The sequence below is a fragment of the Trematomus bernacchii genome, unplaced genomic scaffold (assembly GCF_902827165.1).
Source record: "Trematomus bernacchii unplaced genomic scaffold, fTreBer1.1, whole genome shotgun sequence".
Classification (NCBI taxonomy): Eukaryota; Metazoa; Chordata; class Actinopteri; order Perciformes; family Nototheniidae; genus Trematomus; species Trematomus bernacchii.
Genome location: NW_022988050.1, coordinates 17,413,696 through 17,535,658, shown reverse-complemented (window position 1 = coordinate 17,535,658; position 121,963 = coordinate 17,413,696). Strand labels below are relative to the sequence as shown.

General features: G+C 42.2%; 2 protein-coding genes across 2 annotated transcripts; both read left to right on the top strand.

The window, feature by feature from the left end:
* The first annotated feature begins 32,500 nt into the window (after positions 1-32,500).
* bms1 (BMS1 ribosome biogenesis factor) lies at positions 32,501-54,652 on the top strand. Its single transcript, XM_034119694.1, has 23 exons — positions 32,501-32,644; positions 33,941-34,121; positions 34,569-34,759; positions 35,305-35,384; positions 35,567-35,755; positions 35,886-36,028; positions 36,885-37,006; positions 37,842-38,035; positions 38,196-38,338; positions 39,318-39,862; positions 40,717-40,818; positions 41,634-41,788; positions 41,895-41,976; positions 42,141-42,214; positions 44,705-44,896; positions 45,013-45,201; positions 47,397-47,577; positions 47,938-47,996; positions 48,721-48,843; positions 49,639-49,786; positions 50,473-50,648; positions 53,397-53,558; positions 54,207-54,652. The coding sequence occupies exons 2-23, from the start codon at positions 33,949-33,951 to the stop codon at positions 54,432-54,434; spliced, it is 3,651 nt and encodes a 1,216-aa protein (XP_033975585.1). The 5' UTR covers positions 32,501-32,644; positions 33,941-33,948; the 3' UTR covers positions 54,435-54,652.
* A 992-nt stretch (positions 54,653-55,644) lies between these two features.
* Positions 55,645-110,028, top strand: mtr (5-methyltetrahydrofolate-homocysteine methyltransferase). Its single transcript, XM_034120168.1, has 34 exons — positions 55,645-55,800; positions 61,573-61,784; positions 63,158-63,247; positions 63,841-63,910; positions 64,029-64,121; positions 73,950-74,056; positions 76,664-76,723; positions 76,957-77,051; positions 77,171-77,271; positions 86,848-86,909; positions 88,650-88,717; positions 88,811-88,890; positions 89,347-89,459; positions 90,159-90,299; positions 91,417-91,602; positions 91,844-92,023; positions 92,404-92,580; positions 92,828-92,944; positions 94,051-94,191; positions 94,287-94,376; positions 95,448-95,600; positions 95,994-96,101; positions 96,559-96,659; positions 97,038-97,105; positions 101,251-101,371; positions 101,941-102,022; positions 103,488-103,586; positions 104,204-104,279; positions 104,555-104,710; positions 106,679-106,878; positions 107,597-107,797; positions 107,881-108,073; positions 108,580-108,692; positions 109,823-110,028. Exons 1-34 carry the CDS (start codon positions 55,761-55,763, stop codon positions 109,910-109,912), a joined length of 3,984 nt encoding a protein of 1,327 aa, XP_033976059.1. The 5' UTR covers positions 55,645-55,760; the 3' UTR covers positions 109,913-110,028.
* Positions 110,029-121,963: the final 11,935 nt, after the last annotated feature.

Sequence of the window (121,963 nt, the reverse complement as noted above, 5' to 3'; positions counted from 1 at the left end):
ACCGGGAGAGGTGAATTGGGGACCTAGGGATAGCCCAGTGTGTTATTTCTGCAAGAAAAGAGGTCATGTTGTTGCGAATTGTTATGCTTTACGGCAGGGGTGGGGAACCTCCGGCCCCCGGGTCGTATACGGCCTGCGAGACCATTTGGTACGGCCCTCGAGGTAATTTATAAACACACGCAAAAAATTCAAAAAATTAGAAATCTAGACCGCAAAAAAATTAAACAAGTGAGTGCCTGTTTTTCCTGGCCAAGGTCAGGGTCCTTGAACACAACACAAGCCTAACGTGTCATCACGTGGTATATGTCTTGTCTGACAGGTGTGCAGTTCTGACGGAGAGCACCAGAACGTCTCCGGCACTTCCAAAAATTGCAGTACCCATAAGGAGCCGTACACATGCCGCAGTTTCTGCGTGGCTGTGTCTTTAGTTGAAAGCCCAGTGGCGATCTGTTCATCTGTCATACTGATCATACAGTCAATAACTTTGTTGTTATTAGCATCTGGTTAGCTAGCTATGCTAACGAATATAAGAAGCTTTTTCTACAACCAGTGAGGTAAAGGCACATCTTTATATGATCATTATAGTTATAAAAACACAAGAGAATAAAGTAAACGGGTATAAAATACTATATGACAGTAAAAAAAAGTTGTTATTAATAAACAGGAATACAGTTTGAAAGGGGAGTGATTTGTAAAATATCCATAAAGAAAAATAAAATCTGCTTACAGTTCTGTTTCATATGGGTTTTGAGAGATGTATCCATAGATCTCTTAATTTTGGTTTTAGGTTGCTTTTTCTTTGCACAGCATGAAAGAAAGACAAAATGAATGGGCTGTGATTTTAGTATTTTTAAGCAGAGGTCAATAATTTGTACGGCCCTCGGATGATGTTGACATTTTTTAAATGGCCCTTGAGAGGAAAAAGGTTCCCCACCCCTGCTTTACGGGATGAGGAGAAGCCTGTAAAGACGGTCGCCTTGGTGAGTACTTCAAAGCCAGGGTCTCTCAAATCAGAACTGGAAGTCTTTGCTCCGTTTCTCATGAAAGGAATGGTGTCTTTACCGGGTAAGAACAACAGGGTTCCAGTGACCATTTTGAGGGATACAGCAGCGTGACAATCCTTTATGGTGAGGGGTGTGTTGCCCCTCTCTGAGGAGTCTGCTGTGGGTTATATTATAGTCTACTCATTTTATTTGCCTTTTTACCTGCACTTTCCACTTGATGTAAAGGTTCTTACACACCAAACTGACACCAAAGAACACAAAAGAACACGTCCCGACGGAACGTCGCCTCACGTCGCCTCACGTCACCTCACGTCACCTCACGTCTCCTGCGTCTTGGCCATGTGTCGCACTGGAACACACCGCAAAGACTTCAGCCGACGGCCAAGTAGCATGTACGCACTGCGCATGCGTGAGTGACAATAACTCTCCTTACCAGCAGACGTCGGTAGTGTGTATTCGTCATTCAAAAGAGGCAACAACCGGAAGACAGACTGCGTGATACACAGAGAGAAGAAGAACAGACTGCGTGATATAAACAAACAACAAATAGCGTGGAGCTGGAGTTAAATGAAATCTCAGATTTGCCTTCTTAATAGTTTGTTTGGGTCCCTCACTTCCGTTCGCTTCTCATGCACTGATTCGCTAAGCTGAAGCTGTGGGATTAATAGAGGATTTCTGAATCAGTCTTTCCATAGATATGCAGTAACTTTTCTGCTCCTGAATCTTCTGAAAGGGCATCAACCCATCCTGAGTTTAAGTTGCATCCAATAATATTGTTTGAATTATGCATTCTCTGAGGAAAATGTTGTAAAGACCCCTGATTGTCTGCGATCATATTTGAATTTTCTGTTGCTCCTCGAACATAAAGCCAACATTATACCCGGGCTGTTTAAAATGTGCATGACTGACATTGCAGAGAAGTCAAGCAAGCTTCACGATGCTGCAGCCAAGGAACTCTGAATGGAACAAGGCATTCTCTGCTTGTCCGCAATTTGCATAGCAATATAAAAAAATACACACACAAACAAGTTTAATGGACAATTGGACGGCACACTACTAATGTTTATAAGATTACAGACATGCACACAGGTGCAAATGTGCATACTCATTTAAGTATGAACAAATACACAAGTGTGAACGTACAAGCATTTGCATAAACACACATACACAAACACATATATATATTCACACACACATTCCTCTGTCCTCTGGAATCAGCATATTGAGACAATGAGACAATGATAACAGCTGCTTATGGATCACTAAGTGCGTCCAGTCAACATGGCCTTTGTGTCCAGTCAATGCGCCGCCTGTTCTCTGTCATCAGAGTTGTCATTATTTTGCAATGTGTTCCACGGTGGAGAACATGAGGAGTCTTTTATTTGTTGACCCCATGGCCTCATTGAATCAGGCCATCATTGAGAATGAAGCCAACTCTGTTGTCCGTCAAAGAATGCTAACAAACCGGGCCAAAGATGAAAATTCATTAGCTTGCCGGAAAAAATGTCTGCATAACTTGAGTGGACGATGCAATGCTAATGTTTGTTCTTTCCATCAAAAAGCTGCTTTCTTCAGAGGTTTTCTGGGGATTCTGAAGGTCTGTCAGGGAACTGTGAGCCTACACCATCTCATTAGAATCAAGAAATGCAAAATGTTTGTTCTGTGTGCATATTATAAATAGAAAATGTATTTCTTGTTCTCTTGATGAACACCAGAGTTGGGTGTAACGCGTTACAAAGTAACCGACAAAAGTAATATATAATTATAATATTTAAAGTAACCGACAAAAGTAATATTATTACAGTAACGCGTTACTGTAATAATATTACTTTTGTCGGTAACGGAGTAGTGTAACGCGTTACTTTTATAATTCAGTAATCACACTACAGTTACTAACATTGCCCCGACGCGCGTTACTTCGTTACTTTTATAAAATCAGTCATAATCACACTGACAGACAAGAGGGGTTTCCGCCGCAGGTTTATATGTACGTAATCTGCGCGACTTGCGCGTCCACATCTCCACGTGCAGTGCTGCATAAACATGGCTGAGTCAGCGATAACTTTCGAGGGGTGGAGTTATGCCCATTATTTTGAGTTCGTCCGAAGAATAGACAGGAATGTGACGGTGAGGTGCAAACTGTGTCCAGGCCAGAAGCTGTTATCCACTGCTGTAAACACCACGTCAAACCTCAACAAACACCTGCAAAGAACACATGCTAAGCTGTCTTGCAAGCTTGTTGTGGTAGGCTGGTAGCCTATTTTATTAAAGAGCATATAAAAAGAAAGACTTGTGTTATACATCCTTATTGCAATAGTAATTGGGGGTGCAAGTGGAGTCTCGCAGAGGCAAAACTGTGGCGCGCTTACACTGTAGGCGACGCAGTCTGCGTGATCTGCCTGTAGGGAGGGGCGGGCCTGCCCTGCGAGTAAAGTAACGAGTGAAGTAACGAGTTACTTTATGTAGAGAGTAACGAAGTAGTGTAATATATTACTTTTTTTTAAAGTAATATGTAATATGTAATATATTACTTTTATTTAGTAACGACCCCATCTCTGATGAACACATATTTTGTATTGTGGTGACTCAGGCTACCATACAAGGTGCTTCACATGCACACTGACATACTGATGGAGTCAGGACCCAAGCACACTTCAACTCCTGAGGTCACTGAGAGCACAGCACTGAACCCAACAGATCAGCTGTTTCTGTGCTGCAGCATAGTTCTCATTATAGTCACCTGCGATTCATTTGCTATAGCATCTGCTTTCCACTCCATATACAGTACTATATATACTACTGGCATATGACACTAAACTTGGAAAACATTTCAAAAGGCTGGAAAATATACTCTGTTATGTGCTGGACTTTTTTAAGAGTTGAAAGTGATGTTCACCTTTTTAATTGGTCAACACACACACACACACACACACACACACACACACACACACACACATTTGTAACCATTAACACAACTACAGTACATGTTTTTAAATTTGTTTTTATATTAGATTTAAATATTGTCAATTTTTTGTTATTTTAAATGTTTTTTGTATTAATAATTACGTTAAAACGTATTGTATTTCTTATTGTATGTTGAAATGTTTTTATTTGGCCCAATGCCTTTTTATCAGTTATTTTAGATGTTGTTGTTTTAATGTAGGTTGTTGTTTGAATGCATACATTGACCTCAAATATTATGAAATGCAGAAATAGAATAAATATAAAATCTGATAGGATACATAAGCTGCTCCTGACAAAACGTGATAAACATGCAGTCTGACCTGTGGGGTCAGATTGGAGCATGGAGACTTCCTCAAACAGAAAACGTTCAGCTACTCAATGGTGCTGCATCACATCAAAGCAGTCTGCTGATAGCTTAATTGATAACTGACTGACTGTCTCTTATTTGTTCCGTATAAGGATTCTGAATGGTTGGGGTTGTGATACACACTCCTGAGGGACACACTGTCTTGTGAAAAACAATCTCCACTTCCAAAGCTGGTAAAATCAACTACATCTCTATCAATCAGGGCTCAGAGGAGCATGGGTAAAGTGTAAAACAATGGGGCGGAACCAGCCCATTTGTCACTGATGTTGCTGCCTTGATAGAAGCTATTACCTCTGTGTAAACGCTCTGACTCCACTGGGTCTCGTGGTGTTAGCCTGCAGTGTTGTGTTGTACTGAAGCAGCTTTTTGGATTCTCCAGGGCCTTATCTAAAGCCCTTTGGAGACAAGTCCTTCAAATGTGCTGGAAACTTCAGTCAGTCTCATTCTCTAACACATTCAACATTGTTATTTTACTATAACGGACACACACATGCACATACCTTTTATTATAGGAATTTTCCAGTGATTTAGAATTGGTGGGATGTAATTGTAGAATGGAGCTCTCTGCCCTCAGTGACTACAAGCTTGATGTTTTTCCTCTAAATGATTCTGTTAAACGTTTTGGCGGTGTCTTTTGTCGGCCATCCCTGCAATTAGCACCGCTCAGGACTAAGCACATATTTAACTTATTGGAAGGACTTTACAGCGTTTACAGAATTATCACTCATGACGCTGCGAACAGAACAGAACGAGCACCCAACACGACCCCAAGCTCCGCACAGAGTCATTAGTTTGGCTGATAATACACTTGGCAGATCTCTACTCTGCCTAAAGATATTTACATGAACAAGTTGAGGGAGGATCCACACCAGGAAAACCTTTTCTCCCTGCTCTGTTTAGGGAAAAGGTACCAGAGACACCAGGCCGGCTCTGAAACCTCAGGAAGAGCTTCTACCCTCAGGCAGTTTAGTTTTTGCCTTAGCCTGCTCCCTGTTTTTTCGATCCAGCTTAATGTTGATGAAAGCTTGTTTTGTTAACTTAACCGGCCTGCTGTTTGTTTTGCATTTGTGTCTTCCTTTAAACAAAAATCAAACGACTGAATCTATTATCTTCATTCTCTTTCAATTGGCTAACAAAGCTGGTCAACGCTGTGTTCAGTCTCCTGCTCTCTTGAACCATCATATGCTGTATTTAAATAATGTAATTGTTTATAAGGTTAACATATATTTAAGTTGAATGTTTTATCCATCTGCCCTGTTCTTCTGATCAGTGTGGGGAGACTCAGTGAAGTCACTGATCTGTAGATTGAGGTAGATTGACAGGCTGACATGAGATCAGTTTGCATCTTCTAAGCAAAAAAGTAAATAAGCATAATAACCAATATTTCAAACTCTTCCTGTAGTGACAACAACGGTATTGTCTTGTGTATAATACTGTATAAGGTATACATTGTGTATATTGGTATTCAAATGAATGATCATAAACTCCAGAACAATGTTCTTCTTTGATTTCCTCGTGCACACCAAAGCATTTTGACAGGGTTGCCAGATGTATCCACTCTTCAGACTGTTTTGTAAAAGCTGAATTTCTAAGAGAGGAATCATGGATGGGAAGCTGAATTTAGCCGGCTGGTTTGGACGTACTCTGATTTTGACTGTCAGTGATTAATGGGGGAGGGCTGATCAGAGCTACTGTAGTGACAGCAGAGTTCCCATTGCTATGCTAATGTTCTGCATGTCACATTTAGCAGCCAGAGACTTCCCAATCACAGACCTGCCAATTCTGTGTTTCCTGATAATGCTGTACACATTAATAAGATTACATTATCTCAAATAACACATCCTGAGTGCTTAATGCACGGTGCATACAGATAGTGGTCAACCTTAACCTCCAGCAGGTAACACAATCTGTTCCATGTTGTGTTTTTGGCCAACCTCTATCACTATTTGTGTGCCATGCTCTATAGATGACTCACAGTTCTACAGCACAGGTTAAAACACAGTTTGTTCAGTAAGGGCGTTTGAAGCAAACATTTTATTTACAGTACATAAGTTGGATGCTCCCTGGACAGCCTGTACAGAGGCACAGATGTCCCATGAAGAGATACCTGCAACTCATTTGGCCAGCTGAGAGTATTCATTTAACCCCATACTAGTCTAGTTGCCAGCAGTCTGAACCCGTATTTGAGTACCCCAAAGTTTTATGATAGAAATGTAAAGTACGGGTCCTAAGCACATAGAAACTGCCAAATATGTTGGGCAGCTTGAACATTGAGCTTAAGTTGCATTAATAAGCATATGCAGACAAGAGCAGAAAAATGGCTTGGGACGATTTTGGTGTGGTTTTTGAGTTATATTGAGTATGTTGAATCAATTTATTACATTTTTAGGATAAAGAATGGTAGTTTCAAGTCCCCTAAAACTTTAAAATCGCCATCAAAATCAGCCCACCGAGAGTACACATATGGCCACTTTTGACATTTTTGATCCTGAATATGTCAGAAATGGATTCAACATCCTCACTAACCTCCAAAACCACTCCATGACTTTTATCTGCATATGCTAATGAATGCTAATGAATGCAACTCGTGGTAATTGTGCAAATTGCCCAAGATATGCAAGTTAGCATTTGGCAGGTCCTATATGCTGGGGACCTGTACTATACATTTCTTACATTGGGGTACTCAACATTTACGGGTTCACAATAGGACTATGAGCTGGCTAATACACGATGCTGATATGTTTTCACATGCATTCTTGCACAGTTGGCTATTATCTTCCTGTGTGAGAGAATTTTTGAGGATAATCTTAAAACAAACCTCAAGTTGAGCAGGACTCCCCCCCAGTTGAGGGTTGATGGTTCTGGAACTTGAGGAGGGGGTTGGAGTGTGTGTGTCTGTGTCTGTCTTAGGGGCAGGAAGAACACACCTCCTCCCACCTCCTCTCCCCAGCCCCCCCTTGGCCGGTCCCTTTGTTCCCTGATGATGTATGAGACAGCCTCTCCCTTGGAGTACCACAGGAACACGACAGCGGAGCAACAACGCTGTCCCATAATGGAGACTGATGGGACGGCTCCTGCTCTCTTCACTTTGTCCACTACTAAGATTGAGCTGGCGCAGCACTCCAGGCTCCTACGGGGCCCTTGGACAGCTCTGAGAGGGGCCCACGTAAGAGAAGACTCAGCCTGACGGCGGCTCACGTCTGTTGGCCGCGCTGGGTCCCGCCACAGCCTGACAGGTGGATGGATGGATGGATGACGTATGAGAGGATGGAAGGCTGGATGGATGGACGGGGACCGGCACAGGTCTTTGTGGGCCGGGGGCCAGTGGAGGAGAGGTGAGGGGGATCCTGGCCCGCTGGTTCCTGTTGGACATTCCTGAGATGGCTGAGCTCGCAAAAGGCGAGAAAGCATCTTTCCTCCGAAGATTCTCCGACTGAAGAAACCTGCTGAGGGTGCTTTGCTTTCAGTAAATGTCACTGCAACAAATCAAGATAACATTTATAAAAATGCATTAATCCTATAACTTATGAAAGTATGTCAAAAAAGAAAACTCTGGCAAACAGAGATGAAAACATTCAGCAATTAAGCTATTTAAAGAGTCCCTTGGATGAATAAGAACCACTTTTGTAATCTAGCACCATCAGCAGGTCAAATTTTGACATTCTCCAGAAATGTGTTTTATGACCAAATATCCCTCAAACTAATAACATCAGCCTCAGATGATCCCTATGATTATTGCTAAATATCAAATCATCAAGTCCCTATTTATCCACCGTCCGATTAAAAACAGTTAGGCACAGAAACCCTGCTCACTGAGTCTGATGCATTTTCTATATGTTAGGACAATTCGCTGTACGAGGGAAAAGAGAGTGGGCAGTGTTGCATTCTTAAAAGAATCTGGCAAAATCACTACTGTCTAGTCTTTCCAACATCCTTTGTTTTGAGATCAGTATACCATCTCAGATTCCAAGCTGTCCTGAAATCACCTTCCTCAATCTAAATTCTGAAACTCTTTATTCTCCTCCTTGTTTGACTTCAACTGCTTTGTGCTGGAAGATGTAGTGGGTCAGCAGTGACCGTTTGAATGTACGGTGTCCAAACAACTCTCTTGAATAAGTAGTAATCAAACAAAAGACAAAAGTCTTGGAGTTGTTGTGTAAACGTGACAAATACTTTTTTTTCGTGACCTCCTTACCTTTCCTCCAGCACCCACACAAGGCCAACATTTATACACTTTTGCAGAAGAAATGTCTAATGAGCCCATTGGACTCTGACATGTGGATTTCAATGAACCCATGAACCCATGATCTTCCTCCAACACCACCCTCAGATACTTCCAGCCCACTGGTGGTACGGCTGTGATGCTTGATTCAATCTTCTATGTTAAAGGTTTGAGAGCATAGCTACAGAGCATGCACATAGTCCTTGTATTGACTGTGTGGGCATGCAGTAGCTAAGCTTGGCTTGGTAAGCAGAGAGTCCAAGGTCCTGCATGGAAAAAAACAATTACATTTCCATTGTGTGGACTGGATGCTGAAGAGATGTCAGTTTACCTCCTGGGCTACTGAGGTGTCCTTCAGCAATGCACAAACCCAACTGCTCATGGGAGCCAAACCATGGCAGTCGAAAACATAACTTGGACTGACTGTATACCAGGTTGGGAGGGTTACATCATCTTGGTGGCACCACAGTGTGACTATATGAGGGTTATGGCTTTGGAAATACCACATGCCAACTTAAAGAACTGTGATTGGTCGAACTGCCTATGTTTTCTTTCATGTTTCCATGATAGTGGAGATTGTTGAACACAAATATTCAGTAACACACCATTGCAATGCATACTCAATCAGAAAGTGAATGAAAGAATGTAAACACTTATACTGTGGATCTGTATTTTACCAAAGCACAAAATGGCCTGATCATAAGAGTCATCCGTCTAGTGCTGGTAATATCAGAAACTCAACCATATAACAAAACCTAGGCTGTACATGTAGGTGTCTAGATTCTGTAAATACCTACTGCATACATTGCATATACCGTACATTTAGCATAGAGAGAGTGTTATCATGAGAGTATTGGTTGTTCTTCATAAATCTTTCACATTATCGGTTATGATTTACCTTTCTGCTTTACGCTCAACTACTGAGCTTTTAGACTTTGCTGTTGCTATGTGTTTGAACTGGAGAAAAATTAAGCAACACAAAAAAAGAAACATAGTGCAAGACATACTTTGGTCGGTTAATATATAAAATCATTCTTAGTAATGCTTTGAATTAGCTGAATGGTCAGTTTATTAGGATATAGGTGACGATTACAACACATGTTTGGCTTGGAAGATCATAAAAAACACAACATTTTGTTTTTACTACTATAATGATCATCAGAACATGATGAGCAAAGGATGGACTTTTACAATAAAGGACAGAGGAACACAGGAAGAAAACAAGGATGAAATTACCATAAAACATGAGCCTGTTACAGGTGGAGGGGCAGGGAGGAAAGCACAGTGTGTTTGTTTGTATGCTGTTCTGAGCTCATCTCTGTGTGTTGATGTGTGAGGACAGATCATGACTCAGACAGGAAGTAGATATAATGATCTTTCAGAGATGCATTATACAGTGTACTATCAGAATAATGCCCTTGGAACACAAAGACTTGACAAACATCCACATGTCTTCAGTGAATCATTTCCTGTGATCATTGTGATGATGTGACTTATCAGCTATCAAAGCATGAATCCATACATACAGGTCCAAGAAACCTGCAAGGGAAGTTATACAAACCCCAATTCCAATGAAGTTGGGAAATTGTGTAAATAGTAACTAAAACTGAATACAATGATTTGAAAATCCTTTTTGACCAATTTTTAATTCAAAACACTGCAAAGACAAGATATGTAATGCTCAAACTGATCACTCATTTTGAATTTGATGCCTGCAACACGTTCTATAAAAGCTGGGACCGGGGCAACAAAAGACTGGGAAAGTTGAGGAACATTCCACAGGTGAACATGTTAATTGGAATTAGGTGAGTGTCATGTTTGGATATAAAAGGAGCATCCCTGAAAGGCTCAGTCGTTCACTAGCAAGGATTGGGTGAGGTTCCCCACTTTGTGAACAACTGTGTGAGCAAATAGTCCAACAGTTTAAGAACAACGTTTCTCAATGTACAATTGCAAGGAATTTAGGGATTTCATAATCTACAGTCCATGATGTCATCAAAAGAGAATCCGGAGAAGTCTTTGCACGCAAGCAGCAAGGCCGAAAATCAACATTAAATGCCGGTGACCTTCGATCCTTCAGGCTGCACTGCATTAAAAACCAACATCATTCTGTAAAGGATATTACCACGTCGGCTCAGGAACACTTGGGAAAACAGCGCAAAGTTCAAAAGCCAGAATCTGTGATGGTATGGGGGTTCCTAACAAACCTGCATATCATAACTGACAAAAACCATTACTTGCCTACCACTCTGCCCGAATTACCCAGTCATGCATGGTTCACAAAAAAAACAATTTAATTAAATGTATTATGTCAACAGATTTCACATAACTGTATTAGGTTAGTTGAAAGCAATTGTATTAAGTTCAAATAAAAAAAAGATTAGGTTCAACTTGCGCCTGTTGCAGTTGCTCCTACTAGATTTGTACTATTTTCAACTTTTAGCTGTCTTATTTGATCCCACTGTTATTTGTTTCTGTTAATAATTTCTATTAGTAACTTATTAAGCTTTTCTGTAAACTTTCTTGGAGGGATTTTGTTTGTTTGTTTCACAGTTGAGTTGCTGCTTATTGAATTCACGCCACTGTTGTGCAGCAACCACAGGTTGCCTGCCTTGTTCTAGCATGGTGGTTGGACCAATGGTTATCCCCACTGAAATCTGAAGATTGACAGAGGATGCAGGGGAGCTGGGTCCACATTTATTAAGAAAAGGAGACATAAGCCGTCTCATCCCCCTTTCATCATGGGCAACATAAGATCACTGGATAATATAGGACAAGCTAACGGCTCTAGCTAGGAGTCAGAGGGAATAGAGTGTAGATTAATGTGCATTACAGAAACATGGCTGCATCAAGATATATCTTTCAATAACACCACCTTTGCTGTCTTCTGGACTGTTGCCCTGACAAGAATTGCATTGAGAGCTTAACCATGTCTTCATCCTGTCTTCATCATGGGCCTGAGTCTTCATCATGTCTTCACCATGAGCCTGAGTCTTCATCATGTCTTCACCATGAGCCTGAGTCTTCATCATGAGCCTGAGTCTTCATCATGAGCCTGAGTCTTCATCATGTCTTCATCATGAGCCTGAGTCTTCATCATGTCTTCATCATGTCTTCATCATGAGCCTGTGGTGCAGTGTCCCTGTGGCTCCAAGGACTTTTATTTCACATTTGTATTTCAATTTATGTAAAATTGTGCATGTCACAAAACACAATTTCGATTGATTGATTGATTGAATTGATAAATAATGGCTGTATTCCAGTGGGGATAAAAACAATGGCACTTTTGACCTTAAATGGAGTGACGGTTGCAAATGTTTTTACGTTTTGTACGTTGTTAATGATGAGAAGCAGTCTGGTGTTGTGTCATGAGGGGATTCCACAGATCAAAAATAAAAGGAAGTGAAAGTGAGTGACAGAGGCCAGCTCATGGGTCATGGATGAGGATGGCCTTGTGTGTATTTGGAATAATGCACTGATTTTGAAAGTCATGCTGCTAAATATAGTCTTCAAATTGCAATATTCCATGACTGGTCAAATGTGTGGGAGAGCGGAGTTTGGTAACGGACAATTAAAGAGGATGTTTTGACAAAACAGAGACTGGGAGGTTTTAGGGAGTGAGAGGTAGGTCAAATCAAGATGTAATGTAGTCCATCTTAAAACTGCTGCTAGAAGAAAGGTAGGACTCAGCAGGCTGCCTGGGCTCCAATGTTTTCTCTAATACAAAAGTATCATAACCTGTAGAGGGGGAAAGGATAGTGTGTTTTGATGCTGAAACGAGAGAAAGTTCATCAACTCTTAACTTTGAAAAAAATTCAGTCTAAATTAAAATAACAGGCGTCACCTTCTTCAAATGTTATCAGACAATCAAAGGACCCCCATCAGTTATCTTAGAAACCATTGCTTTCAGATGGTATAGCCCTACTCTACCTTCTTATTGGCTAAATATAGACATTTTTCATCTGCTATTTTTATCTAAATGAACGCGACATGGGTAACACATTTAACTTACATACTTTACTTAAGTAACGTAAGAAAAGTATTTATTTGAACCCAAACCATGATATTTGCTTAACCTGTTAAGCCCGAGAGACCCCGGTACCGGGGCACTGCCGCAACATCTTGCAGGAAACAGTGTCTGAGGGCATGTTCATTTAATAAACTATGAATGTTTTATATCCATGTAACGGGAAGAAACTCATCTAACTGATCTTTTTTTTCTTTTTTTTAAAAGAAAACCCACAATGCTAACACTGAGCCTCTGAATTAGCAACGAGCGAAAAATGCTAGCACCTTACTGCACCGAAAATCACTCACAAAACCTTATTATTTATCTTTTCACCACATCCAACACATCGTTTCACATCGTGAGGTGAGACAGAATCGATTGACACCGACATTACCACTGAATTATACGTATTTGCGACGTTATAAGCAAAAACGGACATCAAAACAGGTGACGCTAGGTAGCTAAAAATGCTAACATTTTTACCTTGGCTCTGTAGTCTCTCCAAAGTGGTCTTCAATGGCATTAAAACGATAAAAACGCTGCTGAAGTTAATCCATAGGTTAATCCAATGTGTCTGTGTCACTTTGAAATGATTTCTGATAATCCATAAGCAATAAAACGGATAATCCATGCTTTTACGTTTCTAGATGTCAGAGCTAGACTGTAGCTTCACTCTAATGCAAAATTACATGTGCAAAGCCCCCCACCTTTTTGTTTCAGTGTGTGTGGGGGACTCCCCCTTCGATTCTATTGGCTCTAACGGTCAGAAAGAGGTGTCAACCATCAAAATCGACCAATGGGTTCCAGAGATATGAAAAAAAAACAATTTCCACCCAAATCACCTCAGAGGTGGAGTGTTTTTGGCTAAATCTCTCTAAAAAGGTCAAATGTCACTTGTTTTACATCAATCTTGATACAGGGTACTTATTATATGTTGTACTTTGGATTCCTAAAGCTTTTAGTCTACCTTACCATCATCCAAGGGTAGTTTTCACTATAAGTAAAAAAGAATTTTTCTTTAAATAAAAAAACATCTATATTGATTCTGACTTTTCTACATCCAACTCACAGGTTTATCATTACTTTGAGAAAAAAGATTATTAATTTAACCCTTTTAGAAGGGAAGATATGGTCATTTGTTCTGGGAATGTCATTTTCGAGCCTGAGACCTGAAAAACAGGCTCAGGGCTTAACAGGTTAAATCTAACCAAATACTTTTGTTTCATTTTTCAATGTTCATCATGTGTTTAAAACTGTGACCATTTTGCAACTTCAGGTCGATAAGTTTGGCCCGTCTGAAAACGTATAACAGTATAATGACTACTTAATAGACTGTAAACATCCAACATGCCTTCTCTCGTTCATATGTTGCCATGGTATCCTCAGCAATTGAGCTCTAATCTTAACAAAAGAGCTTCATAAAATCTCTGAATGCATAAATGTATTGAAAAGGACATTCTTTTTATTTTTAAATAAGAAAAGTCATGTTTTTATTCCTATAGATAATGTGTATAACTCTTTTAATCATATTTATCAACGTCTGTGAGGCTTTTATAATGCCCGGCTATGGTTTTGTATATAAATGCTTTTTTTGTTTAACTTGTTTTAATGTGATTCTCATTTTGTTTTATGTGGCTATATCTTTGTTTTTCCTTTTCCTTTACTGTGCTTAGAGCTCTTGCAAAATAGATCCTTGATTTTATTGACACTGTCATTTAGTTGGAATGCTGATACAGCATTCCAACTATATGTTATGCTACGGACAAAAAGTTTATTATTCCGCCGACTTATTTTGGACCTCTTCTCCTCCCACATTCAACATCGCAGAAGTTCCGTTCAAACATCAAAACGTTCAGCTCGGTCGGGAATCGCAGGCTATTACTTTTATCATTCATAACTTTCATAATTCCAGAGATACATCCCATAATTCATCCAATTTTTTACATTTTAACTTTAACATTGCGCAGCTCGTTAAGGCAGAGTGCATGATGTCACAGCTAGAGGGTAGGAAATCTTGAAATTTGCCTTCATATTTTTTTTAAAACTGCCATAATTCCCAAACCCTACATTCCTGAGACATAATGTTTCATGACAAACGTAGGAAAACATCTCGTAGCTTGAAAAATGACAAATAATTAAGCAAAAATAATTAAACAAAATGCCTCTTGAGGGCATGAAGTGACAAAAACGTTCAACATGTCTCCATTAAAACCCATTGTAATTTCAGGCTGATATTTCCTCACAGCAGCAGCCGCACACCTTTAGTTAAACTGCCAAAAAGGCCACATTATTAACCCGGACGTACACAAAAATTACACTTCAGATACTCAACTTCCTTGACATGCTTCACGTTTTGAAATTTCACAGATATCTGTTATCGTTCTTCCACAAAACGTTCACATGTAAGAGGTTCATCTCTCATTCAGAACAATGCAAACCTTTGATCTCTACAGAGCTTGTTAGCTCAACTATAAACACCTGTGTAATGGAACACGATGATGTCATCACTCCAACTGACAGCAGTCAGTTCTAACTGTTCATTTCATGCACACACACACTCTCGCTCTCTCTCACAAACTCTCTCTCTCTCTCTCTCTCTCTCTCTCTCTCTCTCTCTCTCTCTCTCTCTCTCTCTCTCGCTCTCTCTCTCACACACAATGTTCCAAACGGCCCAAAACTTCACAGGTTTGGTAACGATGCAGCCATCAACGCATCTAACCGTATTATGGGGTGTCATCAAATGCCGTTGCCATGGCGACAGACCACTCGCCATGAAACACGATGTCGCTGTAAGTCCAATGGACACGCTCCGATCGTCCCCCAAACTTTGCTTGTATATCATTGGTCCAGCCCTCAACAGCTCTACGTCAATTATGGGGTTTCTTCAAATGCTGTTGCCATGGCAACACAATGCTCGCCATGAAACACAGTTTTCTCATAACTTCAGTGAAAATGCTTCAAACGGCCCAAAACTTCACAGGTTTGGTAACGATGCAGCCATCAACGCATCTAACCGTATTATGGGGTGTCATCAAATGCCGTTGCCATGGCGACAGACCACTCGCCATGAAGCACGATGTCGCTGTAAGTCCAATGGACACGGTCCGATCGTCCCCCAAACTTCGCTTGTATATCACCGGTCCAGCCCTCAACAGCTCTACGTCAATTATGGGGTTTCTTCAAATGCCATTGCCATGGTAACACAAGGCTCGCCATGAAACACGGTTTTCTCATAACTTCAGTGAAAATGCTCCAAACGGCCCAAAACTTCACAGGTTTGGTAACGATGCAGCCATCCACACATCTAAGCGTATTATGGGATGTCATCAAATGCCGTTGGCATGGCGACAGATCATTCACCATCAAGTTAGTTCAAAGGTTTGCAGTTCAAATATTCTGCTGCTTTTCCAAGCCTTTTTACTTTCTTTTCTTCTCTCATCACACATTCAAGCCCCCAGTGTTCATGTATCATTTCAATCTAAATTCTTCACTTTCTTCTTACACATTACATTTCAGCATAGCAGTTTAGCGTCAGATGTTCAGCATAAAGCATTCCCACTAGCAATTTCTTCAGGAATTGCATTCTCTAGTTTCATATAAAGTTCTGATAGTGTTTCGTAACACTGTCGCTGGTTGGTGGGATAGCTGTGGGCCAAAAACGGACCTTTAACTAGCTGGTGCTTTTTCCTAGTCGCTGTAGCATTCTGACTTTAATTGTGCAGTTGTTATTTTTAAAGAAACATATTCCCAAAAGTGTTGCAATATTAGTTATGATGCATGTTAACCGTTGATGTCCCGGCCGTTTCTTTGTCCAACTCATTTATTGCAACACCCAATTTTGTAACAGATGGTTCACCCACTGCTGCCATGTACTGTCTGTGTGTTTATTGTTCAGCAGCCAGACTCAGTGAGGTGGAAATATTGGCGATGGATTTGTTATGGTCTCATTCATCTCTTCATCCCTCTCTCCTGTTTTCTTTCACTCTCTGATAGCATCAGGTCATCTCTGCTAAATGACGGATCATTCCACCACAAACTACCACGGTGCTCAAAGTGGACCAATCTATCAGCTCACTCTATTATTGCTCTCTGTGTGTGTGTGTGTGTGTGTGTGTGTGTGTGTGTGTGTGTGTGTGTGTGTGTGTGTGTGTGTGTGTGTGTGTGTGTGTGTTTAACACTTCACTCAGCAAGGCACGGAGTATGCAAATCCCATAGATCTAATGTATCTATCATTTATTATAACATGTATTTATTTAATTGACAGGGTAAATGGTCCTCCTAAAACCATTTTTACTCTTAATTCTTGAGGCACATTTGCATTATTTGTGTCAGCAGGTATTCTTTCTGGGGTCCATATTAAAATATGGATTAAACTAAACTATATCTTTCTTTGTGAAGCAATTTGGTGCAAGCCCTGTTTCCTTTTGAAAGTGCCAATGGGTCTTTGTAAATGTGACATTGCTGATAAAAGCAGGTATTCAATAGTAACTTGCTTTCAAAATCAAGCTTTCATCACTTCTGTGCATGGCAACACATTTGTATCTCAATCTGTTCTTATTATAACTCCAGGGCCGGACTGGGACAATAAGTCAGGCCGGGAATTACACACTCAGCCAGGCCACTACCAGTTTTTTTTTGAGCCATTTTGCTGGATTTATTTGTGAATATTTACAGTGTTGCTGCCCATAGTGATAGCCCTATAGTTGAAATCTACTACCCAATAATAAACATATGGACAGGGGTTACTATTTAAAAAATGTGCAAATGTATTTGGGAACCTATCCATATGAACATATTTCAAGTAGGGGTGGACCTCAAATCCTTACCGGGGGCATGCTCCCCCGGTAAGATTTGTTTTTAAATGTTGGAGTTAAATGCATCAATCTGGTGCACTTTGAGGGAAAAATAAAGAGACTAGATCTATGGAAACACCCATATGAAACATAACTGTATACATTTCAATAATCATAACATCATAAGAACATGGCCATAACCAATAACATACCATATCCAATATTATTATTTTTTTTAAAGTGGTTCATTTTTATTGTTTTGGTTCATTTATAGTTGTGAGTGTGTCTGGGCTCCTGAATCAGCCTCACATGTCTCCCTCCTCTCCCCTCTGCTCCTCTCGCCCCTGCTCCTCTTTGCAGCAAAGACTAGTTTTAGCTCTCAACAAGTTTTTAAAGTTTTCTTACCTTTTTTCACCTAGGCTATTTAACATTTTTTTATTTTATTGATATTCCATGATCGGTATAGAAGTGGTCATGTCGGCAGGCCACATCATGTAGACAGACAGTCACCCTGTGTGAGGCAGACTCACATTTGCGCAGCGTTGCGTTCACAATACACAAAAAATTAAATAAATCGCCAGGCCAGCAGGCCACTTAACAGAAACCTCCCGGTCCTCCCGATGGCCAGTCCGGGCCTGTATAACTCACATATCATATAAACCAATGTCTCCACCCTACCACTGATTTAAAACAGAGTTCCTGATTCCTGTGTTTGTGACATGTCTTATCATCAGCAAGTATCAAAAGTCAATATTCGGGGAGGAGTGTGTACAAACATTTCCCAGTACAACTTCCTACATGGTACAAAATGTTTAAAATACTTTTGATCTTGAGTTACCTCTATTAAACAAAGATAAATAGAGTATCTGTGCAACAAGTACTGACTTGTAACAGAGTGATTCACCATGGCGTTGCTTTTACGGTTACTTCAGTCAAATATTGAACTATTTTTCCACCACTGAGGCCAGGTACATATTCTGTTTTTTTAAGTCTAAATAAAAATGTTTTGGAAAGTAGAAATTCAAACCTTTGGGGATGCCCTTTTCTTTTTGTTGTTGCATTTTAAGAAATTAAATGGTTACAGTTCAAACTAAAATGCATTGAAAACCTAAATACTCAATGATGTCCTTTTGGTTCAATGTGAGAATATGGGTCTTATAAGAATGAGTCATGTGTCTGTTATCTGTTAAATATCCTATACATGATTGTCTCTCAGTGTTTTAGTAGATGTTATTATAGAGATGCAGAATGGCCTCTGCCTTTGTAGTAAACACAAGATAAATCTTTCCTTCTTTCTTCACACCCCTCTGAAACGTTCAACACTTCAGGTCACACATTCATTTCAAACCCTTTCATAATAAAAGTAGTGGTGGAAAGTAACTAAATACATTTACAATGTTGAGGTTCTTTTACTTCCCTGTTATGTTTACTTTCCTACCTTTTGGAGGCCATTTTTTACATTGTACCCCACAACATTTGTATTTATTTTTTTACAAATGTAGTTACTGGTTACTTTGCAGGTTTGCATTTATAATACAGAATACAAGTGTAACCAATAAATCGTTATGTATTACTGTATTATAGGTGAAGCTGACCAGCAGTATATCAAGTCATGTCAAATAATCCTCCCTTTATCAGGAGCAGGGACGTGCACAGACATTTTGGGGGGCGGGTGCTCAAGTTAGAAAAAGGGCACTTCCCATAATCATTTATAAAAAAAAAATGTAAAACAAAAAGTTAAATATAGTTCCACATCTCTGACTTACTGACCAATTTATTTTAATACCCTCACACTCACGCAATTATTTAATATTCAACATAACTCTATAAAATAATCAGCTAACACAGAGACAATGGCCTTCTTTAGTATTCACAATGCACAAGAGCAGACAACAAACTAGTGCAATTCATAGTTATTAAATTAGCAGCCAACAATCAAAATTATGAAGTTACTGTTTAAGGACATTACAGGCATGTACTTTTACTTTATATATATATATATATATATATATATATATATATATATATATATATATATATATAATATTCCAGTCTCCCTTCAGATATGTTAAGTGGCATGTCATTCAACACAATGCTGCTCACCTCCTTCAGTTGGGAGAAAAGCTGGTTCAGGTTCAGCATTATGGGGGGACAGGGCTGCTGAGCCTAGAGATGGATCTGTTGGTCCTGGCACCAGGGGGAAGGACAACTGATTTAGTATGAATAGCTGCTAAAAATGTCCCTGCATTTATTAAATGTCAGCTAAAAGAGCAGTGAAATTAAAAACCTGTATACAGTAGATATTAACAGTACTTAAAGGGCCCATGTCATGGCCATTTCCACTGATCATAATTCCATTGTTGAGGTCTACTAGAATAGATGTATATTGTGCAATTTTCCAAACTCACATTGGTTTCTCATACAGCATCTCTGTAAACTACGTGTATTCACTGAATTTCACTCTCTGCCTTTAACGGCTCGTTGTAGCTCCAATAGCTCCAGCCCCCACCCTCCCTGTGAGCACAGTGTGTGTGCTCTGATTGGTCGGGACGTTGTGAATCGCGCTGAGCTCCGTGGAGGTGTTGTTTCCTTGTTTAGGATACACAGCGAAACACAGCCAAACTCATCCTGAGCACACACAAAGTCACAGCCGAAGTAAAAACAATAAGTGTGGCTTGATATTGAGTAAGAAAAAGGTTGATAAACGCTGTGAGAATGGGTCTGCAGAGAGAATTTCGCCGCGATCCCAACTGTCTGTTATCAGCCTGCAGCCAGGGAGGAGAAATCAGCAGAGCAGAGCTGCCTGCACACAGATGTGTGTGTGAGGAAGTCCGTGGATTGGTCAATTTGGACTAATCAGCGGGGGCTTAATGTAACGGCTCCGCGGACGTAACGTAACGGCTCCACGGATTGGTCCATTTCGTTCCGGGTACGGCATGACATCATGCCGTACCCGGAACGAAATGGAAGAATCAAATGGACAATGACGTATCTCCAACGAGGCGTTTTGGGGAGGTATTTTCTGTGTTAGAGTTTTACTCGCTACAGGGTGTACTTTGAGGGTTTTGACTCTGCACACCTACATGCATAAAAACCTTCATAACACACAAGGGGACGGGTAATAACCGGAAAAGCATGACATGGGCCCTTTAATGTCAGCTTAGTAAAAAAAAAACATTACAATTATTATTTACAATGGACTACGCTTAGCTAACAGACACATTTCCACCACTCATGGACCACACCCACCTTTTCTTTTGAAAAACTGGGTGACATACTGTCGCCCTCTCTTGTCTTTCTCTCCTTTCTTTTCTCTTTTGAAAGCCTGACTTTGTTAGTCGTTGAGACATGGTATACAACTACACACGTAAGTACTAGCATCCCTGCTCCTCACATGCTCTCACTCTCAGCTAGAAAGTGCCGGCGGTGCTGCACCAGAGGCTTTGGATAATTAACTTTTGGAAGAAAATAAGTTAAATGAATTGTAAGTTTAGTGAGTACATTATCGATATAACGTCCTATTAATGTTAATTCTTGATGAATGATGAAAGGTTACTTAAACATTTTTTTCTTAATGTTCTAAAATAGTTTGGGCCCCCGTGGTGAGGGTGTTTGGGGTGGCCAATAGGGTGGCCAGGATTCCACCCCCAGCCACCCCCCAGCTCCGCCACTGACTTTAATGTGGGAGGTGCTTACACCTGTCTGTCTGAAGTGACTGCCGATGTCCGCACCGCTGTGCAGGAGACGTGGAGGGAGGAAGAGCTACGGAACTTCACAGTCTAATCTCCCGACCTGATATTTTAATTTTGTATTCAATCAATATATTTTTGGAAAGGGAAACTGTTTGCGAACAGCAGTAGATATATATTCATTTATAAAATTTAAAAAAAGGGGGAAAAAAGGGCACTTTCTCTGGAGGAAGAAAAAGGGCAGGGGCTCAAGCCCACTTTGATGTCTATGTGTGCACGTGCCTGGGAGCAACATTGAAATAAATGAATTGATAATAATTATAATACAAAAATGTAATATTTTTAAATCCTATATGGGCCATACTGGAAAATTAGTACTTTTTCTATTTGAAGTACATTTTGATGCAAATATAGTATTTTTACAATGTAGGATTGCTACGTAAATTAGCTAAATACTTCCTACACCTCTGAGTAAAAAGCTATTAAACTTATTTTAGTGCTTTTCAGTCAGGTATATAATACCAATGTATTACTGATAAACACTAAGATCATTCAAAAAGCTCAAAAGACTTCACTCATTCAAACATGTTGGTTGTGAGAACACACCTTTTGTTTAAATGTATCTTGGATTTTGTGTTGTTATGAATTAATGACATACATATACACATAATATGTGGGATTTTCTGTATTCAGTTAGAATTAGAAAAACCCATGGTTGAAATGAATGAATAAACCGGATGGTGATTACAGTAGGATATTATTAAGAGGAAGGTGAAAATGGCTCATCCAAAGGACAACGAGCACTTGATGTTAAAGAGAGGAGGTTCAAAGGCTCTGAGAACAAGGAGAGCGGCCAGAGTTTATTACACTCTTCAATGATGCCAATGATGACATTAAAGACAAGGGTGGTGGTGAGTGCAGCGATTGTAATTATGATGGACATTATCGAGATAAAGGGATTGGATTCAGGTCAGGGCCTGTTTCCATAAAGCACCGGACTGAAGTGTACAATACCATGTTCACTGGCACTATTACTTTATCCATATGTCCCTCATCACATTTTATTGTGACATCTCTATCATGATTATTTAGTTTGGCTGTAAATATAAGTTCTACTTTTATGTTATTAAATCTATTTCCTTTTTCATGAGTTGTTCTGTTGTTTATGTTTTTATGTCTTCATGTGGAACCTACTGCTGCAGGTCTCCCTTGAAAAAGAGATCAATGATCTCAATGGGATTTCACCTGGATAAATAAAGGTTTTGAATGAGTGATTTGGGCTTCTCTGCAGCGTACAGAAGATGCTTTGTTACATAACAGTATATGTTATTAAGTCTATTGGAAGCTGCCTTGATTTAATGTTTGTCTTCTCTGCTTTCCCGAAAAGCGCTTGATATTTCCTCATCCTGTTGTCCAAGACCAAAGAAAACGTCCAGTTTTATTTCCGTTGTTCTGTATTCAACTGCTCTCTCAGAAAAGTACACAGCCCTCAGCCATATCAGCTGGGCCTGTGTTTGACTTGGCCTCTCTGTTTTAGCTCCTCTGGGCTCACGTTTGAACCATAGACTGCAACTGTGCACCTTTCCCCTTTTTAGAAATGTAATAAAAACCACGACTTTGCTGCCCTCTGCTGGACTCCTTGTAAAATACTCCCCCCCTCAAGAAGATGAAAAGGGGTCAGTCAAAATACTGTATTTACCCCGGTAGAAATTGGGTTTTGTGACAGTTGCTCCATTCAAGAATGAAATTAAGAACAAGATAAGAAAATGTAAAGAAAAAAAAAAAGAAAGAAAAGAAGAACAAGCAATACTAAAATAAAATACAAATAGGTACTTCTGGGTTATCTGTCGTCACTTTTTTTTTTCAGACTCTCTAAATACACACTTTTTTTGTATTTTGAGTTTTTGGACTCCCTAATAACCCTAACCCTAACCCATCGCCGCAAAATAGGATTAATGTTTGTTATTTTGAGAAATGAAAAAGTGCATGTGGAGAGTAAAATTAAAAAATGGCAACAGATAACCCAGAAGTACCACAAAAGACATAATAGACAGGGTCAATTCTCACAAAATCAGAACCCTGAAGGCATTTTGGGTTTATTTATGCTATACAACATTTCTAGGGGTATTAAAGGTGGGGTAGGTAAGTTTGAGAAACCGGCTCGAGATCGCTAGAATTTGAAAATACACAACCAGAGAAAATCTGCCACTTCCTTACAGAGCCCCTCCTCCAACACACACGAACGCGCACATGACCAATGAGGGCACGAGATAAGTTTGTGCACAGATGGAAGGCTGACAGGCAGGTAGGCCATCCAGTTATTTTAGCCGGGCCGGCTAAAATGATTGGTCGTGCTTTTTACAGTATTACGGCTTCCACAGATGAAGATTGTCAAAGCACTTAAGATATTCATTGCTATCGGGATGTTAAGAGCTTTCCATGGTTTCCATGGTTCCATGGCTTTCCATGGTTTCCTTGGTTTCCATGGTTATGGCTTTCCATAACAAAAAGTGTATCTCGAGCCGGTTTCTCAAACTTACCTACCCCACCTTTAAGGGGTGCTGAATCCAAATAAAAAATGTCCCAAAATGCCTCAAAATTGACAAATCCAACATGGCCGCCATCGCCAGCCTGAAATCTATTTTAAGTATATATTTTTGACTAAACAAAGTACAAACTTGAATTAAATGTGCTTTTGTAAGTTCTTCTACATGGGCAATCTGATGCCATATTCAGATTTGAGATGTAATGTGAATAAACTGCTCTCATATATATTGCAACAATAGTAGTTTTTAACTATGAATAATTACTCAGCTATTATTATTATTATTATCAGGCTACTTTTACTTACTTTGTATATTGTTTTGAGGTTAAATGTTTCAAATGTGCTGTGATGGAAGGGAACCTTTGCCTTCCCCACTCTTTTTCTGGTCTTTGGTGGTGAGCATGAATCTGGTCCACATGTCTCCTGACTACTCTCCCATCACCCAGCATCACTTTATATGACACTGGTCCTGTCACTGACTCTATGATTCCTGGAATCCACTTGGGTCCAAGACTGAAGTTTCTCATCAGCACTGAGTCTCCTGTTTTGAACCAGCGCCCCTTTGCCTTTTTGTCATGATCTCTTATTTGTCTTTCCTGTTTTTCTTTCACCTTCATGCACAGATCTGGATGAATTGAATCCAAACAGCAATGTAGCTTCCTCCCGAGAAGCAGCTCTGCTGGTGACAGACCTGTTGTAGTCTGAGGAGTCACACGATAACTAAATAACACTCTGGCTACCTTGGCTGTCAGTGTGCCTTCTGGACATTTTTTCATCATCCTTTTAAATGTCTGTACCCCTCTCTCTGCTATCCCGTTACTGGAGGCGTGATAGGGTGCCGAGGTCACATGACGGATACCATTTCTTTTAAGAAAATCTTCGAACTCTGTGCTGATGAAACAGGTGCCATTATCAGACACCAACAATTCAGGCAGTCCATGGTTACTGAAACTGGTACGCAGGCACTCAATTGTAGTGGCTGAAGTGGCAGAATTGACTGGAACCACATCCATCCATTTTGAGTGTGCATCGATGAGCACAAAAAACATCTTCCCCATGAATGGCCCAGCATAATCCACATGAATACGACTCCAGGGCTTATCAGGCCAATCCCAGGGGTGTAACGGAGCTGGTGCCGGAACATTTCTGTGCTCTTGACATGTTATACAGGACTTGACAGTATCCTCTACATCCTTGTCGAGCTTTGGCCACCATACATAGCTCCTAGCCAGTGCTTTCATCCTGGACACTCCCGGATGGCATTGATGAAGCTGTCTCAAAACACTTTCTTGGCCTGGCTTTGGCACAATAACTCTTGCGCCCCACAACACACACCCATTTTGGATACTGAGTTCACGTTTCCTCACTGCATAAGGGCCAAACTCAATCTCTTTTAATTCTGATGACCAGCCTCTGTTTACCAATTCCCGCACCCGTAAGAGTACTGGATCCTTGTCTGTCCATACTTTCACTTCGTCAGCAGTCACCAGTGTGATGTCAAAACTCTCCAGCATGAGAACCCTCTCTTCTGGCCTCCCCAGGTCAGGTTTCTCTGGTAGGGGCAGGCAGCTCATTGGCGGCAGGAGTGCATTGTTGTGGTACTTCCCTTCTTTGTACACTATGGTGTATTCATAGGCTCTCAAGGTCACGGCCCAACGTTGGATCCTCGGTGATGCCATTTGGGGTACTGCTCGCATCTCACTGAAAAGTGACAACAGGGGCTTCTGATCCGTCACTATAGTAAACTTCCGTCCACAGATGTACTTGTGGAAGCGTTTTATTCCAAAAATCACTGCCAGTCCTTCCTTGTCAAGTTGTGAGTAGTTTTTTCTCTGCAGCATGTAATGTCTGTGATGTAAATCCAATGGGTCTTTCAGTTCCATCTGGCATGCGATGTGAGAGCACAACACCTAATCCATATGGTGATGCGTCACATGATAGCACAATGTCCTTCTCTGGGTCATAATGCACCAGAAAAGATCATTTCATTGTATTTCAAAATGGCGTCCAACACAAGCACTATTTATTTATAGAAAGAGAAATGGTTAAGTTTGTTATTACCAGTGTTGTGAGTTCAATATTTTTTATTAATTATAGTAAGGGAACATCTTAGGAGTTAGTGTAGTGAGTTTCAGAGCAGTGTAATAATTATTTGACCTAAAACTAAATGTTTTTATGAACATGACATGGGGATTTGCTAACTTTTGATTTCCCCCATTTTACACGACACAAATGGAGGCCACTATGGGCCAAAACTAACACGTAGGTTTCTGTAGGGTTCATGGCAGACGGATGCAGTTGCTCTCAGGAGGATATATAATAAAGGTGTGTTAGCTGCTGAGCCTATTTAGTGTGCATACGACACACCTGGCACAGTTTATTCATTTCACACGTAGCGTAGCGCGTGCATGTCGTTGTCCAATCCTTTTGTCAATCCTTCTTAACCGCCTAAGCTTCCGAATCAGCATTGCTATTGCATTTAACTGGTCGACGATCTGTATTTGTGTTTGCTTAAAGGGGACCTATCATGCAAAATGCACTTTTGTACGTCTTTTATACATGAATATGTGTCCCCGGTGTTCCAGGGAACTCACCAAGTGTCAGAAAACACAACCCTCTCTATTTTCCTCCATACCCAAATCTCTAAAAAAGGGGCTGCAACGGATCTGATAAAAACTGATCCAGATTTGAACACTGTCCTGACTTCAGGACAGTGGCGCTACGGCTATTGGGCCAACCCACCAATCAGGAGGAGACAGCCACGGCCATTGCCGTTCGAAAGCGCTGGAGACGCTGTAGTACATATGCCAGGCCAGTAGATGGTGCTGTTCTCACTGAATCTGCCCCTGCTAAAACAGAGCTAGAAATTGTCAAATTGAGCAAAATGAGGCATGGCTAAAATGCATGATCTGTTTGGTATTTTGAAAAAAAAAAAGTATAAATATGCCTTATATAGGTATGGTCCTACACTATATTTAAGCAATAGCTCACGACAGGCCGTGGTATATGCTCATTATATCACAGCTAAGGGGCGTGGTTCGGCCCGACGCGAAGCGGAGGGTCGACAACCACCTTAGCTGTGATATAATGAGCATATATCACGGCCTGAAGTGAGCTATTGCTTTTATAAAACGGTTACCAAGTGTGGCAATATGAATGAAAAATACACACTCTAATTTAAATAGTTGTTATTATTAAATAATGATGTTCAAAATAAAATAGTCCGTCCGTTGCCTTCTGCACAAAACATAGTGCGAGGTGGTTGCTATGCAACAACACTAACAACAGCTAGCGAACATATTAGACAGAGAGCATTGATCCATTATTTGGCTATTTATTTACATTAATGTGTATGTTGCCGTTTATTGTGCACCCACTGAAAAACTGTCCAGCATCAGTAGCATGGCTTACGTGGTTACTTGTATAGGCTGAGGTTGTTCTAGGCTGTTGCTTGGTGTGGCGAGAATATTGCTCCACTTTCTCCGGTCCCCGAGATTCGGCTTCCAGTAGCTCTGGAGAGAGCTTTCGCACCTGTGGCCACTAACGGTCATCATTTCTCTGCTTTGTTTCAAGACCCGCATCAGAAAGCTTTTGAATGGTGATACTTTTCCAGTTGGTCGACCTGCTCTTCACGTCGCTCTACATGTCGTCGTTTAGGTTTTTGCTCCGGAGATAGGCACTCCTCAATCCACTCCTCCATAGTAAGACACCCCCCCCCCCCCCCCCCCCCGGAGGTCGAAGTTAATCTTAAATGTTTTTGCGGACCTTTTTGATTACAGATTTGAAAACATCGTTGCTCGCTTTAAAAGTAGCACAATTCATTATGTCAAACCTTGAAAAGTATCTAAATATCCCTGCCCTAATGCCAAAGGAACTGCACACTGAATATGTTTTTGCCGTTTGATGTCTATGTCTGAACCGTTGCGTAAAAAAGAGGGTTTCTGCTCCGTTACTTCTCCGCTGCTTTCTTGTTCCAGTTTGAAGTTTGCTTTTCAGCCCAACTGTATACTGTTTATCTCAGACGCGGAGGGATACTGAGTTGTTGTGAAAAGTAATTTACAATTCTACCCGTGGTATACGCTCAGTATACCACGGCTAAGAACCAATCAGATTGCTTGATTTTACTTGTCCGTTTTATAATATTCAAATATAGCATGATAGGTCCACTTTAAATAACTCAGACGAAGCTCATGTCTGAGGTCGGAAGGTAAACAGACGCCTCATTTACAGCAAGTGGGCGCGGGAGGTTTTTCTTCTTCTTTTTCTCTCTATTTTTTGGCGGATTGCAACTTTAAGGTGCATACCGCCACCTACTGTACTCGCCGTGAAGTTGTTTGCGGCCTGCCAGTAAACCCAAAGCAGAAGAAGAAGAAGTGACGTCAGCGGTTCATTTCCCTAATCCACCCCCAGGAACTCATTTTGGCTGCTTTAGTTCATCAGAACTAAAAGAGCTCTCATGAACTAAAGTTCTCATGAACTATTGTGGGAAAAGTACTTGGTGTGAACGCGCCCAATCCCAAACCACACCCTACCCCTATACCCTCTGTTTGCGCGTTCGCGCGGAGGGTCCGCCACATTAAGTGCTGTTCCAAACCAACGAGTGTGGAGCGGTGTGGAGGGGGAGTGGGCTATCAAGCCATCAAACAGTGAGTCTTCATCGGTACTGACTAGACCGGTCTCTACCTGACCGGTCTCAACGCTGTGTGTGTCAGGAAACAAGCTGTTAACAAGTAGTTCCAGCAAACATCCACTGATAAACTGCGATGTTAACAACCTCATGATAACCTCATATCTTTTTACTTAGGATCGTATACCTGTGTTTAGTCTAGAAAAAGGTAAATGTGTGCATTTTATTATAAAGTTGTGTATATTTACAGACGGTTGCAAAAACTAAGAAGCTTATAAAAATCAGGTTTAAAACTAAAAGAGCTTTATAAAAAAGTAACACAATTAAAGATGTTTGGAGTTTTATTTTAGTTATGAATTTACATTTTTTGTCTAAGAGATGCTGATTTGAAACCGTTGGTATATCTCTCACAGGCTCCGCCCTCTACTGGACTCTATGGGTACTACCCCTTTATCATATCATGCAAGCATTCATCCACTGAGACTTCTATAACCGTAGCCGGCCCCGGGGCGGGCCTACCTGAATGCGTGCACATCCCACTGTATAAAAGGAGGCCTCGCCTCCTGACTGTCATCCTTTTCTCTTCAGCAAGCAAGAGAACAACTGAGCGAAGCTAAGCGAGAAGTAGGAAAACATGGACTCACCTCTGTTGGAGCAGCGTCCCTGCCCTTCGTGCCAGGGCTTAATTGATGGCGCCGATCTCCACCGTCGTTGTGTCGAGTGCCTGGGGTCTGACCACGCGGCGGCCAACCTGGCCTGCAACGCCTGCCAACCTGGCCTGCAACGCCTGCCGCCTGATCCCGCGGCTCAGCCGCCGCCGGGAGAGGCGGAGGACCCAGACCTCGAGGTGGTGGAGATGGAAGAGCACGACGACGGAGTGCCCTTCGTGTTCGCCATGCCAGCGGACCGGGCCCGGCTCGCCCGGCGCAGCTGGCCTTCGTTTCGCCCCCCCCCCTGCCAGACATTTGGCGGTGTGTGGAGGCAACGTGGCGACAGCCACTTAAAAAGAAGGCTCCAGTGGCGACGTGGGCCGGAATCCTCAGGGTGCAGGGCCGGGTGGGCAGAGGGGAGAAAGCCTCTGCCCCCGCTGCCGCGTGACCACGAGATCCTCGAATATCTGGATAAGATGTTCAGGCTCGGAGCGCAGATGGCAGCAGCGGCCAGTAATCTCGGCTTGTTGGGGGTCTCGCTGATCACCCCTCAGCAGGACATCCCCGCCTCCGGACGGGGGCGATTACTCGGACCGCTGCGTGGGCCAGATGAATAATCTGGTCCACGGTATGGCTACCGCAGCCGGACGCGTGATGTCCCTGGCCACCGTGGCGTTGCGTCAAGCCCATACACACAGCACCTGCAAGACTACAAAGAATGATGCTACGACTACAAAAGTACGACATCACTCTTGTGTACAAATGCGGAAAGCAAATGTTCCTGGCTGACACTTTGTCGCGAGCTCCCCGCAGCTCCACAGTTCAGCAAGCTGAAGAAGAGGACAACTTCGACGTAATGACTGTTAACTACATATCTTCTTCTCGCTTAGAAGAGTTAGAGAGGCACACCGCTGAAGACATGACTCTGCAAACACTCAGCACCACTGTCAGACACGGGTGGCCCGCTAAACAGCATAATCTTCCACATGCCATTAGACCGTATTTTCCTTTCAGAGACGAACTGATTGTTGAAAATGGAGTCATAATGAAGGGTCACAAAGCAGTTATTCCTCTGTCACTACAGAAAGAATACATCAGCATCATGCACAGAGGACATCCTGGTGAAGAAGCTACAAAGCGGAGAGCACGTGGCATTGTTTTCTGGCCAAATATGACAGACAACATTCACACAGAAATACAGTCATGCTCTGTATGTAACAGCACAAAACCACACCAGCAGAAAGAACCACTCCATCTGCATCCAGTTCCAGACCTGCCGTGGTCAACTGTAGCAACTGACATCTTTGAGTGGCACAATCAGCAATACTTAGTGCTAGTGGACTCATACTCAGGCTGGTATGAGATAGACATGCTTCGTGATATCACTGCAGCAACAGTCATTGCAAAGCTGAAAAGACATTTCTCAGTTCATGGAGCACCTCACACACTCATGTCAGACAATGGAAGGCAGTTTACTAGCCAGCGCTTTAAAGACTTTGCCTCACAGTGGGACTTCACTCATATTACCAGCAGCCCTGAGTATCCCCAGTCCAACGGGCTAGCTGAACGGGCTGTGCGCAGTGCGAAGCAGCTCATGGAGAAATCTCATAGAGATGGAACTGATGTTTTTCTTAACCTATTAAACATCAGGAATGTACCACGTGACACAAAATTAGGATCTCCTGCACAGAGACTGATGTCGAGACAAACACGTACAACACTCCCAGTCTCGGTGAAGCTGCTTGAGCCAGATATGCGTCACCCACAAGAGGTAAAAGCCCAGCTTCTAAACAAGAGGTTGTATCAAAAACAGTGCTATGATAAGTCAAGCCGACCACTACAACCTTTGATGGAAGGACAGGTTGTTAGGATGCAGACCCCACAAGGTTACAACAGGACTGGAATGATTCAAGAGATCTGCAAGGAACCCCGGTCGTACGTCGTCCACTCAGAGGGGAAGCTGTACAGAAGGAATCGTAGGCACATTCTGCCTGTAGATGAGCCGGTCCCGTCACGCACCTCTACAAGTGACACCGATCATCAAGACACAGGACTTGAGTTTACAGATTGTGACACACACACAGGAATCACTGAACAGTGAACACATGAGGGCTGATGTTCCCACAGCTAAACTGCTGTCAGACACTCCCGAGAGTGTCTACAGGACACGCTCAGGCCGTGCTATCAAGCCTAATCCCAAATACAGAGACTGAAGCTTTGTCATGTATGCACAAGCATACCACTCTGAGAACAATGACTCTAAACTGTTAGTTCACACAGCAATGCCATATTGAGACTTAAAGTTTTGTTTCACAGTGCAAATGTACTCTATTTTAGTAATCTACTTTGTTACTGTAGTAATTACTGAGTTAATTGCTACACTCATTCTTTGAGATTGTGTAGTGTTCATCAGTTACTAAATGCACACATAGTTTGATAATGTGTACATTCGCAGCATTTTGTATGTTCTGTCATATGTGTTCAGTATAACAGTTTTGTTCATTACTGTAGGAAGAGCTAAAGAAAGGGGATGTAGAGTATTCGCATTTGGTCTCTGTTGTCCTTCTGCAGACACCGTACCGGTGGTAGGGATCTACAGGCGTGGTTCGTGTATTGTGATGATAACAGCCATGTGGATATAATGTTGCTCCGTCACTAATAGGTTATTAAACCAAGTTCTATGATAAACATGACTCGTTTATAAGAACATCAAACAATTGTGAACCTATAACTGAGAAAAAAAGTAACAAAGGAACACAATAAGTGTAAGGATAACTAACTGTAACGTGTATTCCAATGTACCTTTACTTGTACTGGTCATAATATGTCTATTCTATTCAGAAAGAGTCACATGGAATGTATAGAGGCATGCAACTGCAGGAAACATGACAACACCTGCCGGAACAGTGAAGATGACGCTGCGTTTTAAAAGTGCCTGCCTTTTGGCAATTTCCTGTAGGGTTTGATGTAAAAAAGGCGGTGTGAACAGGCCCACTCCTTCATTGCCTTAACAATGGATGGCCTGAGAGCTATAATTTGGGTTTATTTGTTGTTTTAATATATTTTTTACATTATAAATGTTTTAATCATTGATATATGGTGGTGTTTTATGAGATACTTTTTACCATTTCAGTATGATTTGTATTGTTATTGAGTTGAACATTAAAATGCCACCCATATGTTCTTACTGTATTGGAGCAAATAAAAGCATATATCAGTGGCGAGCCGTGACTTTTATACCTAGGCCCTCTGACCTTTAATTTAATTCAAGTTTGTACCTTGTTTCGTCAAAAAGTAATGTACTAAAATAGATTTCAGCCTGGCGGTGGCGGCCATGTTAGATTTCTCAATTTTGAGGCATTCTGGGACATTTTTGAGCTTCATATACAGCATATTTGGATTCAGCACCCCTTAATACCCCTAGAAATGTTGTATAGCATGAATAAACACAACATTAATTATTTTTAAATAAGCACATTCTCTGAAATTCTGCCTAGTCTATAATACAAAAAGAAAGGCAAATGCAATTCAAATTTGAACAGAGATGCATCCTTTTTCATCATTCGAGAAGCAAAGGCCACGTTATTCTGATTTCTGAAGCGGGCCTGCAGAGGGCGCTGTTGTCTGTTCCACAGGGCGGAACCTTTTAGCATTGTGTTTCCACCCGGTTTCCTACGGAGTGACGCTTTGGTTCGCTTCCGGGTCGGGGATGCAAACACACGTGAGAAGTGAAGAAAACTGACTCTGACTGGACTACAACAGCTTTATCTGCAGGTATTGCGACTAATGAATTATTATTTCCCAAACATTTACCAGATATGTGAAGCTAGCTTTAGCTTCACTGCTACACACACACAGAGCCTCGTTACTGCGGCTGGTAGCGGTGTTCCTGAAGCTCACACTGAGATAACACGAAGCTCATGTGCTTGTTGGTGTAATGGTGAACATGGATTTAACATATAATTACCTTTCTGAGAGATTTTGCTATTGCATCATATTTGTGTGCCAGTAACACACACCAACAATATTCAGTTGTTTTTATGTTTTAGTTGTCCTAAGTTACTATACAGGATACAGTTTTATTGTTAGTATGTGGTTAATTGTATCACATGTCACTGAGGAAGAAAAAGGTGAATCAGGCGCCTTTTCAGTGTTCTCATCACTTACATGATTTAACACTACATGTCAACATTCAAATTCAAAGGAGCTTTATTGGCATGACCATATCGAAAACAGAGTATTGCCAAAGCATGTTGTACAACATTCTCTGCTATAACATGTGCCAAACTGATCATGCTCTTACACACAAACCATAACTATGTGTGTAATCTATTCTAAGATAATACTAGATACACTTTATTGATCCCTAATTTGGAAGTTGTTTTGTTACAGCACCCTGTTTACAAGGCAATGCACATGGGTTTAAATCAACAGTAAAACACACTCAAAAATGTAAAAAAGTGTTATAAATATGAAAACTCAATAAACAAACTGAGTGCCGCTGCAATAAGGTGCCACCTAGATCTGGCAAATTAAACTGAACTGAGTTTAAACCGTTATGAGGGGTGGATGCAAAGATTAACCTTAATATATTAACAGTTGCAGTTGTGCAACTCCTCTCTCAGGTGCAAACATGACAACTAGGCGTGGAAATATTAAACTTTTGAATATGAACAACAGTCAGTCACAGACAAATAGTCAAATGGCCTTTATTTTTTTACCCATTCTACATGATAAGTGCTTGAGCTGAAAAAACCTTGCTAACCGTAAGAGTGCTCTGTGATGGAGAGTTTATCCATATCGCTTGCCGTTAGTCTATAGGTGAACTCACCAGTTTTTTCTCCTTCTCTCCAGGCAGCAACTTCCCATTCCATCACAGTAAACATAATAGCTTTTAGTTATATCCCCCTTTTTTCTCAACACTTTCACTGTCTTGTTAAAGTCCTTGTTGGTATATGTCAGTGTGCATAGCAACAATGAATACTTGAATCAATCCCAGTTATTTTCATTGGGATCTGCCCTTCTGAGTCTCTGTGAAGATAAACCCAAGAGGAATTGTGTGTGCTTCAGTGGACAGGATGGAGGGGAAAGAGAAGGAGCAGAGGAAACATCAGCAGAAGCACAGCGGGCCGAAGGCAGAGAGGAAGAAGCTGAAGAAGCAGGGTCCAACCACAGAGGAAGATGCTCGCAAACGCAACCCCAAAGCCTTCGCTGTGCAGTCGGCTGTACGCATGGCCAAGACGTTCCACAGGTCAGTCTGCGCTCTGCCGGCATCCAGACCTGATGTCAGTTCTGTTGTTCTTAATGCCCACTTCCAACAAGGGAGGAATTCAAGTAGAATGACCCAATAATCAGGTCAACTCAAGTGTATTCAAACATTATTAAAAACATATTTATTCAGATAAATATTATTCAGAATTATTATTTAATAGTGTGATTTATTTTATGAGGATCTGTACCAAACAATGATTTTTCAATCAGTCTGTAGAATACAGTTGGTAGGCTGTGGCTCCTCTGTAGCTCCACAATACTACATTCAGATATTGTTTCATAATGTGCCCTTTACTGCAATAAGGATAGTGCACATATTGTAATTTAGAGAAAAATGCAACTGATTGTGCAGCCCCATGGTCCACCAATAAAAATGTGATAAATGAAGCAAACAGTAATGAACTACTTATCATGTATATCTTTTTAGGTCCCAGGACATAAAGACCAAAAAGCATCACATCCCCCTGGTAGACCGGACTCCCCTTGAACCCCCTCCAGTTGTGATTGTAGTAATGGGACCCCCTAAGGTGGGAAAGAGCACCCTGATCCGCTGCCTGATCAAAAACTTCACCCGGCAGAAGCTGGGGGACATTGTTGGACCTGTGACCATCGTCTCTGGTGAGATTGGCACCCAGTTCTTCTTGAATAGATGGGTCATTCCATATCAGCTCAGCAGCACCTCCTGCAGATCTTCATGGGTTTTCTTTAAATACAAAGCATGTGAAAACTTCTATTAGATGAATAGGAAACAAAAAAAACAACAACAAATATATAAAAATATTTGAAACTTTCTTACAATAAAATATCAATTCTGTGTAGTATTAATATACTTCTGTCAAGAATACAAGTAATTATATGGTCCACTTCCTGCTGCTGTTAAGATATTTTAGCTATTGACCGTTTTCTACTGAAATACTTGTTGTGAATGAATCAAATTGAATCTATGTCCATTAGCTTTTACCTCATGATTAAAAAGAGCTCGTGTTTTTTAATATATTTAGCTTGACATCATCAAAAAAAGTGGTTTAGTGTGTCTGTTTTTCATAAAAATAGTGGTCAAAACAAATGAGACATTGGGCAATAATCGATCTAAATTACAGCCATCTGTGCACTATTAGACATTCATCCGTATTGGTTTATAATTTCTCTCCTTGTATTCTCAGGAAAGAAGCGTCGCCTCACTTTCATGGAGTGTAACAACGACATTAATACAATGATCGACCTCGCAAAAGTAGCTGATCTGGTACGTTTTTCAATGTTCTTGTTTGCTTGTTAACAGTAAATGTACTGTAAAATAAATGTCCCTGAGTTGACACTAACCAACAGAGTTTGTTAGGAATTATCTCAACAACATGACTAGAATACAGTCTAGGGGCTGGATGAAGTTTTATTTTCTAACTGAACTGAATGGTTCCTTCCCTGCAGGTTCTGATGCTGATCGATGCCAGCTTTGGCTTTGAAATGGAGACTTTTGAGTTCCTGAACATCTGTCAGGTGCACGGCTTCCCTCGCATCATGGGTGTGTTGACTCACCTGGACTCCTTCAAGAACAACAAGGTCCTAAGGAAGACCAAGAAGAACCTCAAACACCGCTTCTGGACGGAGGTCTACCAGGTAAACCAAACGGGATCCAAGTGAACTGTTGGGAATGACCCCTGCTGCTTTATAGAGGATCTTGTACACTGATATTTGTATTTACCTTGACAGTATGTGTGATTAAAGTTTTTATGTTTGAACCTGCCAGGGGGCCAAGCTGTTCTACCTGTCCGGCATGGTGTACGGTGAATATCAGACTCAGGAGGTGAAGAACCTCGGCCGCTTCATCTCAGTGATGAAGTTCCGTCCCTTGGTGTGGCAAACCTCCCATCCCTATGTGCTGGCGGACCGGTGAGTGGTTCTGACTGTGCTAACTGATGACTCTTTCATTTCACCCCAATCGTACATTTAAGCAGTATGTTTACAGCAGAGTTCCAGCATTAGATAGTTTACACTTAGAGACAGTAGATAGTTAATTTTCGTCTAAACGAAGACATCATTTAATGAACATTCATATGCAATCTTTAACTTGCATGAAACTTTACATATCAATAAGCCTGCTGGCAATCAACCCTCAAAACACTCTGACTTGACAGCAAATATACACAATGTATTTTTATTTAGCAAGCTATAGGTGGTTACACTACAGGCATTAGTCCATATTAGCAAACAGGTGACGCTCTGTTTCACACACACACACACGTCATTTACCCGATAACTACAATAATGATGCAATATAAATCTCAATACTGCAATACAGCTAGTTTGTCTCGTATTTAATATACACCTGTTTCAATACTTTTGCTCACCTGAAAATACAGAAGCACTTCACTGCAGCGCAGCTTTAAGTGGTGTGACCTACTAAACATTATAGCTCCTACTGCATATGACATATCAGAAAACACTGAGATTATATATAACAAAACACAAAAGCGCTTATACAAAGTAAGACAGCCATGTTTCACATTCTAGTGTCTATCAATAGGCCCGACATCACCATGGGTCCACCCCACTGTAAACATTCATGCATTTTTGAGTGTTGTGTGAAAACGTGTGCGGGTGTTGCAATATACAGGTGTTGACAATAACCACATTGGAAAATAATTGATAGTATGTTAATTAAAGGAACAGTTAATGTGTAACTGATACAGGTCATGCTTTTACTCTGTACACTACTTATCAATCATTGTTTTGTACTTGCAAACAGTATGGAGGACTTAACTGACCCTGAGACGGTGAGGAAAGACCCCAAGTGTGACCGGACAGTGTCCCTATACGGCTACCTGCGAGGGACATATTTGAAAAACAAAGGCCAGGTCCATATCCCAGGTAAATAGGCAGAGTTACAGAGGAAAACTTACTGTAACACGCATCAGAAATGCTCCAGAATAGCACTAATGAAGTTGCTCTTTTTATGCCAGAAGAGTGATTGATAAAAATGTGTATATAAAGGCCCGGACACACCAATCTGACAACAAAGAACTGACACAGACGGACCCCGATTGTTGCTTCGCCTCGCGTCTCTGCGTCTTGGCCATGTGTTGCAATGGAACACACCTCAAAGACTTCAGCCGACGGCCAAGTAGCACGTACGCACTGCGCATGCGTGAGTGACAATAACTCTCCTTACCAGCAGGCGGCTGTAGTGTGTATTCGTCATTCAAAAGAGGCAACAACCGGAAGACAGACTGCGTGATACACCGAGAGAAGAAGAACAGACTGCGTGATATAAACAAAAACAAATAGTGTGTGCGTTCCATTTTCACTCTACAGCGAGAAACTCATGGGGCTTTCCCGAACCTGTGTCGAGAGCTGGAGTTAAATGAAATCTCAGATTTGCCTTCTTAATAGTTTGTTTACGTCCCTCACTTCCGTTTTGCTTCTCATGCACTGATTCGCTAGCTGAACAGCCAATCAGAGTGATTTATTTTGCCGACTGCCCGCCGATTCACGGCTGAAAAGAACCGACGGTGCGGGACCCACCAATCTGAGTAGGGCGTGTCGCCGCTCATCGTCGGCCTGATGCCCACCGATAATCGGCCTGGTGTGTCCGTGCCTTTAGACTTTAAGCTTCTAACTTACCCCCCAAATACAAAGAACAACTCGTGATCAAATATATTGCTGTAAACATGTACAGTAACATGATGTGCTGCTGCTCCTGCAGGTGTGGGAGACTTCCAGGTGACAGACGTGAACTTCCTGCCCGACCCGTGCGCCCTGCCGGCCGCTCAGAAGAAGAGAGCGCTGAACGAGAAGGAGAGGCTGCTGTATGCCCCCATGGCCGGCGTCGGGGGCGTGGTGTACGACAAAGATGCAGTGTACATCGACCTTCCTGCTAGCCACGTCCATCAGCAGCAGGTGTGTGGAGAGTGTGTCTAACATCTGATGGGTTAAAAACATGTTCTGGCATACAGTGTGTTTTTATATTTGCTTGTATTCATTCACCTAAAATGTTCCCCTTAAATCAGATGACACGTGTTGTTAGAACCTGCTGAGATGTGTCTTGTTCCCCCTGCAGGAGGAGGTGCGGCCCACCACAGAGCTGGTCCAGTCTCTCATTGACACGCACTCCACCCTGGATGCCAAGATGGCCGCCAGTAAAGTGTCTCTGTTCAGCGGCTCTGCCACCCTGGAGCCGTCAGACTTCGGAGAGGAGAGCGGGTGAGACGCCTCCCTCTGCACTCTCGCATGAAACAGGCTCACTTTGCACATCACTAGGGATGAACATTACAACTTTATTGAAACATGGCCGACATTTGGTTTTAGCTGAAGGGAATAGGATTTAATACACTACATTATATGCCGGCCAGAGGTCGCGTTAACCGAATATTTTCCGTCTATGATGGATTTTTTTTAACAATGACGGATAAATCTGAAAGCCGTCCGTCATTTTGACAGATTAGAACAAACTCAGAACAGCGCCAAAGTTTCTCCGCAGAGGGGCTCCGTGCCGTGTTATGCATGCCAAAAGGAAATGATATCGTTTCCAAACCCAACTTTGGCGAACAGATCAACTAAAGTATTTGCTTTACGCTGTGCACGTTCCCGCGAGGTGCTGTGGGCATGCATAACACGGCGCTAACAGTTCATGAGCGAGCGTCCTAGCGCAACCTCTCATGCCGGCCAATAAGAAACAAGAGATTGAAATGCCAATCATATGTTTGAGATCATTAATGCCCCTTTCACACCAACACGTTTTCAGCGCCGGCTCGGAGCTAGAGCCTGAAAAGTACCGGTTTTTCCTGTTCACACCGCAGCGGTGCCGCCTCTTAGCTCCGGAATCCAGTTCGTTTCCAGCTCCAAAAAATTGTCGGTCTAGAAGCAAGACTCCGGAGCTAAGAGGCGGCGTCGCTTACGTCTCTCTTTACGTCGAGGCGTGCAGGAAACTAAACCCACCTCCCCTGGGGATGAACGCGAGCATCTCAATATGTGTGTTTCCAACTAAATGAGTCAAACACAACCACAGTTAGCAAGATAACAAAAGCTCTGGGTATTAATTAAGGGTACACACGTGGAACACACCGATGACAAAAGAATGGTAAAAAGTGTCTTAAATGTTCTGCTGATTAAGAGATTATCCTGCACTCTTCTTTTGAAAAGGAAATGTGATTTTTTTTTCTTGTCTTCTTGTGTGTGTTAGAGAGAAGGGGGGTCCTCAGGAGGAGTCTGTCTGGGACCCTAACACCCAGAGAGAGAGGAGAAAGGTGGTCTTCGCTGAGGAGGATAAGGAGGAGGAGGATGATGATGATGAGGAGAGTGGGTCCAGTGATGATGAAGAAGGTGACAATGAGGACAGTGACCAGGAGGAAGAGGATGAGGAAGAGGATGAAGACAAGGACAACCTGTCCAAGTTTCTCAAAGGCGCCAGGGCCAAATCTGATGTGACAGTAGAACCTTCAGCAGAAGCTCCTCCTGTGAAGAAACAGAAAGTGGAGAAGAAGGAGCAGCAGGAGCAGAGCGGAGAGCTGCCTGCGTTCGCCGACAGTGAAGACGAGCTGGAGGTGAGTGAGGAAGAGGAGGAGAGTGGAGAGGAGGCCGGGAGAGCAGGAGACTCTGGACACTGCTCTGAAGAGGACGAGGAAGACGGTGTGGAAGAGTCTGAAGATGAATCAATGGAAGAGGATGCAGCTGACGCTACAATGAAGAGTGGCAGTGAGGAGGAGGAAGAGGAGGAAGAAGAGCTAGGTAAATACACTGCTAAATCTAAAAGCTGTTTTAAGTTTCCTTTCAGATTATGGGTCAAATATCGGGATACAGAGGACCAATATGTATGACCTTTTCTGTTTCTCCTTTGTGTTTGTGATAAGTCCATCTATTAGCTGTTTAGAAGCTTTTGATCCTATCACATCATTTCTCCATTTTCTAAGTCTGATTTAGGTGGCTCTTGCTAAGATGCCAAGTGTTTGTTGTAATACTCATTCTGGCCCTAGGTATCTGAGATGTTCTAAACGAAACCAAACGGTCCAGATATGCATCAATACAAATCATTTCTAGTTAAAATATACACATGACAGTAATGTTACACAACTAGAATTGAGCCTGACAAGTAAATTAATTTGCAGGAATTAATTAGTTTTTACAAATCAGTCAAGGATTTTGGATTTGTTGTCACCTGTTCTTAAGTCATAAACAGAGGAGAGAATACGGTTTGGATCAGAATTAGAACATTTATTTTCACATTAAGTTTATAGGGCAAAACTTTGCGAACTCCACTGCAAGTTCTGCAAACCCCAGCATGTCATACGATCCAAAGCTCCAGAACAGATACAACATGTTTTTTGTGTTGAGAATATTTCCCAAGTTCAGCTCTTTTAGTTTTGTTTTCATTGATTACACTGTTACTGTTATTTCTTGGTGTACTCCGACATGTGTATCTGTACAGAAACTGTTACTTGATGTTCCATGTGTCAGCTCAGGCTCCTCAGAAAGCTTCTCATAGGTAGAGCTTCAATTGGTCCGATGGGACCTTAAGGCAGCGAGCCTTTGTCGATGTTAGGTAGTGATACGGATCACTCATTTCATTTATCTTCCATCCACAGGGGCTCTGAAGTGGAAGGACGGTCTGCAGCAGAAAGCATCAGAAGCGTTTCTACGGCAACAAGCAGCTATCCCCAATCTGAGAAAACTGGTTTATGGCTCAGGTAGGACTCTGGTTGCATGTGCACATGACATTTATTTCCATTGAAATGATGTATTTTTAGCATAAGAGAATATATCTCTTTATCTATATGATTGGTTACTGTTGGCCAATTCGTCACCCCGGACAAAATATCCGAATGAATATGTTATTATTGTCTTATTTCATGATCTCATTATTATCCTTGGCAAGTGACTTATGCCCCTTTCACACCAACGCGTTTTCAGCGCTGGCTCGGAGCTGGAGCCTGAAAAGTACCGGTTTTTCCTCTTCACACCGCAGCGGCGCCGCCTCTTAGCTCCGGAATGCGGTTCACTTCCAGCTCCAAAAAATTGTCGGTCTAGAAGCAAGAGCTTCGGAGCTAAGAGGCGGCGTCGCTTACGTCTCTCTTACGTCGAGGCGTGCAGGAAACTAAACCCACCTCCCTGAACATGGGTCGACTGAAGAGTCTCGTCATGCCTGCCTACAAGCAGTAGCGCTGAGCAAAGTGGCAGCTCTGGGCGGTGTGAGCAAAGCGGCAGCTCTGGGCGGTGTGAACAGAGCGGGAGCAGAAAAGGGAAACCGGAGCTGAACCAGAAAAGCTCTAGCTAGGAGCTAGAAAGGGAAAAGCGCTGGTGTGAAATGAAAGCCGCATTAGTGTACATTATCTTCCAAATATACAGAGTATTTCCAAGTGAAACAGAAGCTGTGCATTAAGCCATGTTTGTACATTTTGGTTCTAATGTCATGATGATGTGGAAACACATTTCTAATCCACATGATAACATATACACCTCTGATTTTCAGTGTTTTGACACTTATCCCTTTTTGTTTTTTCAGTTGTGGCGGCAGATGACTCTGAGGAGGATGAGGAGGAGGAGCTGGGGGGGCTGTTCAGAGTGAGCCGCCCTCAGAAGAGTAAAAGGTTCCGGGCGGATGCTGTGGACTGCTCCCGCTTCACCCCCGACTCCGCCCACAACTGGGACCTGGAGGAGGTGAGTGGTTGAGATTTTTAACGTGCTGTTGGTATGAAAATAAGTAGAAAAAGATGTTGAGATGAAACCTACATTCTTTAAAGGTTGCCATGTTTTTGTTTTCTAGATGCTGAACTCCATCAGGGACTGCTTTGTGACGGGGAAGTGGGAGGAGGGCCAAGATGCTGCCACGCTGCTGAAGGAGGACGGTAAGAGAGGAGGACCAATTCTCCAAGTTATAAAAACAATTATTATTTCTGAATACCGGACATATGAGGATGTTTCTTTACACGGTTGAGTGCTTTCAGTACTGTTGATGTGCGATGTTGTTTAACAGACCTTAAAGCTAAGTATTGTGTGTCTCTGTGTGCAGAGGAGCTGTACGGTGACTTTGAGGATTTGGAAACGGGACAAATCCACAAGAACAAACCTGGAGATCAGGCCGAGGTACGTCTGATGTACAGGGACACTATCAGACTTTCACTACATGAGTTTCAGAGCCAAAGCAATATATAACTAGAAAATGCATTTCCTGCAGAAAATGCGTGCGAATGCTGTAAACTGAACATTTGTGGCTGAATTTAGCTGAAAATGCAGAAAAAGCTGAATATGTTATTAGCTGAATGGTAGCTGCTTTTAGCTACAAAAATGCAGAAAAAGCTTAATATTTAAAAGAAAAGGTTTAAAAAAACATGTATAGCCTTGATGTCCTGAAATAGCTGAATAATGTAATAGTTGAATGGTTTCTGCAGCTGAAAATAGGCTGAAGGAGTTAAATATCAGATGTAAGTAGTAGTGAATGAATTTGTATTAAGATGAGAAAAAGTAAAAAGGCTTGGGAAAGCAGCAGAATATTTGAACTGCAAACTTTTGAACTAACTTGATGGTGAATTATCTGTCGCCATGGCAATGGCATTTGATAACACCCCATAATACGCTTAGATGTGTTGATGGCTGCATCGTTACCAAACCTGTGAAGTTTTAGGCCATTTCGAGCATTTTCACTGAAGTTTTGAGAAAACCGTGTTTCATGGTGAGCATTGTGTTGCCATGGCAACGGCATTTGAAGAAGTCTCAAAACTGTCCCGTAGATGTCTTCACAGCTGGACTGTTGGCACACGTGAAGTTTGAGCACTTTTTGAACATTTTCATAGGAGTTATACATTACATTAGGAGGTTACATTACTCTCTCTCTTCTCTTGATCGCCCTCTCTCTTCTCTTGATCACCCTCTCACTTCTCTTGATCACCCTCTCAATCTTCTATCGCCCTCTCTCTCTTCTCTTGATCGCCCTCTCTCTTCTCTTGATCGCCCTCTCTCTTCTCTTGATCGCCCTCTCTCTTCTCTTGATCGCCCTCTCTCTTCTCTTGATCGCCCTCTCTCTCTTCTCTTGATCACCCTCTCACTCTTCTATCACCCTCTCTCTCTTCTCTTGATCGCCCTCTCTCTTCTCTTGATCGCCCTCTCTCTTCTCTTGATCGCCCTCTCTCTCTTCTCTTGATCGCCCTCTCTCTTCTATCACCCTCTCTCTCTCTTGATCCCCCTCTCTTCTCTTGATCACCCTCTCTCTCTTCTCTTGATCACCCTCTCTCTCTTCTCTTGATCACCTCTCTCTCCTCTTGATCACCCTCTCTCTCTTCTCTTGATCGCCCTCTCTCTTCTCTTGATCGCCCCTCTCTCTTCTCTTGATCACCCTCTCACTCTTCTATCACCCTCTCTCTCTTCTCTTGATCGCCCTCTCTCTTCTCTTGATCGCCCTCTCTCTCTTCTCTTGATCATTCATCATCATTGGTGTGTGTCTGTGTGAGAGAGAGAGAGAGAGAGTGTGTGTGTGTGTGAGAGAGAGTGTGTGTCTGTCTGTTTGTGTGTGTGTGTGTGTGTGTGTGTTAATTGTTACAGCTCAAATGCATTGCAATGACTTCCATGTTAAAAAAAGACTTTAAAAAGCTGAATGTTTTAAAAAGTATAACATATTTTGAAGAAGTTGAAAGTGTCCCCATCATGTGCTGAAAAGGCTGAATAGTTTGATATTTGAATGGTTCCTGCAGCTGAAATTAGGCTCAAGGAGTTAAATAAAGATATTAAATGTAAGTAGTAGTAAATTAATGTTTTCAAACACCTGTGTGTGTAAACCCAGAGATCAAAGGTTACCATGGTGACGACTTATGACGATTTACCAACTGCAGCACTGAGTCCCATTAAGAATGCATTGAGGATTATATCTGACAATTTTGCCACCTGTTCAAAAACTATGGCTCCTATCAAAAAAATACCAGACCGTGAGCATCAGCGAACCCCAATTAACTGATATATGTTGTTTTTTTTGGTTTTGTGTGTAAAATGTGGAGATGGGTTTTTTTCTTATCACATGTGTATTATTAACATATTAATGTTTAATTATCTCATTATTACAATTACAATGTGGAACATCCTGATACCCCTACGTTGTCAGGATGTTCTATATTCACTACATTTCTGTATTACTAGAACTTTGACGCTATTAGGAAGGGACAAGCATCTCAGAATGATGGCTGTACTGCAGTTAACATGGCTATTCCATTCGATTTGAAATAAAAGTATGACTTTGAGAGGTTTTACAGTTTTATCCTTGAATGAAAGGGTGTTCTAGTATTCTGGGTATGTAGAAACACTCAAAATAAAAAAAGTCAATACTGTAGTGCCGTGTTGTAGTTTGCACTTTGCAGACTGTACTTTGTTTTGGATGGATAAACAGCAGTAGAATGTTTAGAGCTATTCTCTGAAGCAGCTCATTTGAAAAACACATGTATTAGGTCCTGAATAAAAAGCATCTTCTTAATATTTGATGGCATTAAAGGCTCTCAAACATATGACAGGGTATTCCAATGGTAACAGTTGTATTTCAACTCATTATTACCTTTTAGTTTTCTCAGTATGATGATGATTTGTGATCTGCAGGATAATGAGAACGATGAAGATGATGACGATGAACAAGAAGAGAGTCTGGTGAAGGTGGATGAGGATGTGACCCTGAAGACCAAGCGTCTGGAGAAGAAACAGAGGCTGAAGGAGCGATTCGATACGGAGTACGATGACGGAGACGCCACGTACTTTGACGACCTGAAGGAGGAGCTGCAGAAGCAGGCGGAGGTACGGAGGATCTGTTATTCACATAACATACACATAACAGCTGCTGGAATCATACATCTGACAAAGATTCATTATACTGAACATCTATATGAGAATATCTCTCTGTCTTCCATCAGCTGAACAGGGCGGAGTTTCAGGATGTGGACGATGAGACCAGAGTGCAGTACGAGGGCTTCAGGCCGGGGATGTACGTCAGAATAGAAATCCCGTCCCTCCCCTGCGAGTTCGTCACCAACTTCGATCCCCATTATCCCATCATCCTCGGAGGCCTGGCCTCAGCGGAGGGCAATGTGGGATACCTGCAGGTACGTTGGCTATGATCTTCAGTAGATCTACTGTGGACCTCCTCTGTAGTGGTAGTGGTCATTCAAACATCACACGGAGACCAGGAAGGATGAATTAGATATATAAATGTTGCAACAAAAAGAACAGTTGCTGTCTAGAGCAGGCATGGGCAAACTAAGGCCCGCGGGCCATATACGGCCCGTTGGGCTTTTTAATCCGGCCCGCCGAATATTTGTACAAAATTGTCCAAATTATAGTAAAGACCGCATTCATTTTGCCTTTTTCCTGCAATACCCGGCATTTCAGTTGATCCCACTAGATTGCGCACTCTAGACACAATTGACCTTTGCTGGAGTCTGGCCCCACTCTGCAACCCGGCAAGATCCAAGAACCAAATACGTCATGCTTACATTGGAGGGGTTCGAGATTAACCTGAGCAATAACAGTTCATGGCGAGTACAGCGAATACAAGTTGTACCAAGCAGTAGTGCTGAGCAAAGTGACTAGAACGCGACCACACACTTATAAAAAACACTTATATAAAGTCAGGCAACACTAACCAGGCTTAGTGTGATTCTGTTTATTTGACCTTACTTTAATGACCATCCGTTCACTGTTACTGACCATTGTGAAGAGGCAGACGTTTTCCTGTTGTTTTGTATTATTGCAGCTATCGGATGGAATCAATACATGGGCTACATGTGGCCATCACAAGTAAAATCATGACGAAAACTACGCCGGTAAAATATGCGTGTAGAAAACGGCTTATAGATAGATAGATAGATAGATCGTACTTTATTGATCCCAAATTGGGAAATTGTTTTTGTTACAGCAGCATAAAAGGCATTTTACAATAAAACAAAATATACAAGAATAGAAATAAAATAAAATAAAATATAAAATAAAATATAAAATATACATGTCAAAATACAAAATAGAAAATATACATACAGATATTATATATATATACAAATATATATATATTCAAAATATATGGAATTATGGAGTATTAAATATGAAACAGATTATGTGTGAGTAAAATGTACAAGGTGGTTTTATTTCTAGAGAAACTATGGAGCAGAGAGTTCTCTTCCAGCCAGAGGTGATTTGTTGTACAGAGTTATTGCAGTGGGCAGGAATGTTTTCCAGTATCTGTCCTTGTGACAGGGGAGCTGCAGCAGTCTGTTGGAGAAGGAGCTCCGTTGACTGTCCAGCTGCAGGTGGAGAGGATGGGTGGGGTTATCCATGATGGACAACAGCCACAATATGATAGCAACAAGTAGTCAAGATAGTCTGATTAGCTTCGGTTGCTATGCTAACATCACCTATAGAATGCCAGATAAACTTTCATAACAGCGTTGTGATGCCAAACAGCGTCAATTCAGACTGAAACACATTCACTGATGGGGATGGGGGATATGTATCAGCTGCTTGTGTGACAGTCGGACAGCGAAGACTTTCCAGCGGCCGCTGCCGTGAGTTAACAGTAGACTAAACTCCGGTGGAAGAGCAGCACTGCAGCGGGCGATAATGCCGCTGAACCACATTAATAAACACCACGGCACTCTGGAGAAAGGTTTAAGGTTGGAGAAGTAGTTATTTAATTTAATCTGGCTTCGTATGATTAAAAAGTACCCGACGCAGTCCTCTATTGATGTTGTTGTGAGCGGTGTTGCGGAGAAAATCAGCGACGTAAAACAACGTGTGGGTCATAAGAAAGCACGTAAACGGTTACGTCATGACGCAAACGGTGACGCAATAATTCACCTTTGAACCTGCATCTGTAACAATGAGTGGACCAAAGAAAAGAAAAGTTGACAATGTTAATGAGGAGTGGACAGCTAAATATTTTTTCACCGAAGTGCGATATAAGGCTGTATGTCTTATTTGCCAAGAAACCGTTGCAGTTTTAAAAGAATACAATATCAGCCGCCACTTTTCCACCATCTGCTACTGGCCCGGCCCGTCTGTCAAATTTTAAAACTCATAGTGGCCCCCGAGCCAAAAGGTTTGCCCACCCCTGGTCTAGAGTGATGAGTGAGGCAATAAATGCACAAAACACAATATTTGTATGAAAATCCTCTTTATGATCTTTACTGCGAGGACCCTACAGTGAGAAATATAGAACATAAAAGTTATACAAGAAAACACCAATCACATTCTGTGCATGTTATAAACATGTATCTAAATATTTGTTTTTGTTTTTGTGTGTCAGATGCGTTTGAAGAAACACCGCTGGTACAACCGCATCCTGAAGACCAGAGACCCCCTCATCCTGTCTCTGGGCTGGAGGCGCTTCCAGACCATCCCCCTCTACCACATCGAGGACCACAACGGGCGCCACCGCCTGCTCAAATACACGCCGCAGCACATGCACTGTGGAGCCTCCATCTGGGGTGAGCCCACACTGGACTATAGGGAAGGATGTTTTTCATGGAACTAGAAAGAGTGTGTGTTGTAGCGTCTTTCTCTAAATGGCTGTGTGAACATGAACACAATAATCAGATTCAGGTTAAAATAAGACAACACTTTCATTGGCTGCGTTCATAAATAAATACATTTATATTTCTGGTTCCATGCTTTAGATAAAAGTGATATTGATAGCCTAAAACTATCATCTGTGATGTATTAATACTGGCCCTCTAAAGTCAGTGGAATAACTTCTTCTTGTTTATTGAGACTTTTACTCCCGAGCTTTTGACAAGAAGTGTTCTCTAGTTATGCCTGATATCATAATAATAATATGTCTCCCTCAGGTCCGGTCACACCGCAGGGAACAGGCTTCCTGGCTCTTCAGACAGTAGCAGGAATCAAAGTAAGTCACTCCTCTCCAGTGATCAGTGTGAAAGGTTGCTTCAGTTATCAGTAGTTTGTCTGAAAAAGCTTGACTGAATTATTCCTTTGTAATGATGCATTAAAAGTAGGGATGCCAGCGATTATTCGATTTTTCGAATATTCGTTACAGTCTCCATAATCGAAAATTATTTTTAAAATTCGATTTTATTTATATATTTTTTTATTATTATTTATGTTTTTCTTTTTTTTCCTGGCTTAGTTTCAACCAAAATATAGACTAATGCTAATAATAGTAATAGTATTAATAATTGTAAATGGCCATTGGTCACACCACCAGTTTGTTTTACTGTAAACTTGGAGGAAGCCAGCAGCGCAGGCTGCGCAGAGTGCAGGCTGCTGCTGCCTGCTGCAGCCTGCTACACACCGACCCCCCCCCCCCTTCTCCGTCACACGTGCGATTGATTTATTGGCGATATACAGAACAGTGAGAACAACACAACTAAAGATGAACAAAGAAGAGTTTCTCGTGGAACTACTTCGAACTGACAAGTGCAAATGAAGTAAAATGCAAGCTCTGCGAAAATACTTTTTTTTCCTTCTCTCCCGCGGGGGGGCGGAGGCGAATAATCGATTAATATTCGCCAGGGCTGTCCGATTTTCGAATTTGATCATGGTCAGTTTCTGGCATCCCTAATTAAAAGCTGTGTGTAGTTTACTTATAGACTGCTGTTTTCCCCCTGCAGGCTAACTTCCGTATTGCAGCCACAGGAGTCGTCCTGGACCTGGATAAGTCTGTGACCGTAGTGAAGAAGCTCAAACTCATCGGTTACCCCTACAAGATCTTCAAGAACACCAGCTTCATCAAGGTAGAGAAACCTCTGATCATCTTTATCTCATTCAGGTCTACAGCTCTGAGGGGGACACTAAAACAGTTGGAATAAGATGTGAGAGATCAATAGTGGACATAACCCACATTATAGAGACATCTGAAGTATACTCGTTAACAGGCTAATCTGTAGCATAATCAATGTCAGGGTTTATTCTGTTGTCTTCCAAAAGAAAACATTGTCCTTGGTTGAAGGAACTACATAAAAGACAGACATGTGACAATGAAAACATACTTGATAACTGAAACACATTCGCTAACTAAGGCCCTTTCAAATCTACCTTTTTTGGTCTGGACTTATGGACTTTCCAGTTTTATTTTAACCAAAATTACATGAGTGATCAGTGCAGAGTAAACAGTTAATGTTTCAGGTGGTAGTGAAGGTCTCAGTTTGTCTCTTAGGATACAACGTGTTTTCTTAAGACCTGAGTATAATCCATATTGCTGCCTGTATACTTTTCAGTGAAAGGCAATAGAGCCTGTATAAAAAAACATAAATTGCGAGAATAGGGAGTACTTCTTTAGTGCAACCATTGTAATGTGAAACCAAATCTAACAGGAATAAATATACTGCAACAAAAACACAAATCTAGGTCTGACTTTAACGTGTAAAAGGCCCCAAAATAACCAAACATATTTGTTGTATTTGTAGAGAGTCAGAGTTGATGCTAGTGTTTTTCTCTCCATTAAAAAGTCACAACGATGTGAAGAAGCAGTTGTTTAATATGTAAATACTTGTTATGTGCATTGTTTTGATTGGACTCTGTGTTCACAGGGCATGTTCAACACAGTGCTGGAGGTAGCGAAATTTGAAGGCGCTTCTATACGAACAGTATCAGGGGTCAGAGGTCAGATCAAGAAGGCTCTGTCTACACCTGCTGGAGCTTACAGAGCCACGTTTGAGGACCGCCTGCTGATGAGTGGTGAGCTTCTGCTTCACCTGTGTTCTTATACTGCAGACTGTAACACTCACATACTTGTCGTCTTCATAACAGTGTAGTGAAGACAGCATCACAAGAGCTCTGCAATGCAATTGGATTTTGAAATATTGCTCTGTAGCAAACACGTTCCGCTACTTCCATGTTTTTGTTCAGCAGGATAATCTCCATTTATTAACAACACTTTAATTATTGTTGAGGCGTAAATGTAATCGCCTGAAGTAAAGTAAGCTAACATTAGGCTATAAAAAAAATTGAATCACTGTCACATGACTTCACGTCACCTCCGCAAAGCTAAAGGCGGCTAATGCTCGGTGTGATGACGTTTAGTCCAATTTGTTTTACTTTTTAGCAACCGTGGTTTTTATTACTCATAGAAGCTTTAGACTTTCACGAGACTGGTATTTATTGATGTTTTTTACATCGTATAACAAAACTTGAAAATCTCTTCAGCTTGTGTTAACCACAGACCTTATATTAGACATTTAACCAAAAGCATGTTCAAAATGTAATCTAACAGTTGACTTCCAGACAAAGAACCGGAAGTACCTAATTTCCAGGTTTTAGGACCGATTCCTGCACCCCTCTATTGTTGTCTTTATTTCACGTCAGACAGAGTTGTGTTGCTCCTGAGGGCCTCTTTGGTCTTAATGCTGATGTGTTTGTTGCAGACGTGGTGTTCCTGCGCTCCTGGTTCCCGGTGACTGTTCCTCAGCTCTACAACCCCGTCACCTCCCTGCTGCTGCCCGTCAGTCAGAAGGACGGCTGGGCGGGCATGAGGACGCTGGGCCAGCTCAAACATGACCTGGGCATCCGCAACAAACCCAACACAGACTCTCTGTACAAGGTAGGCCTGAACACCTGGCCCAATGAAATAATGGAGATAAGGAGCAGTGCATTGCTCTAATGGCGCATTTCCACTGCAGGGCCTCGCACGGGTTAGTACGGTATAGTTAGGCTTTGGTAGGCCAGGCTCACTTTATGCTGCGTTTACAGTTTAGTAGCTGGGGCAGTATCTATAGTAACGCAGTGTAGGCGGAGCCGTGGCGTCATCTTCAATGCGAAACACAAAACCAACACAGCCATTAGCTGTTAGCACTCAGAGCTCACAGCTCCTCATATCTGTTCAGAAACTAGACAAAAGTTAAACAAGTACAAACCACAGACTGCCTGTGTCATGGTGAATACAGTCGCTGGTTTATTTATGTCTGTAGGCCGTTGTTGTGAGTGTGGACGGTCGGAGCATATACTGCGTTAGCTTAGCCGATCTCCATTTAGAAAACACGCATTTTAAAAGGTGTTTCTCCTGCCGTCTGTCTGCAGACTTGTCAAAGCATTAATTCATGGTTTTTACTAACCGGTATCAGTATGTTGTTACTTCGGCATCATTTTGAAACGTGTATTACAATTAAATCACGGTCAAATATGTTCATCTTGTTGTAGTTGTAGTTGTAGCCACTCACGTCACTAGTTTAGCATATTCAGCCCGGTTGTTGGCCCGGAAAGAACCACTATTTTGGAGGGCCAGAAAAACTGTGAAAAGGTAGCCCTGAGCCGGAACTAGCCCTAGTGGATACGCAACAAAAAACGGGCCAGGTTGGGTACGGCACGCTTAAACCGTGCTACGCGCTGCAGTGGAAATGCGTCATAAGTGATAAAAGTCCCAACCACTATACTACTGGGTATTTATTTTAATGACTTTTTCATCAAGGTTTTAGAAAGCAAAAAGAATCCGCAGCATTTAACACTCATGAGGATTTACAGCAGGCATGGGCAAACTAAGGCCCGCGGGCCATATACGGCCCGTTGGGCTTTTTAATCCGGCCCGCCGGATATTGATACAAAATTGTCCAAATTATAGTAAAGACCGCATTCATTTTGCCTTTTTCCTGCAATACCCGGCATTTCAGTTGATCCCACTAGATGGCGCACTCTAGACACAATTGACCTTTGCTGGAGTCTGGCCCCACTCTGCAACCCGGCAAGATCCAAGAACCAAATACGTCATGCTTACATTGGAGGGGTTCGAGATTAACCTGAGCAATAACAGTTCATGGCGAGTGCTGAGCAAAGTGACTAGAACGCGACCACACACTTATAAAAAACACTTATATAAAGTCAGGCAACATTAACCAGGCTTAGTGTGATTCTGTTTATTTTACCTTACTTTAATGACCATCCGTTCACTGTTATTGACCATTGTGAAGAGGCAGACGTTTTCCTGTTGTTTTGTATTATTGCAGCTATCGGGTGGAATCAATACATGGGCTACATGTGGCCATCACAAGTAAAATCATGACGAAAACTACGCCGGTAAAATATGCGTGTAGAAAACGGCTTATGCCACAATATGATAGCAACAAGTAGTCAATATAGTCTGATTAGCTTCGGTTGCTATGCTAACATCACCTGTAGAATGCCAGAGAAACTTTCATAACAGCGTTGTGATGCCAAACAGCGTTGTGATACCAAACAGCGTCAATTCAGACTGAAACACATTCACTTATGGGGATGGGGGATATGTATCAGCTGCTTGTGTGACAGTCGGACAGCGAAGACTTTCCAGCGGCCGCTGCCGTGAGTTAACAGTAGACTAAACTCCGGTGGAAGAGCAGCACTGCAGCGGGCGATAATGCCGCTGAACCACATTAATAAACACCACGGCACTCTGGAGAAAGGTTTAAGGTTGGAGAAGTAGTTATTTAATTTAATCTGGCTTCGTATGATTAAAAAGTACCCGACGCAGTCCTCTATTGGTGTTGTTGTGAGCGGTGTTGCGGAGAAAATCAGCGACGTAAAACAACGTGTGGGTCATAAGAAAGCACGTAAACGGTTACGTCATGACGCAAACGGTGACGCAATAATTCACCTTTGAACCTGCATCTGTAACAATGAGTGGACCAAAGAAAAGAAAAGTTGACAATGTTAATGAGGAGTGGACAGCTAAATATTTTTTCACCGAAGTGCGATATAAGGCTGTATGTCTTATTTGCCAAGAAACCGTTGCAGTTTTAAAAGAATACAATATCAGCCGCCACTTTTCCACCATCTGCTACTGGCCCGGCCCGTCTGTCAAATTTTAAAACTCATAGTGGCCCCCGAGCCAAAAGGTTTGCCCACCCCTGATTTACAGGGTTGGTCAGTAATTTTTATTTAACAAAACAGTAATAGAAGTCAGACATATTAAATAGTGGAATACAATAATAGAAGAAATATCAGTAAATTAAATAATTGAATGTCAATAAAGATTTTTTTTAATACTTGATAATTATTTTTATCCAAATAAACATTTAGTGTGAGAATTTGCGTTTTTTATCAGTACATTGAATATCTTGTCAACTAGATTGTCAGTGGGACGAGACATTTGAAGCCATAACAATTGCCTTGCATTTTATTAATAGAATAAAATTAAGATCTATATTAAATAATCATTAGTTGGAGCCCCGTTATACATTTCACTGTGTATTTTCTGTTAGCTTGCTTGATATCAAAACTCCTTACAGAGTTGTCATGCAGTTAAAGCATGTGTAGTAGTGCGTGTTCTTCACACGGCTGTAATAAATCCTGACCTGATATGTGATCCATTCCCTTCCAGCCGGTGGTCCGAGCCCCGAGGCACTTCAACCGCCTCCACATCCCCAAGGAGCTGCAGAAGGCGCTGCCCTTCAAGAGCAAACTCAAACAGCAGCAACCCAAAGGAAAGACCCCCAGAGACCTCCAGAGGCCCACCGTGATCAGGGAGCCCCACGAGAAGAAGGTGAGCTGATGCATCCAGGGTTATGAGAGAGCATTCATGACCTCTGACAAATCACTGATTTATACTCAATTGAGTATAAATGTCGTACAAAGCGGAGAACATTTTAAAATGCTCAACCATTGAAGGGTAGGAATGAAAAATGATCCCCATATACTACCATACACAATATGGTATATAACCATATAAACAATGCTTGATTCTTTTAGGATAATCTATTGTTTCATCTACGCATCACTCTTTGTAAACATTATTTTAAAATTGAAAATAAAACAATTCCCCAATCATATATATCTCTGTCTCAAACTAAACTTTGAGCAGATGATACCAACATACAATCTAAGTTCAAATAAACAGCTGCTATATAGTAAATACAAATATAATATACCTAACAATATACCTTGACTGCATTTATAGTAACAATACAGATGTGATGATAAAGGCTTTGAGGAAATCTTGGTTTATTCATTTTAAAAGTGATTGCATTTTGTATTATAAACCTGTATAAAACCGAAATACTTGTGATGGAAATCATAACCAAAACTGTGCAAACGAGACACGATTCGTTGTGTATTGCTTTAACATGATGACCCTGGACCAGCAGAAAACGTGCTATATCTCTAAACCTGGTTATCCTGTCCCGATGTTTAGGTGGCTGCCCTGCTCAACGCCCTGAGCCAGGTCCACCACCACAAGAGGAAGAAGGCCCACACGGCGCAGCACGCCAAACACAAGGAGTTCCTACAGGAGAAGGGGAAGCAAGAGGAGGCCAAGCAGAAGAGACAGAAGGAGGCACGGAAGAAACTGTACAAAACCATGGGCCAGACGGACCAGAAAAAGCAGAGGTCCAGCCTGAAGGGGGGGCCCAAGGACGACTAACCTCTGAATGTGGACTCATGAGGAAACCCTCTGCAGGAAACCCTCTGCACACTGACTGAGAGGCATGGTCCGCTCATTGGACTGATGACATGCGTTACACACCTTTAGCATTGTCTATTTTATTGTATTTTTCTAGATGTATTGATATTGAAAGTACGCTGTAAAGGAACAGTTATCTGACTTTTGGAACTTGTTTGAATTAAACATGTTAAGGGAAACTGTTTTGTCAACAGAATGATATACCTGTTAATTCACGTAAGAGCAGTTATCCTCCTGATGGTTGGTGATTTTATGGGTGAACTCGCCATATCGTGGAGATATTATGCTATTTGACTAATCAGAGTATTCACAATATATGATGCTCTTGGTGATACAGTAATACAATTTGTTTTGTTATTAGAAAGTAAAAAACACATGCTATCTGAAGATATACTTTGAAAGTAACCTATTACACAGGTAAAAGCTTCAGAAGATGTAGGCCTGTTTACACAGCTACTCTTAGCAAACCGCTTTCTTCTCAGTACAGGTGTCAACACTTTCCTAATTGTATGCATACTGTACTAATATCTTTTAATTTATGTTTATTGATATTATTTTTTATCTTTAATGATAGCATACATGATTCTGATGGACTAGAAATGGGGAGACAGAGGGGACAACATGCACTCAGCCGACTGAATTTATGACTGAATGAATGTCAATTTCTCTGAGTTGAAAGATGTTTGCGTTGGAAGTTATAGACATGGTAGCTTTAATAAGCAGACCTTTATGTTTGCTTATTTTTAATAAGAAGGACTGGAGATGGATATTAAAAAAAAATATATATAACATTTTGTTAATTAAAAAACCTATTTGGTCTACATATTAAAACACACATCAAATATTAAGAAAAGTGTACTTGTCACACTTATTGGTTTAAAAGAAAGTCAAATCAATAATTTTGATTTCATCATTTTTAAATTATGATTTTGATCAAGGTTCAAGTTTTTATATAAAAAGTTAGGCTTTTTTTTTATCTATCTATTGCATAGCTAAAAACCTTGATTTTTTTAGTTATGACCACGCGTTTGAATGAAATTATTAAGCTAAACGATCAAATGACATGAAATGTGATCTATAGTTAGCGTAAGTTAGTGTGGTCACGTTTTTATTGTGAAGGCCATTTGCCGGAAGTGTAAACGTTGCTACCTCAAACGACCTCGATCCAAGCAGCTGAGTTTCCGGGAAAATAAGAGCCGATGGCTTGGGTCTCTGAAAGCTTCAAACATTAGGCTCTCTCTTTTCAGACGGACTATCAGGCGTTTTAACAGTCTGCCTCTTCACAACATGGCCCCGACTAATGTCATTAAGTACTCTTCAGAAGCGGGTAAATATACCTCTGTTAGCTTCCCGACGTTAACTGTTAGCCTTTAGCATGCAGCGCTAACTGTCTGCTGCCCACTTATAACACCACGTGTGTGTAAGTGAAGTTTAACGAGCTAAGTTACTATATGACACGCAGCCGGATGTTAGTTTCTGTAGAGTCAGCTATTTCAGAAGCAGTTATGAGTCATTTCTAATCACTAAAACACAACAGAACAAGTTATTGCATAAGCTGCTTGCATTTTATTTTGAACACTAATATGGCAATTTATCTCAAACTGGCAACCAGCTGGAGGGGGGTGTTTTTTTTTGGGGGGGGGGGGTAGTGTTTTGGCTCAGGAGCAACATCAAATTCATAGTGTCTCCTCTGTTCATATCTTCATTAATAATGGGAATAATTTTGTAGCTGCCACCAACATTGTTTTTGGTTTACATGCACTATGCCCATCATTTTGGTTTTATTTTTAATGTGATTAATTCTGTCTCTGCAGCCATTACACAGTGGCAAGACAGCTGTGTGTATTTCAAGTGCAACCAATAGTTTAAGAAGTGTATTTTAAAGTTATAGCCCAACTAACCAATCAGATGGGCCAATCAATCAGGCATTCTTAGCTTGATTAGATTACATTCCACTGTATTGTCATTGCCTATAGTACAACGACCAGGGGCAGATCTAGAAAAATATTCATGGGGTGGCAGGAGAATTTCAGGGGTGGCATCCCCTGGCAGAAGTATATGCTGATTTAATCGCAGTCATATCAATTAATGTTAACTTGGAAAGCCACAATATTTATATTTTAACTCAACATTTGGTGACATTATTGTGGCACATCAGTAAAGCCTTACATATAAATATATAAGGTGGCAGACATAATTGAATTAATTTTAACTGAACAATAACTGAATGAGTTTGTCTCACTCTTAGACCAGCAGGGGTACCAAATCTATGCAGACTGCTGCAATAAGTACATTAATTAACTGTCTCGTCGATGTTTGTCTAATTTAATATGATACTATTAACAATCATATTATTCCTATCAGCTGTCAATCACTGTTATGATTCACATATTCAGTGCTATTATTAAATAAACTATATTTTTTGGAGGAGTTAATGATGAATGTTCCTAAAGATGCTTGCTCACCCTCCTTCAAATTTGAAAGACAAGTAATTACTATCATATATCAAAAGATTCAAAGGAACAGTTCAGCGCCCCACAACTTCATTGCAAACAGTTACAACCTTGACTTTACATCAGAAAGAACAAACATTAAAGAAGTGACTAACTGCATCAGTTAGGGTTAAAAAACGTGTATTCAGCTAAAACATATACATCGCTGCAGTTATTATCCAGTGGAAAGTCCTTACCTACTGGCCTAGTTAAATCAAAGTGGTTACTTTTTTTTGGCTGGGCAGTGTAGTTTTACACACCGTCTTATTTGACTTTCTCAGGACTTGCAACTGTTTTTTGGGGGCAGACCAATTATTTTATTATGCCTCCTGTAGCACCTTGGGATTGCTGCTAGCAATGAAAGGTGCATTATAAATTGAATTTATTATTATTATTATTATTATTAAAGAAGAAAAATGTTATACACACGTAAGGTCATCATCTTAACAGTTTTTTATGCTCATCGAGTCATCCGTGAGCAGAGCATCAAGTTGACATGCCTATAACAGCTGAATGTAGCGATTACCATTTTGTTCAGCAAAACGCCTCACAAACGTATTAAGATTTAAAGCTTTAGTGCGTTTTGATTCAATGCTGAGTACAGCCAAACTTGACAGTCTCTTCTCTGTCATTGTAGACCACAAATACCTCATTCCTTCCGTCTACTTGGATCCGAAATGCTTCTCGTTTTGCGCCGTCCCGTTCAAATGAAATCGCCGCCAATCATATTTCCACGCTCGCGCCAGGGCCGGGGGAGGGGTTACAAGGTTATGGCTAGAAAGGATCCGTCTTGTGTAAAACTCTTGCGAGAGTTTGCAAGTCACGTGGCTGAATGTTTACGTTTGGCAGGCAGCCTTTCAGTTACGATCGTTAACATCAGTGGGCCACAGCAAATGATGGTGAGAAGCTAAACTATCTATTAATTATGTAAATTACAGGGAGTGTGATTGTTGAAATAGGGTGTTAGCGGTCTTGCTGTTCAAAGAAGAATGACAACAGTGTAGATCACCAACACTATGGTTTATTTTTTATTCACAGGCAAGTCAACGTTGTCGCAGTAAAAGTCCCAAGATAGCTCCTGGTGCAATAAAATGTTCCCTTTCAGTGTTTTACTATTATGTCTGATGTTTCTCTATTAATATTGCTGCTGCATTAATGTGTATGTTGCATGTTACTAGGGATGGGTATCGTTAAGGTTTTAACGGTACTACTACTTTTATCGATACCGCTTATCGGTCCGGTCTTTTAACGGTACTCTTATCGGTTCTTTTGGAGAGAAAAATGAGGTAAACTAACTATATGTTGTATGTCAGGGACTACGGATGGAAATTAGCTCAAAGCTAAAATCCGGCATATTTACACTTGAAGCATTATTTGTCTAAAGTGTTCATTAATGTGCATTGTCCCTATTCAAATAAACAATTAAATGAAAATTAACAAATTGTTAACAAAACTAACATTGCTTTTTATTTAAATGAAATACATAATATTTCACATCAACAGAAACAACAACGTTTTAACAAATCATATTAAATAATCTGATGACAGAACTGTGAACAGAATGGCTGAAACTTTAACAAACTAAATAACTCAGTTCCCTCTAATCATTAACCCATGTTTGAACCATTGAGTTAGCTCCGTGTGTTGCTGCTAGCATACATAATACTGTATACCTGACGTGGAAACGTTACTCGTGGATGGGGCTACAGAGCTACTAGAGAGACAGTCGAACCCGGTGCATTTCTCCGTCTGAACGTGGTGCACTTTTGCAAGATGTTTAGACAAATTGCTCGTGTTACCGCCCCTGACATTCTAAACTCTTATTGCACTTTAGGCAACAAGCGAGACGGGTAAAGTTTAACCACACCTCGGAGCGCGTTCTCTCCGCCATCTCCTCCGTGTGTGTGTGTTGCTGCATGTAGCAGCTGCGTGTGTGTAAACTGCCCCGCCCCCTCGCACACAGGCGGGGGAGAGAGATCTCTCGTCTGGATTGGAGAGATCGAAAATACAAAAAATGACGCATTTTGCAGTCTTTTTGCGTATTAGAAACGGAGTTGGCGACACTAAAACTGCAATATAATGTTTGTGTAGCAATAATACACATGACATATTTTTTAGATGTCTCCAGTACCGATAAAAAGACCGATAACGTCGGAGCTTAACGGTACCACGGTCTTTAATAATTCAGCCCCGGGGCCCGTTTAATACCGGGGCTCGGTACCCATCCCTACATGTTACTGCTGTAGATGTGTTTCCAAGCCGCTCCGATTACAACGAGAGTTACAACGAGAACGTGACGTCATATTTACACAAGACGTATCCTTTCTAGCCATAACCGGGTTACAAGGCTCGCGTCTTGTGCTGCATTCACTTGCACTCGGACATTAGAGATTTTCTCTCATAAATGTCCGATGAGCCACAACTTTTCTTTCAAAACAAAGCTGCCAACTGGGGTGGCAACTAGGGTGGCAAGGCATTTTTCTGAGGTGGCAGCTGCCACTCCGTGCCACCCCGTAGAACCGCCACTGACAACGACACACAGGCCCAATCCCAAACCACGCCCTACACCCTACACCTACACACTCCCCCCTCCGTGACGGAGTGAACTCCGTGGAGTGACACTCGCAGCTCGAGGCTCCCTCCTGTCAGATGGAGGGAGTAAATACAGCTGCAAGCTTTGGGACAAACTCCCCTCTCTCCGTCAGAAACAGGAAATGCCGTAACTGTATACCAACGGTTTCAAATCAGCATCTCTTAGACAAAACATTAAAATTAAATTTGGTTGTTGCCTCTTTTGAATGACGAATACACAGTACCGCCGCCTGCTGGTAAGGAGAGTTATTGCCACTCACGCATGCGCAGTTCGTACGTGCAACTTGGCCGTCGGCTGAAGTCTTTGCGGTGTGTTCCAGTGCGACACATGGCCAAGACGCAGGAGACGTGAGGCAACTTGAGGCGACGTGAGGCGACGTTCCGTTGGGACGTGTTCTTTGGTGTCAGTTGGGTGTGTAAGGACCTTTAAGGCCCGGACACACATGTTGAATCGGGAGGCTGTCGGCAAAAGAAATCACTCTGATTGGCTGTTCAGCTTAGCGAATCAGTGCATGAGAAGCGAAACGGAAGTGAAGAAGGCACACCCAGGCGGCTATTATTTTTCATTTTCCAGTATCGCACTAAACATGTTTTCGATTATAAGTCGCTATGTGAAACAGTCTGTGAAACAGTCTGTGATGGACGAGAGTGAAAATGGAACACACGCTATTTGTTGTTTGTATATATCACGCTGTCTGTCTTCCGGTTGCCTCTTTTGAATTAAGAATAGACACTACCGCCGCTTGCTGGTAAGGAGAGTTATTGCCACTCACACATGCGCAGTGCGTACGTGCTAATTGGCCGTCGGCTGAAGTCTTTGCGGTGTGTTAGGGTACCAGCAGGCGGCGGTAGTGTGTATCCGTCATTCAAAAGAGGCAACAACCGGAAGACAGACTGCGTGATACACCGAGAGAAGAAGAACAGACTGCGTTATACAAACAAACAACAAATAGCGTGTGCGTTCCATTTTCACTGTACAGCGAGAAGCTCATGGGGCTTTCCCGAACCTGTGTCGAGAGCTGGAGTTAAATGAAATCTCAGATTTGCCTTCTTTTTTTTCTTTTTTTTTTATACTTTATTTTTAAGTTGTTAAGACAATACAAAGGAAACAACAAATAACATACAACATACAGGTCACTGGGGTAATACATCATCAATATGTTCTCAGCAATTATTCTTGTGATATGGGAAGATCTCCCTCATAATGGGTTCACAACCAATCTGTGTGAAACATACAGTAGTAGCAAAGTTATGCAAGAATTATAGAATATTGTACCAAACAGATTTGCCTTCTTAATAGTTTGTTTGGGTCACTCACTTCCGTTTCGCTTCTCATGCACTGATTCGCTAAGCTGAACAGCCAATCAGAGTGATTTATTTGGCCGACGGCCTTTAGCCTTTAGCCTCCCGATTCAACATGTTGAATCGGCGGCGGAAGGTGTCGGCACGGCCGAAAAGACACGACGGTGCGGGACACTCCAAGACACACCAATCTGAGTAGGGTGACACGACGCTCATCGACGGCCCGACATCTATCGACATCTATCGACGGCCGAAATCGGCTTGGTGTGTAAGGGACTTGAGGCGACACAACAATCGGGTCCGTCGGGACGTGTTCTTTGGTGTCAGTTTGGTGTGTCAGGGCCTTTAGAGCTTGTAGCATCTTTCAAAGGTCCCTAGAACTCATTAGACAGGAATACTGACTGTTAGTAGAGATAATCTGCTGCGTAGAGATTATTCAGCATAACATTATGTTTTTAAAAAAAAAACAGGTTCTTCTTGATCAAGAAACTTTATGATGAATTATTAAGTGATTTATACTGTAGTGAAATCAGTGCCAGTAAGAATCACCAGTGCATGTCAGAAATTAGGCAGATTTACTCCATGAGAACATGAGAAGATCTTATGTTCTTTAATAATATGTAATCACTTATCCTATTTGTTTTCTTTGAATTAAAGTCCTGTTGTCTTTGTGTAAAATCCTTGATAAATGTAGGTTCCATTAATTTTTCCAGGATGCAGTTGTCCATTGGAGTCTGAGCTGCGAGCAGTGCTGCAGCAAAGGATCATGGTCTTGGATGGGGGTATGGGCACCATGATCCAGCAGCATAAACTTGAAGAGGAAGATTTCAGGGGAGAGGAGTTTAAAGAACACCCTCTATCTCTGAGGGGCAACAACGACCTCCTCAGTCTCACACAGCCAGAAATCATTTACACGATACACAAGGTAATCATCCAGGGAAAATATACTTCAGTACTAACCCTGAGAGGTATCAGTCAGGCAGGTCATTTCAGTGTTATGGGTTGTGCTTTTCAGAGTGTTCTAATGCCAGCCAAGTACAAACTAGAAAGATCATTGGAAGAAAATAAAAACACCATTAAATTGTCAAGGACAAACATTTTTTTTGCTAGCCCAGAATCAGAAATATCTTTATTGCCAAATAGGTTTACACATACTAGGAATTTGCTTTGGGGTAAGTGGTGCAAACATGAACATAGTATAAGGAAATTAGTTGTTAAATATACATACATTAAAAACTAAAGAGAAATATCATGGAATAAAATATACAAAAAGCTAAATTCCAAATGAAATGTGAGTTAACTGTTATTAACATAGTTTATTAGCTGTTTGTTTTCTTAAGTCTATTAAATTAACAAACATAAACTCCCAAAATGTCAAGTAAGGAAATCTTTTTCAACCTGTTTCATTATTACAGACAAATACAACCTTAAAACACACTTCACACTTGACAGAAACAAATGTACCAACGCTTTTTGGTTAGTCTCCACTGTTCTAACAATGACCAACTTTATTTTGGTGGAAAGAACACCATAAATCCCAGAGTTAGATATAAAAATATGCTGATTCAGCATGCTGCTGTCTCTGTCTGCTGAGGACAAAGGCCGAGTGGGACACACACACACACACACACACACACACACACACACACACACACACACACACACACACACACACACACACACACAGTCATAGGTACTTTCCTCATCATAACTATAACCCTATAATGCTTGATCATTATACATTACATTACATTTGACTTGTTAGATGTGTTTTCATTATCTTCACAGCCAAATTGGACTGTCACAGGAAACATGTGTTCTAATTTTTACAGTCAGAATTTGTGTGTTTTATTAATCTGATCCTTTTATTAATTCAAAGCATTACTAAGAATGATTTTCACATATGTGCCCGAAGTCTGCCTTGCACCATTTTCTTTGGTTTGGGTCCTTAATTGGTCTCCAGTACATCTCATAGCAACAACAATATGTAAAGCCACAGTAGTGTCTCCTAAATAAGGAATGTTACTAAACTCTTTAATGTGAAAGACTTAAATCGTTGAAGAACCTGTGACCCAAGTTTTTCATTCATTATATAACTACACCCTAGTTGTGTATATATTATGACATAAAATCTTGAATGTTGGTGAAGTAAATTGAATCATGTTTGTGGTGCTCAACACAGTGCAGAGTGACAGAGTGAGCATGTCTTATAATCAGCAGAACTCCCTGTAAACCACTGTCTGCATGTCTCCATGAAAACAGTGTGCAGTGTGTGACTTTTGCCCTGTGTCTTTACAGGACTACCTGCTGGCTGGTGCTGACATCATCGAGACCAACACATTCAGCAGCACCTGTGTGGCGCAGGCAGACTACGGGCTGGAACTCCTGGTATGAAGTCTGAGTCTGACACTGCTACAACCACTGACTCCATTTCTACATGCAGCTGTTTCACCGAGTTCTTTGACCTCGCTCTTATCTCCACTTGAAACTGCAACATCCTGCCTGCCCTCAGCCGACTTGGCTTAAAAACAGCCCCTCTCGTCTAAACAAACCTCATACCTCAAACATTGTTTTGGCTCCAATTTAAAAAAGAATGTTAAATTGCAATTCTCTTCACACAAAATGGTGCATTAACTGTATTTATTATGGACCTATAACAGACAATATGATTGATGTTTTTCACTTCAGGAGTGCCCTTCTAGTTTGTTAAAGATTTAATTTCATTATCATAATCTCAACCTTATTTTCTGTCATTATTAGCAGGTAGAGCATCAGCCTCCACACGTTGTCTTCATATCATCTATACATCTGTATTCTATGTGTGTGTAGTTTCCATGTGATTTAGGGTGTTTATATGTAGTTCTCCAGTGACAAGCTTAGGATACTTCAGGTTCCATGTAACCATAAGAAAAAGTCATATAGTTGCAAGCTTGTTTCTTACTTTAAAATGTTGACATGTTGTGCTTTGGTTTGTTGTGCAGGCTTATCGTCTCAACAGGGCGTCCGCAGAGCTGGCGAGGAGGGCCGCTGATGATGTCACCAAACAAACAGGTCAGCTGACTGGTTTTCATTACTACAGCACATCACTATCAGCAGATAAACACAATCCCTGACTCTCTGAGATTTAATTATGTGTGTATCATTAATATTAATCTATTTGTGTAATCAGGTTGTAAGCGCTATGTGGCGGGGGCCGTGGGGCCCACCAATAAGACCCTGTCTGTGTCGCCGTCTGTGGACAGACCTGACTTCAGGAACATCAGTAAGATCACTTCCTGTTTCCTTTCTGCTGCACCTTCACCAGCTTTGATAACACTTTAATGCATCAATAATTATAAAACATATCATATAAACTTAACACAAAAAGTAAGGCAATTTGTGTTTGGTAGATGATTTCTATGTTGTAACAATGCTTTTTGGCAATACATCTTATACAGTTGGAAAGCCTGTTTTCTTACCTTTCCAATGGTACCATATTTTTGAGGAACAAGCATTTGTGGGATGAGCAGCAGAGCTGAGTCTGTAGGGTGCACCCATGAAAAATGTGACAAATCTCCTCTGCCAATGCCAAACAGCAGCCACTCTCCGGTCTCGTATGGCTGCCAGGAGCCTCAACATGTGGAGGAACATTATGTTCAGAGCACTGGAACCTCAACATGTGGAGGAACATTATGTTCAGAGCACTGGAACCTCAACATGTAGGGGAACATTATGTTCATAGCACTGGAACCTCAACATGTGGAGGAACATTATGTTCAGAGCACTGGAACCTCAACATGTGGAGGAACATTATGTTCAGAGCACTGGAACCTCAACATGTGGAGGAACATTATGTTCATAGCACTGGAACATCAACATGTGGAGGAACATTATGTTCAGAGCACTGGAACATCAACATGTGGAGGAACGTTATGTTCAGAGCACTGGAACATCAACATGTGCCTCCCGTAACCCCAGGACCCTCTTCTCTACAGTTAACAAGCTCTTCAAACCCCGTGCTGATAACCTCCCTACTTCTACTTCCGCTACTTGCAGCTCATTTCTCCAGTTTTTCGCAGACAAAATTAACGCCATTAACCACTCCTTCTCAGCTCCATCTGATTTACAAGCATCTCCCCCAACCTCCACCGCTACCACTTATCTCCCTTGACCTCCTGACTCCTCCTCTCCCAGTTCAACCTGGTTACCCCACTTGAAATACTCCATCTGATCAGTTCCTCAAATCCCACAACCTGCTCCCTTGAACCTCTACACACTCCTCTCCTGAAGTCCTGCCTCCCCGTCCTCTGTCCCTATCTTGCTAACCTTTTCAACTCCTCGCTGTCCCATGGAACCGTCCCCTCTGCCTTCAAAACTGCTGCCGTTACTCCAATCCTCAAAAAACCCGGTCTTGATCCCTCCTCCCTCACTAATTACCGCCCCATCTCCAACCTACCATTCCTCTCAAAAACTCTTGAACGCATTGTAGCCAAACAAATTCACTGCCATCTCCAAACCAACCAGCTTTACGAACCCCTTCAGTCTGGATTTCGTCCTCACCACAGTACAGAAACTGCACTCGTCAAAGTCCTCAATGACCTCCTCACCTCTGCTGACACTGGTTCCCTCAATATTCTCATCCTCCTCGACCTGAGTGCAGCCTTCGATACCGTGAGCCACAACATCCTGCTCACCCGACTCAGGGACATTGGTATTGAAGGTATTGCACTCAGATGGCTCCAGTCCTACCTCACTGATCGATTCCACTTCATCTCCCTCCCCAACCACTCCTCTGCCACAGCCTCAGTCACCCAAGGCGTTCCTCAAGGATGAGTACTTGGCCCCCTCCTCTTCATCATTTACATCCTCCCCCTCGGTCAGATACTCCGCCACTTCAACCTGGACTTCCACTGCTATGCTGATGACACTCAGATCTACCTCAGCACCAAATCCCTCCATAACCCACCCCTTACCCACATCGATTCCTGTCTGGCAGCTATTAAAACTTGGATGCAACATAACCTCCTCAAACTGAACAGCAACAAAACAGAACTCCTCCTAATCGGCTCCAAATCCACCCTCAGCAAGGTCACTAACATAACACTCACCATTGATGGCACCATTGTTTCCCCCTCCAATCAGGCACGCAACCTTGGCGTGATCTTTGACCCCACCCTCTCCCTCCAACCTCACATCCGCTAAACAGTCAAAACCTCATTTTTCCACCTCCGCAATATTGCAAAAATCCTACCCTCTCTCACCCGCCCCGCAGCCGAACGACTAATCCATGCCTTCATTTCCTCCCGCCTCGACTACTGCAACTCACTTCTTTACGGCATCAGCACTACATCCCTCAACAGACTCCAACGGGTTCGCAGCTGCACGTCTCCTTACGCTTACCAAATCATGGCATCACCCCAGTCCTCAAAGACCTCCACTGGCTTCCTGTCTCCCATCGCATCAACTACAAAATTCTGGTCCTCACCTACAAAGCACTCCACCATCTGGCCCCCCCTTATCTCACAAACCTTCTCACTCCTTATCAACCCCCACGGTCCCTCAGACCCACCGCAGCCGGACTCCTATCCATTCCCACATCCACACTCTGCAGCTTTGGGGACAGAGCCTTCTCAGTGGCAGCTCCTAGGCTCTGTAATTCCCTCCCCCAAGATCTCCGTGACTCTGAATCCCTCACAGTCTTTCAGTCCCGCCTCAAAACACATCTTTTCAACTCTGTCTACCCATAAGCCCCCCCCCCCTCTCAATCAACTTCCTCTTGACTGCCTTTTTTTTGTTTATTTTATTTTACTATATTTATTTGTCTGCCTGTCCTTGTTTGTCTACCCTCCCTCATACTGTAAAGCGTCTTTGAGTTGTGAAAAGCGCTATATAAATAAAATGTATTATTATTATTATTATTATTATGTGGAGGAAAATTATGTTCAGAGCACTGGAACCTCAACATGTGGAGGAACGTTATGTTCAGAGCACTGGAACCTCAACATGTGGAGGAACGTTATGTTCAGAGCACTGGAACCTCAACATGTGGAGGAACATTATGTTCAGAGCACTGGAACCTCAACATGTGGAGGAACGTTATGCTCAGAGCACTGGAACCTCAACATGTGGAGGAACATTATGTTTAGAGCACTGGAACCTCAACATGTGGAGGACCATTATGTTCAGAGCACTGGAACCTCAACATGTGGAGGAACATTATGTTTAGAGCACTGGAACCTCAACATGTGGAGGAACATTATGTTCAGAGCACTGGAACCTCAACATGTGGAGGAACATTATGTTCAGAGCACTGGAACCTCAACATGTGGAGGAACATTATGTTCATAGCACTGGAACCTCAACATGTGGAGGAACGTTATGTTTAGAGCACTGGAACCTCAACATGTGGAGGAACATTATGTTCAGAGCACTGGAACCTCAACATGTGGAGGAACGTTATGTTCAGAGCACTGGAACCTCAACATGTGGAGGAACGTTATGTTCAGAGCACTGGAACCTCAACATGTGGAGGAACATTATGTTCAGAGCACTGGAACCTCAACATGTGGAGGAACGTTATGCTCAGAGCACTGGAACCTCAACATGTGGAGGAACATTATGTTTAGAGCACTGGAACCTCAACATGTGGAGGAACATTATGTTCAGAGCACTGGAACCTCAACATGTGGAGGAACATTATGTTTAGAGCACTGGAACCTCAACATGTGGAGGAACATTATGTTCAGAGCACTGGAACCTCAACATGTGGAGGAACATTATGTTCAGAGCACTGGAACCTCAACATGTGGAGGAACATTATGTTCATAGCACTGGAACCTCAACATGTGGAGGAACATTATGTTCATAGCACTGGAACCTCAACATGTGGAGGAACGTTATGTTTAGAGCACTGGAACCTCAACATGTGGAGGAACATTATGTTCAGAGCACTGGAACCTCAACATGTGGAGGAACGTTATGTTCAGAGCACTGGAACCTCAACATGTGGAGGAACATTATGTTCAGAGCACTGGAACCTCAACATGTGGAGGAACATTATGTTCAGAGCACTGGAACCTCAACATGTGGAGGAACGTTATGTTCGGCGATGAGTCCAGATTCTGCCTACGGCACATGGATCATAGGGTCACGGTGTGGAGAAGATGTGGAGAACACTTTGCTGATTGCTGCACCGATAGAGTAGGAGAGGAGAGGATGGGATGGCCTGCAGTCCTGACCTCAACCCCATTGAACACTTGTGGGATCAACTTGGCCCTGCTGTCCGTGCCAGAGGGACCAACACAACCACGTTGGCTGACCTGGGACAAATGCTGGTTGAAGAATGGGATGCCATCCCACAGCAGAGTGTGAGCAGGCTGGTGACCAGCATGACTTCCATCATCCAATCCACCAAACAACACCAAACTAGAGTCAGCAGCAAAAAAAGCTGTTTGGCATTGGCAGAGGAGATTTTTCATGGGCGCACCCCTCATAGGCGCACCCCACATACTCAGCTCTGCTGCTCATCCCACAAATTACATTACATTACATTTCATTTAGCTGACGCTTTTATCCAAAGCGACTTACAATAAGTGCTTGTTCCTCACAAATGTGGTATCATTGGAAAGGTAAGAAAACAGGCTTTCCAACGGTATACGATTTATTGCCAAAAAGCATTGTTATAACATAGAAATCATCTACCACTTTTTGTGTTAAGTTTATATTATTCTGAAATGGACCAATCTGCACAATGACTACTTTTACTTTTGGTACTTTAAGTATATTTTGATGCTAATACTTTTCAACTTTTACTTGAGTAACATTTTGAAAGCAGGACCTTTACTTGTAACAGAGGGTGTTTCTCAATGTCGAGTACGCTTGCTTGGTAGTACATGTCTTCCGAGCGTCTTGCTTCAGAAGCGAGGCAAGAATACTTCCTGGCATTCGGAAAAACGAAGAGTGGAACAGGCGAGCAAGTGTGCAGGTGTGCGTCATATGAGAGGCCCCCCCCCGATTTTAAGACCGCGAAGTCTACACATGTGCAGCCTCAACATTTCTCCAAACGAAGTACGCCGGGCTCGGTAGAATTCCAAGTATGCTGGACATTGGAACAGTACTTCGGCGGCTCTCGATGACGTAGTATGCTTGAAATAGTGGTTCTGGAGCAGCTTTACTCGACATTGAGAAACACCCAGAGTATTCCTGCACTCGAGTACTTCTACTTTTACTTAAAGTGGACCTATCATGCTATATTTAAATGATATATTGTAGGGCCATACCTATATAAGGTATATTTATACGTTTCTGTTTTCAAAATACCAAACAGATCATGCATTTTAGCCATGCCTCATTTCGCTCTATTTGCTGTTCTCCAGCCCTGTTTTTGCAGCTGACCACGCCCCCCTGCAGGAGAGGGGAGCCGCTCTGATCAAGTCAGAAGAGGGGGAGAAAAATAGATCTCCGTCCTCCGTGTTTTATTATAGCCTATTATTATAGAGTCGTTATTCATTTGTTTTAAAGCTCAATAAATAACAAAGAAGACCTTTGACCGGCACTTTTCTAATTTTGTCTGGAAGATTTAAACGGACATCTTGACCGGCGAAAGAAAACCTAACTGAAACTCTGCCGCACGGTCCCCTCGTTCCTTGGAAGAGGCGGAGAGGTGGGTGTTTGTCATCTGCTGGTGGACTAACCGGAGAGAATTACAGTGCTTGCCTCGACGGGGAGGGATTGCATTGAATTAAAGCAGCAGGAGCAAACGCTTGCCTCGGGGAGGGAGAAAAAAAGCCACAGCGGAGAATAAACAGAAGGGTAACCATGGTAACCATGCTCGGGAAGTCTTCTTCGCTGCTTTTGTGGCAGACTACAGCGCCACTTACAGGCCTGGCATATGTACTACAGCGTCTCCAGCGCTTTCGAGCGGCAATGGCTGGCCGTGGCCCAACCCCACATTCCCCTGATAGGTGGAGAGTTGGCCCAATAGCCGTAGCGCCACCGTCCTGACGTCAGGACAGTGTTCAAATCTGGATCAGTTTTTATCAGATCTGTTGCAGCCCCTTTTTTAGAGATTTGGGTATGGAGGAAAATAGAGAGGGTTGTGTTTTCTGACACTTGGTGAGTTCCCTGGAACACCGGGGACACATATTCATGTATAAAAGACGTACAAAAGTGCATTTTGCATGATAGGTCCCCTTTAATCTGTTAAACCCGAGAGACCCCGTTACCGGGGCACTCCACATCTTGCAGGAAACAGTGTCTGAGGGCATGTTCATTTAATAAACTTTGAATGTTTATATCCATGTAACGGGAAGAAACTCATCTAACTGATCTTTTTTTCTTTTCTTTTTTTTAATAAAACCCACAATGCTAACGCTGAGCCTCTGAATTAGCAACGAGCGAAAAATGCTAACAGATTACTGCACCGAAATTCACTCGCAAAACCTTATTATTTATCTTTTCTGCACATCCATGACATCGTTTCACATCGTGAGGTGACACAGAATCGATGGGTGCATACATTATCACTCCATGATACGAACTCGCGACTTTATAAACAAAAACAGACATCAAAACATGTGGCGCTAGGTAGCTAAAAACACTAACATGGTTTACCTGTGTCGTAGTCTGGTCAAAAGTGGTCTTCAATGGCATTAAAACGATAAAAACGCTGCTGAAGTTAATCCATAGGTTAATCCAATGTGTCTGTGTCCCTTTGAAATGATTTCTGATAATCCATGAGCAATAAACCTGCCTTTCCGTTTCCAGATGTCAGAGCTAGAGTATAGGTTCGCTCTGATGCAAAACTGCATGCGCGAAGCCCCCATCTTTTTTTTGTACCATGTGTGTGAGAGGGGAGATTCCCCTTCGATTCTATTGGCTCTAACGGTCAGAAAAAGCTTTTATACCCCATTCACACCAACAGTGTTTCAGGGCCGGTTCGGAGCTGGAGCTTGAAAAGCACCGGTTTTTCCTGTTCACACCGCAGCGGAGCAGCCTCTAAGCTCCGGAATCCGGTTCGTTTCGAGCACCAAAAAGTTGTCCGTCTAGAAGCAAGAACCGCATACGTCACGCTTACGTCGGAGGGGGGCGAGATTAACCTGAGCTAACAGTTAAGGCGAGTACGGCAAATAAAAGTTGTAACCAGCAGTAGCGCTGAGCAAAGTGACTAGAACGCAACCACACACTTGTAAAAAAAAAACACGCTTTATAAAGTCAGGCAACACTAACCAGGCTTCGTGTGATTCTGTTTATTTGTACCTTACTTTGACCATCCGTTCGCTGTTATTGATCATTGTGGAGAGCAGGCAGACGTTTTGTTTGTTATTATAGCAGCTATCGGATGGAATCAATACATGGGCTGCACAGGTTGTCATGTCCGACTATCACAAGTAGAATCATAATGAAAAATACGCCGGTAAAATGTGCCTGTAGAAAACGGCTTAGCAAGTAGTCAGTTTAGCTTCGGTTGCTATGCTAACATCACCCATGTTATACCAGAGAAACTTTCATAACAGCGTTGTGATGCCAAACTGATGGACTGCTTAGCAGAGATAAAATCCTGGCTGAGCAAAAACTTTCTCAACCTCAACGAGAGCAAGACTGAGGTCATCTTTTTTGGACCGCAACCTCCAGCCTCTCCAATTGATATTCTGGGCTCTATCAAAAAAAACATCCTCCCCTCGGTCATGAACCTTGGAGTGACCTTCACTAGCACTTTTAAATTCGACAAGCAGGTCAGCACCGTAGTAAAATCCTGCTTTTTTAAAATAAGACTATTGGCCAAAACCAAGTCGTATTTATCTTTTAATGACTTAGAAAGGGTTATCAACGCCTTTGTTACCTCAAGACTGGACTATTGTAACGCTCTGTATGTGGGTATGGACCAGGCCTCAATTAAACGCTTACAGCTAGTCCAAAACGCTGCTGCACGTTTGCTGACTGGCCACAAAAAGCGTGACCACATCACCCCTATTCTGGCCTCACTACACTGGCTTCCAGTTCGGTTCAGAATTGATTTTAAAATCCTTTTATTTGTTTTTAAAGCACTAAATGGGCTGGCTCCGGCCTATATAGCTGAACTGCTCCAGCGCTACACCCCAGCCAGAGCTTTAAGGTCTGCTGACCAGCTGCTGCTGGTAGTGCCCAAGACCAGGCTAAAAACCAGAGGGCACCGAGCCTTCGCAGCAGCTGGCCCCAGGCTCTGGAACACTCTGCCCCTCCATGTGAGGTCGGCCCAGACCCTTGGGGTTTTTAAATCTAAACTAAAAACACACTTCTTCTCTCTGGCTTTCTAGTTAGAGCGGAGCACGACTCCTGACTTTTCCGTGTGTTTTATTTTTATTTTGTTTTTAAGATATATCTGTTGTAATTTATTGTCGTTTATTGTGATTTGTAGTAATGTGTTTTTATTACATGTACAGCACTTTGGCTCGACCAAAAATCGCTTTTAAATGTGCTATATAAATAAAATCTGATTTGATTTGATTTGAAACAGCGTCAATTCAGACTGACACACATTCACTTAAGGGGAACTGGGGATATGTATCAGCTGCTTGTGTGACAGTCAGACAGTGAATACTTTAGAGCCATGTGAGCTAACCCGGAGCTAACGGGAGAATACACTCCCGTGGAAGAGCAGCCAGCACTGCAGCGGTCGGTAAATGCCGCTGAAACACATTAATAAACAATGAACCACGGCACTCTGGAGAAAAGTATAAGGTTGGAGAAGTCGTTATTTAATTTAATCTGGCTTCGTATGATTAAAAGCAACACGATCATCGACCCGACGCAGTCCCCGGCCCGTTGTTGTTGTGAGGTGAGCTCCGTTGGGGAGAAAATCAGCGACGTAAACTGTGACGTCATGACGCAGCAGCGGCAGCACCAGTCGGGCTCTGAGCGGTGTGAAAAGAGCCGGCGCTAAACCGAAGAACCGGTTCTGAACCAGAAAAGCTCTAGCACGGAGCTAGAAGGGGAAAAGCCTTGGTGTGAAAGGGGTATTAGTCTACCTTACCATCATCCAAGGGTAGTTTTCACTATAAGTAAAAAAGAATTTTTGGACGGACACTATAATTTACAGTTTTTTACTATGTTCAATCTGAATTTTCTTTAAAATAAAAAACATCTATATTGTTCTGACTTTTCTACATCCAACTCACAGGTTTATCATTACTTTGAGAAAAAAGATTATTAATTTAACCCTTTTAGAAGGGAAGATATGGTCATTTGTTCTGGGAATGTCATTTTCGAGCCTGAGACCTGAAAAACAGGCTCAGGGCTAAACGGGTTGAGTACAAGATCTGAGTACTTCTCCCACCTCTGCTATTTACAATATATATTACTAACATATCTAGAACTGGAGAGAGCTCATGCATTATACAGAAACACGTACAAGCTAACAAACACCTAACACTAACTAAGTACCCTTAAATGTATCTTACCATAACTAAATACTTCTTAAACATTGACTTCATCAGTCCAAACATTGGTTTAAAATGTTAAGATATAATAAACAAAGTTATATGACAACGTTTATTTATATACAGTAGCACCTTTCAACTCAAGGCAATTCAAAGTGCTTTACAAAAATAAAACATTAAAGGGAAAATAATGTTACTAATTAAATGCATTTTAGAATAGAGTAACTTGTTTAGAAGTTTTTTGTCATTAGTGTTGTCAAGCTTTGACACACCAGGTACACATCTGCTGCCTTAAGCTCTTTTTGTGACTGTATGTTTCAGGGGCCAAATAGTTGGACATATGATAAGGCAAGGGATTATAAGTATTAAACAATTATGTTTAGAAATAGAAATATATTCGATAAGACTTCAACCAAACAAGTGACCACAGTGGTTCAGTTATTATTGTTCATGCTGGCTGACATTTGAATAGAACAAGTCATGACATGAAATGTTGATTAAGTCAAATAACACATCATGCTAACTTTTGTTGCTTGATACAACATGATGAAACATCATACACACTGATTTAAATATTCATGGTTATGTGTCGTTTGTTGCATGTATGTAACATGCCGCCTCTTTATGCACAGCAGACAGCCAATTACAATCCTTCCTGATCATAAACATATTGACTGTGTGTGTTTCCTCCCCAGCGTTTGACGAGCTGGTGGAAGCCTACTCGGAGCAGGTCAGAGGTTTGTTGGACGGGGGAGCAGACATCCTTCTGGTGGAAACCATCTTTGATACAGCCAACGCCAAGGTTTGTTAACGTATGACCATAAATAGATCAATAGGGTTGGCTGAAATGACGGTAAATAACCATGCAACGGTAGTATTGTGTCCACCACTAGAGATTCGGTTTCATATCTTATGATTTTCGCAAGACCATTCCATTCGAGACAAAAGTTAGGATGGCTGTTAGCGATGGTCGAGCTAAAGTGACAATTTAGCAAAAGACTAAAGAAATGAAACAACGCATTTCGCAACATCTTCCCCTCGCCATCATATTGGATTGTGTAGTGGTATCAAAGTCAACTTTATTGTCAATCTTCCAGTTTGTGTGTACAGACAGAGAGATCGAAATACCGTTTCCCACAATCCCGAATATAAAACAATTTATATAAAAATATGTGTGCAAATATGTATATATATATATACATAGAATCAAAGACACATTTTTACATGTGCACACATTAAGACCTAAATAAAAACACAACAATCAATATACAAAATAACAGTCACTTCAATATTTGAGAATGTACATTAGTGCAAAATTGTCCATAGAATGTGCATTATTGCCAGATTGTCCATAGAATGTGCAGATTGTCCATAGAATGTGCATTATTGCCAGATTGTCCATAGCAGCGTAAAAAGTGTCTGGTGCTGGATTTGAGTGTCTGAGTGTGTGTGGGGAGTTATAGTCCAGTGGGGGCAGGGGGGAGAGAGGGGAGGGAGGGGAGATAGTTCAGCCTCCTGACAGCCTGGTGTAAAAAACTGTTTTTCAGTCTGGTTGTGCTCGACCTCAGGCTGCGGAACCTCCTCCCTGAAGGCAGGAGGGTGAAGAGACAGGTGGAGGGATGGGTGGGGTCACCCACAATGCTGAGTGCTCTGCGGGTGAGGCGGGTGTTGTCAATTTCCAAGAGTGAGGCACCGATAATCCTCTCAGCTGTGTTTACGATGTGCTGCATGGTCTTGCGGTTCGATGGGGGGGACGAAGTAGAGGCGCTGCTGGGCTTTCTTGCTGATTGACGTGGTGTTGTTACTCCAGGAGAGGTCCTCGGTGATGTGCACCCCCAGGAATTTGGTGCAGCTCACCTGCTCCACAGCAGTACCACCAATGGTCAGACTAAATTATCAAAATATGAGTTAATCAAAACTCATATTGTGCTGACAAGAAACAGCTAAAGTAAACAGGGAAAGTAAATGTACACATGCACATGTGATTATCCCACTTAAAAGTTCACCACATTCTCAAAAACATCATTCAAAGTGGAGAGACTAATGTAACCAGAAGCACATGTTTTTCTTGTACCTTTGCTCAAATCTAATGGAAGCGAAGGACAGGCCAATGTTCATTTTGGGATGAGTAGCTGTGCCTATAGTTAAGGCTTGCTAGCAATATCTCACCAGGAGCTTTAACTGGATACTGCTGTCTTGCTTTAGCTACATTTATTACTGTTTGGTTTGAGAAAATAAAATTGGCAAAATAAATGTTAAAAAGTAAGAATCTGAAGTTAAAAAGTTTTTTATTTATTATGTAGATGCTGCTTTTTTGACTTCTCACCTAGAGTGTGATATTCAGAGGCTTCAGTACGTTGATGTGGCCGATTGTATTTTTTCCATTTATATTGCAAAAAAGAAAGAGAAAAATGTTTACTTATACTCCATATTAGACACTTTTTAGACACCTTATATATTAGACACTTTCTTCATTCTCTGTTCATTTTTAAACTGAACATACATGAGTATATACTATTATTACTTGTGAGCTGATACACTCAGCTTTAATATTAAAGGGCCCATGTCATGCTTTTCCGGTTATTACCCGTCCCCTTGTGTGTTATGAAGGTTTTTCTGCATGTATACGGTGTGCAGAGTCACAAACCCTCAAAGTAAACCCTGTAGGGAGTAAAACTCTAACACAGAAAATACCTGTCTATGCTGCCCCAGAACGCCTCGTTGGAGATTTCTCTTTTTCCATTGTTTATTTCTTGGGTATAGTGACGTATTTGGGTATAGTGACGTAACGTAATGTCCGCGGAGCCGTTACGTTTGGACCAATCCGCGGACTTCCTCACACACACACACACACACACACACACACACTCGGCGGGACGTTGCGAGACTCGCTGCTGCTAGGAGCGGACAGTGTGAGCTGGCTCACTGGTGTGGGGTCAGCGAGACACCGCGGAACTCAGCCTGAGCACACACACAAACTCCCAGCCAGGCTGCGGGTGTGTGTGTGTGTGTTTCGGGCTGGGTTTCGCTGTGTCTCGCTGTCTCGCAGACGGCCACTGGGCTCACAGGGAGGGGGGGCAGGAGCTCCAACAAGCCGTTTAGGACAGAGAGTGAATACACATACTATACAGAGATGCTGCATGAGAAACCAATGTGAGTTTGGAACATTGAACAATGTAAATCTAGTCTAGTAGATCTCAACAATGGAATTATGATCAGTAGAAATGGCCATGACATGGGACCTTTAATTTTCTTTAAGGTGGCCTGTGATGTCTTTCAAATTTCAAAAGAGTATTTTCCCTGAATATGCTCCACATCTGACTTAAGGTTTATGAGACCAGATGAATTGTATTAAGTTGTAACCTGATATTGTGTCTTTGTGTTTACCTCTTTATTTTTGTATTTACAGGCTGCCTTGTTTGCCATCGACCTGCTGTTTGAAAAGAGCTATGAAAGGAAACCTATTTTTGTAAGTTTGTGATATTGTATCAATGTTTGTTCCTAGGTTAGAGGGTTGGTTGTTAGTCTGCTTGATTGCACATACAAATCTTTTTTATAAATATTATATTTAAAATATTCTATGTTCTCTTAATTTCAATTGAACACCATTTGACCAAGTGTTTAAAACACATTGGCGCTTTTACCAAGGATGAACTGTGGGTATTATTTTATTCTTTCCTTCCTGTCCCTCTCATCACACAGATCTCAGGGACCATCGTGGACCGGAGTGGACGAACTCTTTCCGGTCAGACAGGAGAAGCCTTCGTAGTGAGTTTGTCCCACGTTAACCCTCTCTGGTGAGTTAACACACAACTACACACACTATATATTAAAACACCGACTTCCTCCTCTCCCCCTCTATGCTGCAGTGTGAGTCTGACCTCCAGTCTCCCCTGGTTCTGTCTCTTTGTTGCAGCATTGGTCTGAACTGTGCCTTGGGGGCCACAGAGATGAGGCCCTTCATTGAAGCCATCGGGAAAAGCACCTCAGCTTTTATCATCTGTTATCCCAATGCAGGTAACCCTCACTCTTCTGAACAACAGCGTGTCTTCAGCACAGTGCGGGCATGGACTTAATAGTTCACATTTTACTAAATTATTTCTATATTTTGTATATAAACTCCTCAAAAAAAGTTTGGAAATGTTATTTCGGTCGATTATTCCTCCCCTTTAATAATACCAATTGGTATTGTATTTTATATCGTTGGAAAGCCTGATTAGTCACCTTTACAACGAGGTACAACTTGTAAGGATTGTGCATTCGTGGAATGAGCAACACAGCTAACCGTGTGGGTAGCGGCCCAAAAAGTTTTGCCAAAATCCCCTGCAATATTCTTCTGTTGGTATTCACTCTCGTTTTGAGTTGCTTGTTGGATTGGATGATTGCACTCTCCCACAGTAATAAGGAAAAAACAACACATATTGGCCATTTTTACACTGTCAGGGACCTCAGTAGCGTGTGGAAGATCCATACACAGCCACAACAGCTTGGCACCTCCTCCTCATGCTGGTCACCAGCCTGGTCACCAGCCTGGTCACACACTGCTGTGGGATGGCATCCCATTCCTCAACCAGGATTTTTCGCAAGTCATGGTTGCGTTGGTCACTCTGGCACGTACAGCACGCCCAAGCTGATCCCACAAGTGTTCAGTTGGGTTGAGGTTTGGACTCATGGCAGGCCATTCCATCCTCTCCACTCCCAAATTATGGAGGTACTCTGTGATGATCCTGGCTCTGTGGGGGCGAGCGTTGTCCTCCTGGAGGATGGAGTTAGGTCCCAGATTCTGGAGGTATGGGATATCCACTGGCTCCAGAATCTCATTCCGATATCTCACTGCATTGAGATTGCCTTCAATGATGACAAGTTCTGTTTTGCCTGTGAGAGAGATGTGAGATGACGTTCCCCCACATTCTTAGGTTCCACTGTCGGTGCTGTCGACACCAGCGCAAACGGGCCTGACGGTGAAGGGCAGTCATTGCAGGCTTCCTGGCAGCCTTATAAGCACGAAGACCGGCCATGTGCAGTCTGTTACTCACCGTCTGATCAGAGATCTGTCTGTGGTACTGTGAAGCTGACCGTTGAGCAGCCCGACCAAGCAAGGAGGCAGAGGCAGAACGTCCAAAATACAACCCGGTGTGGGCATTTATTACTCACGGGCACATGACACAGCCTCAATCTCGCTGTTCACGTGAGCCACAAGGATCTCACACCCCAAACAAAACAGGAAACACAGAGCCTAAATACCCACACTAATTAACCCAACAAGACACAGGTGAGGGGGGAGGAGACAACACAGGGCACCAGGTGAACATAATCAGGAGCAACAGACATGGGGAAAGGGAACCCTTTTCAAAATAAAACACATGTGCAATATACAAAGCCCAAAGCCGTCAGTCCACAGTGACGAAGCCATCTTCGTCACAGGTACCGTTGTGCAAATCTTGCCTGTAATCAGGTGTCAGTCACACACACCTGTGACTGGCATACACCTGCCAGCACTTGAAGCTCAAAACGAGAGTGAATACCAACAGAAGAATATTGCAGGGGATTTTGGCAAATTGTTTTGGGCCGCTACCCACACGGTTAGCTGTGTTGCTCATTCCACGAATGCACGATCTTTACAAGTTGTACCTCGTTGTAAAGGTGACTAATCAGGCTTTCCAACTATATAAAATACAATACCAATTGGTATTATTAAAGGGGAGGAATAATCGACCGAAATAACGTTTCCAAACTTTTTTTGAGGAGTTTATATTGCATTAAGCAAAAAAAAAAAATGAAATGCAATGATTCTGTTAGGATCTGTTTATTTTATGTTTTATTTTGGAATTGTCTAGGACTGTCGGCTTCCTGTTTTTCATTCAAGGATGTTCACCCCCTGGTTGCGGTCGAATAGTCCAAAAATCAGCTCCTAACGTCTAACCCTATCGTCTATTCCTTGACCTCGGAGTGAAACGTCATGGGGTTAAGGGATAGTGGATAGGAGAATTCAAAAGGACTTAGGAGAAGAGACTGCGGCACTTTAGAGAATCCGACTGCACTTTCACTATCCGACGTGTTTATGATGCGCCAGCGGAGGTCATAAATGTGCGCCTGCTGCTGTGGGGAAACTATGGAAACTACAGTTTTCTCTACAGCGGACTACAACATGGATGTTTAATAAGAACGAGGGACTACTGTAAACTCATCTAGAGACTCTGCACCGTGCTCTGATGCTGTTGTTTTATGCTTTATGAACGGGGACAACAGAGAAACATATTCTTCATGACCAAAGTTGGAATTGAAATAAAAAAGGAAAGTGAAACTTATGCTCGTCACCCTCTCCCTCCGGTCCACATTAATACAAATGATCCCAATACGTATGATTGTATGAAAAGATCTTAAAATCAATACAAATGTATTTATTATAAACGTTAGTCCTTAACATCTATCACTGTGTATATCACCATTCAAACATCTTTTAAAAGTTGAACAAACCCCACACAGCTCAGTAAACACTGTGAAATGTTGACTTTATTTGATCATTTCAGTAAAAACTAACGTTCATATTTCTCTTTTTGATTATAATACTGATGAACGTTCAAAACAAAGCACTTTGGCAACTTACCACATACGTTTTAAAATGCTTAATAAGCACCGTAACTTTCATGATATCATTTCTCGTTCATAATCGGTTGTTTCCGTGAACGGCCGACTGTTGTGTGACGGCAAATGCCGCGGCCGCAAGGCATTGTGGGGCAGCATTTTCTCCTCTCCTTTAGGTTAGGGAGGTCCAGTGGTTCCTAAGCTAAAGGAGGTTATAAAGGATGTTTGAAACCTCCTTTCCTATCATTTAGAGAATTCGAACGGCACTTATCATGGCTGCCACTGAGGGACTTCCGGGTCATTTCACTCCGTTAGGAAGGTTCCTAAGCTAAATGGACTATTCGACCGCAACCCCTGTCTGTCATGTGTGTATTTGTTTCCTGTCTGTGTTTTCCCTCCTGTGTGATTACCTGATTCTGTTCACCTGTGTCTTTGTGTTTTCCCTCCCCTCCCCAGCTGTGTCTTGTCGTCTTGATTGGCCATGTGTGTATTTAAGTTCTTGTTTTCTGTTGGGGTTTTGTGGGTTCTATTTCGTATATGGCTTCGCCCTCTAAGGCTATCGCTATTGGGTAATCCGCCTGCGCACCCGCGCAGCACTGAAACACTTGTAGTCCACGCCCGCCCGCAAGGTGGGCCCCACCCTCGGGCTCCCTTCCGGTATAAATAGGAAGGAGGCCCGACAATCTGCTCCCTCTTTTTCTTCAGCACCCCGTTACTGAAGCACAAGAGACACTTAGCGATATAACAGAGAACATGAGCAACAATTGCGTCAGAGATTGTCCCTCATGTGGATCAGGTTATATTATGAGCTACGATCAGCACACTGTATGCGAATCCTGCCTGGGGCCAGAGCACGCGTACGCGGCTCTCAGCCAGCAGGTCGCATGCACGCACTGTGCCCGTCTCCCCTCGGACGACAGGAAGCGTAGAGCGGACGCTCTCGCTGCTGCGGCCGAGGAGGACGATTGGCCCGTCCAGGTTTTCGAGCCCGTGGACGGCAGCCTCGTGTCCCTGGAGCCGAGTGCCGGGCAGGAGTCGGACGACTCCTACCCCGTCTCCCTCCACGGTTCACCGTATGGTTCTCCCCTCCCTCCTCTCCCCCGGACGGGGGAGACAGAGTCGGACCAGGGTGCCGACTTGGCGGCCGAGCACGCGGTCCCCTTCTCCGTCACCACGGCGCTGCCGGCGATAGGTGGCATCTTGGGGGAACTGCCAGGGATCATTTGCAAGGCGGTCGCCTGCAGAGGTCTCCCCGTTCCCCTAGCTCAGGAGAGGTGTGCTCCGGACGACATGGCCGGAGTTTTTTCGCGGGTGCAGACGGTCAGGAGTGATCCGATCTGGCCACGCTTCCCCGCCATCAGGAGGTACCAGGAGGGGGCGGCGGCGAACCCAAGGACCCTGAAGGCTCTGGTGGCCACATTTGTTCCCCTCACCAAGGTGGAGGGATTTACAGATGCTGGATTCCCAGCCACCCCTTCGCTGGAGCCGGGCCTGACGGCGTTTTTTGGGGTGAGGCAGGCCAACATGATCGCTGGACGGCGTCCTACGTTGGCCTCCCCCACGGACCAGTATGTCGCCCGCCAGGCCGACCGGGTGCACCAGTGTGCCTTTCAGGCGTCGGCGGCGGCGAACAACATCACGCTGCTCTCTAACTCGGTGGTGACGCTGGTGGAGCGGTCCACCACCTTGGCCGCTGATGAAGCGGAGGAGATCGCCAAGGCGGCCAGCACGGCGCTCACACTGTGCGCGTCTGTCGCTGTCTCCCAGGCAAGGATCGCCGCGTGGGTGACGCAGATCCAGCGCCACCTCTGGCTGCAGCAGGCGTCTGTTACAGAGACGGCCAGGAAGGTGCTACTGGACGCTCCAATCAGCCCGGACGGGCTGTTCGGACCCCAGTTCCACGCCATGGTGGAGTCCATGAAGGCGGCTGCAGAACAGGCGGACGACATCCGCCAGCACGTCAGCTGGCTCCGCAGCAGCCGCAACAGCAGCCGCAGCAGCCGCAGCAGCCGCAGCGTCCAACCCGGCCACAGCGGCAGGCGGAGAGGCATTCTCAGCAACCGCAGCCGCGGCGTCAGCGCCCGTCGGCGGCGGCAGGGGCTCCGCCCCGCGTCTCTGCTCCCCCGCCACCCCAGAGACGAAGGGGTCTCTCGGCGGTGAGTCAACGGGGAGTGAGGCACTCCCGCTCTGTGTCTGCTCCACGAGAGCCTCCAAGGAAGCAGAGCCGCCTTTGACGTGTTGGGGGGGATTGTGAGAAAAATAAAATGGGTTCATTTTCCAACTTTTTGTCTGAGTCATCAGTATCAAGTGTTTCTCACATATCCTCCACTCTGTGTAAACCAGCTGTCTATAACCTATCAGTTAGTAGCCAGCAGGGTTCGTTGCAAAAACCTGCACTTTTTAATCTATCGGTTAATAAACTGCAGAGTTCGCTAACTAAGCCAGCTGCCACCAATCTGTTGATTAGTAGACAGCAGGGCTCGCTGCAGAAGCCTGCTGGTTTTAACCTATCGGTTAATAAACCGCAGAGCTCGCTGCATTCCTCTGTCCGAGATACGTCTCCTACACACGGTCATAATAAACCCATGAGCGCCGTTGTAACGCCTCATGTGGTCAACACTGCATACATCTCCATTCATCCCCTGAGCGTGTACACGCCTCATGATGAGAGCCAGAGTGAAACGCAGCGTGTGGAGGCTCCCTCAGCCCTTTCGCTCCAGGCCCACCTTGGGTTGCCTCACAGGCAGCGGCGGCGAGGGCTCTGACGTGGCTCGTCGCCATGACGACCACAACACATCTCGAGCATGTGCGCCCGCTCTCAGAGTATTTCTCAGAGTGGCAGCGCGTGTGTCTGATGGACAGATGGATGAGCAGGCTGATCAGCAGAGGGTACACCCTGCAGTTCGCCTCTCCCCTCCCACAGTTCAATGGGATACAGGAAACACTCCTGTCATCCCAGGAACAGTGTCTTGCGCTCCAGGCAGAGCTGCGGGAACTCCTGTTGAAAGAGGCTATTTCCAGGGTTCCTCAAGGGGAAGAAAATCAGGGGTATTACTCCCGCTATTTTCTTGTCCCGAAAAAGACAGGGGGAATGAGACCCATCCTCGATCTGTCAGTTTTCAACAAGGTCATAATGAAAAGGCCTTTTCACATGCTGATGATCAGACAGGTGCTGGAATGTGTTCACCAGGGAGACTGGTTCACATCGATAGACCTGAAGGATGCATACTTCCACGTAGCCATCATCCCAAAACACAGGAAATACCTGCGTTTCTCATTCCAGGGAATATCGTACCAGTACAACCGTCTGCCGTTCAGATATTCCCTGGCTCCTCGCACTTTTTCGAAGTGTGTAGAGACGGCGCTGCAGCCGCTACACAGAGGAGGGATGAGAGTGCTGTTTTACCTGGACGACCTGCTATTGCTGGCTCGCTCCAGAGAGGAAGTTGCTTTACAGACGGTACAGCTCGTATCACATCAGTCAAAGCTGGGTTTCATAATAAACTGGAAGAAGAGCTGCCCTCTTCCCTCCCAGAGTATTATTTACCTGGGTGTGGAATTGAACTCAGCCCGCATGAGAGCGCGACTCTCACAGCAGAGAGTGGAGGCACTGACAGCTCTTCTCCGACGCGTCACACCTCGCAGCGTGGTGACAGCCCTCTCCGTGATGCAGCTGCTTGGCATGATGGCAGCTGGTCACGTGGTGATTCCCCTGGGTCTCCTTCACATGAGGAGACTCCAGAGGTGGTTTATTCGCCTGCGCATCGACCCCGTGCGACAGAAGAGGCGCATGGTGGCCATCCCTCCTTCCGTGGGTTCAGACTTAACCTATTGGAAAAGTCCCCACGTCCTGTCAGCGGGTGTGCCCCTGGGCAGAGTTACGTCACACATCTCGGTGTTCACAGACGCATCTCTCTCAGGGTGGGGAGGAACGTGTATGTCACAGGCAGTGGGGGGACAGTGGCCGGCTCACATGTCCCTCCACATAAACGTGCTGGAATTGCTCTCCGTACGGAGAGTAATCCAGTATTTTGCCCCGTTGCTGCGGAATCAGCATGTGTTAATTCGCACAGACAACAAAGCCGCGGCAGCCTACATCAATCGCCAGGGCGGAGTACGCTCAGTGCAGCTTCTGAAAACAGCCAGGCCGCTGTTGATCTGGGCGCGCGCACACTTGCTCTCCATCAGAGCAATGTATGTTCCCGGCGAACTGAACAAAGGGGCAGACCTCATGTCCAGAGGAGGTCCTCGCCAGGGGGACTGGAGCCTCCATCCCGAGCTGGTCTCCCAGGTATGGAGCCGGTTCGGGAGAGCAGAGGTGGATCTGTTCGCCGCACGCGGGAACGCGCAATGCGCCCTCTGGTTCTCCCTAAAAGCGCAGGACCACCCCCCCCTGGGGGTGGACGTGTTCGCACATCGACCATGGCCCAGGGGACTGTTGTACGCTTTCCCACCAGTTCCGCTGATCCCTCGGTTCCTGGACCGAGTGCAGGAGGAGCGACTGTCAGTGATCCTACTTTCCATGCCTACAGCGTACGCTGTCAGGCAGACCGTGGGAAATTCCGTAGCGCGGGGACGCTCTCTCGCAGGTGGAGGGAGCGATCAACAGTCACCCTGTGATAGGCCAGCACTTATGGGCATGGCCCCTGAACGGGAACACTTAGAGGGGCTGGGCCTCTCTCAAGATGTTGTACGGACCATTCAGGGAGCCAGGGCCGCGTCTACCAGAGCGTCCTACACAGCCAAGTGGACAGCTTTCCAGCATTGGTGTGTAGAAAAAAGCCTGGACCCCATTACGTGCCCCCTGCCTCACGTGCTGTCATTCCTCCAGCTGTTGTTGGACAGGAATTTGGCTTTCAACACAATCAAGGTGTATGCTGCTGCCATATCATCTTGTCATGTGGGTTTCGGGGTCGGGACGGTGTTTAGTCACCCCCTGACGAAACGTTTTCTGCGAGGAGTACGGAGACTCAGACCTGTGTCACGTGCACTAGCGCCTCAGTGGGATTTGGCTTTGGTGTTACGCGCACTAAGCAAAGCCCCATTTGAACCTTTAGATCAGGTTCCCCTTAAGATGTTATCAGCCAAAGTAGTACTACTTTTGGCTCTAACATCAGCAAAAAGGGTGAGTGATTTGTCTGCTCTCTCTGTGGCTCCGTCATGCCTCCGGATCCAAGGAGATGGCAGTTCAGCTGTTTTACGCCCTAACCCGGCTTTTATGCCAAAGGTCATCACAAGCTCTTTTAGGTCAAGAGTGATCACCCTGGATGGCTTCTTTCCCCCTCCTCACAGGTCGGAGGAAGAAGCCACGTCTCATCTCCTCTGTCCTGTGCGCGCGCTGTCCTGCTATGTGGCGCGCACGGCTGCCTGGCGCCGTTCTCAGCGCCTGTTTGTGCATTACAGAGAGTGCTCGATCGGGCAGCCTCTGTCTGCACAGCGGCTGTCACACTGGCTGTGTGAGGCTGTGTCACAGGCATATGTCTCCTCTGGGGTGGATCCCCCGGAGAACATCAATGCGCACTCCACCAGAGGAATTTCCTCCTCCACGGCTTTGCATTGCTGCATCTTGGTCTTCTCCCTGTTCATTTATTCAATTTTATTTGAGGGATGTCTCCCATTCCTCTCTGACACACCCTGTGCTGAGTGTCCTGTCAGAGTGAGTGACGTCAGGGATCCAGCTGTGCGCCTCTCTCCTGCCTCGGCACACGGAGAGTGGCCTGTATTTCCCTCTTATGAGAGGGACATCCCCCTTTTTCCCCTGACACATTTCGTACGGAATGTCTTGTCAGAGTGAGTGATGTTGGGGACCCAGCTGTGCGCTCTCCTGCCTGTCTGCACGCAGAGAGCTGCTATTCCCCCTCCTTTCTGTCACTGGGCAAAGTGTGACCTTCGTCTCTACTTTCTCACAGCGGCAGGTATGTATTGTTCCCAGCCTTCGTCCCCCTCATGGTAAATATTCATGTTATGCTATATTCCTGGGACTGTGATGCGCCATTCGCATGGCGCAATAGGCATGGGTTATCATCTGAGCAGGTGTGTCTGTGCTTCTTGTACCGGGGCGACCCAGTGGGGCGCAGACTACATCTTGCTTCGCCCTTAACCCAATAGCGATAGCCTTAGAGGGCGAAGCCATATACGAAATAGAACTGAAGTTACCTACTGTAACTCCAGCTTCTATGAGTATTGGCGTAGCCCTCTAAGTTCTGGGCCCCACTGGCTCCACGAATAGCTAAAGAAAAGTTGTTTTTGTGTGGGAGCAGATTGTCGGGCCTCCTTCCTATTTATACCGGAAGGGAGCCCGAGGGTGGGGCCCACCTTGCGGGCGGGCGTGGACTACAAGTGTTTCAGTGCTGCGCGGGTGCGCAGGGGGATTACCCAATAGCGATAGCCTTAGAGGGCTACGCCAATACTCATAGAAGCTGGAGTTACAGTAGGTAACTTCAGTTCCTTTTTGTGCTTAGAGGGAGATATAGTTCCTGTCTGTTTTTTTGTTGATCCTGTTGCCTTGAATAAAGGTTTTTTGCTGTTAAACAATCGTCTGTCTGCACTTGGGTCCTCCCTGCGCTGCTCATCCCTAACAGATTCTTTGTTAAAGTAATACATTATACTCTGGAAGTCTATAAACAATTAATTCACACTCCAGACTTCATATAAAAGTGCAATGACCTCAATATGCTACAGATGTTAACAAATGTATAGATAAATTATTAGAAATTGTAAATAAAATTAAACATTTTATATTTGAATTGAGCGGGATACAATATTTGTAACCTTTTAATGTAATAAAAATGATATACCACCACAGACTACAGCCACAGAAATGAGCAGTTTCCTACGTTTTTGGAAAATAAATTCAGGCAATTTTAGTTTTATATGAATGTTTGTACACACACTGTGAATGATTCAGCCGTAGCACACACTGACCTGTGGCCTTTATGTTGCTAAATGTCTCAGAGCACCCGAGATGATGTAATGATGCCATGAACTCTGCCTTCTGTTTTCTGTCAGGTCTTCCCAACACATTTGGAGAGTACGACGAAACCCCGACAATAACATCCTCCAATTTAAAGGTTCTATTCCGTCATTTATTTATAGGACTGGTGTTTAATGCTATTATTGATTTCTTCTTTTATCTTTAATACTTTAGTATGCACGCTTTAGGTAACATTAAGCTGTCTTTGGCTCTTTTCTGCTGTAGCAATGTACATGTCCCCTCTGTGGGACTAATAAAGGTATTCTGATTCTGACGTACATTATATAGCACATTGATCTGTCATTTGATCTATGTATCAACATTTAAAAAACGTTACAGTAATCTTCTTCAAGAATACTATTTACAAAATGGTATTATGTACATACATTAAAGTGGACCTATCATGCTATATTTAAATGATATATTGTAGGGCCATACCTATATAAGGTATATTTATACGTTTCTGTTTTCAAAATACCAAACAGATCATGCATTTTAGCCATGCCTCATTTCACTCTATGTGCTGTTTGCTGTCTACGGGGCTGATTCTGCTGACCACGCCCCCCTGCAGGAGAGGGGAGACGTGCTCTGATCAGCTGCTGGGCTGTCAGAAGAGGGGGAGAAAAAGAGATCTCCGTCCTCCGTGTTTTATTATATAGAGTCGTTATTCATTTGTTTTAAAGCTCAATAAATAACAAAGAAGACCTTTGACCGGCACTTTTCTAATTTTGTCCGGAAGATTTAAACTTTAACGGACATCTTGACCGGCGAAAGAAACTGAAACTGAAACTCTGCCGCACGGTCCCCTCGTTCCTTGGAAGAGGCGGAGAGGTGGGTGTTTGTCATCTGCTGGTGGACTAACCGGAGAGAATTACAGTGCTTGCCTCGACGGGGAGGGATTGCATTGAATTAAAGCAGCAGGAGCAAACGCTTGCCTCGGGGAGGGAGAAAAAAAGCCACAGCGGAGAATAAACAGAAGGGTAACCATGGTAACTATGGGCGGGAAGTCTTCTTCGCTGCTTTTGTGGCAGACTACAGCGCCACTTACAGGCCTGGCATATGTACTACAGCGTCTCCAGCGCTTTCGAGCGGCAATGGCCGGCCGTGGCCCAACCCCACATTCCCCTGATAGGTGGAGAGTTGGCCCAATAGCCGTAGCGCCACCGTCCTGACAGGACAGTGTTCAAATCTGGATCAGTTTGTATCAGATCCGTTCAGCCCCTTTTTTAGAGATTTGGGTATGGAAGTAAATAGAGAGGGTTGTGTTTTCTGACACTTGGTGAGTTCCCTGGAACACCGGGGACACATATTAATGTATAAAAGACGTACAAAAGTGCATTTTGCATGATAGGTCCCCTTTAATATCATTATTGTGATAAGTAAGTATTCATCATTATTGAATACTCGTTTTGGCACATACATGCATCCTTCAGGTTAATGATCGCATTATGACTTAGGATTGCTGATTACTCACTACAGTATAGTGTTCTTGCAGCAACATCCACTCCATGAACCTATAAAGAGAGCGATCGTTACAGATGAATCACTTTAACAACACAAGATGGTGGCAGCGCCTTGATAAAAGTCAGATTTCGATACAAAACAATATACGTTTTATTTCAATATTCTCAAGTTTGCATGTGTACATACTTGTGCTATAGCATTTCTTTTAATACCAGTTCTCTCTCCAAAACAGACAGTAGTCTCAAAACCACCCTGTTTAAAAAGAAAGTTAGTCATTCAAACAATACTATATTCTAAGAAAGTATAGCTGATCCTTGCTGACTCATTGTAGCAGCTGACTAAATATTAATATGTATTATATCTGTGTCTGCAGGAATTTGCTATGGATGGCCTGGTGAATATAGTGGGAGGCTGTTGTGGGACCACACCAGGACACATCAGGTCATTATGTCATTTTTTCTTTTTAAAGTGATTACAAAATCATGGCAATTTTTTAAAATATATTTTCCTATCCCCTCTTTCTTCCTCAAACAGGGCCATATCAGAAGCAGTCAAACAGTGTCAGCCCAGAGTTCCTGCTGCTGATATTTATCAGGACTACATGCTGCTCTCAGGTAATACAACCTTCTGTAACAACATGTGAAAACTAAACTCTGCATAAAGGCAGTCTGCAATATGTGCCAGGTAAATCTCATTTTAAAAATACTTTTATGTTAAAACTAGTAAAATCCCTTTTTCAGATTACAGTTACAGTAATTATTGTCTTTAGGATCTATAAAAGTGCTTGTATGTATTTTTCATTTATAACCAACCTTTATTTATATGTGTTTAACACATCAGCTGCTATTATTTCAGCATTTCCTATACACCACTATACACACGAAATCCAGATCAAAACTCAAAGCATGTACATTTAAACAGGACAACGTTTAAATGTTCAGGCATTGGAGTTTGTTTATGCTTTAATCTTTTGAATGAAATAGTGGTGCTGTAACCCCCCTTCCCTCTATTCATCCCTGTTTGACTCAAAAACATAGAGTTAATGTGATCAAATATTTTCTCCTTTTCAGGTTTAGAGCCGTTCAGGATCGGCCCTTACACCAACTTTGTGAACATCGGCGAGCGCTGCAACGTGGCCGGGTCGCGCAAGTTTGCCAAGCTGATCATGTCAGGAAACTACGAGGTGAGACACATTCTGAGGACAGTACAGTTTTTGTGAAGATTGTAATTATTTTGCTGCTATTTGAACATGTTTTTGGGCAGCATAGGATGATTGAAAATACGGGGGCCAGGTCATCCCCACTAGCAACTTCAATTATAATTGTTTTGCATGGAGGAAATTCTTAAAAGAAACGGATAAATGATTCATGGACAAAGTTTGTCTTTTGTTATATTTAATAAAGTAATAAAGAAAGTCAATATACAATTGAATTGATCTCAAATGCAGGAACAGAGCAACTTCATCCTCAGAGGATAAAGAGGTTCTGCACCCCGAACACAGCTCACAGTCTCACTATATATCCATGAAAGGAAACAGCCAACTGTCCCTACATCCCATCATTAAACCATCAAACCCCCTTGTCCTTAACCATTTGCAAATCCACTTCTACTCTTCCTTTTGCACTCCTGAAATGTAAATCCTAAACATATGTCTCTGTTAAACACATACAAGACTAGACATACAATTTAACAGAGGAAAAGGCAATCAGAGTATAAGACTATATGTTTAAAATGATTATATGATCATTTGACACAACATTTTGTTGTTGTAATTGTTATGATTTGTAATCTTTCATAAAATCTGTCTAATCCTGAGCGCAGCTGTACTTGTATCTTGAATATAACCGTTTGTTTACTGGGTTCCTCTCTGCCTGTTGTCCAGGAGGCTCTCAGCATTGCTAAAGCCCAGGTGGAGATGGGGGCCCAGGTCCTGGATATAAACATGGACGAGGGGATGCTGGAGGGGCCCACAGCTATGGCCCGCTTCTGTAACTTGATTGGTTCTGAGCCAGACATCTCACGGGTAGGGAGCTGAAAGGCAGTGGAATATACTCATAAATCATCAATATGATAAGCCATGTAACTATATTAGGTATATTGGGACACACTATATTACAGAAATGACGACCGATCTCCCACAATTGCAAAGTGTTATTGTAGGAGAGAACATTATTTTTGGGGTTCTCTAGCTCTAAGGATAACAATTTCGGTTGGTCCAACACAAATACCTCAGCAACTATTGCACCGATTGTCACAACATTTCAACATTTCTTACACTCATTCACCCCCCTGAATGAATTGTGAGGACTTTCCCTTTGTGCCATTATAAAGTCAAAAGATACTTCCATAATTTGGTTTATGATCAAAAACCAGCTAACTAAAATCATTATCAGCAGCTTCTGTGTTACCTAATTAGCTAATTCTAGCATTCTGACATGCTTAAATCAGGTTGTTGTCATGTTAAACATAACATCTGCTAAATGTGACCTTATTATCATAATGATTGTGGTGCAAAATGATAGCATACTGATGTTAGCATTCAGCTTCACAGAGCATGAGTCTACTTATTATTTCTGATTTTCACCAAAAGGATGAGTGTATTTCAGTATCAGGGATGTGTGTGGACTTTTACTCATGGACAAACTGATTAGATTTGGGTGGTTAAATGTCACTGTCCTTATGTCCTTGTAAACGTGATATCTGAGGGAATGTCTTCACATTTGGCTCAAAGATGGAATTATTAGAATTTGGTGGTCAAAAGGTCGATCTGACTGTGACCTCACATCCACATCATTCACTTGATATCTAAGGAGCCCTTGAAGGAATTTAATTACGTCTGGTACAATCACCAATTTGACTCGTCTGACTGATGAGACGATTAGAAGGTCAATGTGACCTCACAAAATATGCTTTTGGCCATATATAGATGATTTATATTCTTATTATTTCCACACAAATATAATAAGAGTATAGAATTATGAAGTTATGACATTTTGACAAATATGAATATCAACTGTAACGAGCTGACGAAGGCATACAACTGCAAATTCTAATTCCCTTATGTTAATCTGCTCAGTAAATAAAAACAGACAGTTAGCCCATCTTTCTTTCACAGCTGTGCTTTCCCTTCCTCCTGCCAGGTTCCTCTGTGCATCGACTCCTCTAACTTCTCAGTGATTGAGGCTGGGCTGAAATGCTGTCAGGGGAAGTGTATCGTGAACAGCATCAGCCTGAAGGAAGGAGAGGAGGAGTTCTTACACCGAGCTGCCACTGTGAAGCGCTACGGAGCCGCTGTGGTCGTCATGGCCTTTGATGAGGAGGGACAGGTAAGGAGTCAGACACACGCATACACACACACACACACACACACACACACACACACACACACACACACACACACACACACACACACACACACACACACACACACACACACACACACACACACACACACACACACACTGACACATACACATACACATACACATACACATACACACACACACACAGACAGACACAACCACACACACACACACATATGTGTGACACGTCTGCTCCCCTCTCAAGGCCACAGACGCAGAGCGGAAGGTGGAGATCTGCACTCGGGCCTACAATCTGCTGGTCAACAAAGTGGGATTCAACCCCAACGACATCATCTTTGACCCCAACATTCTCACCATCGGCACAGGCATGGAGGAACACAACGACTTCGCCATATACTTCATCAGAGCCACCAGAATGATCAAGGTATGCACCTGTCGGTCGAGAAAAACAAAGCATTTATTCAACCGATCATCAACTTGTCTGTTTAGCAACCTTTTCTGAATCAAATAATCTATGACACATACGCTCGTACTGTGTACTGCTCATTTTAACTGTTCATGGTCAGTTAGATTAACATTTGAATCAATAATCACATTGCTGACACCTCTAAGTAACCTTTTGATAAGTGGCATTGTTTCCCCTACCATTGTCTTGGGGGGGCGCTGTGCCACCCCAACGGAACCCCGCGCCCCCCCTGAAATTCAAGGTGTTTTTTTTTATATATATATATATATATATGCCAAATCGCAACTGAACTAATCTATCTACGGTCACTTTTCACATTGAACATGTGCTCTTTTAAGGCAGCACCCCCCCCCAAATGCAGTAAAGCTAGAGGAAACACTGAGTGGGGTTGTTGGAGCTTCACACAGACTGGTGGGAAGCAACCACTGCTGTTCCTGACTGAATTCATTTATACCCAAGAAGAAAAATCCTGGCAAGCTTTATGCAATAACCAAAGAAAAAATGCTCTTAAAAATGTAAATATTTAAATATTTCTATTGGACTTATTTTCAATGTATTTCTTGGTATGTTTGAGCTCCTAAAACCTTCTACTTTTTTTCATGCTGACTTTTGAATTGATCTCAAGTTATTGCATACTGAATTAACACAAATACTGTTTACTTATGAAAAAAACATCACTTTACTCACTGTGGGCCATACAAATCCCCAAAAGACTTGAAAACAAATGCATTTGTGTATGTGTGTGTGTGTGTATCCATGAAGGAAACATTACCAAGAGCCAGGGTGAGTGGAGGTCTGTCCAACCTGTCCTTCTCCTTCAGAGGGATGGAGGCCATCAGAGAAGCCATGCATGGAGCGTTTCTCTACCAGGCTATCAAGGTGAGCCCTGAACACAACCCCCCACCCACATAGCCCACTATCAGTACAGCTGTGACACTATAGACCAGGGTCTGTGGTTTATTGTGAATAATCACAACAATGTTCTACAGGAAGGGTTACTTTGTTTGGCTAAGAATACCATAACAACTATTATCCTGCCCTATTTTGTTTTGCATTAGAGCAACAGGGCTTTTACAATTTGACAGATATAACCAACACACCTTACAAGTGTTAACAATTACTTTTTTTAAATTGTTGGGACTGAAGGTTAAATGAGAGTTCTTATAGCTGTTTTGGCCAAACCCCAGGAAGCTCGTCTAGCACAGAGACCCAATCAGAGAAAGGAGCCACTTTCAGTAACAGTGAGAGTGAAGACATGCATAGTTTAGGGCTGGAATATTTAATCTCAAATCTATAAACTTTAGTAGCAAATAGTTTCATACCATTTATTTTTAATAGAAACCTATGAAGTGTTACATTTCATTCTGACAGTATTTGCCCAAAAGTGAAGACACTTCAACCGTACACCAATATGATTGTTGAACGTCTCATTCCAAGACAATAGGGATGCTTGTAAATGTGATGATGCTAGCCAAGGCAGTATGACATATGAATCACATGTTTTGCTTCTACACAGGTCAGTCAAATTGTATTTAGTACAATATCACTGTTTACACACCCAAATTCATGAGGAAAACGTTGATGAAACAGAGGAGGATCCCTCTCCCAGGTGTTGTGTGTATAGATTAAAAAAGACAACACATTTACAACAAAGAAAATTAAAATGATAAAACATAATTACGTTCATAAAAAAGATAAATCTAGGAGGATCTCAAAAATCTTCCTGTTGCCACCAGGTGGAGCAATCTGCGTAGTTACAGACACAAGAACTCTGGGAATAATGTCCTGGATGCTGAGTGAGCAACATGCATTTATGCCGCATGAGAGCATATAGATAAAGTAGGAGATCAAATCTGAAATCTGAAAGTCTCTCAACAGTCTAACCCTACAGCAGCATAATTACAGTCTGGTTCAAGGCCAGCCCTGACTGCGTTTTTCCACATCCTTTCTACCCGTAACACTGTGTGTGCTCTGTCCTCTCTCAGGATGGGATGGACATGGGCATAGTGAATGCTGGGAACCTGCCGGTGTATGATGACATAGATAAAGAGCTGCTGTTACTGTGTGAGAACCTCATCTGGAACAGAGACGCTGAGGCTACTGAGAAACTGCTGACCTACGCTCAGGTATACACACATGCATAAACACATGCAAACAGGTAATACACCAGTTTGTTGTTCATTTGGTTAACAGTTGTCGCCTTTACTGCTATTGCTCACAGAACAATGTGAAAGGAGCGAAGAAGGTGGTTCAGACGGATGAATGGAGGGAAGGAAGTGTGGAGGAGAGGCTGGAGTACGCTCTCATCAAGGTAACACTACTAATTGTTTAACACATACTGGCATTTAAAAAGTTTTCCTTCACCTACGCTGATCAGACTCAGACTCACGTCATCCATGTCTCTAAATATTCTCAAACAAATGTTTTAAGTGCACTCAGACATGGGTACGTTTTTTACAGTAAAGTTAAGTGGCCAGTTAAATATCATCTGTAATTTACCTGTGTGGACAAAGGAAGGATTGAGGTGATTGTAGATGTTCTCTATACTCTGAATCAGATCATTTATCACTAATATTGTGGGCCCCTAACCAGACCCGGCGTCATGGGCGGGCCCCATGGGGCCAGGCCCGCCCATCCAGGATTTGCCTGCGTGCTTGCCCAAGTTGGCACAGCATTACAAATGTGCCACAAAACCATCAACAGCCTTATGGCAACCTAAAACCCCTCTCTTTCCGTAAAAAAACAATTCACGAGCGCCCCCCCCCCCCCCCCCCCCCCCGTTGACAAATCTCGAGCGTCTAACAACCCCCCCCGTTGAAAATTCAGGTTTCCCGGGAAATGTAAGTGTCGGGGTGGGCCCGCCCTGGTAAATCAAATGCCCGCCCAGAGATGTATGTCTGCCGCCGGGTCTGCCCCTAACTATGCAATGTGTGATCATTAATACGATGGACATTTAAAATGATTAGGCCTACATGTCGGTTGATGCTGTATTTGGATTCATTTAGTGTTAGAACCTAGAAGATTAATAATTTGGATTTTCTACATTGGCTTGTTGTTGACACATTTGATTTATTCTATTCTTAAATTATTCTATAACAAAAAAACATTTCACTTTATTTATTAACATAACAAACAATGAAGTTTTACAATGTGCACAGCTCAAAAATGCTAAGAAGAAAGAATGTGAAGAGATTTTCATAGAATTAACTTTCCAGCCCTTGTTTCACCTTGTGTTTACTTTTTAATTTAAAGATTAACAAGGAAACATTATATTTGATTTAAGAAATATCAAAACCAAACATGATTTCCCCTATTGACGATTAAGGTTGGCTATTTCTTTTCATTTCTTCCATAATGCTCCATGGTGCGTTGCTGCTGTCAGGGAATAGACAAGCATGTGGTGGAGGATGTGGAGGAGTGTCGGGCTCAGGTGGGCCGCTACACCCGGCCCCTGCACATCATCGAGGGGCCCCTGATGAACGGCATGAAGGTGGTGGGGGATCTGTTCGGAGCTGGGAAGATGTTCCTTCCACAGGTAGGAGGAACTCTTATTCTGTGATAGTCTTCTTGTTGATGGTTGGCAAAGTTTGTAAAATTACTTTTTTTTATCTTCTATTGAGTAATGCTGATTGTCGCTGCTCACAGATATCAGGATTATAATCCATCAATTTGGGACTGTAATGTATTTCAAATAGAGTTTGTTTAACATTTGCATTGCATTTGAATTCCATCCATGGCAACTGCATGAAGGAGTGCTGATTATACATTTATTGTTTCCAACACGGGGGGGGGGCAGTGGTTAGCACTATGGCCCCAGAGCAAGATGGTTCTGATTCTAAACAGAACATGAATTTACAAGACACATGTATTTTATGTTCACAACTGTATTTGATCAGTTTGCTTAACTTCTGATCGTGGTGTGTTTCAGGTGATCAAGTCTGCCCGGGTGATGAAGAGGGCGGTGGGCCATCTGATTCCCTTCATGGAGAAGGAGAGGGAGGAGATGAAGGCTCTGTCCGGCTCTACGGAGGACGTGGTGAGTACTGCAACTCTTATTTTGTCCAAGATCTTATCAAAAAGATCAAAAAGATTTTCTCTGCAGACCTACAAGTAATGCCAAAAGAACAATAAAAGCATGTGTCTACAAATGCTAACCATTTTAAAGTTCAATCAGGGACTCCCAGATCATGTTGTGTTCCCTTGATCAAAATCCTTTCATCCTGTATCTGTCCAAATAATAAGTCAATCCAATATTGCTTTTCATTTGACTTGTAATATCATATTTGAATCATCCATGATTGATGCAATATGGAGGTGTCCTTGAGCAAGAGACTTAACCCCAAATTGCTCCCGTAGGCATGTCTACCGTATTGAAGGGTATATTAGTCGCTTTGGATACAATTCTCAGCGAAATTACATGTATATTGTAAAAGCTTTACAACTAACAGATTTCACGTGTTCCCTGACGCTTTATTTCCTCTCCTCCTCTGCAGGACCCCTATCAGGGCACCATAGTTCTGGCCACAGTGAAGGGAGACGTCCATGATATTGGAAAGAACATTGTGGGGGTGGTGCTGGGTTGCAACAACTTCAGGTAAAACTTAGAGTTCCAACTTCAAATCTCCTCTGAGCATTGTTTTTTGTTTGACAAAACAGTTACTATATTTGTCTTTGGCATTCAAAACAATCATTCAGAAGCAGATTTAAAAATTCTGTGATGATTAACAGTGCTGTTACTGTATCTGGTTAAACAGCAGAGCCCCTGGTGCTGGACCCACAGTAACTGCAGTTCAACTCTGACTCTGTAATGAAGCACTAGTAGCTTTCTCACTTTGGTGTCCTGGTGCACCACCCTCCGACACATTGACATGTTTCAAATGTACAATTCACTATTAAAATCTACAAACAGAAGAACAAAGAAAGAAACTAAGAGTAAAGCTTGTGTGTATTTTTCATGTTTCTTCTCTTTTAGAGTGATCGACATGGGTGTGATGGTCCCCTGTGATAAGATCCTCAGAGAGGCCGTCAAACAGAAAGCAGGTGAGGACAGTTCACATTACATATCGTCAATGTTAGATGCCGTAGATACATTAAAATAACATAACAATTCATTAATCCAGATAATTAGTTGATTCAATTAAAGGTGGGGTAGGTAAGTTTGAGAAACCGGCTCGAGATACACTTTTTGTTATCTTCCATGGAATGCTCTTAACATCCCGATAGCAATGAATATCTTAAGTGCTTTGACAAAAAATACATAAAAAAATGTCATCTGTGGAAGCAGTGATACTGTAAAAAGTACGACCAATCATTTTAGCCGGCCCGGCTAAAATAACTGGATGGCCTACCTGCCTGTCAGCCTTCCATCTGTGCACAAACTTATCTCGTGCCCTCATTGGTCATGTGCGCGTTCGTGTGTGTTGGAGGAGGTGCTCTGTAAGGAAGTGGCAGATTTTTTCCGGCTGTGAATTTTCTAATTCTAGCGATCTCGAGCCGGTTACTCCAACATTACCTACCCCACCTTTAATATCATAATTTAGGAAATGTCTCTTATTTTAAGGCAATGTGAAAGGCCATACAACATCATTATTATTTATGACTAGATCGAGTTATTTCAGGTGTTTAAGGAGCAGCTTCAATGTTGGCATTACCTAGCCCTGAGTGAACTCCAAATGAAAAGCCGTTTGCTTGTCATTTTGAAAAACAGACCTAAAAAAGCATCATTATACAGTTATATGAGAATACTTTTATTTAATTAATTGCAAGTAAATCAGAGAAAATTCCTTTTTTTTTTGTGTTCACACAACTGAAATATGTTCATTTAATTGTTTATTTGAACCGGGACAGTGCACATTAATGAACATTTTAAACAAAATAATGCTTTTAAATGTAAATGAGCCGGATTTGAGCTTTGAGCTAGTTTCCATCCGTAGTCCCGTCACATACAACATTTATGAACATAACATTTATATACATGGCAAGCAGAAATACATGATATGCAGAAAGAGCATGAGCAGCATACAAGCCACAAGGCAGTACAATGTAGCAGCTACGACATATAAAGTGCAGGAGGAGATAAAAGAGATACATAAAGTGCAAAAAAAGAGCTACCTAAAGTGCAAGAGGAGTTACCCCTGTATTAAAGTGCAGTTAGCGGTGATTGCACGTCTGTTTGTTTCTTAACCTTTTAGTTGACCTTTAAAACTATTGAGAGTGAAACAATCCCGTATCTCAGTTGGGAGGCTATTCCACAAAGAGCTGCCCTTAATGGAGAGGACATTTTGACAGAAAGTGGTCCGTCTACGGTGGACCTCACATGCCCCTTTCACACCGGCGCTTTTCCAGCTCTTGCTGGGAGCTAGAGCCTGAAAAGCGCCGGTTTTTCCTGTTCACACCGCAGCGGCGGCGCGTCATAGCTCCGGAATGCGGTTCACTTCCAGCTCCAAAAAGTTGTCGGTCCAGAGGCAAGAGCTTTGGAGCTATGACGCGGCGTCGCTTACGTCGAGGCGTGCAGGAAACCTTACTTTGACCATCCGTTCGCTGTTATTGATCATTGTGGAGAGCAGGCAGACGTTTTGTTTGTTATTATAGCAGCTATCGGATGGAATCATTACATGGGCTGCACAGGTTGTCATGTCCGACTATCACAAGTAGAATCATAATGAAAAATACGCCGGTAAAATGTGCCTGTAGAAAACGGCTTAGCATGTAGTCAGTTTAGCTTCGGTTGCTATGCTAACATCACCCATGTTATACCAGAGAAACTTTCATAACAGCGTTGTGATGCCAAACAGCGTCAATTCAGACTGACACCAAACAGCGTCAATTCAGACTGACACACATTCACTTAAGGGGAACTGGGGATATGTATCAGCTGCTTGTGTGACAGTCAGACAGTGAATACTTTAGAGCCGTGTGAGCTAACCCGGAGCTAAAGGGAGAATAAACTCCCGTGGAAGAGCAGCCAGCACTGCAGCGGTCGGTAAATGCCGCTGAAACACATTAATAAACAATGAACCACGGCACTCTGGAGAAAAGTATAAGGTTGGAGAAGTCGTTATTTAATTTAATCTGGCTTCGTATGATTAAAAGCAACACGATCGTCGACCCGACGCAGTCCCCGGCCCGTTGTTGTTGTGGGAGAAAATCTCTCGGCAGCTCTGGGCGGTGTGAACAGAGCGGGAGCTGAAAAGGGAAACCGGAGCTGAACCAGAAAAGCTCTCGCTAGGAGCTAGAAAGGGAAAAGCGCTGGTGTGAAAGCCGCAACAGTCTCCTCTGGTTTCTGACCTAGTGCAGCGTCCAGTGTGTTTTTTGTGGATGAATTCCCCTAAGGGGGAGGGGGGGGACCAGTCCATGTAAACATTTATAAATAAAACACATACTTTTAAAAGACTTAAAATTGTCAAAACTCAAGAAATGGTGTTTCTCTAGGATGGTACAGTGGTGGTATGAATAAGGCTTTCTGTCAAACACCTTGATAGCTCTCTTGTACAGCTGTTCTATGGGTTTCAGGTTTGTGGCACAAGCAAACGACCAGTTTGTAAAACAGTATTCAATGTGGGATAAAATCATACAGTGGAGGTATGACTTTGCAGCATTGACAGTTAAGAAAGGTCTAATTTGTTTAAAATTGTGCAAGTTGAATTGAATGGTATTGGATACTTTCTTGATATGTTCTTAAAATTCAAGTTCAAGTCCAGTATGACTCCAAGATACTTGAAGTGGGGGACTAGTTCTAATTCTGCTCCGTTTAAAAACACGTTGGATCCTTCCATTTTGACTGGTCGTTTACTGAACATCATGCATACTGTTTTTTTTTGCATTTAACTGTAAGCAAATGTTGTTCAGCCAGTGTTGAACCTTCATTTCACTTCAAACCTTTATTTAACCAGATGGTCCCATTGAGATCATAGATCTCTTTTTCAAGGGAGACCTGCAGCATATAGGTTCCACATGAAACATAAAACCATAAAGGACATCATACATTATATTTTACAGGATACATTTACATAGTTATAGACAAATTATTTGAGAGACAGGATGAGATAATTTCAGTATTTTTCCCCTGTACAAAGATGACCGCATCATCGGCATACATTTGCACATTCAACTCAGGACATACATTCGGCAAGTCATTAATGTACAGAGAAAACAGTAATGGTCCAAGAATGGAACCTTGTGGAACCCCAACAGGGTTCACAAGGTAGGGGGATTTGGTACCGTTGACCAAAACACACTGTTTTCTGTTTGATAAGTAAGATTTAACCCACTGTATTAAATCTGCAGAAAAATTGAAATACGTCAGCTTTGTAAGGAGCACTTGGTGGTTAACAGTGTCAAAAGCCTTCCTGAGATCAAGGAAGACAGCACCTACATATGGGCTCGTGTCCAGCATACATTTAACCTTTTCCACAAAGACACAGTTAGCTGTCTCAGTGGAGTGGTGAGCACGGAAACCAAACTGCATAGGGTGGAGTGGAGCGAAACCTTTATCTAAATGTTTGGTGATTAGTTTTGACACCCATTTCTCAGCTACCTTAGAGACACAGGGGAGGATGCTGATTGGTCTGTAATTGGACATCATTGCCTTATCCCCAGATTTAAAGATCGGTGTCACCGTGGCCACCTTCCAGGATGATGGAACTTCCCTCGTACTGATAGATTGATTTACTAGCATAGTAATTGGTTTTATTAGACTATCAATATTTGTCTTTATGAAGTTGGTGTCTAAGTCATCTGCATCTGCATCCCTAGCCTTAGAACTTTTTAACCCTGAGATTATATTTTTTACCTCCACCTCTGTGATTTCCTCCAGGTCAAAAACTGGATGTGTATCCACAGTCGGGCTAGGTGAGACCTCAGATGGCGGGAAGAGCTTTGTGATGTCCAGAGCACTATTTATAAAATACTCATTTAGAGTGCTGGCCAACACTGCAGGGTCTTTTATCAGGGCATCATTGATTTTTAATTCTAGAGCATTATTATTTTCCTGTTTCTTATGTTTACCTAGTAGTTTATTTAGGATAGGATTTGCCAAACGTTTTTACTGTACTTAAATACTTAAGATGAATTCAGCGACGGGGGCTTCAGTAGATACAGTGAACCTCAGGTGATGTCATGAACCAGACACCATGTTGTCTAACAGCAGCAGCAGTCATGTGGGGTCTGTTGACTTTGTTCTGCAGATATCATCGGTCTGTCCGGGCTCATCACCCCCTCCCTGGAGGAGATGATCTATGTGGCCAAAGAGATGGAGAGACTGGGGATGACCACACCCCTGCTGATTGGAGGAGCCACCACATCAAAGTAACACACAAAACAATATTTATTATGTGATCCCGGCGGCATATTAACATAAAAGATCAACATAATCTTCCTTCATTCAAAAGTAACCAAAGGAGTTCTTGGTATAATCTGAAATAACAAAAAGATTGCGGTCAAAATACTTAACCACTTTACCATCTAATATCTGTGTCTCATTGTCCTGCCATATATAGACATGTGTGTCATGTCCTGCCTCTCAGCGCATATTTATTGACAGCCATAAGATTAACTTATTAATGAACTAAATTGACATGTTTTACATCTAATTGAATTCACAAAAAATAAAGAATTAGGTAAGTTGGATTTAAAGCATTTAACAAATATTCAAACAATAATAATCTTGTTAAAAAGTCAAATGGATTTAACAATGTGACAAAAACTTAACGCAGATGAAGCAGCTGTCTACAGTACACCAAGAGTGTTATAAAACGCTATGATCTCTACTAAATATAATTTATACATTTATTGAAAGGTAATACATAATACGTAAAAAGTAATATAAGGAAGTTCCTCCGTTTGCAATACTGTCATTGACAAACTGTGTTTGATAGGACACACACTTCAGTGAAGATCGCCCCTCGATACACTTCCCCTGTGGTCCACGTGCTGGACGCCTCCCGGAGTGTGGTGGTGGTAAGACTTTATTCACTTCAACTACCCTATGGCCTAAAGAAACATACTCATTGCAATGGGCTCGAAATATCCCATTATGAGTATAAAACATGTTTTATTTGCACATTGATTTAATTTAAAGCACATTTGTATATTTAATACCCTGACTACGTTGAGTGGGCTTGAATTAAGAGCGGAATAGATCTGGGATATATATGATGCATGCAATTGCTGAGGATTTTCAAAGTTTAAACCTGCGCCTACGTCATAATCAGCATCAAAATACAAATAGTTAGATCAGGGGTGGGGAACCTTTTTCCTCTCAAGGGCCATTTCAATTTTTTCAACATCCTCCGAGGGCCGTACAAATGATTGACCTCTGCTTAAAAATACTAAAATCACAGCCCATTCATTTTGCCTTTCTTTCATGCTGTGCAAAGAAAAAGCAACCCACGGGAAGATTTGTTTTTAAATGTTGAAGTTAAAAGCATCAATCTGGTGCACTTTGAGAGCAACATGAGGAGATCTATGGATACATCTCTCAACACCCATATGAAACAGAACTGTAAGCAGATTTTCTTTTTCTTTATGGATATTTTACAAATCACTCCCCTTTCAAACTGTATTCCTGTTTATTAATAACAACTTTTTTTTACTGTCATAGTATTTTATACCTGTTTACTTTATTCTCTTATTTTTTTATAACTATAATGATCATATAAAGATGTGCTTTTACCTCAGTGGTTGTAGAAAAAGCTTCTTATATTCGTTAGCATAGCTAGCTAACCAGATGCTAATAACAACAAAGTTATTGACTGTATGATCAGTATGACAGATGAACAGATCGCCACTGGGCTTTCAACTAAAGACACAGCCACGCAGAAACTGCGGCATGTGTACGGCTCCTTATGGGTACTGCAATTGTCAGAACTGCACCCCTGTCAGACGAGACATATACCACGTGATGACACGTTAGGCTCGTGCTGTGTTCAAGGACCATGACCTTGGCCAGGAAAAACAGGCACTCGCTTGTTTAATTTTTTTGCGGTCTAGATTTCTTTAATTTTTTTCTTTTTTGCGTGTGTTTATAAATTACCTTGAGGGCCGTACCAAAAGGTCTTGCGGTCCGTATACGGCCCGGAGGCCGGAGGTTCCCCACCCCTGAGTTAGACCATTATGGGGCCGTGAAAGATTTGTGTCAGCAAGTAAGTCCATCAGCTCATGAGAAAATATAAGAGATATCCAGAAATCCACAGTTTCTTTGCCCCAGTCTAACAAGGTGCCACATTAACATCATGAATTCAGTTAACAAACTAACCAACTGAGGGAAGTGACACACGGGGGGGCAATCATTTCTAATTGCATTTGATGATAAGAGAGTTAATATAAGTTGATATGGCCACAGCTTTGAAAGATACTTCAGTCTCTCCAGTTGAATCAGTCCAAATGAAAATAAAGAATAATTGTGTTTCCTCCCCTCCCTCAGTGCTCCCAGCTCCTGGACGAGGTCATGAGGGAGGAGTACTTTGAGGAGCTGAAGGAGGAGTACGAGGATATCAGACAGGAGCACTACGACTCCCTGAAGGTGAGAATGGATGGTAGAAACACAAGCACACACTAGAGTACATTTGATACCTCTAGGTCCAATGACCCACACAGAGAACCATCTTTGATGCTAGCATTGTATCTAGTAGCTTGAACCTTAACAACATCCAAACACTGAGACAGACACACTTCTGAAAGCCTCTAGTGTGGAACTGGCAGTCTGAGAATCTCTCTTTTTCTTTTTTTTCTGAGAATCTCTCATTTTCTAAATCTATAAAAGCGTTTCAATTAATATTGGGAGTCATATCGTTACTTTGTTGAGAATGTGGCCATGTAATAAGCGTGTTCAAGATCCCTACGCTTCGCGTCAGGCTCCTGAACAGCCTGTCGGGTGTTCTTTTCCCCATAATGACCGCCTCGCTGCACATTATCCCTTACTTAGCACAGCTGTGTATCCAATCCTTCTTATACTGTCTCCCATTCACATCCTTTGGCAGTCCTTCTATCTTAGTCTTATATGAGCTGATAATAATGATATCAATACTTTTTTACAGTTCAGTGGATGTGTGTTTGCACATGCATGTAATATTGACCATATTAAGTTCACTTGTAATGTGTGATATAAATCAAATGTAATCCCTCTCTGTGTGTCCTCAGGCCCGTCGGTACCTGTCTCTCTCTCAGGCCAGAGACAAGGCTCTGCATATAGACTGGCTCTCTGCGCCCACACCAGGTCAGTCAGCCACATCACTTTATTACAATGTTATCAAAGCAAAACCTTTGTGTACATTTAACATTTTTATTGAGGATTTCAAATGAATCTGTTGTCATATCTTATGACGTCACACCACTAAACAATTCACAACATCATTAAAATGCTTTGAAATGTTGTGTCATTGAATACAGCCCTATCTTCAGTGTAGTGTTAGAAGGAGCAGATACAGAAGACATACTGTATGTAATACTTTGTTCATGCCTGCATGGACCGCTCTCTGTCCCGTGTCTCAGTGCATCCTCACTTCCTGGGTACTCGTGTGTTTGACCGTTACGACCTGAACAGTCTGGAGGAGTTCATCGACTGGAAGCCTTTCTTTGACGTGTGGCAGCTGAGGGGAAAGTACCCCAACAGAGGTTACCCCAAGATCTTCAAGGACAAGACTGTTGGTATGAGCTCCACCTCTGTTATCATCAATCACTCCACAGACATCTCTCCTGCGACACCACATGCTGCTTACATGTTGATAAATGCCCTTATACTGTATATTTGACTTTTTTAACAGATCTCGACACTCTGTATAATGGCACGAAGAAAACTTCATTTCTTCTTTTCATAAGACTTTCAAGGAGTGTTTACAATGCATTACAATCTGCTTATAGCACTGTTTAATAATATGACATTACATTGTAATGTTTAATAAAGCTTTATTAATTTGTGTTAGTTCTTGTAACTCTAATTAAACAATGCTTTAAGCAGATTATTTTATACATGTGTGTCATAGAAAGTGTTACTGATAATTGAATACGGTCGTTCGTCCTGTTTTCTTTTAGATAATTGTTACAAACTAATTAGCCTGTTAAGCCCTGGAGCCTCCCCACAGGGGGGCCCACCAACGTTTGTTTTCGAGACTGTGTCTCAGGGCTTCTTAACATTTATGAAACTATTAATGTGTAGCACCAGATTAACGGGAAGAACCTCAGCTAACTGAAGATATGAACCATTTTTACCAAAACAAAACACAAGTCTCATAAGAAGCGTCTAAATGACCCCTGAGCGAAAAAATGCAAACTGACTTTGGCACAGAACTCAAGATAAAGATACCCTTATTACTTATCGTAGCTGCACATACAAGATATCCGATTAAAGCTCAGACTCCACAGATTATATAGTTATAGTATCATCACTGAGCGATCCGAACTCGCGACAGGGGAAGCAAACACAGACATCACAACACGTACCTTTACGGAGCTTTTACGGGAGATCGTCTCACCGTAGCTGTCAATCTGATCAAAAGACGTGTTCAATGGCATTAAAACGAGAAAAAACGTGGCTTTGAAAAAATTATTTATAATCCATAATTCCATTTTTATGTAAAAATCGGAAAAAAGGTTAGCTGCTAATGGTAGCCACCAGAGTGTATGCAGCTTCCGGTTTTGGCTATGCGTCACTCTCACTCCTTATTTGGTAACGTGTTTGTGTGTGTAGAACTTTCCCTCGATTCCATTGGCTCTAGCGGTTATAAAGAGATTTCATTCGTCAAAATCGACCAAGGGGATATGGAAAGATATGGAAAATCCACCCAAATGACCCCAGAAGTGGTTTCTTTTTGCTAAATCTCTCTAAAAAGGTCAAATGTCACTTGTTTTGCATCAATCTTGATACAGGGTACTTATTATATGTTGTACTTTGGATTCCTAAAGCTTTTAGTCTACTAACCCATCATCCAAGGGTAGTTTTCACTATAAGTAAAAAAGAATTTTTGGACGGACACTATCATTTACAGTTTTTTACTATGTTCAATCTGAATTCTCTTTAAAATAAAAAACATCTATATTGATTCTGACTTTTCTACATCCAACTCACAGGTTTATCATTACTTTGAGAAAAAAGATTATTAATTTAACCCTTTTAGAAGGGAAGATATGGTCATTTGTTCTGGGAATGTCATTTTCGAGCCTGAGACCTGAAAAACAGGCTCAGGGTGGAACAGGTTAAAGTATCATGTTGAAATTATTATATTATCTATCATACTAATATTGTATGTATTATATTTAAACATTCATGTTATTCACAAAAAGTTAGATGAATATCTCCCCATGGATTAAAACTATACAATGGATGTTATTGTTACATGTTGTTGTAAACTACGGTAAGCTAGGCTGATTGAGGGAAACATTTGATATATATAATATAAGTATCTCATAAATATGTATATAATGTGCTGCATAGCTTTGTGACTTCAAGGCAGTTACTGGAGAATAGTGCAGTGAAATCTTCAGTGCCAACATTGAAAGCTACAATAACTTTACAACTAAAGAACACATAGGCGCTGGCAGCAGTGATTCAGTGGGATGTCTCCCAGCCTGGTTGTCACGGAGATGATACCATGTCTGAGCAGTGTTGTCTTCCTGCAGGTTCTGAAGCGCGGCGAGTCTTCGATGAGGCCCAGCGGCTGCTCCACCAGATGATTGACAGTGGCAGTCTGAAAGGGCGGGGCCTGGTGGGGTTCTGGCCCGCCCAGGGTGACGGTGATGACATCAGAGTGTACCGAGAGGACGCCCCGGCAACCAGAGGCGCCCAGCCCATCGCCACCTTCCACGGCCTGAGGCAGCAGGTGAGTTTAAGAAACAGTGGAGGACTATTTCAGTTCAGCGTCTGCCTTACAAACGTACACGAAGATTTCTCCCTTGATCAGCCATGACTAACCAGCTTCAGATATAACTATGTGCTGATCAAATTTACATGCATGAAAATCTATTAAAAAATGTATTCTTTTATAATTCAGCAGTGAACGGCACAAGCTCTCCCCCTCCTCTGGTTGTATGTGTAGGGCAGCATATAATATAATATATTACACACATCTTTACATTCTTGTAAATAGACACTGATTAATAAATAGTTGCGCATAAATAAATGGACAAATGAAAAAATTGTTGAATTGTAATTTTCCATTAAAGAAAAGCTTTAAACATGTTTGTGTATTTTATAGTTATTAGAAAGAAAGACAATTGGGAGCGGCATGTCAGACATAAAATGGGAATGAGATACAAAATATTGCATGGTTATAACTATATAATTGAACATATCTGACCTCTGTAGTACTTAACTTTCTGAGAACAGAAGGCATAAACAAAGCATTATGCTGCGTCACCATGGGGAGGCATTAACCAGCTGATGGGTGGTGCCTGCATGCTTGTCAGGTGTAGTATTCAGGATTGAAATGTTTTGTTCTTCTTCAGTTTCTGATTGTGACCTTGAAAATGCAGCCAAAAATAAAGGGTAACTAATTTCCACAGTAGTAATTTAGTGTGCGTGTGTTTCTTTGTGTGCAGTTGGAGAAGGACAGCTCTAGCTCCGAGCCCTACCTGTGTGTGTCTGACTTCGTTGCCCCCCTGGACAGCAGTGTGTCGGACTACATTGGTGTGTTTGCTGTGGGGGTGTTTGGAGCTGAGGAGCTGAGTCAGCACTTCCAGGCTCAGGGAGATGACTACAGCAGCATCATGGTCAAAGCGCTGGCCGACCGCCTGGCTGAGGTACGTCAAGTGTTGCTTTGGTTAACGAGTCCCTGCTGCTGCCTCTGTGTGTTCTGGTTCCTGCTAACCCTGTCCCCCCCCAGGCCTTCGCTGAAGAGCTCCACGCTCGTGTGCGTAAGGAGCTGTGGGGCTACAGCACCGACGAGGGTCTGCAGGCCTCAGACCTCCACAGAATCCGGTACCAGGGCATCAGACCTGCAGCTGGATACCCCAGCCAGCCGGACCACACAGAGAAGACCACCATGTGGAGCCTGGCCGGGGTCCAGGAGAAGACCGGTGAGAGCGCTGAGCATTTCACTGTCTTACTGCTGCTGATGGGCTGCTAATGCTGTCCTGTTGTTTCAGAGGAGATGCACGTCCAAGGTTTTCTTAGCCTTTCAATAGTTAAATGAAATGTATTTTCTCCTCTCAGCCTGTTCACTTGTACTCATGTAGTCAGGCTACATGTAAGCACACATGTATATGCACTGTAGTAACCTGGTTACTTTTAAGTAGGGGTTTACTGATTTAGATTTGAGTTCGGAAAAAAGCAATCATAATTAGCTTTCAATTTCTACCTTTCATTAAAAAACAGGATCGGCCATTCTCCATTTCTTTTCTTTCTTTATCAGTGGCTCTTGTCTTTTATTGAAAATAAAACACTGACCTGCTGTTATCCTATTTCCTGCGTCTGTGTTCAACTTGAGCTTTTGTGGATTTGTGTGTTTTTAATCATGTGGCTATATGTTTTCTTGCCTGTATCTAATACAGTAACTCTGTGTGTTTTGTTTGTGTGTGTGCAGGTATTTGTCTGACAGAGTCCCTGGCCATGCTGCCTGCTGCCTCCGTGTCTGGACTTTACTTCTCCAACCCTCAGGCCACATACTTTGCTGTGGGGAAGATCACCAAGGAGCAGGTTAGACTGCCCATCCACATCTTGACCTCATATAGTCACTTTATAACATTTGAATGAGACCCCTTTCAGAAAGTTGGATGAACCCTGATAGACCTGCATCACAACTGGATAGCGGTCATCTTACTATTTATTAGCAGAACTACGGAAATGAATCACAGACTAATTAAAACAAATGAAATGCAATAGAAGCAAGGAGGACAGACCAAAAAGATAACAATTAGATCAAAAGCTCACTAGAGATCTCAAAAAACACAAATGGATAACTACTTCCTGTAAAAGAGGTAATTGACACTAGCTAAACATAAGGATACCAGCCACCAGGGAGGAAGAATGCATTGACCGGGGGAAGAGAATTATAGAGAAGAGGTTTGTTTCTGATTGAGCCGTTTCTGGGAGACACCAACGGCTTTATTCTACCTTCACATACACAGTATTACCCCCATAAATCAGGCCTTTATTTCCCTCCAGATGGAACCGTGTGAATTATGATAAATACCCTTGTGTGACTTCAAATCCCAAGAAATAAGTGAGCTTATCAGGTCACTGAATCGTGAGCTGGTTAAGTTGCATTGTGGGTAAAGTCGATGCCAGGTTTTAACAAGGAAGAAGAATGCGTGGGCAAAAAAAAGATAATATTATCTCTGGTTCTGCTTTATCCATTCCTTTATGGCCTAACAATGTTATAGCAATGCTAAATCACTCGAGTCATATTTAAAGTAACTGTTGAGACTCACTTTATAAATATAAAAAAACAATAGAAGGATCCTAACTGGGATTTTATAACTAATATTTTGATGAAGGATTTGTAACAGAGGGGAATCTAAACACCTCACTTATGTTTCAGAACCGGGTTTATTGCCAAGTAAGTTTACACAAAAATGAGTGTGTAAAGAAAGCATTTAAAAAAACAAATAAAAAAAAACAAAACAAGAAAAGTAAATTGACAAGTAATATAAATATACAAAAAAGGGAACACAATAAGAATACGACAACTTACTCTGAAATAAGTGCAGTATAATAGAATTTAAATGGAAGAGCCGTGCAGTTTTTAAATAATGAGCATTAAGCAGAAATGTGAACATACACGGAGGAGTGTGGAAGGTTCACATTGTGAAAATGCTCTTTTGCAGGTGGAGGACTACGCCAGGAGGAAAGAGATGAGTGTGGAGGAGGTGGAGAGATGGCTGGCTCCAGTGCTGGGGTATGACAGTGAGGCGTAGAGAGAGAGCACTGCAGTAAACTGGACCACTGAGGGATCAGAGCAGGGTGCAACACACACACACACACACACACACACACACACACACACACACACACACACACACACACTCACACACACACACATACACACACACACACACACACACACACACACACACACACACACACACACACAGACACACACACACACACACACACACACACACACACACACACACACACACACACACACACACACACACACACACACACACACACACACACACTAGTGAACTAGTTCAAATGTTTTAATGAAACAAGACTCAGGATCTGTTCTTACTTGAATTGGCAACAGTCAATATGTATTTCTTATTACAGTTCTAACCTTGGAGGTACTGAACAATTGATTTGCACTTAAAAGGTATTATGGTAACCAGTCCACATTATAATAAACCTGGCTGCCAATGTTAGAATCTTTATTTCAAACCAAATCAATTCAAACAAATTAATCACACTACAAACCCTGGACATCTGTGGTTAAATTTTTTTGGACTAATTTCAACTATTTTAAATGTGTATATGGAAGGGAAAGTTAGATGTTTACAAACAGATATATCTATTTATTTCAGTTCATTTAAAAACATTTTAAATCCTTATTTTAATGTTCTTTTGGAGTTTTTTTAAATCAACATTTGCATGGAGGATCTTATTAGATACACATGTTTTGTGGTTTTATGTTTATTACTCAAGTGCCAAAGTGGTCAAGTTTATATTAAATGGTACATTTAAAAAATAAAGGATTCTTGATAAAGTATAAAAAACATAATAATATATAAGAGGAGCCTTTCGAAAAGGTTGTCTTCTTGAAAAAATGACTATAAGTCAGAGGCTCAATGAATAAGTTTGTATTTTATTAAGATAAAGTCTAATTTGATTCATTTTCTAATGATGTCTTCCTTTGTTAATAACTCAGTTCTGTTGATAATTGTATCCACCAAAATTGTCGCAGTACATTTCAGCCTCCAGACATCTGAACTTACGACAAGCACCCAATGATTTCAAGCTTTTATCATACACTTATTTCCCAGTGAGACAGTATCCTGTGTAACTCGAGTAAGATTTAGTGTATTATTTGAATCTGGTTAGTTAATAACTGCTGATTGTCAATTCATAATGTCATTTCTGAGGGATTGTTAAAGCCTTGTCCAGGTTTTATGAATGCCTATCTTCCAAGTGTTACTGAGGTGATATATACTACACAAAGATCTGTAGGACACATTTTATTAAGAAGTATGCATATTCATCTATTTTGCAAGCATTAAATAACACATTTGATCGACACAGTGCTTTGAACAAATCAGTAGACAACTTAATAATACAAATGAAGTATTGTAGACGATTATTCAATGCAGGAAAAACCACTGTACCAGCATGTAGGGTTTAAACACTTTAACAAACTTGAATGTATATTTTTTCTGACTTCATAAGAAACAAAAAAACTGTTTGCTGCAAATGTATGGCTGTGATGAAAACACAAATAATAATTGTTTACAATCAAAGATATATTTTTATGTTTTTTCATCAAATGTAAAAGCATGATTTAAAAAAGAAAGAAAAAAGGATGCTTTAAACTCAATTGTTAAGACTAAACTCTCATCTTGAAAATATAAGATAATAACATTAGATAGATTATTGGTAATTACAGCGAAGGGTTAATTTAGTATGGGATAACCCTTGGATGCTTTTATCAAATGTTATTTAATTCCAGTTTTGCCAACAACAAATACAGCATTTCAGACTTTGAGGTATAGTTAGTTCTCTCACAACATCCACATACTGTTGACATGTTACCAGGTATTATCAGTGTTATACTGTTCATGGACTTTACAACATTCAATATACTCATTCCATGATCCGAAGAAGTCTCTGGATATACCATAATGTTGGGTTCAATTTGAAATGATGTTTATATTAGATGCTAGCTTAGTGCATTTCACATGTGTCTTAAAAGCCCTGATGTGCTGCAGTGGCTGATCTTAGTTTGAATGAAACTATTTTTTAATGAGTTTGATTTTCTTACATTGTTAACAAAAGTTGTTGATACATGATGATTGCATTGCAAACACTGTAAAACAGGAGCAATAGAACGGTGTGTTTTGTTGAGAATAAATCACTGCAACATTGTTTTGTCTTTCTCTGAGTTTAAATCTTTGGTGAGAAGGAAAAACATATATTTAAATAAATGTCATTTCTGGCCAAAAAAAGTGGATACATGTCTTTGGTGGAGCTTTCTGGTGGAGCTTTCTCAAGTGTGGCGCAGTGGATAGAGCGTTGGTGTTAGGATCAGAGGGGTCACAGGTTCAAACCCCACTGCAGTCAGCATGTCGTTGTGTCCCTGGGCAAGATACTTCACCCCAAATTGCTCCAGTGGGGATTGCCCACAGTATTGAGTATGTAAGTCGCTTTGGATAAAAAGCGTCTAACAAGTAACATGTAATGTAATACAGGAAAACAAATTTGGGGCAAGGACTTTGAAATAAGTTGGTATACCATACAGCAAGGGCCTAATAAAATCAATTTGGTGAATTATGGGAAGTGTAGGACAAAGGGGCTAAATCCCAATCTGACGCCTCCCACTCAGTGACAAATTGAAGTCTGTTTATAGTCAAACAGCTGAACGGCCACTTTTCTTTGTGCCAATGTAGATGTATAGTATACATACACTCATCTCTCAGGCACTAACGTCTTACCTTTTTTTTAAAGCATGGTCAAAAAGTATTGTATTGGCATCTCTTGGATTAAAAGTAAAACTCAAAAGCCAAACCCCCTGCAGTCAACATGTCGATGAGTTGTTGGGCAAGATGCAAAACCCCAAATAGCTCCTTCTACAGTATTGCACGGTATGTAAAATGCGATGAACGTGTTAGCTAAAGAACATGTAATAATCAGTGGCGTTTTCTCCCGGCCTGTTTTTTCAGACATTTATTATAATTGTCATCTTCTGCCTCGTTTAGTATGGTTGATTCTACTGTGTTGCAATCATAGACTGCAATATTTCCCCTTTTGTCAGAGTATTTTTACTTCCCTTGGTATGACCCGACCAATCAAATCACATCAGCGCCGTACTGACAACAACGCCGTTAGCAAGAAACAACTTTAGCAAGTGCAGTTATGAAGAGTAGAGATTTGGAGTTAGAGGGGGAAAAAAAACGTTTACTAAATGACCACTACAACAGCAAGTCATACATTAAATGGTGTGGCAGACCAACTCCCAGACTACTAGAGCTTCGTATGGAGAGGAAAAAGGAGGGATTCTGAATTTTAATGATGAAAAATGATGTTTGCACCGAGTAGCTAGCTGGTAATGCACAGCTTCAGCAGCTAATTTGCTAGCCAACATATATATTGACTCTAATGTTGGTGAGGACCTGAAGGCTGGAGGGAAATTCTACAACATGGTTATTCACCACTTCACCACTCCACCAATGGCCTTCCTATACAAATACTGTAGGGTGAGTGAAATACACTTTTCTCTCTGACACTACTGTTTACTGAACTGCCCATTAGCTATGTTTGTAGTTTATGATGTGGTTATGTTGCTTACTGTGTGCTGCTGGCCTTGATTTAGTTTAATGTGTTAGTCAGTTTAAGACTTTTTAACATCTGAGCTTGCACTATTATTATTATTATTATTATTATTTTTTAAATGTTTTGTTGTTGTAATTGCACTGTTGAGGAACCTGCGATCTAAGTGTTTCATACATGACATTACTGCACAGTAGTTGTGTATATGATATGACAATAAACCTTTCAATTTCTAATCTTGAATTGAAAGTTGTTTACACACTACTACAAACTTGTTAACATTATTGGTAATATTGTTTTAAGGCAGCTGGGTGAGTTACAATTCAGATATTGAGCATTATAAAACTAAGGCATTCTTGAACAGTGATACAAAATCAATAGAAATGTACTAGATACATTTTAAAGAGACACCTTTTGGTATCTTTTGGCGTGTATTGAGCATATACAGTCTATTAGGGCATTGGTCTGAATCATAGACTGAATGCATTAATTTAGCCATTATCGGTCATGGCGGGAAAGAGCTTCCATACATAACCGGCAAAGAGATGGCAAACTGCTCGCGCGCACACACTCGCTCATACCTGTGCAGCTCCTCCTTCGGTGAGCGCTCACCATCCAATGAGAGGCGAGTTTTCCTGCGCGTGGGCTTCTGCATACACCGCCGCACGCGCACACCCAGCCTGTTGTCCGCACGCAGATACAGCACGAGCATCTCCGTTCGAAAGCTAACTATGGCCGAAGGAGGAGAAGGCGAGGACGAAATCCAGTTCCTGCGAACTGTAAGTCCTTTTTCTGTTTCTCTGAAGCCGAGAGCCGGCGCTGTGTCTGCTGTCACTGCGTCTTTCTGCTGGCCGTGTGTGTATGCGTGTGTGTGTGAGGGTAGGGAGTTTACCGCATTAAGGATGACAGCTCCTCCAGATACTAGTCATTGGTCAGTGAGTCCACATCATGCTGACCGCAGACTAAACGGTGGCATAGGAATGAAAACACTGACTGACAGTTAGAAAGACAGGAGATGAAGAGAGATGGACGAAGGTGTTTTGCTGTCATTGTCTCAGAAAGAGGAGTTGAGCAGCATGTGTGTAGTGGCTGGTGTATGTGTGTGTTGGGTGGGAGCGGGGCGCAGTGCGGTGCAGTATGGCAGCATGAAGTCTGATGCATCTGCTTCACTTCCATCACCTTCTACATTGAAGCAATACCTCAAAACACTGCGTCTGTATGTGTGTATATTTATTGTTTGTCTCATTATGAAGTAAAAGCTTGAACAGGTCATGGTCAGGAACGTGAATAATCAAACGGGAATCCACTGCACCTGACTATTTCCCTTTTTGATGGAAGTGGGCAGGAACATAAGTATAGAAATACAAGTCTCGATATGTATGTTAGTTAGACATTTCAAACTAAAGCCTTATTTGTAGTCTTTTTGTGTCAGTGAGATGATTCCATTGTTGCCAGTGCAGTTTCCAGCGTCAGTATCATGAAAGCAAAAGGAAGCTTTCTGCAATGCTATAAAAATGCCATCTCTTGATCAGAGAAATGAAACATGACACTAGGATGACATTATTTTTACTAGAAGGAAATCTAGATTGGGTTAGAGGCAGCATCAATATTTGTTTTTGTCTTTATTGGGTTAAATAATGTTGTGTAATGTGATAGGAGTCCCTCATAGTAACAAACCCATGGAGAATTCTCAGTACTCTGCACTTCCTCATATCCACAGAGCCTTTTAGTGTCTTTTAGCTCATTGTTTTTGTTAAATGCCTGCAATAGCTGTTTTATTTCAGTCTCACCGCGGTCTTGATGAACCTCATGTCTAGCAAAGCAGGTTGATGTTTTTAGTGAAAGCAATGGCAACAGAAGTGAGAGCTGAACGAAGTTGTGGGTTTAGCAGCTAAAGAGCCGGATATTTTTCTCTGAAGTTTAAGAGTGAAATAGAGCTAAAAGCAGAGTTTATATTGCCCACACCCAACAGATGTGTAAGCAATTATTTGCTATTACTTTTGCCAAATGAACTTAACAAGCTGCAATATGTTGAGTATGTGTGATTTTTTTTAATGTATTAGCATCCTGTATGTGCTGCCCCACGAAGGCCAACAAAAAGAGAAAAAGTGAATTGTCTAATAACAGCATTTTCTGCCACAACACTTACAAATTACAAGACACATTCTTTCTTCTATACTTTACTACAGGAGTTAACATTAATTTACATCCACTAACATATGACATTGTTTGTACTTAGCATTTTTAGAATGTTAAAATTATTATAGTGCAAAGGAATAGTAAAGAAAATAAAAAAAATAACCCTAACACGACACAGCGCATAAGCAACATAATCAAGGATTCCTATAATAATAACATGAAGTACATCCAAATAATAGCAAGTGCAAGATATTCATTAACAATGAAATGATAAACCGGTTCATTGACTGTCAGAATATGAATTGGCAAAAATGTGGATATTCAATGGTTTCCTAAAAATTCTTGCAGCATGAGCTGTTTTTCAGACAAAGGAACTTATCTTTTGGACAACACTGCCTGGCCTTTTCCATTATGTTCGGACTTTCTATAGAGCAAACATTCAATCGAGAAATAATTCATTAATAATGAAAATAATGAATAGTCTCATCCCTAAAATACATGCAGAAAAAGGGGACCATAAGAAAACACAGCGTTTAATGCTAGTTCCATGGGATGGGTCTAATTTGCTGTTGATTGAAATTGTGCGATGGCACTCTGTTTTGGATGGCGATGCTTAAGGTGATATAAATGATTATGTGTTTTTACTTTTTTATTTTGCCACATTTAGGCTTTTTAACAGAACATTACCAATCTGCTTTGTGCTGGTCTGTAAGTAGTCCTGTTACTCCTAAAGTTTCCACAGAATAAGTGTGTGCTGTGCTGTCTTATATCATGTGGTGACACCACTGAGGTCTCTGTTCACTGTGGTTTTGATAGTAAGTTGTTTCAGCTCAGAGGACAGGCAACATGTGAGGGCCACTTCACAGGCACTGCACCCAGGGAAGGCACCGGAGCACTCTGCATTTCATACTTCATTAGGCGCAAGTGACTAACGTTTGAATGTGCACTGCATCTTCATCACAGTCAGATGGTATTGGCAAGACCAAAGGCAGTAGTACAGCAATACTTAATCAACAAGACGCTACAATACAGTACACCCAGGCAAACTATTAATGAGGCAATCCTGTGGACATTATCCTCATTACAGAAACTTAAAAAAACTCATTCTTTATCATTGCTGTATATGCTTATGATGGGGAATGCAAAAAGGCCAGGTGTGACCAGGACATTCACCTTTAAGAGGCTACCCTACTTTCATTTGAAATCATTTGTTTCAATTATATTGTAAGGGAGTTGGAGTTAAAACAGTCCAGTTATTCAGTCTGTTTGTATACCGACGACACTGATTTGTGTTATTGAGTTGTTTGGATGATGGCTACATGTCACTAGCTCGGCCATTGATCTGTACTGTCACTGTAGAACTACAGCCTCAATGCTGTCCTCTCCAGCTGCTTGAAAATGGCTCATGATAGATCTGTCAATATCAGTCTGACTGCGCATTAGGTCCTTTAAAGTCCCAATTTCTGTGGCATTGTATAGCAAGGATACTTCAACATTGTACAATTCTAGCTTGTGTGTTTGTGCTTGTGTCTTAATTTTCTCAAATTTTGCCCGATGTGCGATGTGGTTCTTAATTATATATCATGTATCGTATTATAAAAATGGGACAGTAGGAAGAAGCTTTTTCTGTACACAAATATATAATAAATAAATGTCACTCTACAGTTGAGTTAAATACATTGCCTGCTCATTATATTAGAATCTAAGATAGTTCAACCACCATTTTTGGCTGTTGTTTGTATTAGGGGTGTGCGATATATCAAATACTGAATTAAGTAATTGAACACAATGAAAACTAGGTTTTGTTATGTTTTTTTTCGTCCTTTCGTAAAAGTTACGTTAGAATTGCTTTTGCATTTAGCTTTTTTGCACACACCTAGGGCTCTTATAGACACAAAACCTACATATACGTCATACACACTTTCCTGCCTATACACAACCCTTTCCTTGGCGACATATCAATCAATCAATCAATGTTTATTTATATAGCCCAATATCACAAATGTTACATTTGTCTCAGTGGACTTCACAGTTTGTACAGAATATCAGTATGACAATACGACACCCTCTGTCCTTAGACCCTCACATCGTACAAGGAAAAACTTCCAAAAAAGAAAAACCCCACAGTTTAAAGGAACATGGGAGAAACCTCAGGGAGAGGAACAGAGGAGGGATCCCTCTCCCAGGACGGACAGACGTGCAACAGATGCTGTGTGTAAATCGAAAAGATAATACATTTACAACATAGGTAGACCAAATGTTTGGAAATGCATGTGTCTATAATAAGAAGATGAATCCACGAGGATGTCAACAATCCTGTGGGAGCCATCAGGGAAGTAGCATGATGAAAGTCAGGCAGGACCACAGAGACAGGTGCAGCCACGACTCGAAGTCCAGGACTCAAATCCAGAACTCAGGACTCAGGATCAGCCACGACTCAGGATCCCGGCGTAGATAGACACCAAAAAGAAATTTGGGGGAAGCTGGGTTATCCGGAACATGAGAGTACACAGGTACAGACAGAGAGAAGGAAGAAGTAAGGTGTCCCCCGACAGTCCAAGCCTATAGCAGCAAAACTAGGGGCTGAATCTAATCAGCCCTAACTATAAGCTTTATCAAAAAGGAAGGTCTTAAGCGCACTCTTAAAAACGGATAGGGTGTCTGCCGCCCGAACACAAACTGGAAGCTGATTCTACAAAAGTGGAGCTTGATAAGAAAAGGCTCTGGCTCCCATTGTACTTTTAAAAACTCTAGGAACAACCAACAAGCCTGCATTCTTGGAACGCAATGCCCTAGTATTACAGTAGGGTATAATGAGTTCTTTAAGGTAAGATGGCGCCTGCCCATTAAGGGCTTTGTAGGCGAGAAGAAGAATTTTAAATTCTATCCTTTCCTGTGTTCTATAGGAAGAACATATGTTTGATTTGTCCGCTGTTGTAATCTCAGAAAACAGGTTAATTGCCTATACAGTTAAGAGTCTTAAAGGAGTAAAGGAATTGTTTCATCAAAGCAAGTTTAAAGGCTACGTGTTCAGTTCAGAAAGTGGTAAGATGGAGGTGGAAGGATTAGTTCTCAAAGTAAAAAGCAGTGGCTTCATTGTCTGGCAATGATTTGGGTATCTCTGGGAAGATGGAGCAAGCCATGGCTAGAGTAGTAAAACAGTTTCCACCAAAGGTAGCAGTACCAAACATTTGTTTCTCCAATTGATGAAAACAATGTGTGGCACTGGGCCAGAGTTCCCGTTAGAATATTTTTTCGCCGGTCAACATGTCCGATAAAGTTGAAATCTTCCGGACAAAAGTAGAAAAGTGCCGGTCAAAGGTCTTCTTTGTTATTTATTGAGCTTTAAAACAAATTGATATGATTCGATATTAAACAAACTAATTATGGTAGATGAACTACATTATTACAAAAGTGTACAGTAATTTATAATAACACGGGAATAATAAACGGAGCGCTCTCTCTCTCTCCTGACAGCCCGCCAGTATCATGCAGCTCGCGGATCCAGTAATGAGTGACCCGACAGTAAAACTAAACGTATCTATAACTAGTTTAGGTAGTTTGAGAGGTAATTAAAATAGCTACGTGTGATATTCTAACCTGAAGTGTGTGTTTTGTTCCGCTCACCGCTGCATGTGATCATGCAGAGCTGCGTGTCGACTCGTCAGCAACAGCTGATCTCTCTATCCCGTCAGATTAGACTCGCGTTTATGTCCATATCGATCAGATCCAGCTAGTTCTAGCTAATGATATGACTACCTGCTTATTAAAAGACACCTAAACAATAAGTGTCGCTATGCAACCGGGTGAGGCCGCAAAGTATAGCGCAGCATTATGCATTTGTTTACATGCCCACCGGAACCCCGAGGCATTACCAACAGATCAACGCACAATCATACAGGACATCTCTTTTTCCACATTAAGTGTTAGACATTAGAATTGACTCTTCTTGTCTGTCACATAGCCTACTATTCTTGTCTGTCACATAAGTGGCGCAACTGAAGCGGTATTGCGCTAAAGAGAAATGATTTTGACCGGACATTTTGACCGGAGAGATTTAGGCCTAGGCTCCACGGGAACGAAAACGGGTTGTATCCGCATATTTCTCTTGCGTATAGCCCTTTAAGCTGCACGACGCCGTAACGGAACGGTAGAAACGGACCCTGCAAACGACAACGGGTCCAAAGGTGGATAGATCTGGAAATGGAGCGCTCTGGGGGGTCCAACGGGGCCGTGAGGTAGCCTATACGGTCATCCGTTTCTGATAATGACGACGCAATAGCCCCGCCTCTCCCCACCTCTGCTGCTCACCCCCGCAAAAGTACACTGCACACTGAATTCAGATTATTTATCTTTATCTCGATATGGACATAAACGCGAGTGAAGCCTAATCTGACAGGACGGAGACACGCAGCTCCTCCCGCTGTGATGCAGCGGGAGCAAAACACACACTTCAAGTCAGATCATCACCCTTAGCTATTTTAATTACCTCTCAAACTACCTAAACTAGTTATAAATATGTTTATTTTTACTGTCGGGTCATCATTACTGGATCAGCTGCTGCATGAGACAGACACGGACGCTGTCAGAAGAGAGGAAAAAGAGACAGGCTCCGTGTATTTTATTATTATATATCATTATATCGTCGTTATTCATTTGTTTTAAAGCTCAATAAATAACAAAGAAGACCTTTGACCGGCACTTTTATAATTTTGTCCGGAAGTTTTAAACTTTAACACACGTTGACCGGCGAAAAACTCTGCCCGGTTCCTTCGGCCCCCACCAAGGAGAATAAACAGAAGTGCAGCCATGACAACCATTCTTCTTCGCTGCTTTTGTGGAGGAAGTTGCTGCTTTTCTGGAGGAAGTTACAGCGCCACGTACAGGCTCGGCATATGTACTGCAGCTTTTCCAGCGGTTGGATGTAAACGGAGCCGTCTCGTGTAGCAAGACACTATCCGGTGTATATTGCGTGTGGACGGAAGCTTTTTGGCGTTTGCGTTAATCCTATGCGTTTTGCCGTATGCGTTCCCGTGGAGCCTGGGCCTTAGATTTGCCGGTCTTCAGCATATTTTACCGGTCATAGTCTGGTAATTACCGGCTAACGGGAACTCTGGCACTGGCATGTATTGGCGTCCAGTCCCAGTTTTTCTCATATTAAGAAAAACACTTTAGATCACTACCAAACTCTTTTTGTGCCAAATTGGTCAGCTATGATTGCAGGGTCTTCACTAAAATGTTTTGTTCAGGTGGATCTATAAGAAAATGATCACAATCTATGATAAACTGTGATAAATGTTGTTGATGATCAGTAGTTTAAATGGTACGGAAGCAACCCATGCGGCTCATTATTTTAGATTAGCCCTGACCGTCTCACTACATACTGGCTTCACCAATAACCGTCTGACAACAGCCGTTTACTCCTGCCGATACTGCTTGGCTCGGCTGCCTCTATCTCCTATACAGAGGAACGTCTGTATTATTTTATACAATGGCTGAGATAATAATAGGGACAGTACATTTACATCCAGGCTTATCTGTAATGCTATTCCTTCTTTCTTCCTCCTCTCCTGCTCCATCCCTACCTTTCATCCTCCTCCACCCTCCCTGTAATCCTGCAGCACTCCCTGCTAAGTGCTCTTTGAATGCAGATCAATACATGGTTACTGGTGACTGCTGATGTCTCAGCACAAAGCAAACAGCATGGCAGCAGCCTGTGTTTCTCTTCATTGAATCTCTGTTACAGAGAAATGTCTGTGTTTGCCTACTGGAGACATGGACCGAGCAGAGAATTCCAATGGAGAGCCATCAGGTCAATTAAAGGAACACGCCACCTATTATCTATCTTTGGAGTATCCCCTCTGTATCTAAGTACAAAGCACCTGAAATAAGTTGATTGTTGAATATGTGTTGAAATTCATTCAATAATAGGCTGAGGATTAATACAGAATGTTGTGGTATGTATTTAAAAAATAATAAAAGACACATTAAACATTAAATAGCAAAATACATCTTTGTTGCATGCCTTTTAGAATGACTGAATGTGCAGTAAATAGACATTAGAAATTCTCTGAAGTGGCAGGTCACCAGTATGTTTGTTTTTTGCTGTGTGTTTGTGTGCACATTTGAATCTCTCTAAAAGCCTAAGCATTACATATGGAGGCTGATTTATTTAAAAGTTAAACAAGATCAATTTCAGATGGACATTGAATTGCCCGTTTTAGCATTTGACTGATCCGCTCCCCCTCTCAGCAGGAGGACAACGTTCAGTGAAATCCCCACATCAGAAAATATTCATATGTTTTCTTATTAATCACAACTATGGTTTAGGTTTGGTTTAAATGAAC

Bases quoted from the DNA above. Each gene is read 5' to 3' on its own strand.
- bms1 (XM_034119694.1), top strand. From the start codon at position 33,949: ATGGAGGGGAAAGAGAAGGAGCAGAGGAAACATCAGCAGAAGCACAGC. The intron at 42,215-44,704 runs GTACGTCTGATG...TGTGATCTGCAG, and splicing joins AACCTGGAGATCAGGCCGAG to GATAATGAGAACGATGAAGA. The intron at 49,787-50,472 runs GTGAGCTTCTGC...TGTTTGTTGCAG, and splicing joins GGACCGCCTGCTGATGAGTG to ACGTGGTGTTCCTGCGCTCC.
- mtr (XM_034120168.1), top strand. From the start codon at position 55,761: ATGGCCCCGACTAATGTCATTAAGTACTCTTCAGAAGCGG. The intron at 64,122-73,949 runs GTAAGATCACTT...TTTCCTCCCCAG, and splicing joins ACCTGACTTCAGGAACATCA to CGTTTGACGAGCTGGTGGAA. The intron at 104,280-104,554 runs GTCAGTCAGCCA...CCCGTGTCTCAG, and splicing joins GCTCTCTGCGCCCACACCAG to TGCATCCTCACTTCCTGGGT.